Source organism: Pelmatolapia mariae, linkage group LG6 (assembly GCF_036321145.2).
Source record: "Pelmatolapia mariae isolate MD_Pm_ZW linkage group LG6, Pm_UMD_F_2, whole genome shotgun sequence".
NCBI classification, from domain to species: Eukaryota; Metazoa; Chordata; class Actinopteri; order Cichliformes; family Cichlidae; genus Pelmatolapia; species Pelmatolapia mariae.
Window position 1 is genome coordinate 17,318,649 of NC_086232.1, and position 141,873 is coordinate 17,460,521.

Below are 141,873 nucleotides of genomic sequence, written 5' to 3' on the forward strand. Positions count from 1 at the left end.
CCACACTCTCTCGTATCCAAACACACACATACACCCACACACAAATATCAAGAGGAACCCTCAAACAAAGCAGCAGCCCCTCGAGACTCCTCCAAGTGCTGTGGTCTGCAGGTATTGGAGCACTAATATTAGCTTTGTTTCCAATTCTAGATGCAGTAGAATTGAACTGCACCAGGTTTGCTGCACTTTACTCCGACTTCAAAGATATGCATTATCTGAATCAAGCATTTGAGTGATCCACTCTGGTTATAACAGACTGTTTAAGCTATCTTTGCCACTCAAAGCGTCCCCAGTTACCTTGAATTCATTCTGCTGTAATCCATAGAAACATATCAAATCTACAGCAACATTTCTTACACTGCCGTTCATCTATATGAGGACAACAGCCACGTTTTCATGATATTCATGTCAAAATACTACATTCAGCTTTGATGTGCAACATATTCATAAACTTGATGAAATACTGCTAAAAACAGAGATTTTGACCCAAAATGTGACTTGAATGAGATTTAAAGCATGACTTATCAAGGTGAAAGAAATTTGTAATGTAAAAAATGTATGCCATAATATGAGCATACAGCTGTTTTTACTTAAATAAATAAAAACAGCTGCATGCTCTGGAAGGCGGACACAGTGGTGGTGGTGGTGGAGCATTTAGCTGAAGAAGCAGATGTTTCCCTCAGGAACATGTTATGTATGTTATGTATATTTAGCAGGTTTCCAAGAACATAAATAATACATGTACACTACAAATGCCCCTAAATCAATGCATACAGCCCTAAATGAGATCTTAAATCTGAAGAAATTGATCATTGCATGAGAATCTTCTTTCTGACCTGGTGTATCTCTTTGTTTACTGCTACAGCAGTATAAGTAACACAGTGTGTAGTGGTACACTGTGACGCCATGTTACTGTAAGCATTGTTCAAGTAAATATCACGTGTATTTCATTTCATCATTTCATTCAAATTTCTGACTTTTCTTCATAATTTAGTTTCAGGCCCTTTTTGGTTAAAAGATTTTTAAAATGGCTCATTTGTGACGTAGCACAGTGCTTTGTAACGGAAACATGGCTAAACATCGGTCAGTCATTCATCCAAAATAAACTCCTTGACTGGACTTTAAGGCCAAAGACTTCAAGGGTCAAGTTTTAACCACAATAACAAACGTTTTTAACAAGCCTGGGTACTTGACTCCATAAAACGGTAGTATTTTTCAACACTGGTAACCTACGTGATTACAAAGACGTTTCCTGTATACATTTTGCTCATTTATTATATCTGTAACTTTGTTCATCCCCTGCTGTCCTCTAGTTGTTGTTTTTCGCTGTGTTTTTTTGTTGAAGGCCTCATAATTCAATATCCTATGTTCCTATTTTTTTAAAATGTATATAATAATTACATCTCTGTATTTATAAATAGGTATAATAATTTATTTACAGCACTTTGGTCAGTGAAATTTGAGTGTAAAAATTTGTTTATAATATGTGCCTTATAAATAAATTTTTACTAACTTACTTGCCTACTTACTTACTTACTTTTCTGTACGAGTTTATCCCTACAAATTGCATTGTGGGAGCAAGAACCCCCAAAGAGCAAGAAAAGTTATGCTGACCGCCTTCGATCGAGCCAGAGAAACTTCACCTTTCTCTATCTTTCTTTATCCTCAGGGCTTACAAAGCTATGACCGCTAGTTAGCTAATGAACTAAGGTCAACTATATAGAGTAAACTATGTAAATTATGGAGAAGTTTTGGAGAAAATGTGGGACTGTTGCTACTGCTGAACTTTGTCTGTGAACTGCTGCTAAAAAGTCATTTCCACCACCTGTGTCGGATAAGTAGCAGCTAAATCTATCACAGTAAGTTGATTTAAAAACTATGAGTGCTGCAAGAAGTTACTCTACAGATTTGTTGCATTATTCTTGTTCCTTGTGTTAAAAAATGTGGTTACAAGAGCAATATAAAAAGTTTTTTTTCTCCAGAATTCCTTGATAAAATGATTATAGGACTATAGAGCTGGTAGATGGCACTCCTCTATCATGTCTGTGAAGGTTCTCAGTCATCCAGGTCATCGCAGTCTAAGGAGCTTGGAAAGAAAACCGTCTGGACTTTAAGTTGTTTGAAGATGTTTCACCTCTGATCCAAGAAGCTTCTTCACTTCTAGGGTCAAATGGTGGAGAGTCCCAGATTTAAGCCATGTGGGAGTGCCCCCCGAGAGGGACAAAAGCACCCCCTAATGATCCTCTACCTAGTCACATGAGGCAAGGTGTGAAAACAGGTGTAGGTTTTAGTGGACTTTAGATAGAGTTATATTAGTCCCGGTGTTAGATTCAGACCTTCCTTAGAGTCTTTACCTGACAGTGTGCTTGCTTTCTTAGGCATATCAAAACTGTTATATAAAAATAATTACCTACTCTTTTACAAAATAAAAGATAAACAAGAGTCCTTGGTTTCTTAACAGACACCACTGAGACGATAACCTCTACTACAGCATGAACATCGTACTCTTGCCCGATCTTTGTAACTTTCACTGAAGTAAATTAGTGAAAGATAAGTCTTGGATAGCTGATAAAAGAGGGGGACAGGTTAGAGGGGAACAGGCAGAGGCGGAAAATGAAGACAAAGCTAAAACGATAAGAATACCTTAGGTAAGAAAAAAGAAAATATTATGTGTTCTCCTAGGTCTGCTGACTGTGGAAGTGTCCTAAAAGGTTTATGAAATTCCTCAAGAGGAAGCAATGAGGTGGCCAGAGACATCCATCACCTTTTGGCTAAAATGCCACAGGAAGACAGTCTGCTGACACCACAACAGAGCCCAGCAGAGGATGATGATAATGCCTGGATATTGCTCGGTAGCTTCAAAAACACGTCGAGGCAGTTTAATTTCCTCAAAACTTTTATTGCTGAAAAAGAAAAACAAAACAAACAAAAAAAAAAATCTCGAAACAATGTGAAACTTGAGGTTTTTATTTTTAAGTTCAGCAGCAAAGGGAATGAAGGCTCCCATGTATATTCTCTGTCCGTGTTACTGGAAAGTGCATATATATGCAGCGCTCACATACAAGACACACATGGCAGCTATGTGAAGTGGCTCCTTATGTAAACAGAGCGGAGCGGAGGGAAGAAGAGGTGTGGAGAGGAAATCCTCTGTATAAATGCCAAGCTGTGCGTGCCATTCGCTCTCCCTTGTTCTTATTTCCTCTTTTCTGCACCTCTCATGGCTCCGATTCTGATCCTTCATCTCTCCTCCGCTGCCTCTCGTGTGTCCGTGCACGACTGTGTGCGTGCCAGTTTGCAGCTCACGTTCACAATCCTGGAAAGATGACACAGACCGGCTTTTTGTCTTTGTGCCACCAGAATTTGCCAACACGGGAGAAGAAGAATGAAAGCAGGATGCACATTGGTGTCAAAAGATGGCCGCAGCTGCAAGGAGGTAGAGACGGAAAAACATATGCTGGATAAGGAGGAAGGGAAGATGTCCCAGTAAACGCCTTACTGTATAAGGGTCAAACGGGCTGTTGAACCTTTACGCTCTTATATACACTGTCTTAGATTCTTCCTTAGCTGTGTCCTGTAGAGTTCATGGATATGTTATTTTTTGATCTCAAATCATTTGCTGGTACTGAAATGTATTTAGAGCCCAGTGATGATGTATTTATCAATGAGAATAAAAAAGTGACATCTCCTATTGGTTTTGGACTTTGAACTGTTTTTTAGAACCAGAAGTTACCATATTTAGATTGAAGGGTGGAGCGCTAAGTTACTGTATCATCAGTAAATTGTGCAGGTACACAGACACACGTATCAGCTCATTTATATAGGCTGCAGACTAATAAAACACGGGAAATTCACCATAGCCCCATAACCGAAGCCCAACCTTCTCAGATGGTCTGTACTACACAGCAAGCCAAAATAGAAATCTGATAATCCATTAAAAATGCCCCAAAAGGCACCGATGACTGACCCACAGGTCCAGTTCAATGATTTAAAGTAGGAGGACAGGTGACTGGCTCCAGGACTATCAGTCATCCCTAACTCAGTTATCCAGATGCAAAAGTTATTAACAGGAAAAACCCTCCTGGAGCATAATGTGTCCTTGATCAGGACACATTATGCTCCACATTTTTACCGACTGGGTTAAGGTTTATTGTTTTGTTTTTTTGTTTGTTTTTTGTTTGTTTTTATCTACAATATGAAATTAAATGGAGAATGTCCAGACACAAGATTATTGTGTCTGAATTTTGTTCAGAGTGTCACTTTCTACCATCATCCTCACCTTATGACACTCACTTGGAGTTATTGAACTAATATCTAAGATGAATTTTTTTAAAAAACAACTTTTTGTTGATCCGGTAATTTTGTCATTACTGAGCAAGGAGGAAGAAAGTTGAGTTGAATGCCGAGTTAGAATTTGGGGAACAGTAACAGAAAGCGCCACGCACCGAGTGAGACCGCCTTAACAGACCAACCGCCTTGCTTCTCTGAAAGCTGAAGATGTTGAAAGTGTGTGTGTGTGTGTGTGTGTGTGTGTGTGTGTGTGTGTGTGTGTGTGTGTGTGTGTGTGTGTGTGTGTGTGTGTGTGTGTGTACACAGTAGCCATTTGCTGACATTGCACTTCTTCTGGAACTTGGTATTGGGTGTGCACTTGTATTACTCGTGTTATGGGGGACATAAATCTATTTACGCTGTCATAACGTGGAGGCTCAGCTTTGTTTTGTGGGGCAAAAAAGCAAGTTTTCATAACATGATTTACCAAATTTTAGAAGAATTGATTTAAGGTAATGTAAGACTACACTAGGGTAAAGCTCCAGGAACTTAATATAAGTCAGTGCAATGTCCTCAGAGATATGGTAACGCAGCTGTATGATCAACGTGTGTGTGCTCTGGCCTCTGCTTACTGCAGATATGCTTCTTTTCAGAAAGGCTATAGAAATATGCAGTGTGTGTGTGTGTGTGTGTGTGTGTGTGAGAGAGAGAGAGAGAGAGAGAGAGAGAGCGAGAGAAGAGAGTGAGTGAGTGAGGGTTGATTTGCTGTACAAAGACCTTTCAGCTGCAAAATCAGCTTTGGCACATTGTGAGAACCAATGTTTTCCTCAAAACTGAGAAAGAAATTGCACATCCTGTTAACTGAAGTCAACCGACAGGCCATAGACTGTGTAAAAAGTTAAACAAAGAACACATTTTAAAACATATCTTGAGACACTTTGTTGATAGCAGCCTGTTGAAAAAAACTCATCATTTATTCACATTTCTTTATTTGAATCTATTAATAATGCAAAAGATAACACAGTGTGAGAGGCAAATTTTACATTTTTATTCATATTGTCACCAGTAGGTCAGGAGAGGGGTACAGCAGTGCACCACCTGTAAAAAATGTTGGAGGCACTATTATGATTTGGGCCTTGATTTTGGCCAGTAGTGTTGGAGATCAAAATTGATGGAATTATAGACAGAAAAAGTGTAATTTGGAAGATTTTGATCCAACATTTGGAAAGCATCTAATTGGGTTCTTTTTTCAGCATGCCAATGATCCCAAACTGCTATTACAGTAAGATGGATAGAAAAACACACACTATAACACTATCGGTCATGGATTGGCCTCACCAGAGCACGCACCTCAACATTACTGAAGCAGTGTAGGATCATCCTGACAGAGAACAGAACAAAAGGGAGAAATCCTCATATCAAAGATCAAACCCAGTTTCAGCTCAGAGTTAATACCACCAGTTTGGGATATCAAAATGTGCCCACAGTTCTTGTTGAGTGGAGCTTTTAAAGTTCAGAAAATGTTGTTGCTGCGTCTCAAATAATTTTAACTGAGTCAGCATGAACTCAGCTGAAGACAAGTTTTGACAAAAAAATAAGTAACCAAATTAAAAAAATCTGGGCGTGTGAAAGAAATGTATGTACTGAACCTCTGAGCCCGCTCTCCTTCTCTCACAGCTTATTTACCATCTTATTCACCTATAGGCTGATATAAATCAACAAGTCGATATAGATCATTGCAACTCTAGTAATCAAGGAGTTTTAGCATTATTATAGATTACATATATATAGGTTCTGGGGCGATCGTGGCTCAAGAGTTGGGAGTTCGCCTTGTAATAGGAAGGTTCCCGGTTCGAGCCCTGGCTTGGACAGTCTCGGTTGTTGTGTCCTTGGGCAAGACATTTCACCTGTTGCCTACTGGTGGTAGTCAGAGGGCCCGGTGGCGCCAGAGTTTGGCAGCCTCGCCTCTGTCAGTGCACCCCAGGGTGGCTGTGGCTACAATGTAGCTTGCCATCACCAGTGTGTGAATGGGTGGATGACTGGATGTGTAAAGCGCTATACAAATACAGGCCATTTTACCATTTACCATTCTGAGGTGTGATTTATCGTTACCACTCCTTGCACATCTATCACAAAAGAAGGAGCAGAGACAGATCAATTACTCCTCCACCATTTGTATGAACACAAGGCTGCATTACATACTTTAAGTGAACCTGAGAATAAAACAGGTCTATATTTTTTAGTTTTTACTTACCAAATCATTCTTGGGTCATTTTTAAAACAAACAGTCTAACTTTGTTAAAATAAGCCAAACATTTTAACAACAAATGCAAGCAGGCTGCACCTGCAAAACATATTCTAGCTTTTATATTTGTGACTTAATGGTTTAATGACTGAGAGTTTGATGGTGAACCTTTACAGAGGGTGTAGAAACCTTTAGAAGATTGTAGTCTTCATGTGCAAACACTTCTTCTCTCTGTGATTTGTCAGGTCGTCAGCACACTACTGTCATCTGCAGGATTTAAGAAGTAATGACAAAGATGTGCTGTGGCAGCAGGAGTGTAAAATTACACATGCAACCAAACAAACTTACGCAATCTTAAAAGTCCTGGTTTTCTAAGTGTGTGTGTGTGTGTACAGAAAGAACATTTCATCCTGAAATGCAGTAAAACTGAATCTGTTTCCAAATAAATCAGTAAAAATCACGATAAACACCTCCATGCTGTTTTCTCTAGTCAAACATCAACATTGGAACCTCATAAATGATAAACAAGAAGCCGACCCCCTATTTTTGCTATAAATCGCTCCAACACTTGTCAAAATATTTGCTGATTACTTCAGTCCAATAATTAACTAATTACCAGCACAGTGTCATCACATTTTTACTGGCCCCAGTGCCAAAACAAATAGGTCTTCCTGCATTATTGATGAGGGAGGAGTTGTCTAATATCGCGTTTGACTGATCAGATTAATGTCCTCTTCCCTCTCTCTCTCTCTCTCTCTCTCTCAGCAGGTCCCGTCTGTGTCCCGCTCTGCCCTGAAGTCAGAGCAGCTTGATCAATGGTATTGATGACAAGATGCTAATAGCAGATGCTAATAGGGTCGGTATGAGTAATAGACCGAGGTTGCCATTGATCTGCAGAGTTAGCATCTAATGCTAAAACAGCTGATTCAACCGCATAGTTGGACTAAAAGTGCCACCCTTGCTCGGTGTGTGTGTGTGTGTGTGTGTGTGTGTGTGTGTGTGTGTGTGTGTGTGTGTGTGTGTGTGTGTGTGTGTGTGACTGCAGGGAGTGAAAGTTAGATAACAATGCTTTAGGCCATTTTTTTCTACCAATATGAAGGCACAATATGTACAAGCATGCAGTAAGATTTACATCTAAACTCAAAGCTGAAGTCAAACACTGGCACTGGTTTGTCTGTGTATCTCACATAAATTATGTCCTTCCTTATTCAAGATTCATAACTTATTAGACTAGGCAAGCAATTTCAATCCAAGAACTTGGAAGTGAAGGGGTCTTTTGACAGCAGGTTTTAGTCATAATATGAAGCACAGATGCTTTTAATGACATTATTGATGGCTCTGATCTTTTCAGAAATCCTTGTAAGTTAGGAAAGAAGGAAAGCGAGCCAGCAGAAACCAGAACCGTGAAACTTGGTGGAATTCATCCATCTGTAATTTTAGCACTGGACAGCGTTTTTCCTGCTGTGAGATATCAGATGTCCTTCTGTGAAAACAGACTTCTAACTGCAGTAACTGAGTCAGTGAGCACAGGCTGCTTTAAATCAAATCAGATCTGCCCTTTTTGGAGGTAAATATATGGTATAGAATAAATAAGCTGTAATATCAAAGCAAAGTTACACTGAGCTAAGTATCTCCAGACAGGTGTTCAGGTAAGTTTCAAAAAGGCTTCTACCACAGGGCTAACATGCCAACCTCCTTTAGCCACAGAACAGGTACGTTTCTGGGAGTGTTGGTGTGAGAGTGGTTCAGTCAGATTTACAGGTAAGTACAAGGCTGGCACACGAGCTGGATTTGTTACAGGAAGGAATCTCATATGTTCAAGAAGCACTGTGAGCTGACAAAGGGGTCAGGAAAGCAGTTCAAAGATGACTGAGCTATATAGCCTGAATGTGAGTAGAGCAACAATCTAAAAGTGAGTGCAGACGAGAGTCAGATTTAAGTACTGTCACTGAAAGACGAAAAGCTGCCATGCCAACAACAGGTGTGTCCTCTCTGGACCACACCCACTTCCGTACATGCATACAGAGGAGAGGGAGAGACAAACAGATGTTTCAATCTGAGCATCAGGATGGGGAATAAAGATGAATGTGACATAGTCATTTGTGCCGGTTTCAGTTAATGAGTATTTTAGAAATTACTGAACTGCCAGGCATTATTTGGGCACACTGAGCATTATTTAAACGCCACTCCTCACCAGATGCGCAGTCAAAGTGAAGTGGTTAAGTGAACAAATCCATGAAAACACCAGCTCACTGCTTCTTACTTGTGAGTTCTCATTGCTGTTTGTTAAAGGTCAGTCACACCCACACATCTGTTTTCACTTATTCTGCCTGATTAGACCTCAGTTTGGAGCTGCGAAAATTGCATGAATCCACTGCACTATGTGTTAATGTGCAAGGGGGGAAAAAAACGCCATGTGTAAAACGCCATTGACATCAGAAACTGAGTCCATGCCAACACAATTTAGAAATGATGTCCACTGTAACCAATCTTAATATTAATAAAATATTTACAAAAAACAAAATAATTACATTCAGTGTTTAACGGAAATTCTGAATGTAACAAAATCATTTTCTGTTGAATTAAACATTGATTTGTTGAAGATCCACTTTTTTATTATCCTGATTTATAAAACTTCTTTTTTCTTTTTTTTTCTTTTTTCTTTTTTTCCCGCCTGTCCCGTTTGGTTCTTTTGCCATCAGAATTATTGTCTAAAGGCAAAGAAAGATGCCCAATGGATGCTGCCTTGCTGTATGGGTCTATTTGATTCACCTTTGCTTTTATTGTTAATTTTATTTTATTTTCACTTGCTACACACAGGACAGACATGACTGGGGGAAAGAAAAGGGAGAAAGAAAGACGGAAAGAAAAACAGCGGGGAAGAGGAACGGTGATAAAGGACAAAAAACAAAAACAAACAGACAAAAAATACATATATCAATCACCTGGATCACCTGTTGAGAAAGAAAGAGAGAAGAGAAAACAAGCAAAAAAGAGAGCAATATACTGTAATAAACAACATCATCATTATTGTGCAGCATGTAAGATTGACAGCGTGCAGTGTGCTTTGAGGTAGGAGCCAAAAAGGGTGCAGTTTGTGTGTGTAAGCACCCGTGTGTACACCTGTGAGCATGAGCGCGCTTGTATTTAACAGGTTCCTTCATGTAATGATCTGCTAGAGGGTGTGGGGAACCATAGCCAAGTCCTCCAGGGCATGGAGCAGGTATGGAGGAGATCCAGGCTCCAGACATCCAGAGACCCTCAGAGCACAAGAGACCAAGGAAGACCAACGGAGGGGCAGCCGCGCCACTCTCCCGGAAAGAGCTGAGGAGAGCCCCAGATGAGGGGTCACTCAGCAGCCGCGGAGCAGAAGTCAGGGGGGGTTGCAGTGACGTGCCCGTGAGCTCCGCCGGCAGCCAGCTGTGCCAGAGTGACCGAGCCCCAGGCCAAGAGGCCGAGGGCACCCCACCCCCGAAGGGGCCCGAGCGAGGCCCAGGTTCCAGGCCCCGACAAGCAGTCACCAGGAGTGAGCCAGTGTGTACCTGGACGCCCATCTCCGGACACAAAGAACCACCAATGCACCGATGTCTGAGGGCGTATGCCACTGGCAGGGGGAGTGGTGGGGGGAGATAGGCCTCCATACCATGGAGGGCCTGAGATGTCCCCAGAGAGGTGGCGTCTGGTACCCGACCTGACATATAGACACAAACAAACAGGCGCACACAGATACAAACATCCATTCCCACCCTCATGCTCTCATATGCAATTACTCAGCACTCACCCAACGTGGAGACAGACATAAATAGACACTGTACACACAATCACACTCCCCAAGCGTACTCTATACCCCAGGTCTAGGTACCCTTGCCCCTGGAGGGGGAAACTGCACCCAGACCCAGGTAGTGTTACCCTCTTCCCTGGGGTGGAGAGAAGCACACCGCCCTGACTCCGCAGCAGCAGGGAGGCCCCACATTCCAGACCCCAATCGGACGGCCAACTCCTCCTCCCAGCCCCCCCGCCTCAACAGGCAACAGAGAACGGGGGTGTGTGAAGACTCCAAACCTCCCTCCGCCCGCTCATATGTAGTGTTGATGCATGTGTGTTCTAAGGTGCATTTAAAACCCAGGATGGCATGGAGCTATCTGCCAGAGAGCAGCAGGTAAGCGCATAGCCCCTCCTGCTAGCCCTCAATGTCTACGTGTATTTAAAATTGAGAGGTGGGCAAAGGCGCCAGGGGTGAGGTTGTATACCCTGATGGTCTTCTGGATGCCGTGTAGCATGCCCAACCCCAAGGTCCTATATGTATGTGTTATGAGAGTGTGAGTAATGTGAATGTCTAAGTTGTGGGATAAAATTGAGGCACAGGCAGCCAGAAGGGGACAGAGGGGGAGATGCTTTCCCTGCACCCTGGTGACACACCTTTACCCCAAGGCCCTGCATGTGTGGGTGATTGTGGTGGAGCGGGAAGAGGGAGGCAGCTGGTGATGGGGAGGGAAGGAAGGGAGGGGCAAGTGGCCCCTCCCTGGGGTCAGCGGGGGAGCTGACCCCAGGGAGGGGCCAGCGGGGGAGGCACCCCCATACTTTGCAACCCACCAGGGCAAGGGGGCCCAGGCCCATCCGGACAGGGCCCAGTTCAGCAGCGCTGAGCGCACAGAGCCCAGGACAGCCCACCCGACCCCACCACAGAGAAAACTGCACCCACCCCATCATCCACTCATCTTCCAGACTACACAAGACAATAGACACCCAGGCTGAGTTCTTCCTCCACCTCTCCTATATTTCCCCCACCTGCAGAGTGAGTTCCTGGAGAGAGGACACCTCCTGCAAGATGTAACAGCCTCCCCGACCAGTTAAAGAGCCCCTCAGGGCTGAGCCCCCATACACCCACCCGCCCACAACCCTGGCAACACACCAACCAGGACCCAAGCCCCCAAGGCCCAGCCAGGGCCCCAGCCCAGAGACGGAGCACCCCCAGAACCCCACGCCCGCCCCGGACCCACCCACGTCCGTCAGCACAGACCCTCCCCTAGCCCTGCTGCACGCAGCCACGAGGAAACCATCACCTAAGAGCCAACAGAGCCCTTAACAGGCCATGACCGCAACCCCGGTTTGAGCCCTCCAAGGAAGACGCTCCTGGGGAACTTCTTTTTTCTTACTCGTTTGAAGTTTGCTATACTGCTGGTATACAGGATTGAGAAGCTCCCGCTGTGATCTTACTTCCCATTTTTTTAATTGTTTTTGCTTTTTACCAATAAATTCATAAACTATAACATAAGTTTAAGTTTTATGCAGAAATGAGCTGTTTCTATAAAAAAGAGAAGGCTAAAATGTTACCAAGCCAGAGAGATGCACAGCGTTGCTGTACTCAAACAGAATAGAAATCTATATCAGACTTTTATATTCTCATCTAATTTGAGTTGTAAAATGTTTAAAATGCACACGTCATCTTCTTATACAATAATCAAACAGGCACGTGCTTGTACCAGAACATCAAACTTGGTTTGGTAAGTCAGAATTTGCAGTAGTGATTGTTATATGACCATTTCACGGATGGGTGTTTGCTATAATTATAGGCGGTAACTTCTCTAACCATCCGTAAGCAACACCTTATGGCAATGGCTGTGAGCACTGAAAACCCGAAACTACATGCTGTTAGATGAGCTGACATCATAAAGCGAAATTCTTTTGCTCATGAGGAAATAAAGAAACCATAAATAAAATGACTTTGTTAACAGATTTGAGGCATTAATGCAAAACTTCTGCTGAATGTTTCCCCTCTAATCCACTGTGGCATCTCGCCATCGGGCCTATTTTTAGGGACTGTTTCTCCATTTCCTTGCAAACAGCAAATGTTTTCCAAATTATCCCTGGAAAAATGTAAAAAGCTCAAAATAGAGGGGCTATTTTGAGCTTTTAATGAAAACCTAATAAAGGCTTTAGCCTTACCCATTTGCTCCCATCCATCAGCCTCATTAAGAAGTGAACAACTGCAGTTGCTGTCACCCAAAAAGAGCTGAAACAAAAGAGACCAGACGGCAGTTCGACAACATAAAGAGGGGAGATTTATTGATTTGTTTATTCTTTACATTGTTTAAACCATTTCCATAGCCATACATTCAATAAATCCTTTCTGGGCTCTAAAATGAAGTGAACTGCATCCATGTAAGTCAGCCAACTGTCCACTCAAAAGATTCATGTTGCAGTAAACAAACTCCTCCCAGAGTTCCTTATGTTTTACAGTATTTCCTGTGTAGTGCACATACAAAGGAATGGCTTTGGGTTGACTGATTTATTAGCGTCGTGATCGTGGTTCTTCATATTTTTTTAGTTACAAAAAAAACTTTTCTTGCTATACCTAGTTCATAAATACAGTATATATTATAATATTATAACCATTCATCTTGTGCTGGAATCAAAGCTGTGCTGCAGTTTAAAAAATCGTAACATCAATAACATATATGGAAACTGGCTTGCCTGTATAGATTGTTTACAATATGATGTTTACAGTGATTTTACAGTGTTTTCAATGTCCCTGATTATCTCAGTACCGTAGTGCGATATCGGCTTTATTTTACAGGGAAAAAAACAGCACGAGTATCAGAGTGTGTGTTTACAGCTACTCAGACTTGGAAGGTTTCATGTGTAGTAGCGTTGTGTATGTACTGGTACTAAAGCCTGGAGAAACAGAGACATTTAAAACAGGGGGGAAAAATGAATACTTATAGACAGAGCCATGTGGCAATCATGTAAACAGCTCTTTTACATACATTATTACTCAGTCAGTCATTCATTGGATATATAGGTGAGTGCCATGGTTACCAATCACGTGTACGATAGAGAACACAATACCACGGAAGTCAAGACCAATCTCACTGCCAGCAAGCTGCCTGCAAATTCCTCCTTTTGTCTTTCACTGCACGCGCAGGATATTCAAACAATCTACAGGAGTGTGAGGCAAACTCTTACATTAATAAACAACAAAATTAATTAAAGTAAGAATGGAGAGAACACAATCAAAAGAAAGAAGTAGAAGAAGAGACAATATATTCTTTTTCAGAGTGGACGGGCACACAGAACGTTGACTATATTACATCGAATTGTGGACGCTCCGATCGTCAGCGAGACAAACACGTTAGAAGTTCAGTGTCTCTGACATCATCTTCCACCAATCCATCAGCTCCTCCCGCTCCTCCTCCTTCCTCTCCATCAGGGACTCCAGCTCAAAATCCACCTGAGACACACAAGATACAGCAGCTGAGAACCAAGGAGGATCCAGCGGACTTTGAAGATAATGTGTTGGTTTTGTAAGTTGTTCTTTAACTAGAAACTTTTCTATTCATTCATTCAAATGTTGCTTTTTTTCCTATTTTCTCTATCCAAATATTGATAGTATCGATAGGCAGGCATTGGGATGGAATCAATACTGGCTCAATAGGATGGATACTTTGTTTCTATTCTTTAATTCCAATATGTAAAATATGTATTACTTTTTTGGAAATGAAAAAAATATACCTCAAACCTGCTCTATAAAAAATAGCAGAACCTTTTTGTGTTTATTGTCACGTCTACAGACTGAACAGAAGATGACCCAAAGGGTTTTAGAAACAGGCACATTTACACTCCAGGTCTCCAAAAAAAAAACAATTTCAAAATACATGAAAAGCTGAAAGGTGTGTTTTATTGTGGAAACTTATTATTGTGGAAAGTAAAAATCACAGTGATTTATTGGTCACTAAAACGTTCAGAATTTGCTAAGTGATGATTCATCTCACAAGTCATGACACATTGCTCTCCTGCTCATACCTCTAAGTTAAAAGGAATACTGGAGCTGTATTTACTCGAATCACACCAAACGTTTCAGTATGGCACACGAGTAGTTCAATATTTGGTCTATATGATAGGTTTTCTGCACTTCTTGAGCTCAGTTGGTGTCATCGCACTTAATTCACAGTTACAGCTGGCCACATGTAGATGAATATCACTCTTTGATCTTTGATCTCTCTCCAGGCTTTTACTGACTCAGAACAGATCACAGCATCAAACAGCGATGTAGCAGCACCATTGACCAGGACAGGGCCGGTTGGAAGACAATTCTATTAAACTACAATTGACACCAGATCTTATCTTAAATCACTAACAGGGTTATCATGACACCCCATACGAGACCATATCAACATAATAATAATATCTTTACTGTCATTGCACATATGCAATAAAATTGGATGCAATCTATAAGCGCAGACATCTGAAAAAAGGATAAAAATGTCTTGTAAAATATATATGTATGTAAAATGTAGATATATGTCAAAAAGAAATCTATGAAGGTCTCTAAAAGTAGCCATTTTCCTGTGCCTTCAGCGCGCGATTCATTCTCTTTTAAAATTTGCACAGTTCCAGCAGTGTTTAGTGCAGTTATACTTCAGTTTTTTCATCAGTTTGTCCTTGTTTTTAACGTCCTGAAAAGTCTGGGCAGAAGTTCAAAAATATCAGAACTGGCTTCATCTGATAATAAAGACTCTGTGATGCAACTGGAAGCTTTGAAAAGATTTTTTTTCTTAAATGAGCTATTAGTTGATAAACTAAAGCATCCTCCATGACAGAAAAACAACTGGTTCTCTAGAAATTAATCTGGGCAATCTTAAGATTGTTAACAGGGCTCTTAAGAAGAAAAAAATAGAGACTCTGATATCTTTTATCAAGAATATGCAATCCAGACTGATTTTGAATAGAATTCAGTTTAAATACTCAAAATCATTTTTCTGCTGCAGGCTCACTTGGTAGCTTGCAGACTTTAAAAATTCTGCCCTACAAATTCCGTCCTATGCAGCTTGACATGAGGGATTCTGAGTGAGCAAACTCTCCTCCCTTTGTTACACATACTAAGCACTTAACAGCTGTTAAATGTTTAGTGGCTTATTGTGAACAGACACTTCAACTGAGACCTTACATTATTATGTAGGCGGTCCCAACATTAGTCAGACATACAGCATCTGATGTGTTTGTGGTGTCTGCTGGAGGGACCAAGGTTCAGCGAGTTATTCTAGATTGTATATTTTCATATAGGTGTAGGGCTTAGAGATCCAGAAAATATGGCTGGGAAACTTCCACTCAGGTTACCTTCTGGAAAGATAAAAGACCCGACAGGGAATGTGATGGGTCATTTATTTGTGTGTCTTACCCTGGTTGCAGGGCTGTAGGGTACAGCCACCTTCTTGATGACAGTCAGGTATCCAGGGGCAGAGGCTGCCACTTTGTAGTTTCCTGGAGCCAGTAGGCGCCAATAGTCGCCATCTTTGGCTATAAAATACAGATTGTCTTATTAAAATGTGTTTAACCAACACACTGATGCTCAGAGCAGCTCCAAGCAACAATTGCAGTACCCACACTATCCATGAGATGGAGGCATTGCACCATCTCTCCATTATATTTCTCACATGGAGCAAGCAAGTGCTGTGATAGCACTTGTGCTTTGTGAATTGTGTGAATTTACCTGTGGTGATGTCATGGTCAATACCCTCCACAGAGACAGTGGCATTGGAAACGGGGTTGCCCTGAAGGTCACGGACAAAGCCCTTAACGCCACGGTGAACCTGCACACAATGCGCACATTGTCACGTGAAGAAGAACATGTTCCCTCTGAAGACTGATGGCAGCATTTTTAGAGTCAGGTGTAAAAGATTTGTTAGTTTTTGGTGGAGAAGATGTACTGACACAGTCTCCTCAGCAGAGCATTGAGCATTCAATGAATATAGAGCTTTTTCTGGTTGAGCAACCTCTTGTGAGCAAACAAAGGCAGAAGTGGCATCACCACAAATTAGTGTCTGATGTCTGGATGGGCAGTTGCAACTCTGATGCCGTGAGGCTGCATTATGTGTCCGATCATGTGGTTCCTTTTTACCATCAAAGTTACGATTCTTTCACCTCCATTAGCAGAATTAGTCACGTAAATCCTGCCAGATCCAACCTAAGATCTGAAAATGTGTTGTGACTGCTGTGTTGTGAAGGTCAATTTTGCACTTATAGATGACACATTTTGCAGTTTATTTCAAGCATTAGCACTTATAGACTTGAGATTGCAAGCCTTGGTATTGTTTCTGGGTCAGGTGTGCAAATGGAAGAGACTGCAAATCGTGATTTATGGCATCTGTATTTATAGTGCTGCCTACCTGCTCGATGTAGTTGACGAGCGAGTTGCGGTTCTGTTCCCAGTAGCCCTTCAGCGTTTCCTCATTGGGGAACTTGTCGCAGCTGAGCTCCAGAGTGATCTCGAAACAGTTGCTGCTGAGATAGTTGAAATCCTGCATTCCTGTAAACCACAGAGAGAAAGAAAGCAAAACTGAAAAAGTCAACAGAATTCAGGATTATATATTTGAAAATGGGTTAACCATTTACCTGAAAACAATATACATAGTGACATACAGTGGCTTGAGAAAGTCTTCACACCCACTTCACCTTGTTCAATTTTGTTATGTTGCAGCATGATGCTATCAATTCTTTTTTTTTCTCATTAATCTACACAAACTATCCCATACGGACAAACTGAAAACAGAATTTCTGTAACATCCATCCATTCTCTTCGGCTTTTCCTTTTCAGGGTTGCGGGCACGCTGGAGCCTATCCCAGCAGTCTTAGGTTGAGAGCCAGGGTACACCCTGGGCAGGTCACCAGTCTGTTGCAGGGCTAACTCATACAGACAGACATTCAGACTCACATTCACACCTATGGGCAATTTAGAATAACCAGTTAACCCAACCCCAATAACTGCATGTCTTTGGACTGTGGGAGGAAGCCAGAGCACCTGGAGAGAACCCATGCAAGCACAGGGAGAACATGCAAACTGCACACAGAAAGAAAGAAAGACCTGATGGTGCAATTGAACTCAGGACCTTCTTGCTGTGAAGCAACAGTGCTAACCACTGTGCCACCATACTGCCCACTTTTTGTAACATCTACATAAGAATTCAAGCCTATTGCAAAAAAAACATATTAGCTCAATCCCTCCAGTTTCTCTTGATCATTGCTGAGACATTTCTACGCCTTGACTGAAGTCCACCTGTGGTAAATTAAATTGCCTCCCTATAGAAGGCCTCATGGCTGACAATGCATATCAGAGCAAAAACTGTGAGATCAAATTAACTGCCTACAGAGCTCAGAGACAGGGTTGTTGCAAAGCCCAGATCTGTGGAAGCCTACAAAAACTTTTCTGCTGCATCAGAGTTCTCATGAGCACAGACGCCTCAGATGGAAGAGGTTTGGCGCAACCACGACTCTTCTGAGAGCTGGTGGCTCGGCCATACTGAGCAATCAAGGGAGAAAGTCCTTATTGAGAGCGGTAAGAAAGGACCCGATGGACATCTTTTACAGGTTCAAATGCACCTGTAGCTGGAAATCCATTATTGTTCAACTACAGGTAAGCAACGTTTTAACCACTAATTCAGGTGTTTTTAGGGTTTTTTTTTTATCCAATCACCAGTTTAAAAATGCTTCAGTTGCCTCTTACCTCCAGGCACACTGTACCAGGCCCCGCCGTTAGTGATGCCGTCTTTGAAGCTGGAGTCGTCATCGTTCTTGCGACACGGGGCTCGGTGAGGATCGGACATGACCGGGTTATACATGGAGTAGGCTCTAGCCAGAGACTTGAACATCACATCATCCGGACTGGCGCTGTACTCATGGGTGGATCCTTAATGAGAGGAAAGAGAACAAACAAGCGCTCGCCATTTAGAGAGCGGCTATGATGAAGTGTTAGCAGAAAACGTGTGCCTGCTCAACACATTTTGTTTGCTTTGAGCGATGACGCAGAGGAACCGGCCGGTGGAAACATTTTCCATCTGATTTAAATCAAATTTACGACATTCTAAAGAAAAGGGAGTAAAATGTTTGCTGTTACATAAACGGTTCAAATATTTGTCTTGATAAACATCCTCACATGAAAGAAAGGAACAGTTTACATACAGTTTAACAACCCAAACAGGAAAAATAGATGTGGGAGTGATCTCTTCTACTAAAGGTGAAGCAAAAACTTCACTTGCTCTGTTTGGGAAGTTTTAAATGTGGATATTTGTGTCGCATCGTCAGGAATCATATCTGCGATGATGATGATGAAGAGCAGCGCCAGTGTTTTAGAATGTTTTTTTCTTTTCAGTGGAGGGAATAAGCTTCAATAAAATTCAAATGGACTCTAACATGTGATATAAATTTTCTTATACTGTGTGTTTATGTGTGTGTGTGTGTGTGTGTGTGTGTGTGTGTGTGTGTGTGTGTGTGTGTGTGTGTGTGTGTGTGTGTGTGTACCAGTGCGGGTTTCATCATATGGATAGTTGGCCACAACGTCTCCTCCATGCAGGTTTGCCGAGAGGACGAAGGGGATGTCCATGATCCAGTGGATCACAGCCTTGGTCTCTGGAGCCAGCTGCAAATGTGAAACATTAAAAATTACAATTACAATAATGTTTAGATCATAAATATCTAAAGCAATATCACCTTTGACCTACACAAACTCAAAAAAAGGATTCTTGACCCTCAATAAACATGGTACAATAATTGTGAATAAAATGCAGCTGAAATATATCAAATCAAAGTTGTATTTATTCAACTGATTAATCATTAAGGAAAATATGCTTGGTATAAACTGAAGGCATGCCAGTCAAGTCAATTTAATTTGATTAGATTCCATTAAATTTCATGTACGTATGTCACAAAAGTAGAAAATTACTTAATATTCAAAGGATTTCCCATTAAATTTGGTTACTTTTGATGAATGAACATGACAGGGCTAATAATAAATGAAAATGCCATTTTTGAATTGCTAGTTATCAATTCATCATTTCTGCGCATGCACACACAAAAAATGCCACCCACACACACACACACACACATACATGCTGGACACCCCACAATACCAAGGGTCAATTTTGGGGGGATTTTGATTCCCCACTGAGCTGGCTTTATCAAAAAGACCTGGCAACCCTTGGAAGCAGCCATTCATTTACTAGCTTTGTTATAATATACACTTTTGATTATAGCAGCTTTGGTTCAACCTCACATTTTCCATCCTTCTGCTGTAAATGTACCGTAGATACCCACAGATGTTCAGCAATCCACACATGAAAACAGACCAGAGCAAATGGACTATTTATTCCTTTCTGTGCAACATTTCTTAAAAATATTTAACATACAGTTCTCAATGTTAATATCATTTATTAATGAACTTATATAAGCATATTTAATACATAGTTTGAAATAGCTTGTTTCTGAGTGACACAGAAAGGGTGAATAAGACTCAAAGATTTAAGTCTTAGCTTTATTATTGCTACTTCAGTCTTTTCATGGTAAGTAAGAAATAACGGCCACCTTATCCTGTAATCAGTAAGTCAGTTCGTTTTACCTTGGTGTTTTCGTCCACAGCCTTCTTCATGTTCTGCAGCAGGTGGTTGTTGGCTCCGCCTTCCCGCTCGTTGATGTAGATGATGCGGTCCAGATCAGGGAAGTTACGATTTAGATCCACCCCCTGCGCATTACTGCGGCCCACAAACCAGTCCTTAATCTCTCCGGGCTGCACAGTAAACAGAAATGAGATGGGGACAGATTAAAAGACAGTGTCTGGAGCTTTAATAAATGCTGCTCTTGCTGTGTAGGTGTAATTTAAAGACTTGTGGTTCCTAAATAACTGTTTGCAGGGCTGCAAGCTTAAACTGTCCAGACATAAAGTTCAAAAAGTGATTTTTACGTGCTGTTTCTTCACCTGTGAGGCGGCCTTCTCAAAGCCGTCGGGGTTCATTGACGGCATGAGGTGGATGCGGGTGTTGTGGATGAGATCGATGATGGTCTCGTTGCCCTGCTGGTACTGGTTGCACAGGTACTGAGCCAGGTAGATGAGCAGCTCTCTGCCCACCGCCTCGTTGCCATGCATGTTGGCGATGTATTTAAACTCAGGCTCACCTGCAAGAAAACAGAAGGCTCCTGTTGAGTCACTGTCACACATACGTAACTGTGATTGGACATAATGTAACCATCCCTGTTGTGAAGAGCGGGTTTTTGGCTGAGAGGCAGAACTGAACACACATCTCACAAAGGAGGAGGATTTGACAAAGCTGACAATGAATCAGCATAAACCACTCTCACGTAATCTCACAAAAAGAAAGAAATACACACATACAGCTGGCCACATCGACACTATAGCGGGAAACCATCATGGAAACGATCCTTTATCTCCTCGGGACCAAACAGGTCACATTATGATTTGTTATGGAAGTTATCGTGGACACAGGGGACGTCCACGCTCGAGGAGTGACGAACACACTGACTCATCAACAGAAAGGTTACATCGTATCAAACGTCGAGCCCAGTGCTCCTCTGGACAATAATGAGAGAGACACAGTGGATTAAGCAGCGACTGTGTCACACACTGTTCTGTCAGACACGTGGCACCGAGGAGCCTGCTGATGACAGGTTTGAGAGAGAATTTAACTCAAAACGCCAAAATTAATTCCCCAAATCACTGATTAACAGTAACCAACTATGATTACTGATGATTGATTAAAACCTACTAATTAACAAAGTCAGTTAAAGTCATCCCAGTTCCCAAATTATCAGTGTATTTTACACTTGGGGATAGTATTTTATTATTACGTCTTTTACATCTATTAAACATCTTCGTTTTTTTTTCCATAATAAACAGTGTTTTTCTTTTGCAGTAAAAAAACGTCTTGTCACTGCAACCTTTTTATCTGTGTTAGATTATGGTGACATTCTGTATATGAACGCTTCTTCTTCATGTCTTCTAATGTTGGATACGATGTATCATGCTTCCTTGAGGTTTATCACCAATTGTAGATATCTGACCCATCATTGTGACTTGTACTTAAGAGTAAATTGGCCTTCTTTGGCCATTAGAAGACAGGGGCATTGGTACACTTTTATTTACAAAGCTATGCTTGGATTGTTGCCTCCTTATATTTGTACTTTGGTCACAAGGACAAATAGTGGTTCTTACTCCTTGCGTTCAAATGATCAGCTGCTGCTGTCTGTTCCCCTTGTCCGCACAGAGTTGGGTAAGAAAGCCACTCTGCGCCTTTTTCGTGGAACCTGTTACAGAAAGACTGGAAACTGACTGAATTGTTGTCTTTAAATGTTTTTAAAACTAAACTCAAAGGCCTACAGACTGCCTCAATAATGTGTAATTGTTTTGTGTAATTTTTAATCCTGTTTGTTTGTATGTATTTGTTTGGAAATGTGCTGCCTCTTGGCCAGGACTCCCTTGAAAAAGAGGTTTTTAATCTCAATGGGACATTCCTGGTTAAATAAAGGTTAAATTAAAAAAATAAATAAATATGAAGGTGTTTGTCTTAAATGAGGCAGGAGGCCGTACATGGCAGGTTCAAATGCCAATCTAATTTTGGATTTTTTCCAAAAGCTTTTAAAGGTTTACAAGCCAATCTTCACCACAGTGAGCTCTTCAGATCATCAGAAAAGTGGGTAAATGGCAAATGGACTGCTTCTTATTTCCACCTTTCCACTCAAAGCACTTTAAACAACAAGTCTCGTTCACACACACACAATCATACGAGCACTTTTTTCCTTCTTTGTAACATTCACACACGTTCACAATCTGATGAGCGCATCAGTAGGCATTTGGGGTTCAGTACCTTGCTCAAGGACACTTTGGCATGCAGACTGTAACAGCCAGGGATCAAACCACCAACCCTGGCGATTATTAGATGACCTGCTCTACCTCCAGAGCCGCAGCCACCCCATAGTTATCAGTTACATTTCAGATTTTTAAAACATTTATGTTTTACTGGATGACAATGGATTTGTCAACAGTAAAAACTGTGTACTGGTCACTTGTGGTTGTCATGGAAACTTGCCACCTTGTCTGCAAACACTCACCAACAACTCATTAAGCAGTATTTAAAAAAAAAAAAAAAAAGTAAAAGTTGTGCTTACCACTGAGACCAAAAAGATGCAACTTTAACTGTGAAGGTGGACGGTTTATGTTTCTGCTTTGTGTCAGTTTTTCAAATTTTCCCTACAGCTCGGAAAGTAAATGGCAAGTGTTTGCAGGCAACATTGCCTCAATGCCAATCTGCTAGTGACCAAAGCAATTGCAAGATGATTTTTGGGAGAGCAATTTCCCCACTTGCCAAATGATCAGGGGATGCACATTTGTCCTCAGTGAACGGATACCAGTCAGCATCTAGACCTGTGTGACTGGATGACGAGTCTTTAAGAAATGTACTTTTATCCTTACTCACTGCGTGTCTGTGTTTAATACGTATATTACTGTATTGCGCCAGGGTCGCATCCTGATAATGTTTTGCACATTTCAACATCCCGTCCTGTTTTTGAGAACCTTGGATCTGATTTGATTCTAAATTTGGTTCTTTTCTTTGTATTTATCTAAAAATACACACTGTACCATTTGGTGGATTTACTGTTATTGGCCACGTCAGTGCGTGGGTAGAAAAACAGCATCTGCTTTTCTTTATCAAAGGTGATCTTGCTTTCATATCTAAAAGCTATTTCTGTCTTGAGCCCAGTGAATTTGCCTTGTAATAAACCCCCATGAACCCACCATCTGTTTTAGATACTAATTAGGCTCTTCATCTATACAAATATATACAAAACACAGACAAGTTTGAAACTGAACCTATTTAAAGCCCTTTAACAAAATGACAAAGAAGAAGACGTATGAGCTGCAGCGAGCTGTAAACATTCTTTGATTGGCTATGAATCAAAGATTAATGCCTTTCTGTGGCTGTACGAGAACAAAGTCTTTTGTTCAGATCGGTTACAAGTTATAAAATGTAGTTCAAGAATGGCAGATGTTGGAAAGCAAGCGAGTGTCCAAGTGTGCTGAAGCCAAATCGCTGCAGGGGTGCTGGTTTTACCGAGAACTGTGTTTTTATTGTTCTTCCTTCTACCCTGATTGGGTCATTTCGTTTTCCTTATTTTTCCCCTAAAGAATAATGACTATTATTATTATGTGTATATTATATATATTCTTCTTTAACTAAATTATTGTATAAAATGCTTTTAAGACTTTTTAAATCCATTTTGGCTGGTCTCTTCATGTATTTGTAGAGTAACGCCAGCAGCTTCATGCGTGAGTAATACACACACACACCACCCAGCCACATCTGGTAGTCAGGTTATTTTTAAATGTTTGAATCTCCTCAGTTGCTACTAATGATTTCAAGCCTGCAATTAACTCTTTCTGTCCTGGCATTGCTGGATGTTTTTGTTTTTACAGCTTTCAGAAGCCCGACAGAGCTGCCATATGCATGCACACACACACTCAAACACACACACTTTGATGTTGCATTCAGCCAAAAAATGAGTTACTGTGTTTCAAGCTATTAAACAGATGCTCAGTATCTTGAGACACTTCACGTCTCCCTTACGAAACATGCTTTTATGCCGTTGAACTCCATGTTAGCATGCAGACTACAGAGCTGTGCATGTTTTATATATTTAGAACCCATATATGTGCAGACTCATGTAGCTAGTTATGAGGTAACATGAGGAGTACGCCTGTCATTTGTTTTCATATGTTTTTTTGCAGATTCACGCTCATTAACACTTCATAACAGCTCCATCTGTTCTGTTTTTACACATGCAAACCCTTCCCCCTTATTTCTCAATCTATTCCTCTTTTCTGTTAAGGTCAGAATGAGCTTTAACTCTGACACCCGCATAAAAAAACTGCTCACACATGAAACTGCAAATGTGGATTTTTCAACATATGAAAGTGATGTAGCTGAGACCCTTCACTTCTGAAATGTAAGATGTCACCTGTGATAGCATTAGTTCATAACAGGAAACATTCCTATGTGAATTCATCCGTTGTTTCTTTTTATTTTAAAGCTTGAAAGTGAATATGTGGTGTGACCACATTTGTTCCCCAACACAGCCTGAACTCTCGTTGGCAGTTTTCTTCTAACTTCTTTAAGTAGTCTTCAGGAACAGTTTCCAGGCTTCTTCAAGGACACTCAATGCTCTTCTTTGGATGTTTGGTGCCTTTTGTTCTGTTCTCTGTCAAGATGATCCCACACTGCGCCAGGCTCTGGGGAGGCCAATCCTTGACTGTGTTTTTTTCTATCCAGGTATGGTTTTTAATGTACTGGCAGAGTTTTTGGGATCATTGTCATGACGCTGTTAACCATCAGATGCCTTCCTGATGGTATTATATAGTGGATCAAAATCATAATTCCATCTGTTATCTTTGGTGTTTTTCATAGATTAGGCTAAAGAAATTAGAACAAATGATGAGGGTTTTTGATAGGCTGCTAGTAACAAAGTGCATTCGGATACAATTTTAAACTGGTTGTTTGCTAAGTCATCTGGTACATGTGAACACTGGTTCACCCCTTGACTAAGGTGCCTTTTTGTGCTTCAGTGATTCATAGATCAGTGTTAAGTTGCTTAGCAAACAAAAGATGTATCTGATTCTTCATCCATCTGAAAATAGCCAGGTACAAGGACTGGACTAAAAATGAGTGAAAAAGTAGCCAATGTCAAAAGAAGAACTTTAAAAGACTTTCAGAAAGTCTGGAGAACTATTACAAATTAAAAGAACTATTAAAAGAAAGTTGGACTCCTTACAAGCAAAATATCCTGTTGTTTTGAACTGGTGCTATATTAATGATATTCAGCTGAACTGAAAAGAAGAAAAAAGGGTTGGTGCAAGACTTTTACACATACATTTTTTAAGTAGTCCACATGTGATACTCACAAAAGCAGTTAATATTTATTTGTAAGACTGAACAGGTTTTACTAGTATGTAAAATATGACAAAGGTCCAGATCAGCCACATCCTTCATGTGGAAAACATCCCAAAGCCAAAACACATTCACTTTACAGTGATCCAAACAGAAATGAGGTGAGGATGAAACTATTAAATATTTAGTCTAACTAATTGATTAAGAAGGTTAGAAGCTTGCAACATCACATCATCTTTCTCTGTTTTCAAAGATTTTACATATCACAACTTAACTTCAGTAACAACCTGAGTTTCCAAATGCGCTTTAACTTTAAATCACTCCCTGCTGCTAAAGGTTAATATGACACATGTGACGCTGCCAAAAACCAATGCATCCTCCGACCTTTGTCACAAATGATCAGCAGCACTAAAGTTTCCTAGGTGACCGAGTAATTATGGCTGCAGCTACAAACGTCATTTGGGAATGACCACATTAAGCACGCTCTCAGTCGTCGTGGCAACCCTGCCAGGGGCAGGTTCTAAGGGAGATAAATGAACTGGGAGAGCGAGTAAACAGACTCTCAGTCCGCATCTGTCTGTCTGTCTTGTGCTTGGGTACACAAACACACTCATATACAAGCTCACATTACAGACACATGGACAAAGACAAGAGAAAGCTCACCAGTGCTTAGTTTATTTCTACCACATGAAGTCCTTTTATATTCTGTCACTTATCTTTAATCTATATGCTTTGCTTTAGATTCTTTTGGATAGGCATCGATAAAAAATGTCTTGGTATGCGGATGCTCATTCGCTGCTGTAGTCTGTAAATGCTCACGTCCAAGATTTGAAAGCCTCTACATTTGTAGTCACTAACATAGAACTTGTGCAATTTTTGCCTCTCATTTGCACATTAATGGCTGTGCGCTCCTGAAAGAGCACTCTCACAGCCTTGTGGGAGCTATAGTTGCTTATAACTGATGCCTGCCAAAAGGAAAAAAAGGATCTGCTGTTCTGTACATACCTCAGAAATTGACAAGTGTTAGAAGGAGTCAGGGTTTTTGTTTTTTTTGTTTTTTTAGGACATGGACCTCATCAAAATCTTTCTGGATTCCACGATTGAAGACATGGGAGAGAAGTGCCTACATGTCGGCTGTGAAGCTGCACAAAAATAAACTGCAAATGAAGAAACAAAAAATAAATAAAATATAAAGAGAGAAAAAAAAGGAACAAAGAACAAAAAAGTGTAGGAAAGGGTGAGAATAAAAGCAAAGCTGACAGTGGAAGAAGGAGGAAAAACATGTCAGAGCAGAGTGAAGGCGAAGAATGAGGGGGAGGTGGTAGATGGCTGTGGGTGTCTGATGTATAATGAATGACCTCTGGCTGATGCCTTAGCCTTTCTTTCATCCATTTTTTTCCATTTCTGCTGCTCCCTTATTCTCCCCGTGTTCTTCTTCACCCTCATCACACTTGTACTCCTGTGACGCTCCTGTTTTTTCAATCATCATTCCTGTCATTTTTAGCTCCTTTTCACATCAGCACCTCTTGTCTCTCGGCTGTTTTCACCATCTCTACACGAAGCAAAATGTCCTCATTTTACACCCCCTTCCCCTCCACCGTAATGTCTTCTAACAGGAACATGTAGCATTGAAAAGGACAGGTTATAGTCAACACACCCAGTGTCATCTGATATGTTATATTCAGCAGTGTGTCTGGCTGTTATATGCTTTAACTGGGCATCTGAGTGTGTGCTCACTGGAGATTTCACACTTTCTCTGTCGTATTATAAAACAGACGGCCGTGGAGTCATATGACATCTTCCACCTCGTGAGATGGTCTACAGCAGATTGGATCAAGCAGTACCTCATACTGACATATTTTTTTTCGCCTTCAGACAAAGCCAAGCATATTACAATATAGGGTTTCTCCTCCTGGTATTAGAAACATTGTAAATGGTTCCAGACATGAGAGTTAAAAGAGTTTAACCAGAGCCTCTTTTCCCCTGATGAAAAGAAGCTTTTAGCTTAAATACAAGCCAGCTGTGAGATCCAGTCTCCTTCAAATGATGGAAGCATTCAAATCCTTTACTTTAAATAACAATCATCAAATGGCTCCTTGAGTATCAAAAGTGCATAATGTGCACTTTGAGGGCCATTCACATGTTTCTTATGTACAATTTAAGCGGTGGTAGTAGCCTAACTATATTCAGACAGATTTAATGCATCAGTTTCTCTTAAAAAACAGAGGTTGGAGAAGTAGCATATGATGAATCTACCTGATTACATAAAAATGAAAAAGCTTGACTTAAAAAAACAAACAACATGTGATCACTTTCTGGCAGGCTGGTGTCATGAAACAGTAAATGAATAACACGCCATTTTCCTCAAATCATTTCACTCTTCCTGTTTCCTTTTCAAGTATCATATCATGCCAAGTAGTTTCAGCCATGAAAAGCCTAGACCTGAACTTTTCATGCCATCATACAATGTTAAAGGATAAATGCCAAGCTGAAAACGCATATATATGACACGCGAAACAGGTCTGAAGCGCTGCTCTGTGATGTCGTACCACCGTGGACAGCAGAAAGAATCAGGAAATGCAACATTTACCCCTTTTTAATGGTAAGCTTGTCAGATAACAAGTGTCTAGGCAGACCTACACATCCAGCGGAATCAGTGCAGTCTCGTTTGTTTGAATCATGTGTCTGTCCACCTGGCACACCCCAGTCCATTGCTTACTCTCCTATTTTTTTTTAATTTGTTGACAACAAACTGCTGCAGGAAAATATGTGGCCCTTAACTGCCTCGTGTTCTGCTGAGTTCATTAGTTTCCTGAGCAGGCATTGCTGTCAGCTACAGATTTTTTTTCACCAGCAACATAACCAAACATAAAGGCGAGAAACAAAATCAATGAGAGCAAACCAGACACTAATTTGGGTTCGGGGGGTCTGTTTTGGTGAGTGAGAATGTGACCCATTGAAAATATAGAAAGACCTGCTGATCCAGTCTCCATCCACACTATGGGCACTGAATGTATACTAATATGTTACAAGTATTTATGACTACAGGCAGGTCCAGTGCCGCACCGCATGACAGATGGCTGCTTACTGACAGATGCATCCGCTCAGGACCATCACTATGGTCTTCCCTGAGCCAGACAGTCAGCCAGCCAACCACGAGCCGCTAGTCGGCTCAGTGCACTAAGCCGATCTGTTGCCCCGGCAACAGCTATTTTGGCTCCACCTTAGCTCGAACACACTGCAGGCTCAGATAAAATATGAGCAGGACGCCTTAAAGGAAGCTTGAGTTTTATCCTTCTCGTCACACATCCGCAGTTCCCTCCTCTCACTCTGCTCTGCCCCATCTGGAGCTCCTCTCCCTCTGCGCTTCTCTGTTTCATCGTGCTCCTGCCCTCTGTGGATGCAGAGGGAGAGGAGGAAAGGGAGGAAAAGGCTGAAGGAGGAGGGGAGGCCCCAGCCCTGCTTAGCGAAGTAGCGGCTTGGAAACTCATCTGGTAGTAATAACGGCTTGCTACTGTGACTCATGCCTGCGTACGCCCACCGGACTATTACAGACTTATTTAGTATGTATGGTCATTAGACTCTGTGACCATGTGAGCGGAGTGGCACACCAAACCTGTGGTGCACCATTAACGACGCATAAATACACCCATAGAAAAAGATACACCTCTCCACACAAAAAAATCCCACAAAATATTAGCTTTGTGCTACAATATAAAGAGTTTCCTCTTTCCTTTGAAAACTCTAGCTCAGGATTACTGAGATGAAATAAATTATTTCCTGCAGTAGATCATGGTTAAAGCTCCCATTTGGAGAGAGCTGGCTAGGAATCACTAAACCATTCCCAAATGTTCATTAAAGGTTAAATAAACTACAAGCTAGGGTTGGACCTGCAGTGTTCCTCTCACTGTTTCCATACTTAAAGCACGCCAATGAGTCTGAGCGGGTCAGCAGTGAGGTTTGGATTAAGAGGTCAAAATGATAAAAGGACTTTATTACTAATGTATGTGAAAAACAAGCCAATGCTCAGTTAGGGATTGGACACTAAAATTGACATGAATTCCAATTCTGGAATTTTAGAAAGAGAGCTAAAAGATTAAAAATAAATAAAGAAACCATAGATTGTTTCAGTGACATCCTTCCAAGGAAGCATAAAGGCTCATATTCTGGGGAAATTTAACCACGGTCATTTTCCACAGAGCTTATGATCATTTGGGGCCCTGGAACAAACACCCTCTGTGTTTAAAACATTTTGGAAAGCCATCTGATGAGTCTGAAAATGCAGCTTTCCTCCCAAAATGGAAGTTTCCCATCTAGGAGAGGAAAATTTGGCAAAAGGAGAAGGTGGATTGCATCTAAAACGCGGTTAACCACATCTGTAGTTGTTTTGCCTAATGCACCGCATCAGTAAAACTCATCATCTGTTGTTTCATCCAGTAAATAGTACAGAGCACTGAAGCAGATAGGGCTGTAATAATAATGACTGTAGAGCCCTGCTAATGACTAATGGGTCCATTTAAGTCAAAGCCTCCTTCCTTTGAATTGAACTTCCTTTTTAAGCTGGAAAGGCTAATTCGAAACACCTCCAAATGGGTCACGGCACGATCCACCGCTTCTGTGGTGTTTTCTAAGAATCACGAATCGGGATAAGCGCAAAGAGATCATTATCAACCAGCAAAATGGCGGCTTTGCACGGCTGATCCCACTATCTACCATCTAGATTCATCAGAACTGATGCAGCGGGGCCCTCGCTCGCCCCTTTACGCACAGCACGACCCACCTGCGCTCCTCCTCTGCTGTTATCTCGGGGACACAAGTCATTTTTCTATAACCTTTACACACACACACACAAATGAGGGCACAGCCAAACTGCTGCTATGCGCAATAGTGTGTAATGTATTTGTGTTATCCCAGCGGGTGGTAATGGATTTCTATTAGTTCATACCGCGACAGAAAGCGGGGACAAAGGAAGTGGGGATGGTGATGGTCCCGCGCGTTCGGTGTGAAACAGACTTTGTGTGTGCGTAAAACTGACCAGGTTCGTGCGTCCCCGGATTGTCGGACATCTCTAGCACCAGCAGCTCGCGGCCTTCGAAGCTCTCCCCGATGGTATAGATGCGGGTGATGGTCGGACACTGCAGCCACACCGACACGAGCGCTTTCCGCAGCTCCTCATAGCGGTGGTACTCGAAGGAGATCGCCCCGTCGGTACCGGCCGCGCTGACCAGGGTGACTACCGCAGCCCCGAATACAACAGCCGTAAGGAAGTGTTTCATTTTGACGCGTCCTCGTTTTCCTAAGCCTGTCTCCCTGCCTGCCGGCGGCTTGGCTCCAAACCTTATCTCTGCGCTGCAGCCTCGCTTTAGGCTATAAATATCCTTCCCTCTGCCTCTCTCTCTCTTCCCTCTGAGTGTGATGCGCTGTACCTGAGCTCAGGCTCCCCGTCAACATACTGCGTAAAGTCAGCCACAACCAATCCCACATCCGGTCATAATTTTCAAAATAAACTGAAAAAGCCAAGATTTATTTGAATTGCTTATACACAAGGAAAACTCATTATTGATAATACAAGGAATAAAAAGGGGGGAGGATGGAATAAGAACGAAAAGTAAGCAAGACAACCCGCAGGTTGCAGCATGGACGTAATAAGTCAGTAGAAGAGTATGAATAAGCACAAATGACAAAATAATACAAAAAAGTTTGTATTATGGCCCTTACAGCAACTCTTTCAGAGCATTATTTATGTTAAAACATGCACATTCAGTTTAGAGAATGCATGCTGCTACAGCTTAAGATGCTTCTGTTGTCATTTTCTGCTCATTTTTGCTTTGTTTTTGTATCATTTTTTTTCTTTTGTAGAAGATATTTTACACAATAATATACAATATTGCAAATTTAAGGACTATAATCCTAAACCTCACCCCCAACCAGGCATGGCAGATTGCTGCCCCTGTCTGAGCCTGGTTCAGCCAGAGGTTTCTTCCTGTTAAAAGGGAGTTTTTCCTTCTCACTGTTGCCAAGTGCTTGCTCATACGGGGTTTTTACCTTACAATATAAAGCACCTTGAGGTGACTGTTGTTGTGATTTGGAGTTATATAAATAAAATTTAACTGAGCTTTCACCCATTTAAACTTTTTTTTTATACACTTAAGTAATCTATTAATTTTCAAAACAATTTTTCAAAACTTGCAGACATGGTCTTAGGCTATTGATCAACACAGTTCATCAAAGCTGTGGTATTAATGTAAAAAGAAAAGGTGTTTTTATTTATTTGTGTGCCATAAACAATTAGAATTTGCCAGTTTTATGTATTGAGTTTTTCCCGGGTCACATAAAATACCTCACTTCCTCTTTGGTCCTGGCTGCTGTTGGCTCACTTGATGCAGCTGTCTGTGTGTGCTGGACGGAGCTGCGGGGGTGTGTCCACAGTGCAGCAGTGAACCAACTCCATGTACACCGAAAGGCCACAACATTAAAACCACTGACAGATGAAATGAAAAACACTTATAATTTTTGAGAAGATGCCATCTTCACCCAGCAAGCCTCTGGAATGCTACTTTGACACACACAATGGGCCTAAACATGGCAGCACTTAGTCAATGTTTCCACTCACAATATTAAAAAATGTCAATTTAGCAGTAATGGATAAATTTATAGCTCGCTGGCACACATGTTCTTCTCTGACTAAATTCAGAAAAACAAAATTACTACAGCAACAACTCCTGTTTAAATTTGTTCACATATTTTATTCTGACAAAAACAGAAAAACAAAACACCAAAGATTGTTTATTTTATATAAAATTAGAGCAGTATGTAATTATTTTTACAGGCTTGAATGACCTAGAACACATCCCCTTTTCATCAATAATTTACAGTTTGCATCAAACACGCCTGACTGGTTTATTTTCAAAAGTCTGCATTGAGTTTATACAGTTTCCACCGAAGTGCAGATTCAACTACAGGAAGGAAAGACCGCATCAGATCAATTAGAGGAAGTGCTAAAGTGCTGAGACATTCAGAGAGTTAAAGAAGCATTTAAGTTTAAGCCTTTTGATAACAAAGCAATGACGACTTGATGGTTTTTATTCAGCCAGCTGTTGGAATAAAAAAAAAAAGACATTGCTTCTTTTCTAAGAAGGCACAGAAGGCAGACCGAATCAACACGCAATCTGATTCATAATCAAACCACAGATGTGCTGACTCGTTTTTTAAAAACACCTTTTGCATGTGTTTTATTAAGTGTACAGAGATGAAAATCAGCAGTAATCTCGTGTTTTTGTCTGTACGGCTCACTGCCTCTTCTCCACCTGACAGGACAGGCGTGTGTCCATGAAGGGAGGCTTGAGCAGTTTACCGCGTCTTCTTATCTGTCTGCTTCTCCATGTAGCTGTTGTACTGGCTGTCTGTCTTCAGCAGTTTGTCCCACCAAGTGAAGGTGGAGGCGTAGTTCCCAACAAAGTTCATGTGGTGGAAGTCGTGGAAACGAGCGCCAGCGTAGAACGGGATCAGGTGGAGCGGGTTCAAAGGAATGTCGTAACCGCTAATAGAAATAAGAGAGAAGAAGAAGAAGCAAGAAAGATTAAACCAATTGATGTCAATCCCAGATGTATGGGAACTTTGTATCTAAAGCATTTTCATTCACTAGCTGGGCCCACGTCCTCATTTTAGGTTTGACAGCGTTTTAGTAGGTAAAGGTGAATGCTTTGACATGAATTGAGCTGCGGTTTGGGGAAGGCCTCGAAGGGGACTGGCAATGGCTCCCGGGCCTGGCAGATCCCCATGTACTAAAATAGAAGCGAAGAAGTTCAAGAATAGAGAACAAGGAGGGAGGGAGGGCGGGGCACGTAAACGAGAATGATCAGCTTGCAGAACTGGGGGAACCTATATAGATGACAGCCGGAAGGAGCGTGTTTGGAGGCGTGGTCCTGCTCCTGAAATTCCGATACATAATCTCCAACACAAAACATTCATCACAATACTGAATAATGATGTTAGTTATGTTCCTTTTAAACGGTTTTAGTATGCTGTACATTTTACACATTTTAATTTTGTCAAACCTCAACACTTCACATTGGCCCTAACCTTAGGTCTTTGTAAAATTCATAACCTTTACATATTTCTAAATTTCTAATGTGTATTCTATATCTGCAGGTAGTCAAGTGTATATTCCCTTTGTGTGTGTGTGTGTGTGTGTGTGTGTGAGAGTGTGTGTATCTATCTATATGTATGTGTGTTGTACCGGCAGACTGTGAGCTTTGTGTCTTCCCAGAACTTTACGGTGTTCAGTAACTTTATGCAAATGTTTATGATCTGCTTTACCTTGACTGTTAATTTGCTTCATTATTTATAATGTTTAATGTTGATTGTTATCAAACTTATCAAACTGTTTTTCCTGAGTTTTCTGAATATCTTGACCTGAGCCTTTTCTTAAAAAGACGCTATACAAATAAATGTGTTATTTTGATTATTATTATTATTATTATTATTATACAGTAAACATTGTTTTCATAGAAAAAGTTAATTAAATAGTATTCCAAAGTACTATTTCTAAACTACAAATGTGTGATAATGTGTCCTGTATTAACACAAAGGTGTTCATGAAGACTGTTTAACAGAACATCTGATGAGCTCTGTGGCCCTCTAGTGGACGACCTCGACACACCACAAACTAAAGTTAAGATGTATGCTTAATCAGTTTGATTGGGCTCAGTGATTAAGCTGTGAAATAAAAATGAGTGAAAACAAACTACATTGTCCTATTTACAGCCACCATAATAAACCATCTGGCACAAGGCTGTTTCTGAACAAGAGGTTCAGGTTAAAGAGGAATTAAAACCTCCAACTTCTCTCCTCACTCCCCCCACCTGTATCTTTCCCACAAATCTCACTGGGTTGAAGGGAGAGAATGAGAGAAGGAGAGAGATGCAAGGAAAAATGCCCCTGTGCTTCCCTGAGCTGCATTTAAGAGACTGAAAGATCATCTCTGATTGTGGAATGATTTTCAGGAGAGCGAGGAGTTATTTAGTAAAAAGGAAAACGCCCACTGTGTCCTACCTGTGGACATCGATGGTCTCCATCAGACGGAAGGCGACCCAGGCCCAGAGCAAGAACACGTGGTTGCAGAAGATCATGATGCCAATGAAGAAGCCAGCCCCGAGGATGATCGTCTCAGCGGGGTGAGCGTATTCTGCCTGCATGCCAAACGGAGCCTGAGGCAAAGGAGAGACATGCTGAGTGTACGTTAGGGCTGGGTATCGTCACTGATTTCTAGAATCGATTCGTTTCCGATTCACAAGGTCCCGAATCGATTCGATCCACGATTCGATTCAATTCGATTTGATTTGATTCAATTTGATTCGATTCAATTCAATTCGATTTGAATCTGGGAAATTTTGACAGTCAGAAATATTATAATTCAGATCAGTACATTTACATATTTTTGTATCTATAAAAAGGAAGCTGACACATGCAAGACTTTATCAAAGGTGTGAGCGTCACAGCAGATGCCTTTGTGTCAAAGTAGCTGAAGATAAAACACAGAAAAACATGAAGGTGGTTTTCCTGGCCTGGGATTTTATAAAAATATTCTGCAGTACATCAAAAACGAAAGAAAACCATTAATCAACATATGAATGTTACCTCTGACGTTACAGCGGTTTTATTAGAGACACGGCTAAGCGTTTTGCATTTTGGCAGAAATTAGGTTTTCTTTTCGGAAGTATGTAAAACGAAAAAAAAAAAAAACAGCGGCCGACAGCGCTGTAAACAACAGTAGACTTGTGCGTAACAAGCAAGCGAATAATGCAGAAAACAGATTTTTAGACGGAAACTGTTCTTGAAGTACAGAGAGAGAGAGAGAGAGAGAGAGAGAGCTGTGCATGAAGTGTGATTTTATCGTGGTGGAAGCAAAACAGTAAAAGTCAGAGTGATTTCATGATGATGTTTATGTAAAGCGTAGTTTGGATCTTCTTTTGCTGCTGGTTCGGTCAATATTGTTTGGAGAGAGATAAAACTAACAGCTTTAGAATCAGCGCAAAAAGGGCGTGAACACAAAGCGCGGACCCGCCGAAACATCAGAATCAGCGAGCTGTCGGCTTTCAGCCCAGACCGTGTCGACAGGTGAGAAAGGCGACATCTCACTGATTCTGATCCGCGGGTCCGCGCTGTGTGTTTACGTCCTTGTGCAGAATCCATGCACCTGCTCTCATTTACTGTCTTAGCTGTTTGGTGGTTGTTGAAATTTTGTGAGGTTTCACCTGAGATTCTGGCGTTTCGGGCAAAATATATTTATATTAAAAAAATCGATTCAGGATTTTAATGAATTGATTTCACGTTATCCAAGCCAGAATTGATTTTAATCGATGAATCGATTATTAAAACCCACCCCTAGTGTACGTACACATAGTTTTGGTTTTTTTTTAATTTATTGTAAACAGCTGCTAAAACACGCTTAATAAGTAACTCTTCTGTAAAGAGACTCAGCAGAAAGCTGTGTTTATTCATCTTATCACTCATCTGTTTTACTCACAGTGAAGTCATGGTGGACTTTGTGGATGTACTTGTATATCCGGCGGTGATGCAGTATGCGATGAAGGAAATAGTGCCAGGCATCCTCAACAACAGCACAGCCGAAGCACTGAGCCAGGAGATATGGCCTAGAGGAGAAGGCCAAGAGAGGAGGTTTACAAAAGCACACTGAAATTATCCCAACAGACAGATCTGACAGACAATTATCAGCATGTGGAACAACTGTTTAAATGTGTAAAGGATATTCAAATGTTTCCTTTCTATTTAGGAGCAGTTCGACATATCAGGTCATGTATAATAAAATGTAAGTATATTTTTATATAAATTATTGCTGTGCAAGAGCAAAAAAAATCTTTCAGTCTTAAAGAGTCTCATTGTAACCATAACTATTGTATTCAGGGAGTCCACATTTGATTTCACAGTTACACTTTGCTAAATAAAGCTAGGTTAATACCAGTGTTAATATGATGTCAATACATTTTTTAAATCCTATAGTTGTGGTTAATAGCAATACATTACACGACCCATAATTCATATGACAGTTGTGTAACTGCTCTACTCTATGTCTAGGTCACTTTAATCCATTTAGGTGTGCATTATTGATCTGCACTGACCAGCGTGGCATGGAGTCCCAGTCATAAGGAATGTTGAAATACTCGGTGAAGTAGTAAGTGCCAAAGATCAAAGGCAGCTGGATGCAGAAATGGTTGAAAAGCAGCATCTTGAAACACCTCCACTGTTTCTCCCACGTCTCTGGCTTGTCCTGAAAAAAAAAATCCAAAGGGATTTGTGTCTCTTCCCCAGGATCAGGAGAATGCGTAAACCATCCATCTTCAAACAAACAAATAAAAAACAACATCCATATCCAACAATAAAAAAACAAACCTGCTGAATCTTGTATTTTTGCATGAAAGGCAGGAACTGGAAGAGAAAACCGGGCAGGCAGAACAGGAAATAGATTAACTCATGGACGATGAGCGAGCCCCAGGTGGCAATCTGGAATTTGGTGTAGTTGTCCAGCATGTAGCCCCAGGCATGTTTCAGGGAGGGCTGGAACGGGTTTTCTGGCAGAACAGCATCGACATACTCGACTGCAAGATAGGCAGAGCTTAAAATGTTTGCAGTGCCGTTCACCGCCATGCTGAAAGATGATGCAAGCCGGCTGCGGGTCAGGAGAGAGGCCTGAAAGACAGGAACACAGCTCTTAATTATATCTGTAGGAACAAAAATAAGTAGAATTGATGCATAATTACAGTTCCACTAGAGTCATGCTACTCCACTGTGTAAGTTTTAAATAAAAATATAACAGAAAAATCAGACATAATATTAAGGATAATTATTAACTGAAAAAGAAAATACAATAGTAGAAGGAAAGTATTCAAAGTAGGGACAACTATTAAAAAAACATAATTCTCATTGTTAAGTCATCTAATAATGCCACTTCACCATAAATTTTGTCATTTGACTGGGCTACATCTATTTGTTCGTCATTTTTTGACGAAGTTGTTGCCTACAGTAAGCAGACATTCAGCTTTAGGACGTTTTTTACAAGTTTTCTTTTAAGCTGCTAGAGTGTAATTGTTTTTATCAATACAAACACGCATAGCGACACTAATAATACAAGTATTGACACTTTCCCATCTAACAAACGCATTCAAGCTAACCAATCTCCAATTTTAAACCCTACTACCTCTTAACACATAACACCTCATAAAACCACCAGTGTGTCAATTGCAGGTGGCGTAAATAAAATGTTTATTAAATTAGTCTATGAATCATTAACTGCGTCTCAGTAAACAAGCTAGCAGAGGCCTAAATATCTTCTATAGGCTTTCCCCCGAACTTATGGCACTACATTCTGGCACTATTTGCTGTTTTTACGCCTAAATAACAAACAAACATTTTCTATAGAAGCTAAACATTTTGCTAAATGCCCTGTTTAGTGATAAACCCTCACCTTTCCGCTGTATGTCCCGTCTACCTGAGCGAGAGGTGGCGGAGCGGGTGAAGTACAGTAATATCGGATACTCCGATTGGCCGAGAGGAAAGGAGACTGACGTCGAGGGGCGGAACTTCTCCTTTGATTGGTCCGCGAAATGGAGCGACGATAGTGAGACTGGGGGTTTCTACAGCAACAGCCAATCAGAAGTGAGGTCTGCTTTCGTAACCGAAGCAGAAGTTAACCGGCCGTATGAGGGGAGAGATGGGGTGGTTGGTCCCGAGATACTTGAGCCATGCGTTATCTTCACTTTTAATTGTATTTTATAACAGATTCTGACTCCAGTGTTTACTGTGGAAATACTGTGGACACGTTAAGACGCACGTAGTATGAGTTGTGTTTGTTTTTCTGTATTAATAATAACTAATTCGACACAAATTAAACTTTTCTAACAGGCTTACCTATTTGTTACCATATTATCTAACATAAAATATACTCATTTCTGTTCCAAAACAAACTATGTGGATAGTTGCCAACTGTGCAACTCCCTTTACACTACTGTCAGAACCATCATTTGTTGGATAAAGACGCATTTATTTGATTTATTTTATTTCATTTTTTGTAATTTTGCCTCTGCAGACCACCACAGTGCATTTTAAACCAAAAAAGTGTAACATAAAAAATAAATTCTTTTAACTGTTTACAAGGAATTACAGACATTTTTAGAGGATCCAAATTAAAACAACAAACAACAAACAAACTAACACAATTTTACAGTGTGGATTGTTTTTAATACTTGGATGAAAATCCTTTACATTCAAAAACTGCCTGAAGTCTAGAAACCATGGATCTCACCAGTTTCTGCTTGTTTGTGGATTTGTCTCCATTTAATTTTTAAAAACTAAAAAGCATGTCTGTAGGGTTGAGATCAGGTGACTGACTTCCCCATTGAACAGAAACCATGCAGGCTCCGCCACCGTCTCAGCCAATAGGTCCAGGCTCCCCCAGGCCGAGCCACCAGGACCAGGCCCTACCAGGTCTAGGCTCTGCCAGTCTCAGGCTTCACCAGGCTCAGCCACCAGGCCGAGGCTCAGGCTTTAGGCTCAGCCACCAGGCCCAGGCTTCACTAGGCTTAGCCACCAGGACCATAATTTTAGTAATTACAGCCCAGTTTCCTTACTTAGACAGTTCTCCAATATAACTGGACATCTATTTTTATTTTATTTTTTATTTTTTTTGCAGGGCTTGACAACTTATTGAGAATAATACTATTTTAATGAAGAGTTATTATGGCTTTAGATCAACATTTATGGCAATAATGAAGTTAGTGTAAAATATAACTTAATACATAGATAATAAAAAAATATGAAGTGAGGATATTTATTGACCTGAAAAGGCTTTTGATACAATGACCACAAAATATTGTTACAAAAATGGAAAGATATAGTGTGAGAGGGGTAAAAAAAAACAAAAAAAAAAAAACAACTGGTTAAAAAATTATCTTGGCAATTCATACAAACTGCTCAGTCAAAATCTGTGTGCTTGAATATTACCTGTGGTGTCTCACAGGGTTCAGTTCTGGGTCCCAAATTGTTTACTATGTATACCAATGACATCTGTAGCGTTACAAACATACTGAGGTTTGTTGTTTTTGCAGATGACACAACCATTCTTTGTTCTGGGGAAGGCTTTAAAAACTTAAAATTATCTTTAAATTCATCCAAAACCAAATATATGTTGTTTGGAAATCAAGAAATGTTTACAACTGGAGACAGGAAATTGATAAAGTATCCATTGAAAGAGTATTTGAAAAGAGATTTCTTGGTGTAATTTTGGACCACAAGCTTTGTTGGAAACTATAAATCAAACCCTTGTGAAACAAGATCTCAAAAACCACAGGGATTTTGGGAAAAACAAGGTACATCCTGAACGATAGAAGGTTGCACACACTTTACTGCACATTGCTACTACCATATTTAATTACTGTGTTGAAATCTGGGCCAACACTTACGAGAGTCCTCTGCAAAACATATGCACAATGCAAAACAAAGCAATAAGGATAATACATAATATTTGGTATCGTGAACACACAAATACTTTTTTTTTTTTAATTACAAGGTTCTGCACCCTTTTGAACACCCTTTATTTTTGCTTTACAGATCTTTTTGTTGGAATTTTTTTTATTATGTTTTCTGTTTCCCCGTGTTTGTTTTGTTCAATCATTTGGAAAGAAAGAAAAGAAAGAAGAGTATGTCATTTCTTTTCCTTGAGAAACCCTTTTACAGTATGCTTGGGGTCAGTATTTACACTATAAAGCACTGTCTACTCAGTTTTGCAGTATTTGTCTCAATCTGAGCAGAGCCTGTAGTCCTGTGCACATCACAGTTCTTGTTCAGTGATACACTTACCTCCTGGAGAGTTCTTGACTTGGTTAGGTGTTGTGAAGTTGCTTTTAACTCTGTGATATACATTAATATTCCTTTGTTTTATTATAACAATGTACCGGATTAAGGATTTCACCACTAAAGATTATGCTCTCTGTGTGGTATATTTATTTAGTTTTTTAGCCTACCTTGCACCGACAGCTCTTTAGGCCTTATATTGATAATTACAGTGGAAATCTATAAAACAAAAATTCAACACTCTAAATTAACTTCAAACGTGTTTGCTGCGACATTAAAAAAAAAAACTGAGGGAAAGTGTTTTACCACACTACAAAACTGTTCATAAGCCAATAATTCAATTATTTTTGAGCCACTGAGAATAAAGGCAAAACTACTAAATTAGTTTGTTGTACAAACTATGGACATAACTGTAGTCCAACAGTCCTATAGTCCAAGAAACAGAAGTATTTTTGGCAAATTGAAATTACTAAAAGAAAATAAATTCCAGTTTTGCAGGGGAATGCATCAATGAAAAAAAAAAAAGATTTTGAAAAATGCTTTGTGTTACTCTCCATTTGCTTTATCAATACATTTAAGGGAGAAAGAAAATACAACAGTTGCCTTTAAAACAGAATAAAGCACCATGAAGTGTTTTTTGTACCAAATAGAGTAGAGAGAAATAGAGTATGAGAAATGACCAAAAGGGACACTGGACATTATTAAATATCAGTTTTTGTAACAGGAGTAAAGCATCACACACGGCAATTTCCATTTCAAGGTTTTACTGATTTGACAAAATATTAAAAACGGATTATATCATTTCACAGCTTTAAATACAAGAAGCATATTTATTAATGATAATATAAAACAAGTAGTGAAACATTGTCAAAGTCATTAGCCTACATGACATTCCTCAATACACTGACAAGAAACAGCGATACCAGTTACTATTTGTAGCAAGTTCTCAATATAGTAGGAGAGGCGAGAGACTGAAGAAACAAAAGAAACTCAACAGTAAGTTTGGTCACTTTCCAGAAAGAGAGAACAGATTAGTGAAGAAGAGTCATAAAAGAGAGACAGAAAAGAAGAGACATATTAAAATTGGCACATTCATAGTATGTCAGGGTGTGCAGTAGTTAATAGAGTTGCTACACCAAACGAGAAGAGGGTACGGTTTGGAGTGTAGCAGGTTAGAGACAGGAACCATGCAGTGAGTTCAGCCTGCTGTTGTCATGAGTGGTTACAACCACACTAAATATGGCTGCCAGGTGACACATCCAACTGGTTTTTGTATTTTTTTTTTCCCCTCTACCGATCACTGTTTTGTTTTGTTTTTTTGGCAAGGTGAACGAGGCTCCTGGCTCCAATCAAAGTCAGCTTCCTCCAGAATAATTGCACGCTGTCACCTGCTACAGCTGCTTCTCATGTTGCTGTTCTGGTTGAAAGCAAGCTAACACAGCCATCGCATCCTACCTGAAGTCAAAATGTGTGTTCTCTATCCCAGACCAGCAGCCACTCTCTGTCCTGTAACAGTACTGAAGGCATAATACAGGAGAAGGGGAGACAGAGCGTACTTTGACATTCAGGCACTCTTGAGCAGCCACCCTGCAACACTGTAAAAGATCGGAGGTCACATGGAGTGCGTTCATGCGGCATCGAACCAGGCGTCACCACACCAGATGCACACAAACACACATGCTCACATGTGCAAGCAACGGAGCACCTTTAAATGCTAGCGTACACACACACACACACGAGCCCTCACACAAACAGACGCACACACACACACACACACACAACTCACTTCTCAATAGGATTTTTAAAAAAATGAAAGAAACCTATTTCAGTCCCAAATGGTCCTTCTCTGCCTTCCTCTCCCATGGAGCAGGTCAGTGGTCTTTCTCTGAGCTAACATTACTAATGTTAAAATAACTCTGGAGTTAAAGTAGCTTCATATCAGTAGCGTTTCTGTGGCACTGCAGTGGTACACGGATGCTTCAAACTGCTTTGTCCAGTCGCTGCTGCAGTCCTGCCACGAGAGAGAGGAGGGGAAGGGGTTAAAACACAGGTTTGATCCCCTCGTTGGTTACAGCTCCCCCCATTCAGGTAAGTGCAAAAATCCTCGTCATCTTCAACAACAACAACATTCTTGTAATTTCCTTCATCTTCGTCAGTGCCTGTGCTAATGCTGCCCAACATTTGAAGCATTGGCATCGTAGACAGATCCAAGATCAGTATTCAGCAGGAGAATACATTCTGCTCCCAATCAGCGGCAGGTGTTCAGAGCAGTCATAAGGGCTTGTCAATCACAGTCACACCTGAAGTAACAGAAATAAAATAAGTTAAGTTCAAACAACTATATCCTCGTTTTCTTATACAACAGGCTTCCCTTTTTGGTAAAGCTTATAGTGATGGCCTGGATCAGGTGACTGAATCCTCCTTTAGTTACACTGCAATAGCTCTAAGCTGCTGGTGGTGGTGAGTGTTTCTTCTTCACTCTCTGTGCATTGAATCTTTAGTTATTATTAAGTGGTTCTCTTCCACAGTGTGTCTTTTGTCCCGTTTTCCTCTCCTCACCCCCCAACCAGTCACAGCAGATGGCTGCCCCTCTGTGAGCCTGGTTCTGCCAGAGGTTTCCTTCCTGTTAAAAGGGAGTTTTTTCTTCCCACTATTGCTAATTGCTTGTTCATAGAGGATTCATTTTATTGTTGCAATTTTCTCTATGTTATTGCAGGGCCTCTACCTTACAATATAAAGCGCCCCTTTGTAAATCATTCTGCACAGTATGGCTCAAGTAACCACAAGAAGTAACAAAAGCCAACTTCAAGCAAGCATTGAAAACTGTGTGGCTCCATATGTGGAGCGCTGACCTGCATAACTGCGACCTGTGCTCATGCAGGTCGGCAGTAGCGTCCACTTGTCAGTGATCGGATTGTAGAACTCCACCGAGGCCAAATTACAGCTTCCGTCATCTCCTCCCACCACGTAGAGTACATTATTTACAGCACACACGCCTGCACACACAAACGCACAACGATTAAAAGACATCTAAGACAAGAGCACCACACATCCGAGGCTGCTTGGTGAACACACGCCGTGTTGCTTACCTGCATTACGTCGACACATGTTCATGTCAGCTACTTGTCTCCAGCTGTTAGTGGCTGGATCATAAACTTCACAACTCTTCCTCACCAATGGACCATCGTGGCCCCCCACAGCATAAAGTAAGCCTTTTAATACACCCACACCTGAGGAAGGCATTGGACATGCACTTACTAGAGGTCGCGATCTACTCAGAGGAGCACACTGTGCAATGTTTTTCCATTTAGTTCTCTTTTATAAGTAAGCTTCAGTAAAGATTTGTACTGACAAACAGATCAGTTGTTTCATTTTGTATTTTAAACACAAATAACTTCAAAAGTTGACACACCTGCTCCACTGCGTCTTGTTCCCATCTCTGCTATATAGCTCCACGTGTTGCTTTTAGGGTTGTAAGCTTCTACCGTACTTAAACACTGCCTGGTGGCTCCATCATAACCTCCAACAGCATAAAGGATCCCTGAAAAACATGCAATCCATAATTTAGAACGAGGTGCAGGGGCGGATAAAAGACACAAGTGATGGAGGAACTATGATATTTTTAATCACACCGCTCTTGCCATAGTATATATCGTAGTACTGTAGTATTTTGTAATAGTGGTTTGTTTTTAAAAAGAAAAATATGAGCTCTACTGAAGCTGTTTTTCATGCAGGACTAGGTATTTGTGTTAGTTTGTTCACCTTCTATTTCTAAAAGCTGATTTTAGAGATAGTTTGGGAATCATATTCACCATTGACAACGCCGACTCCTACACTGCTGCGTCGGGTGCTCATGGGCGCCACATGGAACCACTCGTCTGTCTTAGCGTTATACGCCTCGACCGTAGACAGACCTGCAAACACGCAGAGCGTCAATCAAAAATACAGCAGTCAAACATTTTGAAAATTCTCTGCTGTCACATTTTTAAAGGACATTTGGCGTCACACGCTGAGGTCACGACCACACAAATTAAAAATCACAGCAGCAGACCTGTGCTGCCGTCAAAGCCTCCAACAGCATACAGGAGTCCGTTGAGCACAGAGGCCCCGAGCGTCGATCGACGGTCCTGCATGCTGCTCACGCTCGTCCAGCGGTCCATCATCGGGTCGTAACAGTCGACCGTCCGCACACGCAAAGAACCGTTGAAACCACCCACAGCATACACGCACCCAGCCACATACACCACACCTGACAGAGAACACAAAGTTTAAAACATCTTTCATTCTCCTGATCAGTGCTGACTGACATAAAACTTTATGTATTTTTTATTCTCACTTTTTCTTGGGAAAATCCTGGTAGGTGGATGAGAATCAAACTGCCTAATCCGAGGAGCCTTCAGGTGACATTCTTCAGCTCATTTATTATGATTACTGAGGGTTTCCTACCTGCTCGGCACCTCCTAGTTGGGAGTTCAGCCACTTGGTACCATCGCTGCTCCTCAAAGTCGTAACATTCAACACTTCGAATGGCCTTAGGAGCCTGACCGCCAACCACCACCATCACCTACGCACAACAGCGATGCCATTACAAGAAACACTGTGGATCACATGCTGTTTTGATGTGGATGTAAGTGTTCATGTGTTCATAGTGTGTTAATACCTTAGGACAGCAGGCTGGAGTCCTCATGCGTGTGCGGGCGGTCTTCATCAGAGCTCTCTGGTCGGCCGGCAGCAAGTGGTACTTCATGGCCTCAATCAGGTAGTCTTTACAGGCACTGCTGTTCTTAATCAGAGACTCCTCCTCCACCCGCTGACACAAGTGAACAGTGAGGGAGGAACCAATCAGCTTGCATGATTTACCGTTACAGTACATCGCAGTGAGTGTGATGTTTCTAAAGTCAGCATAAGAAAAACCCATAAAAAAAATGAATAAAAAAAAATCTTTGGCTTATAAAATATATAAGCCAAAGTGTGTTTATATCAAACTGAACACTGTCAGCAGACATTGTTAACTAAATTTTTTTTAATATTCAGGAAATGACTGGTATTTGTACAAAGGCATGATGTTTTTTCAGTAAAAAAAAATGCTAAAGGACTTCAGCCGCTGCCACTTTACTGTAAAAAAGATTCAGCCACAGCAAACACTGCACTCAGTTTTGCACCAAGAAATAATCAAATCCACTTCTTTAAAGCAACAGAAGTGACAAAGAAAAACAAACATTTATTTATATTTTTAATTTCATCACTTTCAATAAAAGTGCCCTTTTTGACAAGTGAAGCACACGTTCACTTTACATCAGATAGTTTTGTTTTTTTATAGATATCTTCAACACATCAGTGAAGTGTACACACAGAGACACACAGACACACAGCATCTTCCTGTCATAACCAACCTCATCAGCAAGATGACAGAATTAGAAAGCTTTCCTTTCTTGCGTGAGCTTGTTTGAACGTCCCAAAAATAATAAAACAGGGCATCGTTGAATGTTGAAGCACTGCTCTGCTGCACTGTTTGCACTCACAGGAGTCTAGTCTTTAAAAAGTATAAATTACATTATATTGTGTACATTGTCTACATTCAGAATTTACTGTGGCACCTTATTCCTGTCAGCCCCTCTTTCATCTTTTATTTCCCACATTTTTTACTCAATTCACTTTTAATCACCCTTTCCTGCCGTTTTTCTTTCTCTGACCTACATTTTCTCTTTAAGTGGTTCATGTTTTGTATATAGTGCTTTTCTACATCACTCAAAGTGATGGGGAAAAAAACATTAAGGAGGCTTTACACCAGCCCAGTTTCTTAAAAAAAATAAAATAAAAATAAAAGGACGACAAACAAAAGGTTACTGGCAGCTAATAGTGCATAAAACTTTAACTCTACTTCATTTAAGAACAGCATAAAAAATAGCAGCCAAACACACCTGCACCAGGTATTCTCTGGAGAGGAGTGGCAGGCGGACATGTTCCATCAGGTGAGCCAAATGCTCCTGGCGGACGTCTTTATCGTGGTTGACCCAAGATATGACGGCCTCAAAAACCTACACAACAGTGCACACAGGCACATGCACATCATTGTAAAGTTTTTACTTTACTTCTGCTATACGTGCAAAATGAGAACGACGAGAAAGCGTACCTTCTCCTCTGAGGGTATGGTGAGCTTGTCGCTGGCGATAAGGCTGGACACTTGCTCCATGCCCAAATTAAGAAACTCCTCACTCCCGACCACCTCTGTAAAATGTTGCTCTGCGGGCACAAACTGCAGATAAACACAGCTGCTTCTCTCCACAACTTCATTAATTACACCTGTTCTCATTCTGTCTCCCCAGATCCTCCCGGACACGTGGACTCGTTTAAATAAAGGAACAGGAAGTGCTGCCACACACATGCAGACTTTTGAACGCACAAACCTGCGAAGCTGTTAGCCTGCGTGAGAAGCTGGGAGCAGGCGTGTAGGTCAGCGAAGGCTCTTATTCCCAGGCAGTTGGACGGATGAAGCTGAGAGCTCAGGAACTCACAGCAAGCCTTTTTCACCTCGTTCAGCTGGAGCAGCCCCGCTGCAGGCAACAGCGCCTGAGAAACAAGAACACGAGGTTTGCACACAGGTTTCGGCTTTACTGCCACAGCGTACAGATCAGTACATTTAGAGCGGTGACAGGTTGGCCTGGTGTGCAGAAGAGCAATCTCTGACTCACTGACAGTTTACATTAACGAAACTGTTCCAGTCTTTTTCAACTTTTAGACCAAGAAAGAGGTGAAAACCTGAAAATAAACTCAGCTGAGCTTAGAGCACAGCTACCAATCAAAGTGATCACATGCTGTACGTGCATCTTTTATAGTGCCTTTATTTGCACTGTGGTGATCTGATCCTTCCCAAGTTTAAAAAAAATCTGTTCAAAGATGGAAACGGCTTTTCTGGTTTAATTTCGTGGGTTTTAAAGCAAGTAGAAATCTTCTAGAGAAAAAGCCTGATTAAATCACATTTCATCGTTTCATGAATTTCAGAAATATTTACGTCGGAAAAACTGTCTTAGTCATCCAAGTCAGTGTCATGGCAATCTTTTTTAAATGACACCAAATATTAAATACAGCCTTATTAAAATACAGATGCAAGTTTTAGATTTTTCCTGAAACCCAGGAGATTTTTCCAGTCACACTCACACCAATTTAGAATTACCAGTTAAGTTAGCCCCACTAACTGCATATCTTTGGACTGTGGGAGGAAGTTAAAGTATCAGGAGAGCACCCATGCAAACACTGAAGGCCCCAGACTGGATTAGAAGCCACGATCTTCTTGCTGTGAGGCAACAGTACTAACCGCTGCACTACCTTGTCTCTCTAGCTTCTGGCCCTGCGACAGGGCTCCAGACTCCAGACCTTAACCCGACCATAAGCCCTGATCATAATACACGACTTCCTACTGAGTTAAAAAATTTCAATCCACCAGCCCTTCGATTAGTAAAGACTGCTTGAGCCACAACACCAAAACACTGAGCCTACCAGTGTTAGCAATGTAAGATCAAACCACCAACCTTTCGATTAGTAGTCACCCTGCTTTACCTCCTGATCCACAGTCATCCCAAGATAAGAAAAGCTTAAGAAGCGTGAAGACATAATATGAAAAATATCATGTATATGACCTACTTAGAATCATCAGCTAACCTAACATATGAGTATTTGGACCATGGGAGGAAACCAGAGTTCCCACACAGAAAGCCCACAGCTGGCCAGCAGGTTAAAACCCAGAATAGTTTGTGGTACGCCCCCCTCCCCCCCCTTTCAAAAATGAAAAGATTTTATGTTTTTTTCTTACTTTTTCTTACTTTTACAAAAATCAAAAATTAGGCAGACCTGTTTGTTCAATTTGTTTATTTGAATGCCGGCAAGGGCAAAGATCTTACACCTTGTAGACAGACTGCTTCCTGAACTGCGTGGCATGATCAGGTATGAGGAAAAAAGCTGTTTATTTTTCAGACGGCGAGCAGTGGGGCTGGCCTGCTGAAAAGTTGGACGTTTTCACCGAGTTAATGTTTTCCAGCATGTTGAAGCACCCATAATATCCTGTTTCCTAATTTGCTCAGATCCTATACAGTTTTTCCTTACTAATAATATGTATATATTTAAGTTTTTCTTATATTCTTACATCTATATATGCTAGATTCTTTTTTTAAATATATTTTATACATTTAAATTTAGATTTGTCTCTTTACTAAATTATACAATCCGTTGGTGAGTAAAATGTACAGAAAATTCATTCTGATGTGCACTAGCTGGTGTATTTTCTGAATGACAATAAAGTGGCTATTCTAGTCTATTAAATCTTTAAAGACAATCCAATCAGGTCTAACTTACTGATCACCGACCAAAAGTTTGGATTTCAAAGTAACCATTTAACTCTTCACCTTAACCTGATAACCAAAGAGACCGTGTTTTTGTGTGAAGCTAGCAAAGCCTTTGATGTGAATGAGCTTTAATGCATCGAGAAAGCTTGAACTGAAATGTTATTTTTGCCTTACAGGTAAATCACATCCTGTGGAGTTTCCGAGGAGCAGTGTGACGCTGCAAATGCTGCAAACCTGCTCAGTGTGATTCCAGGCCGTAGTTATTGAGCTAATGCATGTGTGTGTTTACCTGCACATTATCCTCCGTGACCTGTATCTCCGCCGTGTAGATGTAGTCAATCAACAGGCCCAAAGTCCAGCCATCCATCTCCTTTATCCTCACTCGTTTTGCCCTACTTTCTGCCATCTCCCCTGTTAGTACATGTGCACACGTTAGCTTTTCAGCACCACAAAGGTAGCAACTGTGTCAGGCACTAAAAACAATGAAAGGAACCGAATAGATGAGAATGGAGGAGGGCCGTTACCTGTGAACATAGCGTGAAAGTAAGGGCTCCCAGCAGCCAGAACCACTCTGTGAGCAGCGATCTCGACATCCTCTGCCACAATGGTCACATCACACAACAGGCTCTGGCTACACACACAAGTAGGAAACAGAAACCGTTACAGTTTACAGAAAGGATTTGGTGAGGACGAGGCAACAAATAACTGAAGAGACAGTGTGGGACACCTGCGCAGCTCGTTCATGACTTTGAACGCCTTCCTCATGTGGCGAGGGTTCAGAGTGACGGGACCGTGCCTTTCCACTCCGTCCTCTTTGTCCAGAGAGTGTGGACAAAGTCTAGTGCACCTGAGAGGAACAGTACAGATACGTAAACAAGAAGCAAACACAACTTACAAAACGCGTAACTTGAGAGCTACTCGGGTCTCCTGGTGCACGGCAATCACAGTGAGGACATCTTTTTGTTTAGAATCACTTCTAAACACCATAGCTTTAACCAAAAGCACAATCAGACACTGCGTTTAACTTCTCATTAAGTTTTCCAAAGTGTCTTTGCAATCACTTTAAACCCCGACTCGGCTGGTTTATCTCCTAGAGAAGATAAATTACTGTTGATTTGGAAACTGACGGTGTAATATTTCCTGATTTCCTGACAAAAAACACACACACACTCAGAGGGCGCTGTATCAGGACAAGCTTGATTTTCACACGCGTAAAGAAGGCATCTTCCCAGGAGACCACAATTAAGATTAAACGCTCATTTGTAAACTGTTTAGCAGTCCAGTCAAAGCTGCAGTATCAGGTAGTGCTTTGTCTTGTTTAAAATCTTATCTAAAGACCTAAATTATTAGTTTATATCAACAAGGTGCAGACTCTCAGCTGTAGCATGTAAAAGCTGAACTGTTCTGCTATAAATTCTATTATCATTACTATTGTTGATATTATTAACTGTTGTTGTTGCACTAGCATTATTATTAGAATAGGGGATGCACTGCCTGAGACAATGCTGATACTTGTGTTTGAAAGAGCAGTTTAGCACATAGCCAATGTTGCCAAAGTTATACGTTTTACATGCAAATTCATATTGTTTTTGTTTATTGTTATAATTTGTAGTTACATAGAATGCAGTCAATCAGCATTTGTAGTGCAGCATTTGTATGATGCTGCACATCATTACTAAAACAATGCTATTACTGAGGATGCTAGGGATAAGGAGAGATGGAGGCGGGTGATCTGCTGAGGTGAGAAGAAGATGCTGCACATCTTAAAATACAAACACACCCTGCATAGGTTCTCCAGTCACTGACATAAGTAGTGAAACAATGTAACTAATAAAAGTGCTTTATTCAATATTAATAGCGAAAATGTTTGGAGAGAAATAAGAGTTACAATTTGGAAGAATAATGACTCCTGTGTGTAAGATGTTATTATACTGATGAATCAAGTAGCACTTTCAGGTGGCACCATAATCCAGCAGCTCTACTCAGGGGCCCTTCTCCTGAGGGTTTCATGATAAGTCTGAAGAGGTTGTGAGAGAGAACAGGAAAAGTCCTGCTACAGAGATTTCCATTCATGTTTGAGACTCTGGCGTATGTCGTAAAACATTGATTAGGCTTAACCTAAGATGGAACCTTCTGACTGCCCAAGGTGTTTGATAAGATCATGTGTGTACTTTAAACCTTCACTATTGACTATTCATTAAAAACAGATCGATCAAGTTGGCTGAACTGTGCTGGACTAGAAGTATATGATATATAATCCGTACAATTACTTTGTTATTCGCACCTCTGAGCGCGCACCTCTGCTCTCCCTCTCCTGAAATCAAACATTCAACATGTACATTTACATGCTGCTCCTCTGTTTTCTGTCACAAATACACCCACACACCCACACACGGCTGTGAAGCACACGTCCTCAGTGCCACGAACAGAAACAGAGGCGTTAGACCAACAAGCACAACGTTATGACACCACCACAGAGCCTGCAGCCTGCTCCTGCAGCCACAGTCCCCGGGTATCAGTCCTCCCCACCCGGTCAGTGAGCAGCCACACCGGCTGGCCGCTGTCTCTGTCAATGCGGCACCATCCGTCAAGCAGCCACTGGGAAACGTCAACACAGAGAGAGAGAGAGAGGGAGAGATTCAGCAGCTTTTTGCACTTACAGCGGATGACTGTCCATGATTCTGGTGTTTTTCAGAGGCTGAAAACTTGGCCCAGCGGCATGCACCATTCCATATCCACACAGTGTCGTCTTCGATGGGTCTAAATTCAGGCGTGAATCACGGCGATCATCTGTCCAGAGGCGGAGAGACGGGCTGACGACAGCCCCATTAAAGCTGCCTGTTCCATAGAAACACACAGCCCGACTGCTGCGGTGACACTCTCCACAGACACGTTGCGATTCAGTCCGGCTGTTGTACCCAGCGGACTGCTCCTTACGTGGGCCGAAAAACGCGCAGGAAAGGCGCACACCGCCGGGTCAGACGGGGGTTGTTTTTACTCAGCGTCCCCTCTCTTTTACTCCTGGGTGTTTATGGGTGCGAGAGGCGGACGGACAAGGATACCTGTTATTTTCCAATCGCTGATTAAAACGCACAAACAAGGACATGTCGGTAAAGACGGTCCTCTGAGCAGCCAAGGCGTCCGAGAAGAAAGCGCTGTCTCCCTCTAGCTGTGGGAGACTCACGAAACTGAACAAACACTCAGTTCAATTTGTTCATATAGAGACAGCTCATAACAAACACGATCAGACGACCTTACATTATAAAGTAAATCATTTACAGTATCACAAGGGGAAACTGTAAAGTGACACTGTAAAGACTTTAGACTTCATCATTTACTCCAGGTTTGGTCTTATTATGATGGACAATTTTGGCCCTATTTTTGTTGCATTACTTTTTATTTTTTATTCAATATAAAAATAAGAACACGAAACGTGTTTTTTGCTTCTCATCAAGCCCAAAGTTTTATATCTCTAAATCTGACTTTGTAAATCAGAAACTGCTTTATAATGTCACAGTTTTGACCTCGTACTCTAAATTTGATCCTGTTATAAATTTGACATGGATGACTGTTTATGATCTACGTTTGTATCATTTTCAGCTACAAACTCAAGGTGTTTGATTTACTTTCATAAACTATAACAAGTTATTTTGATATACTACCACGATTTTGATTAAAGGACTCAAACTTTTGATTTTTAAAGTCTAAGTTATACTTTATTAAATAAGGTCAATTTATAAACCAGTAAGTTGGAATTTTAAATTTTCGTGGCAGAATGTAGATACCATGAATTCAGATTTTAGATATCATATTACTGAGTGTTTGCCTCATGCTAAACCTGCCTTAGCATTTCTCTCTTTTGATTTTATTACTAAATTTGTAGTATTATATTAAGTAAGTCAGTTTTATTTATATGCACAGTTAAGACCACTGTGTTTTGTAGTGAAATAAATAAATAAACACATAAAATAATACTATACTATAATATCTAACAATAATTTTTCTTTGCACTACTTCAAAGCACTTTGCAATTTGTTCTCCAATGTATCTTTCTATTGCTTTTGTATATATTTCTCCTGTATGCTATTTATTCCTGCTGTCTACTATTTATATTTTATTCCAACACAGCTGATGTGGAGCACCCACGATTTCGTTGTACATGTACAATTACAATCAAGTTTTATTCTATTTTATTCTTTTCTATGTCTTTTAGCTTTATATCTTACACTACTGGCTTAAATTCTTGTTATTCTGTTCTTAGTAAGTCACAATTTTGACCCTATTTTTAATTTAACAAAATTTAAACATAGGATTACAAAACTTTTATTTATCATCAAGCACAAAGTTTTATTTTAGCATTTTACTTTGTATGTCAAAATTTGCTTCACTGGCATCATATTTCTCACTTATCGGTTTACTTTTATTTCATTATTTGGACACTTACTCAGAACCCGTATACAGCAGTACATGCCTGGGGCTATTGTCATGCTGCACAATGAGATCTGATTGAGACTGATTGCTTCATTATCTAATAATTCTTTGTGTATCTCGCAAACATGACCACAAATACTCATATATCTCATCCTTGTGACTAATATGTTCTGCTCTTCTCTCCCAAGTCATGTCTTTGGAAGTTGACATACATGAGCATTTATGTTTTTTTATTAGTCTTTCTGACAATTTAGATATCTGCCTGCATTAGATACACACTGTACAACATGTTAAATCTAGTCCATGTCAATCAGAAACTGTATTAAAAGAGTGGATAACTGCTAATTAAACACATTAGCATTACATTTAAAATCCAGGTTTCTTCATGTCAGGACCACAGACCCATTTGGAGAAATTTTTGTCCTTGGAGCACCATCTGTGAGGATATTTTGCCTGGCTGTACTGTTTGTGAACATGCAAGAGCTGTGAGAATGAGCAGAACAAATCTGCTGTGGTGTGAAGACACCAATTACATCACAGACAACATGCTTTCATAATGCTCTGTACTCACTACTGACTCAGTGTAGTGGTGACCTGGAATAAAAGCTGTTGGCAGGTAGATTTGTTTAAACCAAAATGCCAAGATAACAATGTTATTTTGTTTTTATGTAAACACAGAGGACATTCCAAATAATTTATTTGTAAATTATGTTTTTTGAGCTACAGTCTCATGTGGGGTCTATTGATGTAATACTTAATTTCCACAAAACTGAAGGATTTCTAAAGGAGTACCAATACTGAACCAAAATGCCACAGCCCAATGTTTTTATCCTTTCATGTCATTTAAACACTGACCCGATGGTTTGCACCAAAGGCTCGGTTCAGTGTTTTATCAAAAGATGACGCAAAGCTAGTTTTAGAGGTTGAGTACTACTCATTTGTGACCCACCAATAAACCAGAGGAGTGCACCTTGGAAATTTTACAGGGCGAGGTCAAACCTGTTTCAATCACTATATCACAAAATGCACTCTGCTAAAAAATAACTAAGACTTCAGTATAGTTTCAAAAATTCTCATATTTTATTTTTACAATTAAAAAAAAATCAACAATGAAAATATTTACATAAATGAAAACAGAGGAAAAAAACTGTAGAAATATTGTAATAACCTCCCCACATTTCTGCAGGAAAGTGCTCTTCGTTTTAGATACAGTCACATTACACTGCCATCCTTCAAATACAGACTTTATTTGCCCATTACTTCAAATGAAGCATGCACAACTGATGAATGCAAGCTCACATATCTTGTTTCTGTGTCATCTCCAGCCAGCCTTGGCAGACTCAGGTCAATCCCAACCTTGCAGAGCAAAAGTCTTTATTTTGGCAAGCGACTGTTTTGCTGTTTCCAGGCGGTTTATTACACACACTGGATGCACAACAGCACATTTTGAGAGCGGGGCAGTTTCAAATGATGTGACTGTTCATGTGGTGTGTTAGTTTGGCTTTAAAGGGGCAGGGGGCAGATTTGCAGAGGCCTGCTCCAGAAAGGCCAGCGGTCCAGGAGGGGGAAGGTCTGAGGGTTTACGATGCTGCCCGCTCACATCCTCAAGCACTTGTTGCCAGTGGTGTAGCTTCGTCAAGTGCTTCTGAACCAGCATTTCTTTTCTCTGTAGTTCATTACGCAACTCTGACACATCCTGAAGTGAGAGGACAAGTTGACGAATTGAGAAAAATGAATAATACATACATTCATGACTAGTTGTTTATTTTATTTTGCACAAATAACAAGGAAATTTATTGGAAACATAAGTGGACCCAATTCACCTCTTTCACCACTTGCTCTGGTTTCTGCACAGACAGCTGAAGCCTTTTCTGTAAGAAGAAGCACTCAGTCTGCCGAGCCACATCCAGAAACTTTTGTATGCACTGGTCCACGCCTACAATAAGCACAACACATGTCAGCATACAGACTAAAATGTGAAACGTGGAAAATAAAAGTGTTGTGCTTCACTGACCTGTTCGAATCTCCTCCTGGTCTGTTCCATTAACGTAATCTTGACTCACCAGGGATGCAAAGCATGCCTAAAGAATAAAAAGAGACAACATTCTTAAATCATAACAGACATTCTGCTCAACCATCTCAAATTTGCCTAAAACTTTTAAGGTCCAAAGTCTAGACATATATGATGATTTCTGTGAAATGTTACCTTTCTATATCAGATACTTTTTAGAAAAGTGATCCGTTGACCCACTTCCAGCATGTTTTTTCTCACCCTGAAATCTGCCTTGGGGAGTCAAACAAGTTCACAGTTCTTGCAGCAACTTACGTTGTCATGCTTTTATTTTTTTAAGTTTTTGAGATATTTGTGATCACACACTGCCTCAGACTGCCTAGATATCTAAAATAGTATTTAACAAATGAAGTTAAAATTTCACAGCAATCATTATAAATGTCTAAATTTCAAACCCTGAAACTTTCAAGCAAATCAAAGGTACTTAAGCAGAAAATGTTCTTTAAAAAAAAAAGTGATGATTTGATGTGGAATGATTGATGTTCCAGCTTTGAGTCCAGGCAGTTTTCTAGACTGCATGTCCCCAAATAGATTAATTAAACTTTAAAATATGTGAATAATACCTGCCTTCCAACCTACATAAAGAAATTAGCAATGCTGTTGATTTGCAACTGAGGATAAATATGTTAAAGACACCAATGCTAGTAAAAACTGTAACTAGAACTACTTCTATGTTTATGCCTTAGTGAAAATTAAATACAGTCTGCATTAAAAAGCTCCATTCTTGTGTTTGTCACTGGATGCAGAGATTTACTCTGACAGCAGCATTATTCACAGTGGTCTCTAATGTCAGGTGATAAACACCTGGCACATAAATGGCATTCATTTGGGCAGTGAGGTCTGATAGTAGCTCTTTATCTGTGGATATCCACTGGGACATCTGTGGCTGTACCCTTTTTCTTTGGAGATTACATTTGTGTGAAAGTGTTTGTACGGGTCTGTCTCCAAGCTTTGTCATCTAGTAAATTTTTCCAAAGGCATGCTGAAACTGGTTTCACAATATAAAACCACAGCTATTTTGAAGAACTAAGGTCCCCAACCAAAAACAGTTAGACGCATGTGAGAAGATCCTTCGTTTAATTTATATTGTGCAAAGAAAACTCAGCATGGCAGTGCAGCGTGTGATCTGGACACAAGCGATGGAGGCCCAACTTGTAGAACTTTGGCAAGCTCAGCCGAGACATTTCGACGTGGCGTCACGAAATTAAAACGACCGCAACAACCGTGAAAAGACTTGGATGGACATTGCTGCTCAATTGCAGCTGCCTGGTCAATGTTTTCCATTAGCAATTTAGCAAAGGTGAGGGTGTGTGTGTGTGTGTGTGTCTGTGGGAGTGAAAGACAGAGAGGGAGCGCGAGAGACACATTGTGAGCACTTAGGTCGCATCAGAGTATCGGGCTGTATAGTGTGAGACCCTGCATCGTGACCTACGAACTTCTAATACTTGCGATTCAATCGTACAGTTTGAGCAGGAGCTGAATAACGCGACTGAAGAAAAAAAAATCGCACAGTGTATGCCCAGCTTAATGCTAGAAGCATAGCGTATTAAACCAACAAAGGAGTCGGGTGTGCATGATGTGTGAAGTGTGTGTCTATTGTGTTTTTTTCTTTTTAAATTTAGTTAAGTGACAAAGAGGGAGGATTACGGTGCTTTAGGTATTGGAAAAAAGACAGCAGCCCGTGTGTTTGTTACCAAATGTCTGCTAATAAGCAGGGCACCGACAGGGGGCGAGGCTGGGACTTTGTTACACGCCACAATACTTGCTCATAATAATAATTATTATTATTTTTAATAATTTTAAGAACAGGACTTGAATGTAAAATGGGTACACCCTGCGGTACACCAGCACCAGCAAACAAACACTAACTCTAACCGGCTAAAGCTGCTAGCGACAGTTAGCATGCACAGCTAAAGGAAGCCAGCACTGAAGACTCCTACCTCAAAAGAAGCCTCCAGTTCATCCACCAGCGTGTTGCTTCCTTGGGTCCTGGGAGCGGCACTAGCAAAACTCGGCTGGCCCGGTCCGCCGGGACCCCCGACAGGATGTGCACTAGGAGGCTGCTGGCCGGTAAACATCCCACTCATGGACGAAGCCATCTTGATCCGATTGTTTTTTCCCCCTCTACAGTCCGCGCATGCGTATATAGTCTACAGCGCTTTCTAGCCAAACTTACGTGGACAACCTTACATCTTTTGGGACACAATGGCAATATCTTTCTGGTCTGTTGCTTTTTTGCGGGCGACATAATTTAGTCAAAGCGTTCTCCTGAGAGATGATAAGAATCTATATCTTTATATACATTCAAGCTTCTGAGTAATGTCTCATTATATTTTGTACAGTTATGTACCAGAAATTGGCAGCAGCTGCAGCACTGTAGTTTAAACACCCCTATGTACAAGTCATTGTCCTCAAAGGAACGGTTTTCCCGCTTTAGTGTGGGTGCACTCAAATGATGCACAGAGTCCTGACCTCCAACTCATCGAACACCTGTGGGACGAGTGAGTCAGGTATCATCCAGGAGGAGTGGCCAGCTCACTCATTGTGCCATCTCTGAGTGGAAGCAAATCTGCAGCCAGGTTTCCAGAATCCTTCAAATAAAAGAAAATAAATAATAATTAAATAAAAGACTGGGGGCAGTGCCTTGCCTCTAAACTAGCAAGGTACTGTCCGCATTTCTTTTCTTAAAAAAAATTAATTAATTAAATTATCACATGACTATAATGAGGTACACAGTGTACATCCATTCTCAATAGAGCATGTCTGAACAGTGACAGTCATACAAACACTTTTTATTTACCAGTAAGAATTTATTTATTCATACTACAAAAAATACTGTTGATGCTACACAGCTTCAGGATGACAACAGGACCAGGGACTGGTCTGAGACTGATGCATGTGGTTTATGGAAACAGTGAAGCTCAGATGTTTTACAAAAATATCTCCATTTCATATAATTATATCAGTTTATCCAGTGGCCTGTTTCACACTGTGTGGCATTTGACCATTGTGTTTGGCCCTCGGTCTGTTCCTACACTGTTGAGTCTTGCTAGAAGATTGGGAAAGAGTCTAATCAATTTTTGTTGTCCATCTCCTTTTAGCCATTGTGGGCTAGACCAGCAGCAAACTCCACCAGTGTACGTGTTGGTCTTCCAGACATGCCTTTCCTCAGGTAGGGGACTTCGTCTTTGTTACTCATCACACCGGCGATGTCCAGATGAGCCCAGTGAGGAGCTTTGACGAACTCCCTCAGGAATGCAGCTGCAGTGCACGCACCACCAGAACTAAAAAGAAATCACTCATGAGAAGAAAAAGAATTCCAATTCATTGAACACTGAAACATTGACTGGACGTCTCTCTGCTGCAGCGATGTGTCTAACAGGAGATGAGACACAGATACGTACCGGCTGTACTTGCCAATGTTGTTGAGGTCAGCCAGCTGGCTGTCAGTCACCTGTTTGGTGTAGTGCTGGAACAGAGGCATCCGCCACACCCTGTCACCTGTCACAACACTAGCCTACAAACACAGACACACACGTTAACAGAAGAGCTGATGAACTGAGGCACCGTGTTTTAATGTGTATCTGCAGTACCCTGTGCAGCTGCTCCCAGAGCCAGTCAGAATTTGTAAAGACTCCTGCTGCCGCTGAGCCGAGCGCTACATCCATCGCACCTTGAAGACAAAATACGCCACGATTTTGACATTTGTCTATGATTAATGTCTTGCAGCATAAAGAAAATTTGATGTCACTGTGTAAACAAACTGCTGGAGAAATCATACCTGTTAGCGTAGCAACATTGACAATGGCTCTGGGGTTGAAGACATGTCCATAACAGAGAGCATCAGCGAGGATCAGCCTGCCCTCTGCATCTGTATTATCAACCTGGAACACAGAAACAAAAACACTGTACACATACAGTAAATGGCCTGGTACTTACAGTGGTGTGAAAGAGAAAAAGTTATCCAAACCTACCCGATCCTGTGTGAAAAAGTAGTTGCGCTTCTTGTTAAATCATGAATTAACTGTGATTAACCACATTTTTTGGAAAGCTGAGTTCAGTTTCACTAAATACACTCAGGCCTGATTACTGGCAGACCTGTTGAATCAAGAGGTCACTTAAATAAAACCTGTCTGACAGGTTAAAAGATCTCAAAAAGCAACACATCATACCATGATCTAAAGAAACACCTTAGAAACAAAGTAATTGGGATCTGTCAGTCTGGAAAGGGTTACAAAACCATTTCTAAGCACCCCAATGAACCATGTTGAGAACCATTATACAGACATGGAGAAAACATGGAACAGTGGTGAACTTTCCCAGGAATGGCCGGCCTCAAAACATTACTCCAAGAGTACATCGACAAATCATCCAGGAGGTCACAGAAGATCCTGAACAACAACTAAAGAACTGCAAGCCTCACTTGCCTCAGTTAAGGTCAGAGTTCGGGATTCAACAATAAGAGAGAGAGAGTGGGTAAAAATGACATCCATGGCATATCCAAGAAAAAAACCCACTGCTGACCAAAAAGAACATAAAGGCTCATCTCACATTTACCAAAAAATCTTGACGATCCCCAAGACTTATGGGAAAACATTCTGTGGACTGATGAGACATAAGTTGAACTTTTTGGAAGGTATGTGTTCCATTACATCTGCATAAAGCCGACACAGGATTTCAGAAAGGGAACGTCATTCCATCAGTAAAATATGGTGGTGGTAATATTATGGTCTGGGGCTGTTGTGCTGCCTCAGGACCTAGAGGATTGCTGTGGTAAATAGAACCATGAATTCTGCCGTCTACCAAAACATCCTGAAGGAGGCTGTCCAGCCATCTGTTCGTGACCTCAAGCTGAAACGCACTTGGGTTCTGCAGTAGGACAAGGATCTAAAACACACCAGCAAGTCCACCTTAGAATGGCTTAAAAACAACAAAATGAAGACGCTGGAGTGGCCTAGTCAAAAGTCCTGACCTGAATCCAATTGAGATGCTGTGACATGACCTTAAAAAGGCAGTTCATGCTTGAAAACCCTCCAGTGGGTCTGAATTACAACAATTTTGCAAATAATTGGGCTTAATTGGTTGTTGATCAATGGTTATTCCAATTTGCATATTAATGATCAAGGAACTGACCTCACAGCCGATTGTTCATTCAGTGGGCTAGTTTCAGTCATTGTACAAATATACTGTTTATAAGGTTGGGGAAACCTGCAGTCAGCTGAGACTGAAGAAGTCATTTGGATGAGTGACGAAACGTTTCTCCCACTGAAAACGCTACGTCCAGATGAACAGAATCAACCCTTTGGGAAATGCAATGATGATTGGGCCAAAATTCCCCCACAGTGCTGGAAAAGACTCACTGCCAGTTATCGCAAACACTTGATTGCAGTTGTCGCTGCCAAGGGTCGTCAACCAGTTATTAGGTTTAGTTGGCAATCACTTTTTTCCCCACACAGGGCCATGTAGGTTTGGATTTTTTTCCCCCCTTAATAATAAACACCAGCCACAAGCACATTCATACAGCACTTTAATCCATGTCCAAACACCTTCTAACATTCAGAAGCAACTCCAAGTTCATTATCTTGCAAATTGATCCATCAGCTTTCTGACTGGTAGATGGCATGCTCCAACACTTGAGCCACAGCTGCCCACATATCGAAGCACAAGCACATTCAGGTAGCAGTTAAATGCCCATTTCAGGAGTCCACTAACCTGGATTGTTTTTCCATTCTTGGCTCTGACAACATCACCTGGTTTAGTAGCCTTCCCACTGGGCATGTTCTCACATAAGGGGGCCAGACCTGAATGAATCAGGGCAGTGAAGTGCTCAGACTTACACATATTATGTATGACCACAAAAAACAAAACAAAACAGGGTATTTAATATCAAGATGCTCACCGATAATGTTGACAGGGAGTTTTAGAGATGCTGCTGTGACGATGGAGGCGCACACCGTGGCAGCTCCGCCCATGTCGGCCCTCATCGCATCCATAGAGGCAGAGGGCTTCAGAGAAATGCCCCCACTACAGACAGAGAATCATAAAGACAGCACTGTATGGTGTAATGAAAAAGTTCAGTGAGACATTTACAGTATCTGATCCCAGCCCGTGTTGCTGTGTGTTACCTGTCAAATGTGATGCCTTTTCCCACTAGGAGCAGCGGAGGCTGCTTACTGTCAGGAGAACCGTTGTAATGTAGCTCCAGGAAGACAGGGGGCTCCTCTGAACCTTTAGACACACTAAGGAAGGCTCCCATCTGTTGTTCCTCTATCCAAGCCTGCGGTCTACAACGGCACAGTTTATTAGACAAAAACTCTTCTACTTCATCTACTCTTCAGAACAAAAACAGGATCGGTAAATATACAACAGTAATTCACTTTATTGAAGCTATTCAAGTACGGGACACCCTGCAACAGTCTGGCAGTCTGTGCAGGGTGTACCCTGCCTCTCGCCCTGTAGCAGCTGGGATAGGCAGCCCCCCTCCAATCCTAAATTAGTTAAGTGGAGAAGAATGGATGCATAAAAAAAATATTTTTATATGCATTCAGTCGGGGGAATGGGACACCATTTTGTACAGTATTTGATTAGAAACTGATGAGAGGAGGCAAAGTAATTTGAGAGATAAGAGATAAATCTTTATTGTCATTGCACAGTCATACCTAGTACAATAGTACAACGAAATTGGAAACTGAAATTGAAAGGGTCCTGAAACCTGGAGGGGAAATTCTTAGATGCCAAAGCGCAGTTATTTTGAAGATGCTCTGTTGTTTATCTGTTTATAAGAGTATGTGCCATGCCTAAAGGCCACACACAGCTTTTGCTTTATATCAATTAACCACTGTGTGTCTATTACACAATATAAACATGGTAACATTTTGTTCAACCAATTGAACAAGCCCAAAGAAAATCAGTTCCCCTATGACAGAAAACAGATCAGCCCATGACTTTACATTTTTTAATTTGTTTTTTTTAAATAAATACATTCATTCATTAAATAATAATAATAATGCTAATTCACCCAGTCAATTAATTATGAAAATAAACAAATAAAGTAACTGACTGCAACAACCAAAGCAGTGCTCAGAGCTAAATAAATAAATAAAAGAGCAGAAGTAGATTAAAAAAAATGTTTTATGATTATTTATGACAATATATGGAAAAGTTTCCCCTGAAACATGCAACAGTTTAAAGTCAATGTTTTTTTCTTCCTGATTTTGAAAGCGGTGCCGGGGATGATGATGATTAACGAAACACTGACCTCTTGTGTATGGTGACTCGATCAGCATGTGGAGCCAGTTTCTCTTCAATGGTTTTGGCAAAAGCAGTAGGCGTGATGTGATTGGCGGGCGCTTCCATGAGAAGCCGTGCCAGGTTTTGGCCCTCTGCATACATGATGCCTTTCTCCCAGCCGACCACGTCAGCGCTAGGAAGAGTCAGACACAGGAAGTAGCATGTCGCTGTATTTAAAGTGTTAAAAACCTCTGACAGTCAGCGAGCTTCAGTTTCTCGGATCTACCTGCCGTGAAGCTGCGTTGTTACTTTGGTCTTCTTCTTGGATTTGAGCTGGTCATAATGAAACAATCCCAGAACGGCGCCTTCTGCTGCTGACTGGGCATCACCACAGCTGTCCACCTCCACGTGGCTCACCTCCAGGTCCTGAAGCAACCGGCAGCCAGCTGAACGTGCATGAATGACAGAAACAAACCAGGTACGAATTCAGCATAAACCCGAATGAGTGCAGATGAAGATGTAACATGCAACAGAAGCAATGTTGTGCAATAGAACGTAATGTGACAATCTGCATTACCTCTGAGCTAAAAGTCAAATATGATGCATTTATTTTTACCTTTTAAACATCCCAGAGGCATTAAAGATAGGTAACATTTGTGTCCGAATCAGAGGATGCACTTTTTTTCTTTACTTTCACTTTGAGATCCAAAGCATTTCAGAGGTGCTGTCCTATGCTCCAGTACCCAGAGTACACGGATTACGCAAGCACCCATTCGCAAACACACCTTAGAGTTGTACATTTCTAAGGGTGTCAAAGCATAACAGCAGTTTCCACACTGACAGATTATTATAGCATGACTGTTTGATTAACAGACAGAAGGAATAAGAAAAGGCAGAGTTAACTTTGTGGCTGATACAATTAAAGGTCAATGACTTTGGGATAGGTCATAGATGAAAAAAGAAAAAAAAAAAAAAAAAAAAAAAGAGCCAGCTGAGGTGGTTCATGCATCTGGTTGGGATGCCTCCAAATGGAGCTTTTCTAGTCACACCCAACTGCAAGGAGATCCCGTGGTGGACACAGAACCCGCTGGAGAGATTACATATCTCACACCTTGAGATCCATCATAAGGAACTGGAAATATGTAGGAATGCCACCAGAACCATGTATTGGATAAGTGGAAGAGGATGGATGGATAGATGGGTGAGATAATCTACTAATCAGAAGATTGGTGGTTTGATCCCTGGCTGATGAAGTGTTCGCTGAAGTTTAAAAAAAAATGCTTGTATTAATGGGGAATGTTGTATAAAGCTTTGAGTGCTCAAATAGAGTAGAAAAGCGTTATATAAGAACCAGTCCATTACACATTTAAGCGATATTGCACAACACTTTACTCCTTCTGTTATACACACCAACGGCATACCTGACACAGCCTGCCTGACGTTCTCCTTGCTGGTGTCCCAGTTTTCTGTGCCACAAACACCTGCGTTGTTCTTACCCAAACCGACTACTGCTACACATGGGAAGTCCTGCAGGAGACACACAAACAACATTCATCAGGAGATCTTAGACTGAGGAGACGGGGGTTTATAAACATAAAGTCACACCTTATTACCTTGTGAAGTCCATAAAATACTCTGCTTTTGCCGTTCTTGATTGCAGGCCCAGAGCTGGGAAATACAAAAGTTTATGAGGCTAATCGCATACAAAGGATGCTGTTCACTCTCAGTCTGCAGGTCACAGAGACTCACAGTTTGAGCAGCTCAGAGAGCTTTCCGGAGAGAGACTTGTCAAACCCTGCAGCCGCCTCTGTCAGATGAAGAGTGCCCTCATCCTCCTCCTCCTTCTTCTCAAACACTCCCAGCACCAGACCCTACACACACACACAGTTTAATATGATAAAAGATGCAGACGGCCACATTCTCACGCATGAACCTGCAGAGCATCTGAACCAACACACGGAGCCGAACTGATCTGAAACTGAATGAGTCTCGTGTGATGATGATGATGATGTAACTGTCACCAGATGCTAAACTCACCTTTCTGTCGCTCAGGTGAGTGTGTGAGACACAAAACGACCTGCAGGAGTTTGTCCGCACCGCCGTCCGCGCAGCTGTCCTCACCAGAAACATTGTCATCTGCTGCACACACACCGAGAGCCCAAATAAATCACTTTTAAAGGTCGTACACTGAGCATGTGCGAGAGGAAGCCGAACGGTCGCGTTTATTTGTACGTCACAGTGAGACGACGGAGAGGGGCCTTTGTCGCCACCTAGCGGCAGATGGATAATTGATTAAGAGCCAGTATTACGGATACTGGTGATATTATTTGGCGATCAAAGCAGTTTAAGAAGACCTAAAGCTGAAAAAATATGTAGCAACTTCATACTTTTAATGAACACTTTATATTTTTTTTCACGGGTTCCTTATTTGTATGTTAAAATGGCTGTAAAATAAACTGATACAATCGCCTTTGTTTGACTTCACTAAGTAAAACAATCTTGACATAAACTGCAAAAAGATAAAATCACACACAGTATTTATCTTCAGTATTTTTATTTTTGACTATAACATGAATCTATTAATAAATATTCTTTCAAGTTTGACATTAAAAAGCATCATCAGTCTTCTTCTGATCAATATTAGTAGTAGGTACAGCAAGTCTCCATTATAAAAGTTAACTGTATACATGGAATGATTTTTAGGGGATTCTCTAACATCATTAAACCATGTGTATATGTGTGTGAATCAAGGGATATGGGACATTATATGTTGTGGACCAGGGGTGGGTAGTTAATCTTCCCAATGGGGTCACATTAGAAACTATTCTTGAGGGACAGTCCAATAAATTATAAAAAGTTCAAATTAATGTCAGGCCGCATAAGAAACAGTCTCAGTTTCTCATGTGGCCTTCTTTGGGAAGATTGTCCACCCCTGCTGTAGACAGTCTCTTAAGAAGAAAAACAAAGCTTTGGTGTCAAGGGAAGTCATAAACTAATCACACAAAAGTAAGCACTTGATGTTTAATGCTATCTTATATACAGACACTATCTTATATACTCAAACAAGTTTTGCTGAAAAACTGAATATGGAACAAGCAAAGCTTAATACTAAACAATATATATATTAGCTGTATAATACCAGTAGGCCAGCTCTAATAGTAATTTGGTATGGCTTCGCGGGCCAAATGTAATTAGGCTGCGGGCCAAATTTGGCCCGCGGGCCAGAGTTTGACACCTATGTTCTAGTGTGAATGATCGACATAACTAAAGTAACCCTCTATGTTCTTTTGCAGACATGTATTGCTGAGCTTTGAAGTGTCTGAATGAAATTCATGATGTACAGACATAGTATTACACATTAACACTTTATTTACACGACTATTTAAAAGAAAAAAAATCTATTTTCATACTGACTTTAGGATCTGTGCTGCACACTGCAGCACTCATTCAAAGTATGAGATTTGGCATGTTTACTTTTAAGCTTGACTTTTACTCAGAAAAATCAAACATAACAATGTACAAATCCATATGCATCAAAGCCAGATTTATACTAATACATTAGTCATTTCAAACAGCTGCATGATCATCAAGGTAAGGACGAATTTGCCTGGGCTTTGTATGTGAGTTAGGCGCCACTTTAGTCCCAACTTGTTAATTTATGTAGTTATGACTCCGTAATTTTGGCTGTGATTAACCTAAAACTCAGTTACAGCTTCAAAGGAACAGGGCCCTGGCACTGTTTTGTTTTCACGGTTGGCGCTTGTCCATCATTAGTGATGAAAATGCTAAAAAACAATATTCTTCAGTACAGCAGGTCCACAGCAGAGACAGTCGGTTCTTCAGGTTTTTTGATATCCGGTTTGGGCAGCTTGATCCGACTCATCGCGACCACTCCACAGACAGCAAAGTGAGTTGCAATGCTGCCTACGCCGAGCCAGAAAGACCAGTCCAGACTGTCATCCAAGACGACGAGGATGAAGAGGTTCTCCCGAAAGTTTGCCACTCGCTCAGTCAGACTGTGGTGTCTAACAGCTGCCAGGAAGCACAGAACACCCAGGGCACCAAATAGAGCTGCAGACAGAGGAGCAGGCAAGTCAGGGAAAGGACAAGAAACAAAATGATGCATCATCTGAGACATACCAGCAATGAAGTTCCACAGATAGAGTCCCTTGTGCCCTTTGATGCTCTGGTATGGAACCTTGCGTGCGTTGTAAATGCAGAAAGACAGACTGACCAGCGCAAAACCCACAGCCACCAGCAGGAACAGGATCACCATCATGTGGAGGCCCCCATTCAGTGTCCGCACAAGCTTTGGGAAAACTGGAGAAAGCAGAAAGAATCAAATACTGCATCTTGTCAGCTCTGTTGGACTGTATAAAAAGTAGAGCTGTAACCCTCTACATTATTATGTAAATTTGTGGATAGCAAACAAACTTAGATAATTTTAGTATTTTGTTTGCTACCCAAACCCTAAAATTTTGGTATATTCATTAAAATAAGGCCACACACTGATTTTTGTGAGTGTGAAAGTGGTTTGAGTTCACAGCATCAGCTTCTTTGTGCCTCTCTAAGGCCTATGATCATATCTTAGTAAATGTTTTATACTCATGTCACAACTAAAAGAACACAGTTTGAGTGCAGGGTGAACCCCCCTGTAAAAATAAACAAAAGTAATGCTCACGTGTTGTTCTACTCTAATAAGACAGGATCTGTGTAGTTTTAAAAGTCTGAAATCGTCTTACTGTATATTTTGGACCGCCTGTCCCCGAGCCCGCACCTCTTGGTCTTTCCTCCCTGGAACAATCCGTAATAAATGCTCCCGATGAACTGGTCCAGCTCGGGATTTGACGCATTCACTATCTCCACCCCGGTTTTACAGAGGATCCGCCCGGTAACCCACCGCTCCGTGGATAAAGCCACCACCAAGAGGACCACCGAGCCGATACAGAGCGCCGAGGCCACCGAGAATGTTATCCGCTTCCACAGAGAAGGCATCTTACGAGCCCATGGTGCCCCGAGGCAGGGACCGCAGTGCGCGCTCGGCGATCACCATAAGTTTATCCCACAATTTAAAAAGAAAGAAAGAAAAAGAAAAGAAAAAAAAAGCATCATAAGTTGCTCCCACCGTTGTGTAGCATCAACGTGTAGCGTGTAGCTTTGACGTTTGAGTCACAAGGAAGGGGAAACTGAATCCATGGAGGTCAAAGTGATCCCGCACCGGGAGAAACTCTATCCGTGCTGCGCGCTTGGTTTCTGCTCTCTCTCTGTCTCTCTCCCTCTTTTCACTCTCCTCTTTATTCATGGCATTAATTAACCTTTGTTGCTCGGCTTTTGCATGCAGAAATCTAACCGGTGACCTATAATTCTGGTTACAGCTTTAAAAATCTTGTAACCGTGCTTAATTATGACAGATGTGGTTCATCATGTCCCAGAGCCTGAAGGTCAGCGTGGACTATTAGCTACCACGAGGGTTTATTGGCCCCCATCTTTGTATTTCGACCTCCGCTTCTTACCTTCAAGGCATTGCTGAAATTAAGAAGACATAAAGTCTTGATGACTTTGACCTTTGACCTCCAAATATTAAATAGTTTGTGGTCCAAGTGAATGCTTTTGGCAAATTTGAAGAAATTTCTTCAAGATGAGATGTGTTCAAAACCGAAGATTGTAGATCTACTGTTGCTCTACTGGTTACATCCAAGGTATGCAGAAGAGCATCTCTGAACACAAACCAGATGGTCTAGAGCAGCAGAAGGCTGCACCAGGGGCTTTTCTGTCTGGAAAGTCACATGGCTCACCAAAAGTGCACAACAGGAGATTAGAAAAGGTTGCCTGGTTTCATGGGTTTTGATTTCTGCTGTGACATCAAGATGGCAGGGTCCGAAATGGGCATAAAAGACATGAAAGCATGAATTCATCCTGCCTTGTGTCACCTTCGTGTAATGGTCCGCCAGAGTCCGCCTTCAAAGTAAAAGTTGTGTCTCTTGAAATGAGTTGGCTGCAGCGATATATAAGAAGAGCAGAACCACGCAAATCAGCAAATTCCTTAAATACTGAACACATTTGTGTGTGTGTTTCTGTTACTTTCACACAGCTAATTGCCTATAGGTGCAATTGGAAAAGGGTTATGATGATAGTGAATCTATTGCATATACGGTAATAAAATCTCAATCAGCTTTGTATGTTTTATTTTGTTCATTCACAAGCTTTCTAAATTCAATAGGTTATAATGAAACGCAAGCTGATATTTGTCTCATTTTATACAGTCTTTTTAATGTCTTTAGCTTCGTGGGATTATAAACTGAGAAAAGGGGAAAATAAATAACGTGCGGCAAATAATTTTAGGGCTTTGGCGACATCTGCCGGTGAGTTGGATGACCTGCTGTGCGTGATGACGTCTGACCGTCAGTCTCCCAGGCAGCAGCGGCCTGAAACTTTCGTTTGGCGAAGATGGCGGAGGCGCTGTCGACAGGTCTGGGTGAAGAGAAGGAGAAGGAGGACAGGGAGAGGGAGAAGAAGGCTGCCACAGCGGGGAAGAACAAGGAGAAAGACGGAGTCACGGAGACGCTGGGGTTTAACGATAAAAATGGCGCTAGCAGGGGAAAGAAGAGCAACCTGTCAGGTGAGAGCTAGCTTCGTTTCCACAGGCGCTGACTCCCAGTTTGACAGCGCTAGCTAGCAGCTGAGATAATTATTGTTTACGGCGGCTGTAGGGTGTTTTTTGCAGTTTCTCGAGAAGGCATGTAAAATGTCAACTGAGCTTCTGCAGCTTCGGGGCTTGCTCCGAGTTTGCACATGTTGTGGGGATGTAGCTGCAGGCAGCCTCAGCAGCTGTTTGTGAGAAACTGAGCTGGAGTAAAGTAACGAGCAGGTGGCACAATTGTGTGATATGCATCCAAATGAAATCTAGCAGGAGGATTTCTGACTGTTAGTAAGACAGCAGTACTGCATGTGATCATGCAGAAAGTCCAGATCAGCCAGTTGGCTTCTCGTGCGGTTTCTTTGCACAGGCGCACTCAGATGAGTCGGTGGACACTGTGCGAGCCATAGGTGCATAGACACCCGTGTTGACTTGAAAGATTGCTCAACGTAATGCTTACGGCAATCATTTTTGACCCAGTTGCAAGAAGAAGGAAAAAAAAAGGGCATGTGTTTTCAGATGATTGGCATCATAAATTGTAATGGTTTATTCTAGTAAGATTTGTTTATTAGAAAGCGTGGACATCCCCACCATAAAGCTCAGCTGTTTCTAAATTTTATACACTTTTCTTTCTCTGTGAATTCAGCAGGTGCACTCGCGGTCTTCTTATGCATATACTCGATACTGCTATTTTTAATGCAACTGAATAAAGATTTTTTTTACCATGCTTGGTTGCTAAACGCCTACATATTTTGAACTCTGCTCCTCTTGTTCAGAAAATAAACCTTATCTATCAAGCTCCCCCAGAGCTGGAAAAAAAAATACAGTACTGTTTGAGCCCTTTTCATATTTCCTTCACATCAAACAAATTTTAATATTGGTCGAAGTTCACCAGAGTAAGTACAACATGCATTTTAAATTATGATTTCATTCAATAAGGGAAAAACACTATCCAAACCTCCGTGTCCCTGTGTGAAAAAATAATTCCCCTCTAAACCTGATGGCAGCGTCAGCCTTGATAACACTGCAAGAACTGCAGTCAGGCATTTGCGATAGCTGGCAATGAGTCTTTCTCATCAGGCGTGAATGGCCTGTTTATGGTCGTGCCGAAGCATCTCAATCACATGTAAGTCCAGACTTTGACCAGGGCACTCCCAAACCTTCATTTTATTTTGTTTTTTTAGCCATTCAGAGGTGAACTTGCTGGTGTGATTTATTTATCATTGTCCTGCTGCATAATCCAAGTGCTCTTGAGCTTCAGGGCACTGATGGCCAGACATTCTCCTCCAGGATGTTTTAGTAAAGAGCAGAATTCATGTTTCCTTTTACCCCAGCAAGTCTTCCAGATCCTAAAGGAGCAAAGTAACCCCAGACCATCACACTACCACCACCATGTTTGTGTATGATAATCTTTTTATGAAATGCTGTGTTAGTTCTATCCCAGACTTAAACCTTCCCAAACATTCAACTTTTGTGCCATCAGTCCACAGAATATTGTCCCAAAAGTCATGTAGATCATTAATGTTTTGTGGCAAATGTGGAACGAGCCTGTGTGCTCTTTTCCGTCAACAAAAAACCCATAAAGGTTGGATCTCTCCCATGGATGCCATTTTTATTTTATTTTTTATTGTTGAATCATGAACTCTGACTTTAATTGAGCCAAGTGAGGCTTGCAGTTCTTCAGATATTGTTCAGGTTCTTTTGTGACTTCATAGATGAGCCATCGATCAGCTCTCGGAGCAATATTGGTCGACCGGCCACTCCTGAGAAGGTTCACCACTGGTCCAAGTTTTCTCCATTTGTGGATAATGGCTCTCACCATGCCTCTGTGGAGTCTCAAAGCTTTAGAAATGGCTTTGTATCCCTTTCCAGACTGCTAGATGTCAAAGACTTTGTTCCTCAGCTCTTCTTGAGTTCATGCTTATAAAATATTGTTACCATGGGTTAAATTGCACTGATTTCCAGGTCAGATTAAATACCTAAATAAAAGCACTGGATGTTAATGAATCCTAATGACAGTCCATTTTAATACTAATGAAGAGAACTTTTTTATTATTGGATTTATCCAAATAAAGGGAACAAAATATGCTATGAGTACTTAAAAAACCAGCTGAGTCTGAACAGAACACTGAGTATGTATTGTCATTATATAATAAAATGTTAAAAAGGAGCCTAATATTAAAAAAAAAAAAAAACATAGTATAAGGCCTAAAGCTGCTTCAAACATGTAAATGAAATGAAAAAAGTAAATATAAAACCGAGTGACCAGAACAGCTTTAACTTTCCAAACCTTAACACCTTTGGGATGAACTGGAGCTCCTACTGTGAGCCAGGCCTGATCGAACCACATGAGTGGCCAACCTCACTAATACTCTTGTGGCTAAATGGGAACAAATCCCTTTGTTCATGTTTCCAAGCTTCAGCAGAGGAGTTTAGACGGTTCCAGGAGCAGATTAGCTTGAGTAGTTTTGGTTTTAGTGTAGCCGGTTCTTATCTGATTGAATTTACCATTAAGTAAGGACTCCTCTATGTGTGCTGTGTTGATAGTGTTGTTTGTGATAGATTCAAAACACAATAAAAAGAATAATTTATTCCTGTCTGTATCTGTAGACCTGTCTCTGGTCAGATTCATAACTACTGAGCTCACCAGAGGTTACTTCCTAGAACACAACGAGGCCAAATACACCGAGCGCAGAGAGAGGGTCTACACATGCCTCCGCATCCCCAAAGAACTGGAGAAGGTGAACACACTGTACACCCCCCCACTCAAAGAAAAAAAAATTTAATGAAATAAACACAGTTGCAATAAATGTATTTCTCCCCTCTCTTCCTGTTTTCAGCTGATGACATTCGGCTTCTTCCTCTGTCTGGACGCCTTCCTCTATGTGTTTACGCTGTTGCCCCTCAGGGTGATTCTGGCCCTGTTGCGACTCTTCACAGTGCCATGTTGTGGTCTCAGGTAACGTATAAGCATAAGTATTAGAGTTGTATATTAAAGTACATTTCCTTAACCCATCATTTGTTATTAATAGGGAATATTTTGATACATGTGCTTCTCATCAGTACAACTCCACCATCATTAAAAGTATATTTGCATAGATTGTTTTAGATGTCATTTATGTACGAGGTACAAATGTTGTGATTATCATGATTATCAGGTCCTATGAAGTATAATGTTGGAGTAGAGCCTCAGCTCTTCATCAGTGATTTTTCTGTCTTCAAAATTTGTTAGTAAAACATAAGAAATCAGAGAATAATAGAGCAAAACAAAGTCAAAATGTCAGGCTTGACCTAGTCATTGCTGTCATAATGTTGTGTAAAAAAAAAAAGAAGAAGCAAACTCTGGCTATTTACGTTTACTGATTTGCGGCAATTTGAGCAAGATGAATAAAATAAAGAAAAAGTTGTTTACTTTATTCACCTTGTTTATTTTCACCAATCTAATTTGATTTCAAAGGGAGACTCATTGGTTACTGCATGCTTTTATTTACAGTCTCACTAGTTTCTCATTTACCTGTTGTCACTGTGAGTGCACCTGCTCTCACAGATGTGGAGTAATAATAGACTCTGAATCCTGCTGTGCAATGAAAGCATCCCAACAAGCATTACATTGGTACACTGAACATAATGGCAGTGAGAGCAAATGGGAGGGAGACGCCGACATGGAAACCATCATGTTCATCGGGGATTTTCAGTCATGTCACCTAACTTGACCACAGTTTGCAGTTTAATAATAAACTTCTATCAACATAAAAATTAAAGCTGTTGATATTGTAAAGTTGACATACCTATAAAATGCAAAACCTTTGCCCCTATATTCCCTCGGTTATGATTGCTTTTGCATTAGGAGCTGGTTCACTGATGCTGATGTGTGACAAAGTAAACACAGAAGAATGCTGAACAGATTGGCCCCATTCGTCTGCTCATTGTCACCGATACCCAGTCTGGCTTTCTGAGTCAGGATTGGGCTGGTATACCCTCCATGTATTAGGCAGCTGCATCCCTTATTAGTCCTTTGTTGATCAGTACGAATATTACACTGTTAATCAGTTTGATTACAGTCACTTAATTTTTTGTGTTGCGTTGTGTGCATTTTTTCCAAAATCTGCATATCTTGTGATATGTACAGCGTAGGCAACATGACCCATATTTAGAGCTTCCCTGTTTTGCTCAAATCCAGAATTCTTTTTAGAAACTTTAAAGAATCAAATTGTGGTTCATTGAGAATATAAAAAAAAAACAGGAGCAAGGAATAAATATGTTCTGCAGTCCCACTTTAAAGGGGGCTCTATCACCCTGGACAGGGTCTTTGTCTGAAGCAGTGCAATGTTGTTATTGACCTCCTGGGGGCAGCAGAGCTCTGAGACAACAGCCGTCACTATGCTGTTCTGTTCTGGTGATTTTCTTGTGAACATTTTTTTTGTCTGTGACGTTTGTGTGTTGTTTAGCGGCTCCCGCTTGCTTCAGCCAGCCCAGGTGTGCGACGTACTCAAGGGCTTCATTATGGTGCTGTGTTACTCAATGATGAGCTACGTGGATTACGCCATGATGTACCATCTCATCAGAGGACAGTCTGTCATCAAACTATACATCATCTACAACATGTTAGAGGTACACTGTGTAATCTTCCTCATTGGCCAGTTCAGTATCTAATGACACTGCACCACTCATTGACTAGCTCTCCCCCGTCATCCTTCCCTTGTTGTGTTGTCAGGTGGCGGACCGCCTGTTCTCATCATTTGGCCAAGACATACTGGACGCTCTGTACTGGACCGCCACAGAACCCAAGGAGAAGAAGAGAGCGCATATAGGCGTGATTCCTCACTTCCTCATGGCTGTTCTCTACGTCTGTATCCTCAAAAACATCACTGATATTAAAATGGTTAAAAGTTAGTCAGTTTAAGGTTGATTTGCAACATCAATCAGTTTTATCGTTCATCAAAATGTTTTTCTGAAGTGTATTTAAAACAAATGAAATTAAAAGCTTAAATTCAGATTTTGAAACTGACAGAAAAAGGTCACATTAGAGGCAAAAGGAAAGACAATACTTGGAAGAATAAATGCCCCCAGTGGTCCCAAACAAGCGTTATTCATCACTCTGCTATTTAATCTTCCCAGTCTTCGACTCTCTCCATAAACCAAACAGACAATCAAAGTTGAAGTAATCATTAGCAGCAAATATAACAGCTGTACTTCAGACTAGTAGGGCACATAAAGTCATTGCATCAGTATTATTACAGTGCAGAAAATGTGTGTTTTTCCTCAACATGTATCCAGTTCTTCATGCCATCCTCATCATGGTTCAGGCCACAACTCTCAATGTAGCTTTCAACTCCCACAACAAGTCCCTGCTCACCATTATGATGTCAAACAATGTGAGTTTTATGCACAGACATATTACCCTGTTTAAAACACATGCGGCATCTCCAGTTCAGTCCTGATGTTTTTATGTTGGGTTTTTCTTTTTTCTGCAGTTTGTTGAGATCAAAGGGAGTGTATTTAAGAAGTTTGAAAAGAACAACCTTTTCCAGATGTCAAATAGTGGTAAGTGGTGGTAAAACAGCTGGCTACGTTCCACAAAAATCAAAATTTTTGAATACCTTGTGCCTCCTCCTCTCAGTATGATTATTTAATACAAGGTAAATATGTGGAATCGAGCTCAACTGCAGTGAGCACAAAGTAGGTTAATCCTGGATTGATTTGTTTGTTTCCCATAGACATAAAAGAGAGGTTCACCAACTACATCCTCCTGCTCATCGTCTGTCTGAGAAACATGGAGCAGTTTTCATGGAATGCCGGTAACCTAATACAAAGCTTTGCAAAGAGTACTGAAAGCTATACAGCTGCATACAGATGTGCATTATCATAGTACCCCGATTAGGTTCATAATCGGGTCTTTTCACTCTTGCTAAGTAGCTCACTGTTTTCTTTTACTACTAATACTGGATTAAATAATTATACTGATTAGATTTTAATGTGTTTGTTTTCAGACCACTTGTGGGTGCTGTTTCCTGATGTAGTCATGGTGATAGCCTCAGAGGTTGCCGTGGATGTTGTCAAGCACGCCTTTATCACCAAATTCAATGACATCAGTGCTGATGTAAGTCCTTTCTCTGTACGTTTGACGGTTTATTAACTTGGTTAAGGTGCAGTTGAGTGTTTGGCCACTAGAGGAGAAACACATTAGTTAAAGCTATTGAACTATTCTATCATGTTCACCCAACAGCAATTGAGTAAAATGAGAAACACAATTTAAATCAGATAAAATAAATCTGTTAATTAGAATGAACATCTGACAGTCTTAGCAAGCTCTGATGTGAAAAACCTGGAATAAATCACCATAAAATGGGAAATAAGCTTAAAGCTTATTAATACAGTTAAAATTGTTGACTGTTGTCTATCAGCTTCAACACAGTTCAAATATTTGTGTGGAAAAGATTAGTGAGGAGTGTCATTATTCTAGGTATAAAAAACATTTTAATGGGATATTTTCTCATTTATGTCTTAGATCTATTACTTTCTACATTTAGATGTGCTTTTGCGCATAAAAGCACATCTAAATGTAGTTATAGTGTCACCATGTATCAGCTGAACTTAGAAATAGGCTGCAGTTTTATTTATATATTCTTGGCATCATTAAACGTCTGCTGCAGTGTACAGAGAAAAATCAGTGGACTATGATAATTAAGTTTTAGAGCTTCTTTTTTCTCAGTTATTGTGTGGGCATTTCTCTTCAAAGGACGTCAGGGATCATTTGGAAAACGTGTCATACCTGTGAGGTTAGATTTAGTATATGGGAAGTACAGACACAGCCTGCAGATGGCCAGTTTAACCTGACACAAGGTTTAATTTTGGTCTGCCAGTAAGTTTCTCCAGACACTAACTGGGGATATGAAGGGGTTGGACCTGTGACACGATGGTCAGTGCAACCTGTATATTACTTAACATCAGAGAGAATCTGTGCTTTGACAATAGTTGCATCAGAAAAGAAAGTCAACTAAGCAGTCAACAAAACAAATTTGAGAGTAATGTGCAGAATTTCAGTTGTATATGCAGGAAAAATGCTTACAGTGAGTAATGTAATGATGCCACACTAACAGGCTAACACGCACAGCAGCAACTAAGTTTGATCTGCTCTATTTTAGCTAATTTTGGTCCTATGGCAAGAGCTTAACCGTTTAATGCACACTGATCCAAGTGAAAATGCTTCCACTGTTTTCAATTGAAGACACAAACTTCACCATTCAGACAGTGTAACCCATTTTACAATGTTGTGATCTCACAGCAAAACTAACAGCAGTGATAGAAATTACTTTAAGGAACTGAAATGATGGTGCATATTTTTCTGTCATGTTTAGGGTTATATACATGTTAAATCTATAGTCTTGTGTTTCAAAAAATAATAGGTAAAATACACAAGGTAAAATATCTAGTATTTACCATGATATGGACCTCAAATTAAGATGATCTAGAACAATAACAGGGTTAGAGTTCTGGTCACTTGACCCATATAAAATATGTTATATCGTAGTATTTCATGATTTACAAATCTGTGTATTTTCACTGTGGTGGTCTCTTTAGCACTATTGTTATACTGTTAGAGAATCATCCCCCTGCACGAGAAACTGTCAGCAGGCCCATTTTTTCCTTATCAATTTCTCGCTTCCTTCCCTCATGGGTCGCCTTTCTCTTTGATTTTCCTCCAAGGAGTTGTAACTATGCTTATGTAACAGAAAGCAGCCCCACAGGAAGGGATTAACCCCTTTATCCCCAAACTGTCAAACCTAATCACACAAACCTCACTCACATTGTAAGTGTTCAAGCACCTGTGAGTCCATACTAATCCACGTTTAATCCGCACACACATTTTTGCTTCTTTTCGGCTTCATGAATTTACCTTTACTGTGCTTTCACCTTGCATTCATGCGCCAGAGTAAAGAACAAGCAGGTAAACCAATTATGAGACTTGCAGTAAACAAGTTAACATTTGTCACGTCACCACAACAAGGCAGGCGCTCTACTCAGTAGCTTATTTGTTTTATATTTTGATGTTTCTCTTGTATTGGTTGACACGTTGCCTCTGTCTCAGGTATACGGGGAATACAGAGCCAGCCTCGCCTTTGACCTGGTCAGCAGTCGACAGAAAAATGTGAGTGAAGTGGCTCAAATCATAGTAATTTAGGAAAATACAAATAAAAGGGCAAGGTGCTGTTTGTGTTTTCTCTAATGAAAGACAACATTTTCTTCTGTATGACACTACATATCATCTTATTTCCTCTTTTTTTATTATATATACTAGTCCAAAAACAAAAGGCAGGTTAGTGTTTTGAATAGATTTCATAAACCCTCACTAATAATACAAGGTATGGCCTGGACTGCATATTCAGTGCCTGAGTAAGTTGAGGGATGTCTCTCCATTCCACAGTGCAGGCTGCAGCTGTGCACTGCTTACTTGTTGCGGCTGCCTCTCATGAATTTCAACACAGCATGTCCCCGGCATGCTCAGTAGGAGACCTTTTGCGGCTAAATCCTGACTGGCGTCAGGACATGCTCCTGATCTACTAGGCACTGTGCGGCCGTAACAGCCGTAGGGTGGGTTGCTGCCGCAAGAATGGCACAGGTGTAGGTTGGGGCGCCTCATCTTGGTACCTCTGTCCAGTCACATTTCCACCACACTCAGAAGAGCTCAGACACGCGTGCCAGCATCCAGCATTGCCAGTAGCCCTGCCTCATACACCTTGATTCAGTTGCAGCATGATACACTGATGACAGTGTTGTGCATATGTCCTTTTCTTTTCTGTTATTGCTATTCACCTCTAATCATAACATCTGATAATTATTGATTCTGATATATCAGTCGGTGAGTAACGTTTTAAAAGTGAATGAGGAACGTGTTGAAAGCACATCCAGTAGTTTTTCCTGATTTTTAGCTTATGATTTCATTAAAAGAATGGACTGAGTTATTCATGAGTAAAACTGTGCTGCTTATTGGTGTTTTACATAAAAATGTGTTAACTGTGTCTCCAGGCGTACACAGACTACAGTGACTCAGTATCCAGGCGAATGGGCTTCATCCCGCTTCCTTTAGCGCTGCTGGTCAGTCGTTCTTTCACAGGATGGCTTTTGATATTGAGATGTTTGCTCCCATGTTTGCTTTCTTATAAATGTGACGATGTTTTTTCAGCTGATCAGAGTGGTGACCAGCTCAGTGAAGATCCAGGGGTCGCTCTCGTTTATGTGTGTCCTGCTGTTTTACTTGGGGTAATTGGCCAACATGTCTTCATCATTTTTAATTATTTTCTTGACACTGTTTGTTTTCAGTTTCACGTGACTTTTGCCTGTCTCTGTGAGCAGGATGATCACTCTGAAGGTTCTCAACAGTATCGTTCTCCTGGGAACTTCCTGTGTGTTTGTCAAAGAGGCCAATATGGAGGAAAAGCTCTTTGACCCTCCGCCTTCTGTCGCCTCCAGCCGTGCAAACTCTAGAGCTCACCGGACAAAACATGTTCACGTTTCACCGCAGCAAGGTAGCTCAGTCACTCTGTCTCACTGTCTCTTTTCCTGATTTTAACTGCTGCTAAAAACTCTTAACTTGCTTTATAACAGAATCCACAGCTGACAAAGGAGAAACTTCTCTGCCGTCAGACATCTCTCAGCCCACCAACACAGCAGAAAACGCTGCCCCCTCCTTCCCGAAGAGTGACTCAGACACATTCCTGACGACTCCTGACGAGGAGGACGATGACAAAATCATCAACGCTGACACGGGACTGGAAGGAGGCGGACTTGCACACCGACCACCCAAGAAAGACCTGCTGGAGATAGATCGCTTCACCATCTGTGGCAACCGAATAGACTGAAGGACCAGTGTAGCAATCCTGGCAACACTACAGGGTTCAGGGATCAGACATGGGTCATGGAGCATGCTCAGACTGTACTTACTTTTGTGCACCTGACCCCTCAATTATTTATTTATTTATTGACTGACAAAACCAGCAAAGGCATAAAGCTGTTACTACAAGCATCCGAGGCGGCTTCAGACGTTTCCAGCTGGTCCTGCGTGTGTCTGATGAGCCAAGCGGGCTCTGGCACTGGGTCAGAGTCCTGGCGGTGACGCACTCGCTGATGAAGACAGCATGTAAAACACGGGAGGAGCAGACTACAGAGAGAAATCTGCGTATGTCAAATCACGTGTGTTCAGAAGCACAATCAGTGAGAAGCTGTTTTTAAGAAAGAACAAAAGTTTTTACTTCTTTTTTTTAAAATTATTCCTAAAAAAAAAGGCTGATGATATTTGAAATGAAGTTTTTATGACAGGTTTCAAATCTTTTTTCTAAATTGAATCACAATCACGTGGAAGGATTCAAATCATGAAGTTATTCTGCAGACAGAAGCTCTAACACACACACACACACACACACACAGAGGTTGATCTGAGGTGATGAGGTGAGCTGCAGTCCCATCAGGTTAAATATGGCAGCAGTGACACCAAGAATGGCTTTGCTTGGCTGCATCAGCTTCAGTTGTAATGTTTGGTTTGGTAACTTAAGAGACATAAAAAGTTGGAAGGCTTAATGTCATTTGTGTTGGTATTACCTTAAAGCACTGAGATGATGGTGCAGATTTGTATTTATTTTGAGATGGCCTTCCAGGCCTGACAGGTGTGACTTATTTATGTGCTTAATTTGTACCTTTTTCATTGAAGCATGTGGCCTACAGATAATCGTGGCGACACATCACAGGCATATAACATTTTCTTCTGTTTGCTTTTTGATGTTGGAAACTGATCTGACATGTTTTCTCATTCCTCGCTGAGTGAGAGTGGACTGAAAAATCACATGAAATGCTTCATTGTATGCTGATTTCTTCATAATCCAGGCCAAAACTAGCTTGTCAATGAACAAAGTGCAAGTTTTCTGTGTTGAAGCTAGTTTATATCTTTTTATGCAAAATGATGGATTAAGATTTTTCTGGGGAAGGAAGTAAAGAGTTATTGCAAGGATGGGTTCTGGCTGCGTGGAAAGAGAATTGCAACTTGGGCTTGCTACATCTTTGACTCCAAAAGGTCTGAGCAGGAGGAACCTAGGACTAAAAACTGATCAGGCACAGTTCGGTCCTTAATTTGCTGGACAGTGACACAGTTTTTGTAGTTTTAGAGTGGATTTAAATCAAACAGTGAAGATGTGACTGAAGTGCAGACTTCAAACCTCAGTTCAAGGGGATTTACAAAAATGATCCATTAACTGTTTGGGAATTAGAGACATTTTTATGCAATACTTATACAAATTATAGACCCAACTGTTAAACAAGATTTTTATCTTAACTGAGACCAGTGAGGGGGCACAGCCAGGGGCCAAGTCCAGTCTCACTACAGGGTCATGGTCCGTACAGTGAAAAAATAGCTGTATACTGCTGAAAGGAGGAGTGTGAATGCAGCATTAGTGTGTGTGTCATATGTGAGAGGTATTTTTCAGTGTGTGGATGGATCTCTACCTAAAAGCGGACAGTGTATGAGTTTGTTTTTTTCTCTTCCATGTACAGCTCATTCGTGTAATGTATCTCCTTACATGGTAGAAGGAGAATAAAACAAGACTTTGTTTTGTAACAGTTTCTGGTGTGATTTTGTGCGTGCGTGCGTGCGCGGGCATGCGTTTCAGTGAAAGGAGTCGATGCCCTCCCTGTTAACCAGGCAAACACTGCAGCCCACTGTTCCCCTTGAATGGACATTTAGAGGGGGTGTATGTCATCACACACAGGGGTAGGGTGGGGGCTTTTTGCCGAAGGTCCAGCTCACATAAATGGTCTGGCTACACGACATCCCTGATTGTGTCGACATATTTCAGGTTTTTCACATTTAACCCATCCAGTGCCACATAAAAGCTGCATGTGAGATGAGAGAGGATGAAAGAGAGCACTGACTCATGAAGCCATCAAAGCGGTTTTTAAAGGCTTAACCAGACTATACTGTTTCCGTTAAACTCAATGCTTTGTTTCCCCACTTTCTTGCCAAGTCAAACCTTGCATCTTTTGCCAGATGTTCCCTTCGCTGAACTATCTAACAGACAGCTGCTAAGTGTCCAGACTCACTTTTACTCACAGAGGCCCAAGGTGTAGCCAAGTCAAACAGTATTTAAAACAAGATTATTTTGAACTTCTGAATCATGCAAAGCTACTTTAGCAGGCTCAGACTAAATGTATCAAGCTTGAAACAATGTTCATAAACAAAAATATCTCCCCATGAACCAAACCTTTCAAAATGATGATTGCTGGATCAACTGCAGGGTCAAAAAGGGTTATGTAAAAACTCAGAAAATTTATACCAGTTGTGTTATTGGCTCAGACGTTTGAAGCAGAATTAATTTTAATTCCTGAAAGAAAAAGCACACAAACCAAAGTCAAATAGTAAGACATTATTAGTATGAATAGCAGAGGCAAGATTTATGATATTTTTTTAAAATCATTTTTGGTTTTAACATTTTGTTATTTTTAGTTAACAAAAATCTCCACACCTCGTTATATTTTACTGTATTGACTCTGGCCTGGACAAACAAACAGCCTGCTTAAATCCACCTTTTGGTTTCCTGTTGTGAAGTCAGCGGGCCTGCTCAGCTGACCCTCTGTGAACCTTGGCTTGAACAGTACACCTGGGGACGAGAGAGAGGGAGAGGGTGACAGGTGGCTGGTCAGAGCGGTGTCGCGCGCCACAGATGCTCCCGACCAGCTTTCAAACGCGCGCGAGCGTGCTCGAGCCTTTTACGTACACGCGAGATTAGTCTGCTCGCAGCCCGAAGCCGGTGAGAGTGTGTGAGCGCTCGTCTTCGGCCGCCGGTCCTCGCAATCGTCGAAGAGCCCCGGGAAGATGTCGGTGATGACTCCGTACCGGGAAACCCGTAGCTAACGGCTGCTACTCATGCGACCATTGGATGTTGTTTTTAAAACTTTTCCTTAGGACGGTTGTTTTTGCGGTGTGGGGATAAAAAACACCACCCGGAGGGACAGGTGTCACCCACCCTTCTCCCTCCAGTTTTGTGTTTCCTCTCCCTCTCACACTTTTTTTTTTTTTTTGGAAACCGAGTAGGACCTCGGGGAACCATGCTGTGGACACGCTGGCTCGTGCTGCTGCTCTGCTGGGGGGCCACAGGCAGCGAACAGCAGGCGGATGAGAGGGGCGCGGTACCGGCTGAGGTCCGGTCGGACTCCCGCAGAGAGCGCTCACCTCCGCCGGTGGAGCCGCTGGATTTTGGGTTTGTACCCGCGGCGGTTTACGACACCCACGCTTATTACGAGCCAGGGAGCATGGGGATCCTCTTCCACATGGTCCACGCGTTTCTCTACATCATTCAGCCGAACCCCTTTCCCAAAGGTGAGATTACTGACACCACCCCACCCTTAGCCCATGTCTCCTATTCCCAGGACGCTGTCTTTACGGTGTACCAGCGCTTTTAACGCGTGGCCTAGTTCAACTTCAACGTTAGTGCGGCTCGAACAGGTGCGACCAATCACATTTAATTAGGCTACCTGAGGAGAAAGTTCAGCAAGTATTTTTAGCACCCGGTTTATTCTCTGTTATTTACAGCAGCAGAACTCGTTATGCCCACAAACTTGACTCAACCTTACTTGTCATCCAGATGCAGCTGTACAGATGCTCAGTATACATATGTTTATGCATATCTGTCTATATATGAAATACAAGTGCATAGTCCATTTAAGTAAGAAGTGCATTACTTGTCAGTGTAATCATGGGATTTTTAAAAGCACGTCACAATCACTGGACATGAGACAGAGAGATATTTTATTGATCCCACAAGTGTGCAATTGTGGTGGAAAAGTGTACAATTGAGAATGTGTGTATGCAGGGTTTCTCTTGGCTTAAAGCAGGCTTTCAGGGATGAAACTCTATTAGTCTGCATATGATTAAGCTAATTAGTTTGCATAACCTTACTTAATAGATGTCTGTGGATTTTTCTCGTATTTTTATCCATTTGAAAATCAAAAAAAAAGTTTTCTGATTGGGTAAATTCAACCACATTAAAAAAAACTCATTATAAATAGATACAGCTATATTAAACATATATTTTTACATGAAAGAAAAATATTGATATGCATTTCAATATTAAAGCAAGTAAGTAAAAGCTGAAATTTAAAAAAAAAAAGAAGAAAAAAAGTGGATTGAAATAAATGTATGGTAGTCTATTCAGGACCAGGTCTGGGTCCACACAAGGTGTCCCAAGCTATTATTAATGTGAGAATCTAAAAATATATATCCTGATTAAACAAAGACATTTATTTTTAGACTTTGATTCTCCTCACTGCCCATGCTGATGCCATGATCTGTTTTAAGGCATCAAAAGTCAGGCAGCTCACACATCACTGACTTGGCTTAGAGGTCGGGGACCTGACTGGCCTGTTGTACGTCATAAACCAAATGGCAAAGTCCAAATAAACAGTAATAACCTCAACAAGGCTGCTGTGGCGCGAGTTATTTGTGCTGTGCTGCTGTGTCTGTAACCCTAAACCCAGAGGTAAACCTGTGCCATATCATCATTATCTAATTTTAACACTGACCTGCCCCCCCAATTAAAATCCCTCAAACTCAAAGAGCACAAAGGGGGTGGTATGCTGTGATGATATGCGATTGTTGAGCAGCTTAAAGGGATCCATAGCTGTCATAAGTCATGAATGATCTCCTGCAAGCCCATGCTCCAGGTGATTCATAGGTGATCACAGGATCAATAAAAACAATGTATGTTGCTCTGTTGTCCTTGTGATGAAGGCCACTAATCCAGTGATCACATCCCATTAAAAACAGTTTGTTTATGTGTTGTATGTGTAACTATGGGTGGTCACGTTGGTGGATGACACACAGCAATTGGATTGAAGGTTTTAAGTTGCTGCCATTTCGGTGTCCAGGGTTAGGGCCGCTGGCTGGCTAATCAATTAGCAGATCTGCGATTAAGGAAAGCTTTCCCAGTCACCTGCATCACAGCATAATACCTTAATCCGCTGCACCATATGCTGCTATTCCATTCTAGTATGACTCACTATCACCCACACACAGGTAGCCCACCTGGATGCCACATCATCTCTCTGTACGTATATGTATAAATGCTTTACACGACCTGAGCCTCGTAGACAGTGGCAGGTGCATGTGTTCATTTATGATGGATGCAATACTGTCAAGCAAAACTGTTATGAACATTTAAATCAGAAGAGGGTGCTATATATACATATATATATATATATATATATATATATATATATATATATATGTATATATATATATATATATATGTATATATATATGTATATATATATATATGGGTTTCTGACGACGCGTAAGTCAGGAGACACCCTCGGCAAGGCTCGGACGGCACTGGGACGGTGCGGGAGAGTGAGTGGCTGCCACAGCAGCCTCCTCTTCCAGCCTACCTGCCTGCCAGCCTTCCCTCCCACCCCGATCGACTGGCAAACGTGGCCTGCCATCGGAGGGCTGCCGCCGGGCCCGGCTCCTTCGCCGGCGCCTTCGGGCGGTCCGCTCCTCCGGCCCGCAGGCTCGCCTCTAGCGCTGGCCGGGGGCTACAGCGCGAAGGTCGGAGCGGGTGGTGGTTCCCGGACCCCGCCCCACCCTCCCCGCGCTTTCCCCCGCCAGGCGCGATCGCTCGGTAGCGAGACCGAGACGCCCGGTCCGTCCCGGTGGTCATACCACGGCGGGCCTCGTCACAGAGGTTTGGGCGAACCCAGAGTCTGCCCACCCCGCAAAGGCGACGGGGCCCTGTCCGGCAAACACGGTTTCTAGAACCCTCGCCCCGGTCCACATCTGCATCCGGAAAGCCTCGCCCTGGTCGACAGGGCTCAGTAGCCGGCTCGGACGTCGCCCGGATCAACAAGGTTGAGGAACCAGGGCACCCTGACGACAAGTGGGCTACTGGAACAAGAAGGCATCGGTGGGCAAGAGACGAAAACAGGGCGTTGTTGGAATGCTACTATGCAAGTAACCCTGGCGGAAGGGGTTACATGAATAGGATGAGGGATACCCAACATCCACAATGACGGCGAAACAACTAGTAGCTCAGTGTTCCAACATTCGAAAGAAGGGACTGCTCTCACAGCTAGAGATTGACGAGGTACAACATAAATGCTACGGCAATGCTACGAGGAGTCAGGACGCCAGGTCAGGGGGGAGATATCATCACCCCCACCCGAGATTGGGTACATAGCCCCAAGTGCGATAGGAGAAGGATCGTTGAGTGCGAGAGGAACTGACCTGAAAGATAGGATCATGGCCAAGCTTGAAACCTGGATCCCCCGTAGCCGGTTACCAAGATTACGTGAAGTACCCTCAGAAGGTCTGCTAGATGATGTTAATGCAGCACTACGGATGATACCTACAACCACGATTACCGACACTAACAAGCTAATCTACAATACGGCAGCAGTGATCAGTGAGATGCTTGGCTACAAGTTGAACAGCCACAAGGGGCAGTACCCTCCATGGAGAAGGAGGCTAGAGGGCAAGAAGGGAGTAGCACGAAGGGAGGTTAGCCAACTAACGGAGTTGCAGAAAGGCGCGACAAAGAAGGTGCATAAGAAATACAGCAAGCTGTCCATACCTGAGGCCTTGGAAACTGCCAAGCAAAGACTCACAGCCTTGGCCAGCCGCTTGAGGAGGTACACCAGAGAGATAGAAGGCAGGAGAATAAACCAGCTGTTCTCCACAGAACCAGCAAAGGTGTACTCTCAGTGGCAAGGGAACAATAAGAGAACAGCACCACCAAGGCTGGAGACGGAGCAATACTGGAAGAGCATATGGGAGAAGGATGCAACCCATAACGGCAATGCTCAGTGGCTAGTGGATCTGAGGGCAGACCATAGCGACCTCCCTGAACAGGGTCCAGTAACCATCACAGTGGCAGACATCCAAGAAAGGGTCTCCAGTATGAAGAGTTGGACAGCACCAGGGCCCGACATAGTTCACGCCTACTGGCTGAAGAAGCTGACTGCACTCCACGAGCGTCTGGCAGCACAAATGAACCAGCTGCTAGTTAACGAGAGACACCCGGAATGGCTAACCGAAGGTCGGACCGTCCTGATCCCCAAGGACCCCAAGAAGGGACCGGTCCCATCCAACTACCGACCAATAACCTGCCTCAGTACTACATGGAAGCTCCTGTCAGGCATCATATCGGCTAAGATGAACAGGCACATGGGTCAATACATGAGCGGGGCACAGAAAGGGATTGGCAAGAATACCAGAGGCGCAAAACACCAGCTACTGGTAGACAGAACAGTCAGCCGAGACTGCAAGACCAGACTGACCAACCTGTGCACTGCCTGGATTGATTACAAGAAGGCCTATGACTCAATGCCCCACAGCTGGATACTGGAATGCCTAGAATTGTACAAGATCAACAGGACCCTAAGAGCCTTCATCAGGAACTCAATGGGGATGTGGCGTACAACACTAGAGGCCAACTCCAAGCCCATAGCACAAGTCACCATCAAGTGCGGGATCTACCAAGGAGATGCTCTGTTCCCACTGCTGTTCTGCATAGGCCTGAACCCCCTCAGTGAGATCATTAACAAGACTGGCTACGGATACCGACTACGAAACGGAGCGGTTGTCAGCCACCTCCTGTACATGGATGACATCAAGCTGTATGCCAAGAGTGAACGAGACATCGATTCACTGATCCACACTACCAGGCTATACAGCAATGACATTGGAATGTCGTTCGGACTGGAGAAGTGTAGTCGGATGGTAACAAAGAGAGGGAAGGTAGTCAGAACTGAGGGGATTGAACTACCAGAAGGCAACATTGCAGACATAGAGGACAGTTACAAGTACCTGGGGATCCCGCAGGCAAATGGGAACCATGAAGAGGCCGCTCGGAAAGCTGCAACCACCAAGTACCTGCAGAGGGTCAGGCAAGTCCTGAGGAGTCAGCTGAACGGTAAGAACAAGATCCGGGCCATCAACACCTACGCCCTGCCCGTGATCAGGTACCCTGCTGGGGTAATAGGCTGGCCAAAGGAGGAGATAGAAGCCACTGACATAAAGACAAGAAAGCTCTTGACCATGCATGGAGGGTTTCACCCCAAGTCCAGCACCCTGAGGCTGTACGCTAAGCGGAAGGAAGGAGGCCGGGGACTGGTGAGTGTCAGCACCACAGTCCAGGATGAGACAAGAAACATCCATGAATACATCACGAAGATGGCCCCAACTGACAGCGTGCTCAGTGAATACCTCAGGCAGCAGAAACCCAGGAAAGAGGAGGAAGGCGAGGAACCATCATGGAAGGACAGGCCCCTGCACGGTATGTACCACCGGCAGATAGAGGAGGTGGCTGATATCCAGAAATCCTACCAGTGGCTGGACAAAGCTGGACTGAAAGACAGCACAGAGGCACTAATCATAGCAGCACAAGAACAAGCTCTGAGTACAAGATCCATAGAGGCTATGGATCAGGCAAGACCCCAGGTGCAGGCTGTGTAAAGATGCCCCAGAGACAATCCAGCACATAACAGCAGGGTGCAAGATGCTAGCAGGCAAGGCATACATGGAACGCCATAACCAAGTGGCCGGCATAGTGTACAAGAACATCTGTGCCGAGTATAACCTGGAAGTCCCGAGGTCAAAATGGGAGATGCCACCAAGGGTGATGGAGAATGACCGAGCTAAGATCCTGTGGGACTTCCAGATACAGACGGACAAAATGGTGGTGGCTAACCAACCGGACATAGTGGTGGTAGACAAACAGAAGAAGACGGCTGTAGTGATCAATGTAGCGGTTCCGAATGACAGCAATATCAGGAAGAAGGAACACGAGAAGCTGGAGAAATACCAAGGGCTCAGAGAAGAGCTCGAGAGAATGTGGAGGGTGAAGGTAACGGTGGTCCCCGTGGTAATCGGAGCACTAGGTGCGGTGACTCCCAAGCTAGGCGAGTGGCTCCAGCAGATCCCGGGAACAACATCGGAGATCTCTGTCCAGAAGAGCGCAGTCCTGGGAACAGCTAAGATACTGCGCAGGACCCTCAAGCTCCCAGGCCTCTGGTAGAGGACCCGAGCTTGAAGGATAAAACCGCCCGCAGGGGCAGAATGGGTGTTTTATATATATATATATGTATGTGTGTGTGTGTTTTGTTTATCTGCTTCTAAAGCTTCCACTTTCAAGCTTACAGTAGGGGAAAAATTATTGAACACGTAAATATATTTCTAAAGGAAATTCTGACAAGATGTCTGTAACAACCCATCCAGCCCACACATGCAATGAAATCAAAACATAGATGTCCATAAATTATGTGTAATAATGAAAAATGACAGAGAACAAGACATGGAAAGTCATGACACCAGCTGAAATTTGTCAGTACTTACATAAATGATATTGATTGGCCACTTAATATCACCTGGTTCAATCCTATCTGAAGACCCATAAAAAGCTGTCTCATTACTAAGGTATCATACAAGAAATGTGTCATTATGGGTAAAACTAATGAGGTCTCCCAGTGAGCACTGTTGGGGCCGTAATCAGGAAGTGAAAAGAACATAATTTCACTATAAAATTGCCATGACCAGCTACTCCCTGCAAGATTTGGGACAGAAGAGTGAAAACAAATATCAGAAGAGTTGTCTATGAGCCAAGGACCACTTGTGGAAAAAAGACCTGGAATCAGCAGGTACAATTGTTTCAAGGAAAGCAATAAGTAATGCACTTAACTGCCATGGCCTGTATGCACACTCACCACGCAATACTCCATTGGCAAAGAAAAGGCATGCTGAAGCATGTATGCAGAACAACATTTAGACAAGCCTGTAAAATACTGGGAGAGTATAGTCTGGTCAGATTAGGCTACGATTAATATCACTGGAGGCCATAATACACAATGTTTAGAGGTCAAAAGGCAGTGCATATCACCCCAGAAACAACAACCAACAGTGAAGTTTGGAGGTGGGAGTATCACAGTGTATGGCCGTTTTCCAGCCTATGGCACTAGCACACTTCATCTAATTGAAAGAAGGATGAATGGAAAAATGTGATGAGACATTCTTGATAAAAATCTGCTTCCTTCTACCAGGATGATGAAGATGAAATGACATTTCAGGACATTTGAAAGGACATTTCAGGAAGCAATGATCACAAACACAGCCATGAAACTCACAGCTGGTTTCAGAGGAAGAAAACAAAGCTACTAGAATGACCCAGCCAATCTATAGAAACAAGTAAAACTCAGAGTTCATAGAAAGGGTCCACGAAATCCTTCAGGATTTGAGGACTGGTTGTAGGGAAGAACTGGCTAGAATCACAACCCAGCAATGCATGCGGCTAGTTTCTCCATACAGGGAGCATTGTGAAGCTGTGATCACCAACAGAGGGTTTAGTACGAAGTATTAAATACATTTCAGTAAACACTTTTTCTGTGTCGTTTCTCATTATTACATGTAACTCAATTTATAGACATCTATAGCTTGATTTCCTTGCATGTGTGGATTGGATGGGTTGTTACTGACATTAGGTGATCATTTCATGTCAATATCACCTTTAGAAATATATTTACTTAGAAATTTACTGATGTGTTCAATAATTTTACCCACTGTAAATGCTTTACACATCCTGATCCTCTGAGGTAGTGACCAGTGCATGTGTTTGTTTCTGGTGGTTGCAAAACAGTCAAGCAAAGCTGCTATAATCCCTAAATCAAGAGAAGGTTCAATAAAATACATATTTTTAAGCCTCCACAAAATATTTTCTCATAAGAAACGATAATTGAATAATTGCATCTTCCTTTATCCTTAAAAAAACATATTAACTGATGTCATGATATGCAGCTAACCTTGATATTTATACCTAAAAATGTGAAAAATTATAATATGGTTATATTAATTGTAATATAATATGTAATATAATATGTAATATGTAATAAATAATCCAGTAGTGTTGTTTGAATTCCAGAATCCCTTCCATCTTCCTTCACTGAAATTTTGAATGATATTAGTTTTTACAAATCAAAATAGAGACAAAATATAAAAGAACTTTAAAATACATTTTCATTGAAACATTGATTTTTTTTTTTTTTTTACATTTCCAAGGACTTGAGAGATACTGATAGCTTTACTCCCATGTGGGTTAGTTGAGAGTAGTCTCATTTTTGGTATTATCGATCCTTACATTCAGATAAATTGCTTTTAACATAAGTTATGAACCAGGCTAATTTCATTAGCCTTTTGTATAATTTTTTTCATGTACTAATAGAAGGAAGTAATAAAAATAATGTGCTGAGAGGCTGAAAAAGTTTGTCCTAGACAAAATAAAGTCCTAATAAACATAAAAATTTATGTTCATCTGAGAAACGTGTTTTTCACATACTTGGATGTGTCATGACGTTAAAGTTGAAGTAATACATGTACGGTGTGTAGTGTTTTGTGGTCTTTCCACATGCAAACACCTTTTATGTTTGCAAAGCTACATTTAAAGACTGTAGCACATCTGCTGTGTGGTCAAAAGAAACACCACATGTGATCTGAGTTTAAAGTTATTTGAAAAAATGAATTATTAGTAGTAGTATCTGTAAAGCTTATACGTTTAATTTTTTAAAATAAAAATACTGGCAAGTATTTCCCTATATTTTTCCAAAGTGAGAATTGCCAGGAAAGCAAGGGGTGGGAATCAGTCTGGATGCATCGTGATACAACAGCAATGGGACTGAAAAAACTGAATTCAAAGAGTAAGAGGTGTGGTAAACATTGTATAACTAACTGTATAACAACTGAAAAGAAAAGAAATCTCTTAAAATGCCAAAAGTATTTTTCAACTGTGTGGGGTAATCAGTCTGTTCACTGAGTGAGACAGCTGAATTAATTTGATTTATTGGCAATCTGATTCACTGATTCACTTCCCCCTGCTGTCTGCTTGTTCTTCGCCACCGTTCAGAGCAGTTGACAACTTTTTGAGTAAGTTTGCATTGTTCCATGGAGTCCTGCACTAAACTCTATGTGACAGTGTTTTCTGTTGTGCTGCAGTGCATGCTTATGTGCTCAGCTTAGATGCGGTCATCGTTAGTTGTTGCAGAGGTGGCAGGTTTGTGTTCGGCTGCAGTGTTAAAGATGAGATTTGTCAGGTCTGTCAGAACATTGAAAATTAATCAGTAAAGAGTTAATCAGTGTAATGTGGCACAGTTATCAGACTGTGTCCAAATCCCCATAAATCCCCTCACTTTGTAAATTTCATTTATTTTTGGCGATTCCAGCAGAACTGTTTGCATATGAGTGTTAGCAGAGAATAAAACATGTGTGCTTAGGTTCAGCGGGGTATCAGCATTTCCTGACACTGGGTTTCCTCTGGGACTCACTCATCCCTTTTTCCACTAACAGTGAAGAAGCATTTTGGGCTCTTTCACTGAGTGTGGAGGCAGCGTCTTATCCCTCTGATACACACAGGCTGGATTAGAGGATTAGCATCCACAGGCTAATGCTAACACTGTCCTGCTACCACTGCTGCAGATGGCATTGTCACACACACACACACTCGCAACTTTGGGTAAATACATGCACAGGCGTGTGCACACACAAATACCGAAAGTGGGTCATAGTCCTGGTGTTTGTCTGCTTGCCTTAATTACTGTGATTGGTTGTGGGAATGTTTACCAAGCGTCTTAAATTAGATCACTCTGAAGAGGAACTCGCACATTTTGGAGAATGAAATGATTTAAAATCCTGCATTTTAGCATCTGAGACTGTAGACACATTTTCTGCAGTTTTTGTTCGCCTCTTTATGTATATTAACAAAAATAATTATTTCCAAGCACCGTGTTTGTGAATATTAGCTGATGTTCTTATCTTTGAATGTTTGGGCAGCTGGATATCGACAGCTATTTAAATAGATTAGCTTTGTTTTTAACTTTCTTTTAAGGCCATCCATTTTCTTGACTTCTCATCTAATTCTGTAACACAAGAAGCAACCTTTAGAACAAGCCTTTTGCAGGGCTAGCATACACACAGAGACTGACAACCATTAATGTGATGATTCACACCTATGGCCAGTTTATAATCACCAATGCAAGTCTTTGATCTGTGGGAGGAAACCAGCTTTTATTCATAATTTCACTTGATAATTGAATTCATTAAGGAAATGTTGAGTAATACATTTGAAATTCAAATTCTTTGTCTTCATTTCTCATCTCTTCAAATGTGAATCTGAAACAGGTCTGAGTGTGTTGTACAAAAGCATAAAAAGACATGGCACATAATCCTCTTAGTAGTTTTGCTGTAGCAAACAGTTGGCTCTGACTTCCTTTAGTGTCTCATGCTGACATGAAGTACAGCGCTTAATGGATTGTGTAACACTCATTAAAACCCATCATTTATTGCAAGTAGCAAAAGTTCTCTGTTTTTGGAAGATCTTATATCACGATAGCGACACCTTTTCCATTGCAACCCAGGCACCGATGCACTTATATGCAGTAAATGAGCGCTTTTGAATTTCAAGGACTCAAAAGGAAAAGAAGTTGAATCAAGTAAGCGTCTGTCTATATGTTAGCTCTTGGTAGCTGCTAATATTGGAAGCAGCTGTTCCTAAAGTGGGGGTTGGTCAGGATGAAGGAGTCGGATGATAAATCTTGGAGGAAAAGACAAGAAAACATGGTTGGGACTGATTACATTTCTTATTGCAGATTTCCACTGTAGTCGTCTTATTCACCAAAGCAAAAGTATATAATACTAACAAGCGCTTGACGAGCTTGGATTGCTTTAGATGGCTAAATTTAAAAACCCTCTGATCAAAAATAAAAAACTTTCATACATAATGGTGAACGTGAGTCTATTATTTTGTTAACTGCAACACAAAGGCAAACACTTATGAATAGAAACTGACTAATATAGTCATTAAGTGTATGATTCATGCATGCAAATGTCTCCTAAAAGCATCAGAGGTGGTGTTTGCGTTGCATAAGGTTTTGCCCACACCTTCCAGTAATCTCTCAGAGCAGGTCAGTGTAGACGATTGTGTTTACCTACATTTACAGATTACAGTAAGATGGTTGTAAATTCTGATTTGTAGATCAGATTAGCTAACTAGACGGTTTATTTTTAGATTTTTATTTTTATTATAATTTATTTTTGATCTTACCTGTGTCTTTCTTGCAGTTCTCATGCACAACTGCCTTTAGTGTAAGAAAAACACTCAGGCCAGGCTGGGATTTATTGAAATGTCTTTAATTAAAAACAAAATATTCACTAACTACACTAAAACCAATCAAAAGCTTCTCACACCAGACACTAAAAGCAAGAAAATGGTAATTTTTCTATTTATATTTGGTCATTTTAAAAAAAAAAGAAAAAAAGAGTTGTTTTCCTCTGGGACTACTGAGGTTGTATGAGATCATGTTGGGCAGTGGTCTGTTCATCCTTTTAGGTATAAGTCTGATGCTTGTTTATCCCTTCTCTTCCTTTCATTTCCCGTAGGTAGCTCCTATACTGGGTCACTGAACTAAGCTGTGTAAGCTTAACTGCCCTCAGTGGCTAATGCTAACTAAGTAGCTGAGCAACAGCAGGTGGCACTGACCCTACTGTGAGGTGCTCATATGCTGCATCTGCAGAGTTAACCAGTAAAGATGTCTTCACACTATGTGACAGGCCGGTCAGTGTTAGCAGCATTTTCACAGAGATTAGAGAAACAGAAATGCGAGTCCCCTCCCACCACGAGCAGAAACACAGTATTGGGTACTGAGAGGATTATCTGTGTGGTTACAAAAGAAAAGCACACATCACTGTTACTTTTGTTTGACTGAGCAGAAATGTTCAGGAAGTCTGAAAATGCAAGAAGAAAAAGACAGTTTGTTGCCAGTCAACAAAAATAAATGCATAAAAAAAAATTAATTTAAACACAAAAAACAAAGTGTTCTGTTCAGTAATCTGGAAGATCTGTTCCTTTGTTTTGATAGTACTCAATACAAGATCTAGGATAAGGTAGCTAATTGATTTGTTGATTCATAATTAACTCTGTCAAAAATTTCCAGCACGAAATGTTAAACATTCTCTGATTTGGATGGATTTGCTGCTTTTTTGTGTGTGTGTAATTCTCCATGTAATTTAAAGAAACCGCCTCAGACTCACAAAAGTAATTTTCTGACATGTGATCAATTAAATCTGCTATGAAAACAGACATTACTGCACACTTTCCACGGGAAAGAAAGAGAAATTAAATGTTTGGTAAGCTTGGTACAAACAGAAGGTTAAAAACCATGTAGACACTGTGAAGTGCACTTTATCACCTCACCTGATGATCAGCAGGTGTGCAAGCAGAAGCTGGAACCAGAATCTGTGTGTGTGCGTGTGTGAGAGAGAGACATCTATTTGCTAAACTGGTCTCCATCTGCTTGTTGTGTGCAGTGGCACATGACACGGTACTAATCTGCCAACATTATGTTGACCTTATTATAGTTTTCTTTAAAAAAAATGCTTTTTGTTAACTAAAATAAAAACTAGATTTTTCTGGTAAAAATGGCAAACAGTGTTGTGCACTAACAACAAAGTAAAAAGAATGTAGTGGAAATGCTCTCGCTTTTAGTTTCAGCCCACCCGGCACAAGGACTGATTTTTAGTCCGATTTTTTTAATCACTTAATGAGTCTTCACCCAAATTATGCTCAAGATCGTATTTTTGTTGTTTCCTAGGAGCTTTTCACCATTTTCACAAGAACCACTCCTCCTCCTAGAGTACTGGTCAGATTTTAGTGAAACAAGATATGACTGTTTACAGGACTCCTTCACTTCTCAGTAGATTTTAATTCTCATTAGTTTGTGCAATACTAGAAAAACATAACTTTCCTTCTGTACTTCACATGCCTGGGAGTTGTACTGGATCATGAGCTACTATGTGATTGAAATGTATCAGCACAGCATGCCGAACAAGACCCGGATGCAAATGTCTACCGAGATTTGAGATCTCTAGACGACTGAGAGTCAGCTGCTTTAATAAAGTGTTGTTTTGTATTGTACTCTGTATGTCTTATAGGTTGCCCATGACAATCACCTGTCATATTAGAATAATTAAAGACTAAACCCTACACTGAAAAGAATACAAACTAAACCCACTCTGGAGACTGTCTGGAAACAAAAACTTTAAATAGAAATAAAAACTAATAAGAAAATGCAAAACTATAATAATGCTGTTTGAGTGTTTGAGTTAAATAATGTGTGTAAATGACATCTGTATCTTTTTGAAGTGAGACCAGAAAAAAGAAATTATGAACTACTTATTTAATGTGAGAAATCTGACAAACAAACGCTGTAAAGTCATTTAATTGTACAACTTCAAATAACCTCTGCTGAGTTTTCAAATACAGTATTTTGATGTGAGTGTGTTGGAACGCTTGGATGTGATTGTATCTATAAGTGGCACAGATATCCTGCTTTTAATGCTGTCAAATAGGCATACATGTAATATGTATGTGTGAGCTTGTGTCCATAGAAGCGTATCGTAATCATCTTTTACATGCTGAGTAACACTGCTGTGAGTCACAGTGCAGGTAGGCTTAGCGCTGGCTGACCTATATACAGTAAACACACAGACAGCTGGACTGAACTGAAGTCACTGGTGACAAACTACACAATTCAAACAGCTCTCGTTAAAAACACTGAAACACGGTCTCAGTGCCGTCCTCTCCTCGGAAATTAAAAAACGATCCCACGTAATCCGCGTTGTCTGCTTGTGAGCACATAAATGGATTTTTTTTACCCTCTCCAACTTTGCTTGTCATTACGTACCTGCCTGTAAATCACTGCCACACAGCATCTACACTGTGCGGCAGTTTTTCTGTATGTAAGCACTCGTCTGTATGTGTGTGCTATTTTTTTTTTTTTTTGCAGATCTCATTGTCAAAGTCATTCAGCAAAACATGGGTGGAATCAAAATAGAGGAATGGAGAAAGGTATGTTAAGTGTTAAAATTACTGGCAAATGGCAATGGACTGGTTCTTATATAGTGCTTTTCTATTCTACTTGAATACTGAGAGCACTTTATAAAACGTGCCTCATTCATACAAGCACCTGTTTTTTACACTGAAGTGCTTTATAACTTTCCCATGATGAATGCATCAGGGTTCAGTATCTTGCCCAAGGATGCTGAGGTATGCAGACAAGAGCAGCCTGGGATCCAACCACCAACCTTCCAATTAATAGATGACCTTCTCTACCTCCCGAGCTGCAGCCACCCCAATTACCCTCCACAGAACCCCCACATGCTCCTCTGATACAGTAACATATTTTGAATGGATGTTAGACCATTGAGTTTCAAAATTGTGTACTTGCAGGTGTTTTGCAATTGTATTGGGGGCACACTGCTCACAAATAAGCTGAACATATTACTAGTAGATGACACGTCACTGTGAAGTATGTTTTTAAATTTAAATCTTTATACTTAGACTAAACAATTGACCAGTGTATGACAAAAACATGTTTTGTGTCTCACTTTAAAGTTTATAAGTTTTATATGTTTGGATAATTTTAATGAAATTTAAATATCACTTCACAGCAAGAACCACAAAGTGACTGTCACATCATGCAAGACTTTATTCATTTAGAAATGAAGATTCTCCTTTTTTAATCCCTCTGTTGTCACATTGACCTGGTTTGCATGTCTTCTTTTTGTTCATGCTTGTGTGATTTCTGCACACCTCCACATCTGGTTTGGTGCTCCAGCCAGAAAACGTCGTCTTGTTGCTGCAGGTAAACTCCTCTCAACACAGCTTTCACTGCGTATCTCTGTAAAAAGTAAAGGGCAGAGAGCAGATTGATAACTGGGTGAATGCTCTCCTCCCGCAGTGGATCCAGTACGAGTCCGGATTTCTCATATGTGCAACCTTCGGCATCGTGTTTGTGGTCCTTATCCCCGTCATAGCTATGTGCTTCTGCATGTGTCGATGCTGTGATAACTGTGGAGGGGAGATGCATCAGAGACAGAGGAAAAACGCAGACTGTCACAGAGGTTTCTATACCGCCTCGCTGATTGCTACAACCATCTTCATCATGTGAGTCGTCATTCCTCTTCTTCACAGTTTTTATCATTATCAGTCTGCTATACTCCAAAATGAGGATGATTTTAATGACACTGGTTCTCCTCTACTCTGATTTCTGTATCGTGAAGTACCTGTATGGTTTCACCTTCTGCGGTGATTTGTTATTTATGCATATTTTTCTCACATCAAGACATTTTGATGATTAAAAATTATCACAGTAACCAGAATAAACACAAAATGCAGATTTTAAATGATTCTTTCACTTTTTAAGGGAAAAAGCTATCCAAATCTACCTGGCTCTATGCGAAAAAATCATTGCCCCCTTTGCTAAATCATGAATTAACTCTAATTAATCACATTGGAGTATAATTTCATTAGTCATGTCCAGCTATGATTATTGCCAGACCTGCTGAATCATGAAATCATTTAAACACTTGTTTAAAGCACCTGTTTTTGATACGACTGTGTAAACATTAGACAATTTTAATTTTATTGTTGTAATTTTAATATGTTTGTCAGAAACAGGTCTCTTTTGTAAATGAGACCTTGAGTCTCAATGGGACTACCTGCATAAATAGAGGTTAAATAAAAATAAACAGAATCTGTCTGACAAAGTGAAGTAGACTAAAAAATCTGAAAAAGCAACACATCATACCATGATCTAAAGAAACTCAAAAACAGCTGAAAAACAAAGTCATTGACATATGCCAGTCAATGAACAGATGGAAACTGCATCTACAAGCCTGATTGCTCATTACTGCTTTTGTTATTTGTTGAAGTTCAGGGTCTGGTTGCTGGGCTGAGGTCAGCATTCAGTCAGCTTTATAGCGTCACTCTGGGTTCTTGGCTAGCTTAGCATTAGCATGCTGTCTGTGCAGATGCTTGCAAGGAACCGAAGTTGTGTTGGCAGCATAATGCGGTTTTTTTCTGACCTGAATGCAGTTTTCACTTTACCATCGTGCTCTTGTCCTTTTGTGTAGTAAAACTAAATGTAATGCCCATATCCAGGCTGTAGACCGTACCACTGTCTTCCATCTCCGGCACACAAACTGAAATTAGCTGATTGAACTGCAGCTGAAACCGATAAACGGTATTGATAGGCAAACAGACTAACAATTCCAAAGAATTTGACTACTGAGAACCGGTTCTTGTACAGAACTGGTTCTCGATTCCCATCCCTACCAGCAAGCTCACCTCTGAATGGCTCAAAAATCATATAAGAGGCCATTCATGCTTGAAAACCCTCAGATGTGACCAAATCAAAACAATTAAATAAAGGAGGGTGGGCCAAATTCCTCCACAGTGATGTGAAAGACCCATTACCATTTATCACAAACACTTGATTGCAGCTCTTGCTGCCAAAGGTGCCACAACTCAGTTATTAGGCTTAGGGGTCAAATTACATGGTGCCAGGTAGGTTTGGACAAGTTATCTATGTTTTCTCAAATAGATTACAACCTACAAGCTAAAAGACTATCAGGTGTCATGCCAGACTATTAGCTAAAATTAGTTACGAGTTAAAATCGTGAACAAAAATGCTCCTGAAAGCAGTCTGACCAAAAAGTTAACAATCCTTGTAATAATGAAGAGATCTCAGCAGGTCAATGTTGGAGCCACAGATTTACATGTATAATTTTTCACATATGTAAAAGTGCTTGCCTTTATGTGGGTAAAAAAAACCTCCAATAACTTTATTTGCTCATATGCAGAGAGCATGCGGAGTACCTGCTATGTGGAAGAGGCAAGCCCACTGAAATTTGATTTAAATGTGGAGGACAGTTATGTGTTACCGATATTACTTGGCTGACCATAAGAGGCCTTGCCATCTGAATGAGTCCTTTCACAGGACAAATGTGCATGCTCACATCCAAAGCACAATATAACCAGTTGGTTGCTTTTGTTGATTTGTTTTTTTTACTGTTTCTACATTGTTTTTGTTTGTTACAGAAAGTGTGAAAAATCACTACTGTAAAACTAATAAGGTGTTTTTGCAGTGAATCAAAGTGAATTCTAACCACATAATCCTAATGCTTAGCTTCACTTTGCATGTTTAGCTTGTACACTCAGCAGTACACTCATCTGATATGATCAGTTTTTCTTACATCACTTACTGTGGAGGGCAGAGTTGAATCTTCAGTGAGCAAGAATTAAAACTCATAATGCAGGAGTCCCCATTATGTAGCTGTGCTGCTCTCTGCTGTTAAAGTGTGGTCACTGCACTGCTCTTCACCTAATCGATCCTGCGTGTGTTTTTCAGTGTGGGAGTTCTCATTGCTCTCGCCGCAAACCACAACATCAGCTCACAGGTCAAAAGCACTCGGCGGCTCATTAACACCAACATGAGAGACCTGAAGACGTTCGCTAACAACACGCCTGCAGTATGTCCTCACAATAACCCTGTTTATTTTTGAAAAAACAAAAGCCAATAATATAATATAACCAATATCTATTAATACTGTGTTTCCTGCTGCAGCAAGTCGATTACCTGACAGCCCAGTACACCACAGCCAAGAACAAAGTCCTGTCAGACCTCGACAGTAAGCTTGACCCTGCATGTTTGCACACGGTGTTTGTCTGATATCTCTCACTTTACATAACTGTGCTGAACTTTCTGACCTTTCTGTGCTTCCTCACAGACATCGGCCCTTTGCTGGGGGGTAGGATCCACATTCAGCTGGAGAAATCAGTGATTCCTTCGCTGGACACCGCCCTGCGTATGGCAGGAGGTAACGTCTCTGTATAAACCTCCCGTTGAGATTACACAACTCGGATGGAGACTCACACACCAGTGTGCAAGTTCTTAAACAAAACTCAGTTGTTCTTTTTAAAAGATGTACTGTAATACACGTGTAATTTTAAATTTTATAGCAAATTTAAGTTTCTAATAAAATCAGGAGTTTTTTAAGTGGTTGTTACAGTTACAGCTAATGACTGCCATTTAAATGCCACAACTTCTCTTGTGGGTTTAATACTAAAGACAGTCTTTAAGGAAAAGTCCTCACCATTTTATTTTCATTTCTTTTTCTTTCTTTTTTCCCCTCTATGATTCTCTCACATTTTCTTTTGTCTAAAGCAAAAGTTGAGAGTGCCATCAAAGGTAAAGTGAGCTGAGTGGGACTCAGTGGTGCAGTGTTCGTGACTGTGTCTGCAAAAGTGTTAGAAGCAGATGGTGATTCTGAACCTTTGTGTTAAGTTGGAAACAGTTTTTTGTTATAGTTTTCCTCTGTGGGTTGTGCCTCTGTGGTCAGTGTAAAAAAAACCCAGCATGCTGTTGTCTCAAGAAAAAATAGTTTCACTGTGTGTCATATTTCTTGTTGTTTGTAGCCATGCGGGAAACCAAAGAGGCCCTGGAGAACGTCAGCTCGTCCTTGGAGGTGCTGCAGGACGGGGTGGGGAAGCTTCAGGCCAGCCTGTCAGGGGAGCGCGCCTCTCTGTCCAACACCCTGTCCGACCCCGCCTGCACGAACGGAGCTGTGTCGCATACCTGTAACACCATCCGCTCCACACTGTCCCAGCTGGGAATCAATGCTGACTTCTCCAAAGTGATAAGAAGCAATATGCCATCTAATACTGGAACATTTTAACCGTGAGAAATATCTCCAGGTTTACTCTGCTTCTTTTTCCTGTCTGTCAGATCCCAGATGTTAATCATGCCTTGGCCAATGTCAATACTGTCCTGAAAACAGATCTCAGCAACATTGTACAAAAGGTTAGTGGCCATCTCCCACTCGTCATCCATGTCCATGCTAAAACTTTTTGTCTCACCTGCCATCTTTCTTTTCTCCTATTCTGTTCATCTACAGGGTTACGCATCCTTTAACGACACACCAAGACTGGTTAAAGAGCAAACAAAAAACATTGTTGCAGGTACGTGTGTGTGTGTGTGTGTGTGTGTGTGTGTGTGTGTGTGTGTGTGTGTGTGTGTGTGTGTGTGTGTGTGTGTGAGAGTGAGAGAGAGAGAGCAAGCTAGAGCTCTGTTTTGTAAATGAGATAAGAGTGAGTATAAAGTGTTTCATGTTCTTCTTTCACCTTTGTCTGCATACTTGTGAATGATGAAACTGCAGCTCTGCCTCGTAAGTTTTTCCCTTCTGTGTCAGACACATTATCTCTTTTTCACTTCACCTTAAAACCCCCAGCCTTCCAGTTTATTTCTGTCTGACTTATTTATTGTTGCAATTGTGTTTGTAGGAGTAAAGGGGATGCTGGATAAGATCGGTGCAGAGATCACTGGCTTCTCCAAGATGTTCCCCGTGGAAGCTTCTCTGGCAAATTTCACCATTTTCCTAAATGAAAGACACAAAGCTATTGAGTCCTATTACCCCCAAATCGATCAGATGGATTTTTACAGGTTTGTGTGTTTCTCTTTAAAAATCTATTAAGAAAATGTGAGGATGTTAAAACGTCATAGATAGAAACAAGACTGTTAAGGTTCAGCTCTAATTATAACACATGGTCCCTCTCACTGCTTTTAAAAAATAAATAAATAAAAAGAACCAAACTAGTTGAACAGCTTGTGAGAAATAATCTCACTCTAGGTTACAATGAATTAGGTTAAAGTGGGTAAACCTCTCTGTCTAACCTTCAGGTGGATCGCCTGTGTGGCGGTGCTCTGCATGGTCGTCTTGGTGCTGGCCTTTAACATCCTCGGCCTGCTGTGTGGTAACTGTGGCTATGACAAGCAAGCTAGCCCGACCACCCGCGGCTGCCTGTCGAACACTGGAGGAAACCTGCTGATGGCGTAGGTTTCCATCACAACGCTCGCTCACCTGAAGGCTCGGGGATCTTTTTTTCAGGGTGGAGTTCAAACTGTAAAAGTGGCTGTGATTCATTTAGCTTACAGTCATATAACAAAGGAAGCATTATAAGCACTGAGTAAAGGCTTACTTTACAAAAAATGAAGACTCACAATAGTGTTCTTCAAATAAGATTAAATTTAACAGTAAATACATGAAATAATTATAGAAAGGTCTCAAGTTCAGAGAGTTTCCTCACATTAATACTGGTTTTGTCAAAAGTGGACCCTTACGGGACTATCTCTTGTGATATATGGTGGGAAATAACAGCTAAAATATTATTTTTGTCTCTCAGAGTCTGTCTTTTACTCTTGCAGTGGTGTTGGCTTCTCGTTTATCTTTGCCTGGGTGCTGATGGCCATCGTTACCACCCTTTTTGTTGTTGGTGGCAACGTGGAAAAGCTGATATGTGAACCTCTGGCTAACAGACAGCTGTTTAAGGTGTTAACTCTCTTTTGTCTTTTATTTTCATTCTACTGGAGATTTTATTATTTTCACCTTTTATCTGAGCCATAAAATGGACAACACTGCTTCCTTAAACTGTGTGTCTGTAGATCATTGATACGCCGTTCCTGGTCCATCCTGAAAAGAGGAACTTCCTTCCTGGGATGCTTTTCCAGAATCCAAATATTGATTTAACTCTAGGCGGCATGTACAGGTAACATTTAAGTTATCACAAAAAAGTACTAAATCCATTTTTCTAGTTGTTTTTGTAAGAAACTCATTACCTGTAGTTAAGCAGAAAACATCACAGCTCTGTGTCTGTGTTTGTGATTATCATGGTTTTGTCTCACAGGGAGTGCTATGACAACAACGGTCTGTATCACGCTCTGCAGTTGGAGACCATGTTCAACATTAACTCCTTCCTCAACAGAACAGTGGTAAGAGCTATGTTACTGTATGTCACCATTACAGGTGCATTGATGGCAGAAGGTGAATGGTAGTTTGACTCTACACGTGTGTTTCACAACAGTACAACAGGGACCTGGCCAAAGTGTTTGATAGTGTGCAGGTGGACCTGCAGGGCATCATGCTGCTGGAGCAGGCTGGCAGAGACAACCTCATCAACTTTGCCAACTCTGGAATTGGACAGATTGACTATCAGGCTTATCTCACTGAGGTGAGCTGTGTGCATGTGTGGTTGTGTTTATGTTGAATGGCACTGATGCACACTGTTTACTTCCTTTATATCTGTGCACAAAAAGCCCTTCACTCCGCTTACATGCGCATACACTCAGTAAAAAGTAATTCCATTATTCTGCTAATTTTATTTTTCTTGTTTAATGTAAAATATTTTAAATACAATCATAACATCTCCCAGTTTTGTTAATATGCATAAATAAAATGCAGTTAATTTTAAACAGTGATTATGCAACTTTAAAAGCTATCCCTAATAAAAATACCCCCACCGACAAACAAACCTTAACTAAAACTATTTATACTAACCATCTTTCATGTGTGAATTCCTGGTTTTTAGGTAAATAAAGGAGTCACTCTAATAGATCTGCTGTCCTTCTGTAGCGACCTGGAGGGTCAAGCTGACCAGCTGGTGAGTCTCTTCATTAATGTCTGCACATGTGTTGTAGACCAGCATCAACGTATTGTATGCATGCACGGTTACAGCCTTTTGTAGAGCAGTGGCAGTCAGAGGTCCCACTATTGCTCTCTTATGGATGCAAAACAGGCCTACATGGTGAAAAACTATTAGCCACACTGTCACAGTTGGTTAAAATTATGAACACTTGAACTGCTGAATTAGTCAGGTTCTCACCACAGACCTAAAGTGAATCTTCACATCTGTCTAAATGATCTGATTAAAAGTGGATTTTTTAATTTCATCTTCATGAAGGATGGCACATCTCTGGCAGTACTTGACTTAATACTTGACAGCAGGAATCTCATATATACTTGTTAGACCAGCAATTCTAAACATATATTCAGACACCCATGTTGAAGGAACTTAGGGTTCATGTTCACGTTGCACACATTTATGCCACGTGTTCGGGTTCTGGAGCTTGTTACACAGGGGGATATTTGCATATGCCCTTGTAGTGAAACTTATAATAAAACAATGACAAAAAATTTGTTCTCAGTTACGTTAAAGACTCAAAATCTATTCTACATTTTCATGGGAACCTAAACAATATACATCTGTAATAACATATTGTATCCTTAAAACTGTGTTTGTTTACAGCCACGTGGTGCTCTGGAGAACGCACTTAGAGGCCATGCCAGCAGCATTAGATCCATTCACAGAGAACAGGTGGTGCCACTGGAGCAAGCAATGGTAATCAACAAACCACAGCACAAATACGAACAACACTATTAACAGTTCAACACTTATTTCTCATAGCTTGGATAAGCAGATAGCTAGAGGTCTTATTTTATATGTTCAGCTACCAAGACGATGAAGATCACCTGTTTATTTTTCTTTAGCAGTGTCCTAGGTGAACAAAGGATTTTGAATTGAGATTTTTTTGTTTCAGGCATCACAACAAAAAATCAAAAAAACTTTTTTTACCCATTTTGGGGTAAAATGAAAATCATATTTTGACCCCATTAATGAAACAAATAGTCAGTTGTTGAGCCAAATGCTGTTTCTGTTACTAAAACATACCCACAGGGTTGAGGAGGTGAAGATAATAGTATTTGAGTTAGTATGAAGCTGTGACTCTCATGTAAAAAACAACAGCACGTATTTCAGCAGCGTCTCACCCCACATAGAAGGAGAACCTGTGAGTTGGCCTAGCACAGGTAAGCTGGTGGCAAGTGGCCTAGGGAGGATTTGCACACCTGCACATACTGAATGAGGCAAACATGTAGCATTACACCTAAGCTTTTTTTTTTTTTACCATTATTTAATGGGGAAATAGTAGTAATTATGCAATCTTAATGAACCGAGGATGTGTTCAGGGACAAAACACATCTACACGGTCTGTTTTTCGCTCTGTTCCTCAGTGCTCCTTCTTTTTGTTCTTTTCTTTCATAATGTGGTGACAGAAATATGTCAGAGCACGGGTAAGCTGCTGTCGATGTGCAGCACTGTGACAGTGATTTCTTTTCTTTTTTTGTGTGTGTTGTCTTAGCAACGTCCTTCATGTTGTGACAGCGGTGGCGTGATGTGATGAATGTGTATCTGTAAATAAGGAGGGAGTTGTACGTGTGTCTGTTTCACCGTGTGACTGCTTGTGCTTTAATCTTCTCACACAGAGTACGCTGCACCAGAGTATCAAACAGCTGCAGAAGACATCCAACGACCTGCCAGTATGCACTAAAACTATTGTTGTAGACCACAGATAGTGTAAACAGTTATTTCCTTAACCGCCTATCCACATTTAGTGAACAAATCTCTTTTTTTTCTCTCTGAGGTCAAAGTCACAAATGTCCTGAGTGCCATTGATGCAGCAGAGTACCTCATCACTCATAATGCCTCCCACGTGGTGAAGCAGGTACATCAATCAGGGCTTCATCATAACATGGTGACATGGAGCGTCAAAAGATAAATGTTGAACACACAGCAAAAAGCTCTTTAATCATGCCACAACAGGCTCAGACTGCAAACTTCCCATGATGCACTGGGCATTTGTGCTCCACTCCTGTCTTCTCTCAGGGGTTTTTACACCAACACTCACGTCATTAAATTGTCCCAGAGTGTGCGTTTTGTCTTTGTGTCCTTATGGTCTCCTTTTTCTCTCTTTTCTTTCCCCTCATCCCCCTCTGATTCTGCTGGAGGTTTCTTCCTGTTAAAAGGGAGCTTTTACTTCCCATTGTTGCCAAGTGCTTGCTCATAGAGAGGTTGTATGATTGTTGCGATATTCCTTCTATTATTGTAGGGTCTTTGCTTTATAATCTTAAGGGCTCTGAGGCGACTGGTGTTGTGATTTTATTCTCTGGTAGCAAATGTGTTGCCTCAGAATAAAGACGACTTGTTTTTCTGTAGCCTATTAGAGTCCCATTGTAAGCAGACTGATTACATTATTATAAATATTTTTTGTGTTTGCAATCCAAGCTTAATTCACTGGCCAAGAACGTCATTATCGTAGTGCTCAAAACAGGTTACATTTTAAAGAAAATTTTATAAAGAGCTAATCTTGATCCAACAGGGAAATGAACTCCAGAGCTTGAAATCTCAATCGTGATCATAGTGAGTACTCCTAAGTGTTTTTAATTTTTTTGGTTGTAGGAAACAAAGGCGTATGTGCAGGGCTTGGTGGGATACTTCAAACAGTACACAGAATGGGTTAAAAGCTCTGTGAGTACTCTGCCATTTTTCTCTGTTGTTTTCTTCAGTGTCTTTGTACAAAATTTGCAGCATAGTAAATCCTTCATCTGCCTCTTCTGATTATCTCAGTCAGTGTTTAATTTAGTTTTAGTGTTTAAGTTTTAGTATGGTTTAAGAACTTCTGATTTAACTTGAAGTTAACGAATAAATGTGGATTCTGAAGAGAGATCAGCCAGCATGTGTGTTTTTATCTTACAGCTAACTGCAGAGGTGGCCCAGTGTAAACCCATCAGCAACATTGTGGACAGTATGGAAATAGTAGGATGCAGCTTCATAATCGACTCAGTGGTAAGATGTGATTATGGTTACCTGTATGTGTGGATGTGTGCTGAGTATTTTCCCAGCTGTTTGCACAGTGCATGTACCTTCATGTACCTGGATGTAAACTAAAAATATATCTGTGGTTTTATGTGAACTGTTTGGGGAGCTCCGAGTTTTAGGAGGAGAACGGTGTGTTCTTAAGTTGTTCACAAACACTGAGATTAAATAAAGCCTGTTTTGTGTCTGGGCCGGGGATTTACACACACACACATGGATTCTTCAGTGTTTTCACTCCTGGCCCTGAGGAGTTATAAAGGTTTATGTTTTTATGCTTGCTGTATATCAAGCATGCGACTTCCTGAGAGTTTAATGAGCCCAAACAGGCCAAAGACTGTGAGCAATATAAACAGGATTTTAATTAATGCACTGCCTGCAGCTACTGTACATTTAGATGTGCTTTGTGTGTGCATGTGTGTGCAGGGTGCACACATTTTTTAGGCTTCTGTTCATGAAATTCAGCTGCAAAAATGTGTGACACTAGCAGTACTACAACAAGTATATTTATTATTAATTCATTGTTCCATGATGTTATTATGTCTTTAAAAGTCACAGTCCTGACATTTCATTCAGTGATGATTACAAATAAAAAGTCCCCTGATTTAAGAGTTGTTGAATATTAACAAGTACCTTAGCTCAAGCATTTACAATTACTCTTTTAGTCTACTTTAAACTTGTACATCAGTACATTTCTGAGGTAAACAAGTTTTTATGGGACTCTCTACAGCCCTAAAAAAATTAAATACACCCTTACTTCTTCAATCTTCTCTTTATATCTGCTTCCTCTTGGTTCTGTACTGAGAAAGCACGGCATTGCTTTCCACTTTTATGCTGATGACTGTCAGATCTATGTCCCTCTAAAGAAAAAAGGCAGATACCTCACACAGCCATTACTCCAGTGTCTCGATGACATTAAGGCTTGGATGTCTGTCAACTTTTTAAAATTCAATGATAAAAAGACAGAGGTGATGGTTTTTGGTAGCCCCACTGAGACCCCCAATGTGTATTTAGATTCCCTGGCCCAGTACGTTAAGCCAACTGTCACAAACCTGGGGGTCAAAGTGGACTGTGATCTGAAGTTTGAAAATCAGATTAAGGCAGTGGTAAAATCTAGCTTCTTTCACCTCAGGCAGCTGGCAAAAATAAAGCCAATTCTTTCACGGCAGCACTTTGAGACAGTGATCCACGCCTTTGTTAGCACTCGGCTGGATTACTGTAATGTACTTTATATTGGGGTCAGCGCATCATATATTACCCAACTACAGAGGGTGCAAAATGCCGCAGCTCGTCTTTTAACTGGCACTCGAAAGTTTGAGCACATTTCCCCTGTTTTAGCTTCACTTCACTGGCTGCCCATTTCTTTTAGGATTCATTTTAAAATTCTTTTATTTGCTTTTAAAGCTCTCCATGGCCTCGCCCCATCTTATCTCTCTGAGCTGCTACAGCCTTATACACCCATCCGCTCTCTCAGGTCAGCTGATCAGTTGCTCCTGAATGTACCCAGGACTGGGCGTAAACTTAGAGGAGATCTTGCTTTTGCTGTAGCAGCTCCAAAACTGTGGAACGAGCTTCCTTTAGAGATTAGACAGGCCACTTCTTTACCTGTTTTTAAATCACTCTTGAAAACCCACCTCTTTACCCTGGCCTTTGACACCACGTGAGATGTTGGTTTTTATTTTAATTTTATTTTAGTTGTTTTTAGGTGATTCGATGCTGTTTTATCTTGTTTTTGTTTTAATATAGGGCTGTTTTAATTTTATGTATTATGTGTTTTATTTATTTATTTTTTCTGTTTTCTGTTATTCTATTGTTTTAACTTATGTTCTGTACAGCACTTTGTTCCTGTGCTGGGTATTTTTAAAGTGCTTTATAAATAAAATTGGATTGGATTGGAATAGGAATTAAGGCCAGATGCTGCTACTCACTGTTAATCACTTGATTCACTGATCATCAGCAAGTCTGAAGATCATTACAAAGGCAGACATTTTGGTAGTTTGTTGGTCTGGATGTTACAGGTGTTGTGTTAACACACATCTGGATATTCACATGTGTGTTAACACAATGCCGCAATCTCTCAGGAATGGATGTCCCAGCAAACTCACACTCAAGTCAAGCTCAGAAGGACTGAAAGTAATCCAAGAGCTACATCTCAGACTCTACAGGCCTCAGTTCATGACATTCCAATTAGAAAAAGGCTGATCATGGAAGCACGATGAGGTTTGCAAAGTAACATCTGAACAAACCACAAGACTTCTGGAACAATGTCCTCTGGACACCCGAGACCAAAGTGAAGTATTAAATGCACAGCACCACATTTGATGAAAACCAAACTCAGCAGCACAAACACCTCATAACTGTGAAGCACGGCGGAGGATGGATGATGAATTGGGTTTGTTTTGGAGCCACGGGAACTGGGCATCTTCCACTTCCACTCCATCTGTCTGACAGATAAAGCTGGACTCAAACTCTGTCTTCTCACACAGAGTCCTGTGTTATTGGGCCAAAGTTCCCAATAAATTCATACAGGAAAAGTATCAAGTTATTGATGCTAAAGATGGTTCTACAACTTAGTTTTTCACAGGATTGTATTGTGTTACAATAATGTTAGAATAATATGAAGCAGGTGGACCATAAATATTCCAGTCATTTATTTATTTTAATTATGCAAAACAAATTTCACCTTCGCCAGCTACAAAATAAAATAGTGGTTTCGTTGTGTTGTTATGTAGAAAAATATTCTAATCTCCACACAATGTCCCACTTAACCTTATTTTTATTCAATTACAATGTTTCAGTCTCTGCAACCTTCGTCAGGTAACGAGAAACAGGTACAGCCATTGTACCAAATATGAGTTCTTATTATACCCACATTAATATCAAGATTTGAAATCTTTTTGACAGTGTTTTAGCACTAAAAGTCTAATCCGGAGAGCTCAGTGTTTAGTCAAAAGCAACAGCAATGAATGAAATCTAATAAGATGTGATTACTGGTACTTTTATTTTCCAGAACACATTCTGGTTTGGTCTCGGTGGCTGCTGCATCCTGCTCATCCCCAGCATCATCTTCTCTGTCAAACTGGCCAAGTATTACAGAAGGATGGACACAGAGGACGTCTTTGAAGAGTGAGTCCAAACCTTCTTCGTTATCCTCCTGGGTTTTTTTTCTGATGTAAATCAAAGCGAAATTCATTAATAATTTTCTTTCCTTTTCTCTGTCCATTATTCCTTTTCATGGATACGGATTCTCCTTGTATTTTCTCCTTGTGTTGTATCCGCTCACTCCAGCTCCTCTTACCCATGGCTTGTTGCACTTTAACATCGATAATTCACGCACTTTCTCATCTTCTCCCACACACTTACTTGCTTTTTGGAACGGGACTGTTCAGCTTCGAATCTCTTGAGTTTTTTCACTCTTTCTTCTGAAATCACAAGCTCGGCATTTTAGCTCTTAACATGGACTTTCCCATCACTGCTCGCGTTTTCTTTCTTTCCGATGCGAGCGCCGCTCTCTGTGGATCACTCCATCCCTGTCACTTTCACAGGAGTCTTCCCCTTTCTCATCTGCCCCTCCCCTCGTTCTTCTCTTGCAGTATGGCTAATACAGGTAATCACGGTGAACAGGTGTGTGATATCCATGGAAACCTTGCCATCAGGTACGAGCCGCGTGGAGCTAAATCTGACTTGCATGCTGGAGTGTTAATTGGTGGAGGGATATTTGGAGTCCTGTCAGCATAAATTTTTATTTACCACATATAAAGATATAAAGAATTCCCTGTGTGTGTGTGTGTGTGCATTCAGCTCTCCCTATTGTGACACTCTGACTCGGTTCCCTCGGGCCTCTGCCCCCCCGAGCTACTCAGTCTGGTGACCCACTGGAACTCTCTCCCTGCTGATGAGGTATTGATGATCATTGATGACTCCACTAACCCTCACAGCTACGCTAACAACCAGCCATCTAAGACCATCCAGCATCCCACCATCACCCCGCTGATTTCACTCTGGCAAAAACATCCTTCTTTTTCCTGTCTTCCCTCTTATCTTCTTCATCCTTCATCCATCACTGCATTCAAACATCAGAGCCCACTGAAATGAAGTTTTCTGTGATGGAGGTAACTGCTTATATCCACATGATGCCACGTGTCAGGCATCCAGATTGTGCCTCAATTAGATAAGTTTTCATCCTTGGATATATGCAGTGTTCAGTCAAAGCTGCACAGGAAGAGAGAAAAATATTTGCTTTTGTGTTTGAAGCGCTGTTGTGTTCTCCAGTTAAAGGAAAATGAGCCTCAACAGGACAAAACAGAAGAAACCTAATGCTACGCTATTTTTCTGAAACATGTTTCTTGTGTTAAGACCAAAAATGAATCAATCTATTATTTGGAAAAAAAAACAAGAAAATAATTTTTTAGATTCCTAAAAGGTCCCTGGTTTAATCCTGGAAGGAGTCACAAATCAAACATGCAGAGCTACGTGCGTTTGTGACTCCTTCTGAATAACAGAGCACCCAAAACTATTTTCAAATACTAAAAAAATGTTGGAAAACTCATGTTTTCCCCACAAGTTGTGAAATAACAGTAAAGGCCCCAAAACACAAGTCCTGGCTTTGAATGTGTGCAGGTGAAAACCACACAGGAAAATAAATTAATAAATATTATTCTGTGTGTAACTCTTACATATTTCAGCTATAGAAATATGAGTATAATTCCTGTATACCTGTGTACATGTTTACCCTCCAATCTTCAAAGATTTGTGGAAGTGATTCCCATTGTGTGGACCACAGGAAATCATTTGCTTTTTATAATCATCTACTATATGGTTTTAAAAAAACCATCATCCTCACCCTGCAACTTATAATAATAGCAATGACAGTAACAGTCACAAGGTGTCGCAACAGCTCCAGATGCTCTTCCTGATGATTTGACTGATGTTCCAGTCATTAACATAAAAACATTACCTTTTCTTTTCCCTCCACAGTGGACAGGAGAACTGGAACTGATCTTCCCTTTGTGGTAAGCGCTCACCTGTATCTCTTCACATATTTCATACCTGACTCTTTGTGCACTTTATTTTTCTAAAAGCTTTCTTCTTTTCCAGGATCACCGGGCTGTTTAGGCTTCCGATTAAGATCTTTTAACACTTCCAAGGACAAAAGGGAAGAACAATCATGAACTCTGGGATGAAGGCGTCTTTCAGTAGTCCTTCAGGCCATTTGACAAAACCACTAATGCCAGCAAAATCCTATGAAGTGTTTTCTCGACCCCTTTACCATTTTATTATGTACACCAACAGCTGCATATTTAGCTGCATAGAGAATCAATTTGTACTTACATGATCAGTTTTAAAGAAGGCAACACAAGTGTACAGTTTTTACACTTTCAAGTCTTTTGAAAGTTTTATATATTTTTTGTTAAACTTTGTTTTATAACATGTAAGTAGGTTTTGTAGTAATAGCTTTCTTTTTCTCTGTGAATATTTGTAATATAGCTTACATAATTTGCATCAAACAGGTTGCACTTAGCAGGTGTTTATTTAAGGAATGGTTTGACAATTTGAAAAAAAAAGTAGCTACTCGCTTTCTTTCAGAGGGTTAGATGAGAAGTTTATGTGAAATTCAAGCAGCTGGAAAGCAAAAAGACGAAGAGAAAAACAAGCTAACACTTGTGTTACATGCACTTCCAAATTGGCAAAAGTAAAAAAGGGAGGAACCACCGACACAGTTCAGCCAATAGGGGAAAAATGCCATTGCTAGGTAACAGAGTTATCATCAGAGTATGGTCACTGATGGCCATGATGTTACTCACACAGTGTAAAACATGGATGTAGCTTCCAGGTATGAAAAGTGAAGTCAACAAAGAAGCTGCATTGTTATTATGAACCACCAGGGGGCAACATCTGTGGCTAAAAACACTGTCTCTGCTGAGTTCATGGGCTCTGTCACTTATTTTGGGTTAATACTGACTAACAAGTTAAGTCCATTTTGTAAATCTTGGTCATGTTATGTTTCAGAAAGAAGGATTATCCAGGATCTGCTCACTGGCTTGCGATTGGTAAGTTGGTAGCCAGTGAGCGTGCAGTTTCAGTCAGACCCGCCCATGTGTCATTTTAAAATACGAATATGGCGACAGAGGCTTCAGGAAGGGAATTCAGAAAGCAGCAGGTGACATCACAGTAGTATGTCCATCTGTGACCCCCCCCCCCCCACACAAAAAAAAAAATGGCAAAACATCGTATAGAGTATAAACGAATTTGTCAATACACTTCGTGCGGTCAGAGGATCCACAGTTTTTAAATATTTGTAAAACTCGGCAGCTAGAAAGACGATGGTGGTCAAATGGTGGATCTTCTTTTCCAGTAAGTGCAAAACTTGCTTTGCTCAGTCTAAATACATCACATTGTGAAAGTTCAGGAACTCTGCAGCCAAGCATGTAGTGTACATGTCATCCTTCATAGAAGTGGATTAGCTGAAATAATACACAAACCGAACAGCTGAACAGATCAGATTTATGAATAAATGTTGAAACAAGGACAAGTAATCCAGCTTTGATTTAGGCTGCAGAAAACTTCATCAAGTAGCTACTCATATATATCACCAGGAAACAAAAGCACACACCTCCTGGTGCTTCAGGTGAAACTGACACAGATCACATCTCTCATGGGAATCTACCAAACAGCTGTGCAGCTGTGTTTTTGACCAAAGAGTTGAATCAGCTAACATTCGGTGAGAGTTTGTGTCTTTTCTAAGCATTTACGTGTCACAGCAGACTTTAGACATGTTTTGAGCTGTTTCCACACTTTATGTCCAAATCTCAGTTAACCTTACAGAGCAGAAGTGCTAATATTCTCAGCTAACTCAAAACAAAAGCAAAAAAGGTATTGAATTATTCATTTAAGCAGCAAAGCGGCAGCTCTGCTCGGCTCAGTACATCCTTGAAACATGAAGACTGCACAGTTTATTACAGTGTTACAAGCTATTAAATACACACGTTTGCTTATTCTATTGAATCAGCCTTTATTTGACTAAATTTAATTAAGTCCCTGTTTATGTTGTTGTTTGTTCATAAAAATTGTATGTAGGCTGTCAACTTGTTTGATCAGCTTCAAAAGTTTGGTAAGCGCTGTTTTAACAGGATTTAAGGAGAGATGACACACAAAATATCATGTTTCACCAGACTGTTAATGAGGGCCTATTGCTTGTGTTGTCAAATAAAATTCCCAGAAGCCTCTGCAATATTAAAGGTCTGAAAAACACAACTGGGCTTGTGGTGAGGATGCAAATCTGTAAATAAAAACTCAAATCCAGTGTCGTCTGTTTTTTATTGCATAAACATGGTTCATAAATCGCACGTTCTAAATATAAAGGAAATGTTTTATTGTGTGCAAAACCTTTAAAAAATGACTTAAAAGGAGTTTGATGCGTGCTCAGGAACACGTGATGCACATGTGGCACACGCAGAGATGAATTATAGTTAACTGAGACTAGATGAGAAAAATATTTTAGCTAAAATAAAAAAAATAAACTGAACTGAAATGGTTCTATGAACTTTTTTAAAAGTGTTTTTTCTTATTACATCTGTCCTGATTTTCTGAAAATTGGCCTCTGACTCGCGCTCAGTAATAATTAAAAAGACGGAAACTAAACTGAAAATTAGAAAATCCATCCTGGAAACTAAACTGCATTACAACAAGTAAAAAAATTAAATAATAAAAGCTAATTAGAAAATACAAAAATATAACTGCAATGTGCACACAGCAGCTGGAGGTAGACAGGTTTGTAGGAAGTGATGATGGTGATGGTGCTGGTGGTGTTTGAGGTGGTGTGATGCTGTTGCACCCTATGAGAAGAGAACTAAACTTAATATAGGAAAACATGGTGCAGACACACACATCCTCAGCGTTTCTTCCAGCTGAGCTTTTTCTCCGCTTCACCAGGCTAACCGCCATAAAAATAAAAACTCCCAGAATGCACTGAGGCTGTGTGTGCACTTACACACTCTTTCACTCAGCAAACAAACCCGCTAGGTAATGCGGAAATTTTCAGTCTGGTCTGACTTTGAACTCAGGCTCTCCAGACTGGTGGTGCCCAAGGAGTGGGAGTGTTTATGCAGTAGGGGGGAAGGGGGATATTTAAATTTAAACTACCAGGCAGTAGACCTACGCCATGCCCGCTCAATCCAAACAGCTCACAACATTAACAGCTCATGTATGCAAGAGCTGCCAACAGAGTCGCTGTGTGCATGTGGTAAATGATAAATGGACTGCTGTTTCTTTACGGAGTCTGGAGTTCACTATCTTTAGATAGATCCCCGGCTCTAACTGGAAGAGCCACAGGGATCAAACCGCTGACCCTCCACTTAGCAGATGATCTGCTCTACCTGCGCCCGCAGACTCTAGAGGTCCCCCCGGATGTGAGGTTTGCAGTCAGACCCTCTCAAACTATCAGGATAAAACATTTTCTCCAGGTGCAACCAAAAACACTGCTGTAGTGTAAGATATGTACTGCAAGTAAAACATAATTTACCATCTTTGGAAACTTTGAGAGACGTCCTAGAAGTCCATTTCAATTAATTCTGCAACAAAAGTCATCAAACATCTAAGATTTGTTGTTTTACTGAGTCACATATCAACTCTTAAATCTCCACCAAGTAACCTGAGCCTGCAGTGTGGCTCTGGAGCCTCACTGCTCTCCCCTCCTGATCAATGGTCAATGAACCTCTTATGTGACACTGCATAATGACTTGCAGCTATTTGGCCTCATGCGTGTCCTTCAGACCTCTTAATTCTCCCTCGGCTCCCACAAGCCAACCCCCCTCCTTTTCCTGTCTTCATCCCTAAGTTTATGTTCACCCTTTCCTTCCATACATTACTCCTTGGTGTTTTTTTAGCATACCACACGTACCTTGTGGTTGCTCTGTGGGAGGGAGGGAGGGGTTCAAACTTTTCAGCTTACCTGAATAATGCCTTCTTTGTGAGCTTCAGCTTTATAAATTCACACTCGCACGCTTTCCGTCCTTTCACACCTTAACTTTCGTTGCGGACACATCACCCCTGAGCCCTTGCCCGTCCATCAGTCAACGCTGAACATCATGAAAGCTGGGTTGAGACTGTTGCTGCTGGTTTCAGCAGCAGCTGTTTGTGTTTCAAATGCTCAAACCGACAACAGCAGCGACAATGACAAGCAGCAGCAGCGCAGCATCTGGGATGAACCCATCAGATTCAGTACCAAGACCAAAGACTCCTGCAGCATGGTGGTGTCTGCACCAGGGAACTACACCCGCCTTCGTGTCTCCTGCAAGGGCCAAACCCCAGGACGCTCTTACTACTGCGACTTCCAGGGCAAACCCACCCTGTGCCGGGCCTACAACCAGAACCCTCGCCACTACTTCACGCAGATGATGTGGGAGTTGAGGAAACTGAGCCACGCCTGCCAGGGAACTAAAATCTACCGCCCGCACATGTGCAAGAAATACCCAGATGAGACTCAGATGACCTTGCTGGCCTCCTGGCCCAAAACAGCCAACTTGAAGCCATCCAAGCCCGCTCAGGAACCACGTAAACCAGCACTGCCAGCTCAGACCAAGCCTGTTACTTCTCCTAAACCTGTGAAGCCCAATAAGCAGCCAGGCAAGGGACGTCAGAGCAGGAAGACTACTCCTAAGCCCGAGAAAACCAGTGATCACCCGACGGAGCTGCCTGAGTCCACAGCTTCCCGTCTCGCGTCCGATTACTGCTGGAAGAGCTTCCAAGGCATCTGCACCTACGTCATCAACTGGTTCCAAAACTGAGATGATACCGCAGCCACAGGTGAGTGACGAATGAAGGAAAAGAAAGGGCGGAGAGGGAGAGATCTTAGCAAGGAACATGCTTATAAACTTACATTTTTAATGTGAAAATTTGACTTTTTCTTGTCATTTAAGTTTGAAAATGCCAGTACAATATGTTCCTGAGTGCATTTTTGTTTTTATTTCAGTTGGAGCGCCCCATCCACACTTCCATCTTTGACCTCTGTGTGGAAGCTCCTGGAGTCATTTGATCGAACTCCTTGCATTACAGCACCCTACAGACTGAGACCAAAACCCTTGACCTACACCTGTGTGCAATTAGCAGACGATTTCTTTCCTGTAGTGTCTTTTTTTTTTAATGTGTCAAAATGACAGCAAGACAAAGGAGAAAATATATCAGGCATGTGTTTCTGTTTGTATATGATGGAAAATTCCCTCCAGCTTTAATTGCAGAAGAGAATAAAATCTGAGTGGTGGCCCTCCTCTTTTCTGTGTCCCTCTGTTTCTTCTTCTGCTGAGCTGAAACAAAGCAGAGAGCTTTCACGCTCATTTATTTAAAGGAGATCTTGTTTCTTTCCACCCTTTGGCTGGAGTACCGCGACTGCTGTCCAGCTGGGGAAGCTGTTACCGTGCGAGACGAAGTCTAAAAGAACCCATGTGGTGCAGGAGGTGTCTGAGCAGAGCTAAAAACTTCTTTGTATGAGCTGATGAATTGAGTCCTGAGAGCTGCTGTGTGCAGGAACAGAGGGGGTCTGTGCGCATGCCGAAGACGAGTGGAAATGGATGTGGTGGCCGTGAAACACACACACACACACTCTGATAAAGACGGAAGAATTACGTCACTTTTATCACTTTGATTTTTTTTTTCAGTCCCGAAGGCGGAATAAGCAAAAAATATTTATTTATTCAGCATTTTTCTTTTAAACTTTTCTTTTTCTTTTCTTTTTTTACAGACAAGAGCCATAGAGTGCTTTAAAGATAAAGATTTGATACAGGGCTGAAAGAGGAAGTAGAAGTCCTGTGTGATATTGCAAATTTCTATCATTTACTATAAGTTCTATAAGTATAGGAAAATGTCTTTGAAATTTAAATCTGTTGTTGTAAAAATAAATGGCAGAAAAAAATGTTTGGGAAAAGAGTAAGCTAAGCAAAATAAAGTGAGAATGACAACGAGCCAAATCAAAGTGAGAGCTGTGTTCTCCGTGTTGTGCTCACTGACCATAAGAAAACTATAGAATTTTTGGGGGGTATTAATATAAAACAAACTCTATAGCTTATTATAGGCCTGATTTAATATAATTACAACACCGAAATGTGTGCAGATTTAAGGAGGAAATTGAAAGCACAAATATAAATACAAAAACCTGCAACCATTATTGCTGGAGTCAATTGTTCATCATTTTACTTTGTGTATAATCTTTGCCTTTAACTGCCGTGGAATAGAAAGTACTGTACTTGTGATCTGTTTTTAGGCTGTTTAACCTGTGGTGAACACAAGATGATGCTGCTGAGCTGGGAGCTCAAAAACGGATTGAGGCCCTGTTCTAGCAGTGCCATGAAGGTGTGAAGAGGAGCAACCAAAAAGTTGTAGAGCTGCAGAAGTGTCCTCGCTGTGAGATTTTTCCCGAAATGTGTCCAAAACAAACATGGAGACAAACAAGCACAAAGTCATAGTTTGCATCACTTTAAAGGACTTGCAATCATTTCCTGAAAGCATACGATAACTCTCTAAACCAAGTCCTCACCAATCTAATCCAATTTTATTTATAAAGCACTTTAAAATACCCAGCACAGGAACAAAGTGCTGTACAGAAAATAAGTTAAAAACAATAGAATAACAGAAAACAGTAAAAATAAATAAAACACATAATGCATAAAATTAAAACAGCCCTATATTTAAAGTAAAACAAAAACAAGATAAAACAGCATTGAATCAACTAAAAACAACTAAAATAAAAAATAAAAATAAAAACCAACATCTCACGTGGTGTCAAAGGCCAGGGTAAAGAGGTGGGTTTTCAAGAGTGACTTAAAAACAGGTAAAGAAGTGGCCTGTCTAATCTCTAAAGGGAGCTCGTTCCACAGTTTTGGAGCTGCTACAGCAAAAGCACGATCTCCTCTAAGTTTACGCCCAGGCCTGGGTACATTCAGGAGCAGCTAATCAGCTGACCTGAGAGAATGGGTGGGTGTATAAGGCTGTAGCAGCTCAGAGAGATAAGATGGGGCGAGGCCATGGAGGGCTTTAAAAGCAAATAAAAGAATTTTAAAATGAATCCTAAAAGAAATGGGCAGCCAGTGAAGTGAAGCTAAAATAGGGGAAATGTGCTCAAACTTTTGAGTGCCAGTTAAAAGATGAGCTGCGGCATTTTGCACCCTCTGTAGATGAGTAATATATGATGCGCTGACCCCAATATAAAGTACATTACAGTAATCCAGCCGAGTGCTAACAAAGGCGTGGATCACTGTCTCAAAGTGCTACCATGAAAGAATTGGCTTTATTTTTGCCAGCTGCCTGAGCTGAAAGAAGCTAGATTTTACCACTGCCTTAATTTGATTATTAAACTTCAGATCTCAGTCCACTCACCTTAAAATGTAATGATTTACAATTTACAGTATTGTGCAAAACTCTTGAGTCCCCCTTTACTTCTCTATATTATAAAAAGGGAAAAAGGTACAACCTCTTGGAGGACACTGCACAACATTTCTTAAGGATGTGACTTTCAGATACTGTTCATCTGCAGTGGACAGTTGCTTTTGAGCCTGTTGTTTCTTCTTTTTTCCTCCTCTTGTCCAGTTTCCCCATATTTTTAAGGACTCACTGCACACCTTGTGCCACATTTTCAGCTAATAGGGAATCACCTCGTTGGTGCAAAAACACTATTTTTTCCCTGTCAAACTGTTACCTGGTATTTTTTACAGATTCGACTAAAGAAATGGGAATAATTCACGTGTGAGCTATGAGGAGTGGTCAGTTACTAGATACAAGTAACATGGAGTTATGTAATTTTACACTTGTGTAGGTAAAACAATCTTTTCCTATGATGGGAAATCAGAATATATGCAGTAAAATAAAAAAAAATAAAAAAAAAAGAAGACCATAAAACATTAGTCTGGATTAGACACATATGTGTGCATCACAAGAGAACTCATACCAGACTGTTGCTTATTTAAAATCCAGAACAGCAACTTTGTGCCTCTGGTCTCTTTGTAAGACTCCGTTAGTTCTGTGTTTGATCTCCACCAACTCCAGGGAAGATGGATATTTGGTTCTTTATAGGGAACTATGATCAGCAGCTTTATAATCCCTAATGGTATTTTGAGTTTAACATGGAAAATTGAAGTTATGATCCAAAGAATACTTTCTTTTTTCATAAGAATGGATTTTCCTCATGTTTAATTGTTATTGTCCTCTTTTTAATCTTGGTTATTATTAGATGATCAAGAATCTTTTTACAAAAACAGGGGAAAAAGAAGAAAAAAGAAGAAGAAACACAAAACCTGTGAACATAATCTGTGGACGTATCTCCTGAAGACAGCAGAGGGTTGGAATTGGAAGACCATCAGGATGTGCTGTGGAAGTTGTAATGGTAATCAGGCTTTAGGATCAACCAAGAACGTGTACTGGCATGCTGACACATCACCCCCTGATCATCTTCACTTCTACTCACTGTAAGAGGTGGAAAATCAGTTTGGGGCATGTCATAACAAAACATAATCTGATAAGGAACTGCTGCCACATTTTCTCATTTAGATTTCTATAGTGCTCTCTCTCTCTCTCTCTCTCTCTCTCTCTGTGTGTGTGGGCGTGCGCGCGCTGGACGGAAGCAGTGGGCGTGATAGTACCTATGTATGAAAGCCATGTGGCAGGCCAGTAGCAGCACAAGAAGAAGTTTTACGCACAGCAACACTAGCCATTGTCGGTAAGTTAGGAACAGCACCTCGGTGTTGAGACATTTCAGCTGCACTTTTTTTTTGAGTGTCACCATTTATAGACATATATTTGCTTTCAGGTGGAAAGTTACTCTGCTGAAACACATCATGCTGCTACTAAAGGCTTCAGCTCCCTGGCTGCTGCTGGCTTTCCTCGGACAGCTGGTCTCTCTGTCCTGCGGTGCGCGGAAATCGGACAGAGCCGTGTCCAAGGTGGGTGTAGCGGGTGGCCGGGGAAAGTTCTCCACAAAGGAAAGGATGCAGTGCACGTGGGTCGCCAGCGAAGTCAGGGACGCGGTGCAGCTACTGGTCAAATGCGAGAACCCGGAGGCGCGCGTCACAGGCGGGATCGCCGACCTGCGCTGTGAATACAACGCCAAACCCCGGGGTTGCCCGGGTTACCTGTCCGAGCCCCAAAACTTCTGGAAGCAGGTGGCACGCGCGCTAAAACGGCTCCAAGGTAAAGTGTGCAAGGACGAGCGCGCGCTGGTGAGGGCCGGGATGTGTAAGCGCGCGCCACGAAGTGCGCACTTCAAGCTGGACATCTCGAGCTCCCGTGTCTCCGCTCAGTCCGGAGACCCGGGGACTCAGCCTCCCCCACCGCCCCCATCATCTCACTCCACCTCCACTGCAACGACGGCGTGCACGAGGCGGCGCGCGGACCACGGCAAAACGGCTGAAGAGTACTGCAGCAGCTCTTGGGCCAGCGTGTGCTCTTTCTTCCTGTCCATGATGCAAAGCGAGGAGGACTGCTAGCTCCAGGACGCATGAGCGGCTTTTTTGTGTGTCTTTTATTTCTAATCAGCAATAATCAGATTATTCTCTGTGCGCATGCGCACCAGCTTTAGTCTACAGATTTTACTCAGGCGATCTTATTTATGAGTTGAGTTTGACTCAACAGATCAGAGCTGAAGATTTTAGTTTCTTGGAAATGCCATAATTTATGGGCAATTGTGAAAAGTAAGGATTTTCTGTGTTACTCTGGCATTATTTTTTTTTTTTATCCTTGTGTTTTATCCCATAAAGTAGACATGCTCTAATTAGCTTCACTGTTAAACGCTGCTCAGACATTCATCATCCACGGACTTTTATTTTGAATAATTTCTTTCATCTTAATACAGTACATTAAAATATAACATTGTGATAATTTGTATATGTATAATCGAAAAAGACACGTTTATTGCATGATCAGACATAATCAGAGCGATAGATTGTGTATAAAGTGTCAGTTTCTCTGTGTGTTTATGTATAATCACCTCATGTTGTGTCATTGAAGCACTGTTCTGATCCTAGGATCTAAAACCTAGTCCCCGACCTGCAGACAGGAAACATTTTAATGCTTTTCCAAGTCTGATTAACCGCACTGCTGTTGTTACTTTAGCGTAACTGACCCGAATGCTTCTTCCACTGCTGTTTGTCTCGCAGAAGTGCTCATTATGATGAGTTGTCTGTTTTCTTCTACCTCTGGTCATCATTCAACCACTAATGGAAGAATCTGTGTGTTTATCCTCCACAAAAATCTTTTTTTCCTATTTATGTTTTTTAGTCCTTGAACAATTTGATAAAAAATATAAACAGCAAACGTGTCAGATTTTGTCTTTTCTTGTCCTCACTAAGTCTTATTTCATTAAAACTGTTTCCAACAGTTCAAACTTTTTACTCAAAGACTTTTTGTGCATATTATTGTTGGCTGGAGTGACTGTGTCTGCTGATTGGATGATTGGTGGTTATTTCTCCGGTTCACCAGTGTACATTCTGAGATGTCCTTACACATTGAATAACAAGCACTGGGTGACTGTGGCTCGTAGTCTAAATGAGCTCTGAGTGCTCAGCAAGAGCAGTAAAACCATGTGTTTTATATATTCAAGTCCATTTACTAGTCTCATTAATCACAGTCAAGGTTTCAAATAAGGAACTCATCATCAGTGGCGGTTTTTGATATGGGCAACATGGGCCATGCTGCATCATGGCATCGGCAATTTGTGAGGAGTAAGGGCGCCCTCCATTTACCAGGTGCCCCTGCTGCTTGCTGCACAGGGAGGAGAGGGGCGGGACAGCGGGGGATTCTCTAAAACTAATAAAAACAAACAAAACCAGGGCTTCCAACGTTAACACCGTCATCACAATTAACGCAATTAATCCATCTGGAGAATGACTCAAAATCCCTGAAATGTCTCTGTCAACGCATTTCGGGCAGTTTGTCCAAAGTTTGTCCATTCTGCTCACCAGATAGATTGATTGTGTTAAAAAAATGTTTTATTGCATTAATTGTAATGACAGCGTTAACGCGTTGACAGACCTACAACAAACACAAAAACACAAGACATTATGATATAGACTTGCACTCGAAAATTAATAATTTAATTTGCACCGATGTGTTTTCTAAATTCTATCACTCACATATAAGTGAGCGTGAGGGCCCTCGGTGCACCTGCTTGCTGCTGCTGCTCACACACAACCTGTCGAAAGGGGAGGGGACGTGCTGCTACCAAATAGTGCACATTTCATTCATAATGTTATCAATCCAAGCCCATTATGTATTAATTATTTTTCCTGGGTTGTGTGAAATCCCAGAAAAAAAACAAACCTATACAAATCGAATCTGTGCACTAAGGTATAGGTCTGTTATGTATTGTTGTGGGGTTGGGTGCTGATAGTGAAGTGCAAAATTACTGATGGAAGATGGACAAGAAAAGGTCAAAGCTATCAGGTCCTCAGTTTAGAAAAGAAGAGGAGAAAAGAGCAAAAGATACAGGTAAGCAGATGTGTCTTTGGATAATGGCATGTATTATGTATCCTGAAACAAGATAACATTCATCAGTAGGGATTGGGAAAACGTTTACTTTTGTCAGCCACTTGGCTATGATGGTAAACAGTAGGTAGACAGTAGACACAGATGTGGCTTAGTTAATCTTTTGGACTGTGTTCAGCATAGTGTTAATTAGCCATTAACTGGAAGAGGTGTATTGTTGATTTGTCTGCTATTCTCAATGTAAGACGAATTATAATGACTGTTTGTTAGCCATTTGCATACTCTCTCTCTCTCTCACACACTATATAAAATATTTATCAGGTCAAATTTAGTATGGTTCCGACAACAGTTGTCACAGTAAAATATGTTCATTTGCAATCCTATGATGTCAGTGAGCGTGGATATTTCTAATATGATCATAGGGCACACAGCCATACATCTGCTGTTTAAACCTTCTGTTTTTGAGGGGCACCCAATCAGAAGAAAGTTGGGATAGAGGAAAAAATATAAATAAACTGAGGGACTGGTCTAAGCCCCGTATGAGATAAATAAAGACTAGTATGATCTGTGAAATTATGCATAGCTGCTCTACAAGTCTAAGAATAACAATATGGATTTGATAATGTACACAAACAGTCTTTGTGCAGCGCACATATCCATCCATTGTATCCATCCATCCTCTTCTGCTTATCCAATCCAAGGTTGGGGTGTGGGCCTTAACCTAGCAGGGCAAGAGGTAGGGAACACCCCAGAAAATCACTAGTCTCTCACAGGGCTAACAACAGGGCTAACACAGAAGACAGATAACCATTCACACTCACATTCACACCTACAGCCAACTTAGACTAGACTTAGGGACGGGGGAACATGGAAACTCCTTACATGTGTTTTAACCTTGTGTTTTAAAGCCCTCCAACAATTTTAAACTTTGTATCTGACATTTGTGCTGAACAAAACATCTTCCACCTCACAATCAGAGCACACTTCTGTATGGCCGATGAAATGATTTGTGAACTACACCACACACAGAGTTGAGACCCAGATGACTTGCCCTGAGGTTAACACTCCACAAAATCATGAAAGACTCAAATGCATAACCAGTCCAGTTGTGCATGGCATCCAAACAGGAGGCTTGTTCCTGAAGTTTCCTGCAGAAGCCTCTAATTATCTTCTCAGTGACAGCAACTGGTGTCACGAACGCTTGTTCTCACAGAAATATAAGTAGTAAGACTCGAATGTTACAGATGTGTGCACTCATGTGCGTATATGTGTGGTCCCTGGACAAGGGAGTGTTGCCTCTGACCTCTTTGCTCCCTCAGACAGACACATAGAAGTTGCCTGGAGTGTGACTTCCAACTTTTCCACATCAGTCCTCTCTCTCAGACGGCATAAAAGGGATGCTCAAAGACAAACTGTTCGAACAACTCCTTCATCACAGCTCAAGGGTGCAATCAAGTGTCACCACACAGTCAGAGGTTAAGGGTGAAGTAGGAAATAGTACCACCAAAATGTCTCCCCACCTCTATTTTTAGTCGTCTTGTGGGTTAATTTGTTTTACCCAGGGGTGAGTGCAGATAAGAAGGAAAATCCACAAGCAGGATACAGGGATCAGATCCTTAAATGTTTGCTTAAGGTGATCCAGTATCCAGAGCCGATTCACTTTATAAGCCATTTGTAAGTGGATTCTTGCACTCAAATTCAACGACTGACTTCTTTGCCGTGTTTGTAAAATTACTGCAAATTACAAAAATATCACACATAGAAATATTAATGGACGCCTAATAGATTGTTATACTTTAACCTTTCTTACACATAGAATTTTCTTTTAAATCCATGATTTTGACTTGATATTTAATACGTCATTTTTTAATCTTCCGCTTGTGCTTTTATATATGTGATCATGCCGGGGCCTTTGTGTATGGAGTTTCCATGTTTTCCCTGTGCCTGCATGGACTCTCCCAGTACTCCAGCTTCCTCCCAGTCCAAAGACATGCTTGTTAGGTTAATGAGTCATTCTAAACTTGGCGTAGGCATGAACGGCTGTCTTTCTCTCTGCGTTAGCGCTGTGAGAGTCTGGTGACCTTTCCACGGTGTACCCCAACTCTCACCCTTTGACAGCTGGGATAAGGCCCACCCCAGCTTTGGATTGGATAAGCAGAAGAGGACAGATGGATGGATGGTGGGAGGGATGGATGGATGGAAAGCCTCATAAAGACTGCTTCTGTGTTTTCAAGAGTGTTGGTGTGTTAAAATGAAAAGCAAATGAGAGCAAATACCAGAGGAAATTCAATCCCAGGCACTTTGGTGGAGTTGTCGGATGACTTGAAGTTACTCTCGATGGTCGACAAACTGATGAAGTATATCAAACACACATATGAATTTATATGTGATTGTAAGATTTTTAAGGTATTGGCTTGTAGTAATGCTGTAGGTGTGATTAGGTGGGTGTATTCAGAGGAATTTGCTTGTAGTCCCACCTCACAGGTGTTTGAGCACACAGGCACACACACAAAGTTTTTCCTTTAGTCAGTTAATATTACGTAAAAAAAAAAAAGCATTCAAATATTATAATATGTCCTTCTCTTGTGAATCCAGTGTCACTTTGTGAGCCCTCTCCACCTTAAACAGAAATCTATTTTTAAAAAAAGAAATGTGTTAAACAAACTGTACCTAAAGTTTGGGCTTCTGCCAAAGAGACTTGCAGACACTGTTAAAGAAAGGAAATCAAACAAAAATTAATGGTAGTCTCTTTGTTTCTTTAAAATTCATGAAATACTAATGTAAATACATGTTGTACAGTATTTGTGTAAAGCCTCTTCACAGCATGAGGAGCCCTGTTAAGACGGATTATCTGAAACTGTTACTCTAAGCCCTGATGAGGTGAGGAAGCCCCTGGGGGGAGACTCATTATTATCAATAATCATCAGCTCATCTGAGTCATATTCAGGTATGTGCATCTCCTTATCCTTCCTATATAGGTTACACTGGGCACGTCTCGTCTTGTTTATTCCTCTTATAGAGGAAGCTATAGCTGTGAAAGCAGCAGCCTTTGGTTCAAAGTATTACATCACCTTCTTTAGAAAGCCCCTTTGATGTGTTCCCATCTCCTCTTCAGTCAGATCTGAGTCTAAAGACACAAAACCCTTTTGTACAAGTGTTTTCCTGATGAATAATAATAAAAAAAACATGTGAAAACACATTTCTAAGTCTTCAGTTCAGCACTTTAGCCCTGCCCAGAAACATTTAGACTTTAAGACTTTAATACCAAAACAGCTGGTTTTTCATAGACTTATAAAACTGTTAAAAAAAAAAAACACGCATGATTTATTGGAGTCAGGTGAGAAAAAGATAAATAAATAACATAATGTAATTTTTGGACATTATTACCATGCTTCTGCATAAAGATGCAGACGCATATCCTCAGCATGACTTGATGAAAGCGAATAGCAGCCACGTCACCTTTTATCAGACTTATTAAATCCAAGTAAAAGTTAAAAAAAAGATTTTATTCTATTTTGTTTTGTGTCTTATCAAATTGCAAGAAGAACATACTAACACTTTTTACCATATATATTAGTGCTGTCAGTGTAGATAGATAGATAGATAGATAGATAGATAGATAGATAGATAGATAGATAGATAGATAGATAGATAGATAGATAGATAGATAGATAGATAGATAGATAGATAGATAGATAGATGCAACTACTTGTCCCTCACAGCTGTAATGTAACTGTAAAGGATTTATAAAATGGCGCAAACCACTGGTTAGACTAAAAAACAGGAAGGACATTAGAGGTATTGGGATGATTCGTGAAATGTACAGGTCCATACCTTCTGCTCAGTTCAAGAATTTCTTGAGGCAAAGAAAGGAGATATTCTTCAGTGCTTTTCAATTATTAAATACAACACTGAATACCAATGAACAAATAAACAGCAACTGAGGGAGGTTTCAGTAAAGCCCTGGCAGAGCATTTTAAGGGAGGAAACCAAGTGCACATGCGCCATTAGCGTGCTGCCTGCTGTAACCCTAATTTCCTTCGGGATTAATAAAGTATTCTGATTCTGATTTAATGTATTTCTTATATTTCTCCAATTACCTTTGCTGCCTATTCCAGCTTTATCCCAGTTGATGAGCTTTTCATTAGTGTAACTACACCAGACAGTACCGTATGACATTGTTAGCATTTTACAGTTATAAATGACCCATCTTTTACCTCTTAAAGCGTAGACAGTCACAGGCACAATTAGGCTGCACAACGTTTGTCACAAAGCCATTTATCTTTCATTGATTTGGTTCTTTCTCTGGACACATTAACCAGTGTCTAATCCTCTTTCTTAAACAAACTTCCCATCAGATTCTTTTGTAGTTCACAGAGCCTTGGTCAGTGTGTGGAGGGGCTGCATGTCAGATGGGAAAAATATCAAAGCACAGCTCAACGCTCAACCAAATACCCATGACAAAATCTGAAAAGCTGACTGTTCACATGCCCGCTCATAGTCTCCCACACCCAAAGACACACAAGGCAGCCAGGTAGGAGGAGTCAAAGGTATTGTTCTTCCAGTGACTCGAGGTGGTCTGACCCCACACCCAGCTGTTTGGACCTCATTATTGGCTGCTGGTTTCTGTGGCAACAATAAATACCAACCTCTTCCATGAAAACAATGATAGAGTATCATAACAAGACCTGAGATAATCCCTCCTTTATCACACACATACACTGAGGCGTGAAAAGCACATTCCTCTCACTTTTATCATTAGTATGCAGGTATTGACTTAGCTGAAGTCAATACCTGCATAGTGAAGTTTACAGTGAAGTTTACAGTGAACATCCATCCTGATCGTTTGGTACACACTAGCTTTTCATTACGCCTCATCACCAGTAGATGATATATATGATATACATGCAGTAGTGGTTTAATCTGACCTTTTTCTTTAGTAATGATGCAATAACATAAAACGCTCCATTGCAGGTAAAAGTGTTTTTTATATGTAAAATCTGAATCTGTAAGTAATTTCAATTTTAAGATAAATTGAGTAGATAAAGAACATATTTTTTATTTGCCTTGTATGTAATAGTCTTTTTTGTAAATGAGAGAGGATGAACCAAAGGGCTGCACCAAGGCCCAATTTAAATAAATAAGTATTTTTAATTACTTAGAATTCTAAATCATGCAAAGCTGTTTCAGTACAGCCCGGGAATAAAAACATGCAGCTTCTGTGACGTTGAAGATGAACACTGAGTAATGAGTGACTTCCCCATCTATCAGCTGAAGAAGACGCCTACAGAGGGACAGAGCTCAGCAGCTTACCTCATCTCTAACAAAACTCCTCTGACTCCCTCTTGTGATCATGAGAGGTCAATACATTTGTAAAAAAAAAACCCCAAAAAACAGCATACTGGCTGCAATATTATTAATGAGACACCACTGAACTTCATCAAATTAACCATTTATTATTGGATATATATGTTATACAATATACAAAGTGCGAACTAGACAATTGAAGTCTGATACTTCAGCATAATAAGCGACAAAAGAATAACTTCAGGGAGTCATCTAGAGCACATACCAACAGCAAGGAGGAGGTCCTTCAGGTTTCCAGATGTTTCTCTCTTGATACTCTCCTCAATCTCATATCCAGACAGCTTCATGTAAGCGTCTAATACTGGAATGCAAATAAAGTTTGGAGTGAGTCTGACATTAGTGCAGCTATATGGCTTATCTCCCGTTACAGTAAAGCTCAACCCACAGTGTGTAGGGAAAGCGTGTAGGACCAAATAAGAACCTGTGGCAGTAAGTGGAGGTGAGTAAACTTCAAATCAATATATATTCATATAGCCAACACACAACTGACATCACTGGCTGCAGATGTAATTAGTTTCAGAGTGCAAACACTGTCTACACCCTGGACCACTCTGTCTTCACCCACTCATACAAACTCTTGTGTTTTTACCCCACACTCACAAACCTTTCTTGAGGTGTTCTGCACTCCGGTTACCCAGGATGGTAACAAAAGATTGTTCATCAGTGCCAAACTTCTGCTCTCCTGCCTTGAAGAGGGCCTAAAACCAGAAAATGATGCATTATGCATGTTATCATTTAAAGCATGTTTTGTTGATCACAGGGAGAAACAGCTGAATTTAATGTCTATGGCAGAGTACAGGGGAAAACCTGAAAAAGCTACACATTTTTACTGTAAACACTACAGGAGATTTTCCTGCTTTCATATCATATGAACTCTGTTGTAGAGATGAGAAACATTTCCACCAAGTCAAGGATTTAGTGGTGATTTCAATAGATAATAGTACATGAAGCCATCGAGGGAATGTGATGAGCTACAACAATGATTATGATTATGTAAGTCTTAGAGGTCCAGAATGTACATTTTTGTGGACTACCGAGCCTGAATACCTCAGATCCGGAGGTCCAGAGTCTTTGTACTAGACCCACCATGTTGTTGTCAGATCCAAATCTCTCTGAGCTTCACGATGAAGTAATTTCGACGTGATAAAATAGATTTGCAACAGAAATCACATCTAGATACATTTCACTAAGCTATCTATGATCAGATTTGGCAGTAAAAACACCAGAAGACACCACAGGACCTTTCTCTAAGCAAAAACATGACAACATGACGCCCTGTTCTGAACATTTTAAGGGAAGTTTTGCTCATGTTGTCCAGAAGAGGCGTCAACCCAGCTTTACAGACTAACTGAACACCTGACCAAAGGCATGTGATGGTCATGCCCTGAGACTAAAAACAAAGAAGCCACTGATGATGAGGAATCAAATATTTTAAAAAGGCTACCTGAGCGTCACTCTCTTTGCTTTCCGCCTGGATCCCCGTCTGCCTGTTTGCCTGAGAAGGGACAGAACATTTTAATTAAAGAGAGGAGAGGATTATATTTACCTGAAGAAGAATAACCAGAAGTCTCTTGAAGTGACCTGAAGTGTCACCAGCTATATCTTCCTCCAGGTCGTGATCATATGAAGAAAACAAATTATAACACTCAATGCCCTCACATGGCCCCAAAGGGATTTGTGTCTCCTCCCAGAATCAAAAAAGGTGTCTTTTACTTCTTAGCACTTTGAATGTGCTTCATTATAAGTAGAGATGGGCAGTAGCGGTTTTAGATACGGGCGACACGGGCGGTAGCCCGGGGCGGCATCGTGGTGGGGGGCGGCATGACGGGCATCGGCAAAAAAAAAAAAATTGCTCGTACTCATGCTGCCCCGACATCATGCCAGCGCATATTAGGGATGGCATAGGCACCGATCGGTTTTCTATCGCCCATTTGCTGGGAGTAAGGGCGCCCTCCGTTTGCGAGGTGCGCCTGCTGCTTGCGGCACAGGGAGGAGAGGGCGGGGCGGCGGGGAAGTCTCTGGCTGGCTGGAGCAGCGTCTAATAACCAAGTCGCAAAATAAAACAAAATAAAAACAAACCAACAAACACGAAAACACCAGACATCATGATACAGACTTATAATTTGCACCGATGATTTTTTGAAATTCTATACGCGAAAAGTGAGCGCGAGAGCCCTCGGTGCGCCTGCTTGCTGCTGAAGTCAAAGTAAACTTTATTGTCATCTCCGCTACATACAGTCCAGTATAGAGAGAGACGAGACGACGAGGCTCCAGTTACAGCAGTGCAAGTAAACAAACAATAAATATAAGAAGAGTAAGAAAATAAATACCCACTTTGGGACCAGGAGTAAAGGGATCAATAACAATTTAAAATTTATAATTTACAGTTTGATGATTTAAAGTCTCACACACAACCCGTCGAAAGGGGAGGGGGGCCGGCTGCTTCCAAATAGAGCACATTTCATTCATAATGTTGTAAATCCAAGCCCATTATGTGTCCATGATTTGAATCCTGGGTTGTGCGAAATCCCAGAAATAAACCCTTGACAAACTGAATCTGTGAACTAAGGTGTAGGTCTATTAGGTTATGTTGTGGTGATCCTCGGGTTGGGGGATGTGTGTTCATACTGGAGTGCAAAATTAAAACCAATGGAAGATGGACAAGAAAAGTTCAAAGCCATCAGGTGCTCAGTTTAGAAAAAATAGAAAAGAAGATGAGGAGAAAGCAGATGTGTCATTGGATAATGGCAGGTCATCCTGAAACAATCAGAATCAGAATACTTTATTAATCCCTAAGGAAATAATGTGGATTAGAGTTGCTCCAAGAAGAAATGGTAAAAATAGTAACAGTAACAGACTAAACTCCAAACAATACATTATGTTACAGATTTTAATATTAATTAGTCAATGTCAATTGTTGATTTGTCCTGTTCTCATTGTATGACGAATTATGATGGCTGTTTGGTAGTCGTTTGCATACGATGCATACTCTCTCTCTTCATGTGTGTGTGTCTGTGTGTTTCTCTAGCGAAATTCAGTATGGTTCCTACAACAGTTTTTTGTTAATGTACAATCCTTAATATGTTTTTTTTTGTGTGTGTGTGTGTGGGGGGGGGGGGGGGGGGGGGGGGGGGGGGGGGCGCCAGAGGGAGTGTTCGCCCAGGGCGCCAAACAGGCTAGGACCGCCACTGCCTGTAGGCATCAATTACTACATCGTGATGCGTGTAGTCATTCGTGACTGAGCTACACACTGAAAGCAAACTTCTGACATGCGTCATAATTCGGTTACAGGAAACGTTAAAGTTCCATAAATGCAAACCTTTTCCTAACAACAAAGGTATAAATGTGTTTTGTTTTTGTTTTTCCACGTTATATCAGTTGCACAGAAGTAGCTGTCAACGCAAGTAATCCGGGCGCTGCAGCTTTAAGCAGCTACGCGCGCTCCCGCGGACGGCAATCAGTTTCTGGCAGACAATCACTTTTTGCCACAACACCTGCTTGATACCAGATCCGGGCCAGACCTCCTTGCTATTGTGGGTATAGACTCCACCCCTTACACACACAGACAGTTTGAGTGAAACTTTGCATGAGCATTGTCACACATATGGCAGTTACATCTATACGTGTTTTTTTTTTTTTTTAAGAGATTCATAGTACATCCCAGTTCTTTTACTTTTTGTATCTATCATCCTCCTGTGAGTGCAATGTTAAATTCTTTGCACTTGTTTCACATGTCATGTTTAACATACATCATCCATATGTCTCATATGTGTCTAACAGTCACATTTTTTTCAGTCATAAAATCTGTAGACTTGCTGATGCAGATTAAACATGATTCAGAAAGTTCTTGAATATTTATTCCAGTGTCAACAAACATATGTTGAAACATCCATGATTCCCTGGAAAATATATGGCCATTTTGATTGTTGTTTATTCAAAGTACTTTCTCTTTCACTTACATACCTAATGGTTTATTATTTTCCAGAAGGAAGTCTCATTTTACTGCTGAAGTTTGTCTCATAAGTGTTTGTTGTAATCACTCATACTCATCAACTAATTGTACTTTGAGTAACTGCCCCCACCATTTTAGTCAGTGTTAAGTGAATATTTTTCTTTGTTCCTGTTCTTTAAGGTAATGATTAATCAGAGATCTGGAAGTGAAGTTATGACTGAAGTGTAGATTTCAGCTCTAATTCAAATGATTTAATTCTTTATCCATCCATCCATTAATTCTCTTCTGCTTTTCCAGTTCAGGGTTGCAGGGGTCACCAGCATGTTGCAGGGCTAACACATACAGACAGACAACCATTCACCATTTAGAATCACCAATTAACTTAATTCGTCCATATCTTTGGACTGTGGGAGGAAGCATGAGTATATGGAGAGAACCCATGTAGCCACCAGCCAGATCATGGATCCAGGGCTTTCTTGCTGTAGGGTAACAGTGATAACTACCTTGCCACCATGCCGTCCTTAATTTAACTAAATATAATAAATAATAAAATAATTGTTTTGATGTCTGTATGGGCTCATTGTCATATTGGAACACCCACTTGTGTCCAAATTTTAACCATCTAGTTGTTGATTAGAGATAGTTTTGAAGAATTTGGAGGTAGTCCTCCTTCTTCCTTGTTCCATCCACTTTGTGCAGTGTACCAGTACCACTGGCAGCAAAACAGCCTCAGAGCATGATGCTACCTGTTTGCTGCCACCACCGTGCTTGACAGCTGTTACAGTGTTCTTAAGTTTGAAAGTCCCACATTTACAGAGCACAGGCGGTGGCACAGAGGGAACAGCTGGAGAGGCTTTCAGGTCCAGGACCCGAAGATCATCACTGGCGGTTCTGGAGCAGTTTAAATGGACAGAGACTAAATTGTAAAATTTGTTTTTTTTTTCTCTCCAAACATTTATTGCCTTTGCTATGCATTAATTTTCCTACACACCCATAATGATTCCAGAAAATCACTTCCTTATTTCAGTCTAAGCAGTAGGATACAAGGAAACTGGCCATCTACAAGACTCATTAAAGGTTTGCTGGGAAATTCCACTACCTTGGGAAAACACTTCCTGCAATTAGGTGCTGACACACAAGGTGAAGTGTGTCCATATATAAAGAGCACTGAACACCACTGCTTCAGGCATCTCTCAACTCAAAGAAGGCTTAACACTTACCTTGCTGCTGCTGCTGGATCTCTCAGTAAGTCCTTCTTGAGCACGGTCTATCTCTTTCTTCTGCATTTTATCAGTCTAGTCTGCTTAACGGTTTGAGCCTGTTTGCCTGGGTTCTATGTAAAAGCAAATTCTTGCACAATCCTCCAGTAAGCACAGAAAGCAGATATGTATTTGCTAAAAAAGCATGCAGTCATGTGTGAGCATTGACATGGAAAATCTACTTGTTTTTCCAGTTGTTAGCTGAAGACTCTGAAGACACCATGAAGACTCTACTTATCATCTCTGGCATTCTCTGTGCTCTTCTGTCCATCAGGGCTGCAACAAGTGAGACAATACCGAATTCAAATACATATATATATTCAAGTAGGTAAAATGGTTTAAAAACACATTAAAAAATTAATGTTTGGAAGGAAGTGGCCAACAGTTTATTTTAAAATTGATACTTTTTTCCAGCTGAATTCCTAAAAGTTAGCTGAATTATTTATCAGGAAAATGATCCTTGTTCTTTCATTAATAAAAACAGATATGGAAGTAGGTAGAGCTGTGATTTCTGATCTGTAGTTACTGTCTGATACTGGTTCTTTTGTACTTGAAAACTGCAGAACTAAAGAATGACATGGTGTTTTCATTTTTCACAATCTCCAGCTAAGGCTGCTGCAGGACACCAAGACAGACATTCACCAAAATCAGGTAAGTGGCATTTTTTTAACCAAATATTTATAACTCCCACAAGCTGTTGTGTTGAAGCATGGCATAGTCACTGTTCTCATTTTACAAGACAAATATTTCTCAAATTTCCTTTGCACAGAGAATAATATTGAATTCAATTCATTTTTATTTATATAGTGTCAAATCACAACAACAGTCGCCTCAAGGTGCTTTATTATAAGGTAGACCCTACAGTAATGGTAAATATTATCGTTATGGAGCTGATGTAAAACCTATATACATATAGAAAGTTTCCAGATTATATTAACATAAATCAGTAATAATGTCGGACAGAAGTGAAACTAGTGTTATACTCACCTGACACATATAGTGAAAAGAGTTTGTGTTATTTCCAGTTGTGTAACAAGAAAAAACAGAAGTGTATATGTCATGCGCAGAGTAAATAAGCTTGATTTTGGCCCTGACATTGTATATTTACAGAGGTGAATAGTGACACTGCTGTTCCTCCTGGCAGTGCAGCTCTTCAACCTCAAGGTAAGACAAAGAAACATTTCTCAATTAAATCTCTAAAAATAACCTTTCTGTTGTTTTACCTAGTGTAATATCATTATATTGTTTTTTCCCATTGTATTTCAGCTCGTTTTGGTTTCTGCCCTAATGGCTGGCTTAGTTATGGTGCTAGCTGCTACTACTTATCCAATACTCCTGAGAGCTGGGGAAATGCTGAGGTAATTGCATGAAGATAGAAAGTTTATTTTCAGACATAATTAGATATGATATATCATATTCTCTCTCCCCCACTCCCACAGAGGTTCTGTGCTGATTTTCAGAGCAGTCTGGCCTCTGTCCACAGTATCTGGGAGTATAATTTCCTCCAACGTATGGTCCAGACTGGTGGTCACTCCTTTGCCTGGCTTGGAGGTTACTACTTTGAGGTTTGTTCGAACATTCGACCACTAAGTAGAATATGTCACTGTTATTATAACTTACAAACTGGATATGGTTTTGTTGTTTTATTTACTAAAGTAAAAATCCAGATTGCCCTGAGATTGTAATGCAGTTACTGATTAAAAGCGTCTTAGCAAAGTTAGTCAGTCCAGCTACTACTTTTTGTAACTGAAAAGTGAAACAAAGCTGTTGTTTTAATTTTGTTTTTAATTCATGACTAAATGTTTTTTTTTGGTTTGTGTTTTCTAGCACGACTGGCGATGGGAAGACGGCTCGTTGTTTGACTTCCACAATGGCGAACTCATAAGCAATACTTACAGATACCAGTGCCTGCAGCTTAACACTCAAGGTGCAAATTTAAACACACACACACATATATATATATATATATATATATATATATATATATATGTAATTCATTCGCTGATTCCACCCCCCCCCCCCCCCCCCCCTTTTTTTTTTCTCTTCTAGCATCTACAGGCTGGTCCAATCATGGCTGCAACATGCTCTTCCCATTTGTATGTCAGCGGAAGTTAAGCTGTTAGTTGCTACAGTGTAAGCAAAGTCATTAAATCTGCTTGTTGTAAGTCATAGGAAATGTCACTGTCATGAGAAAATATGCTGAAGCCAAATCATGCAGATGCAATGCAGATGTAAAACAAATTATAACAGTGTACTCAGTTCTTTATATTTTTTTCACTTTAAAAATCTGGAATGTCACTTGTTCATGTGATCGTGCTTGATGTATCTGAGTGTGAGGAATGGTGTCTACTGTATATAAGTGGTAAGATATCAAAAGTTGTGAAGCTTATAATAAAGCTAAAGGCAGTTTTGTACACTGTCCTAGACAGTATCAGACACCTCGGACACGTACATACAAGTTTTTATAGTCAGGATTATGGTTTTTAATGTACTCAACATCACTGTCAAAGAACTTATTATAAATTTAGTTCAGCTAGACATACAATACAATACAATACAATACAGTTTTATTTGTATAGCACATTTAAAAGTGTTTCACAATAATACAGAAGATCAAAATAAATCAATTAACAAAATACAGATCAGGTACTAGCACTAGCACAGACAGAAGCGAGGCACTAATAGACCAGAAGAGTGAGGTAATAAAATTTTAAACTCAATACGATATTTGATAGGTAATCAATGTAAATCAACAAGAGCTGGAGTGATAGAATCTAATTTTCCAGCTCCAGTAAGACGGCGAGCCGCAGCATTCTGAATGAGCTGTAGCCTATGAAGAGGAATGGATTGGAGACCAAAGTAAAGAGAATTACAATAGTCTAATCTGGAGGTCACAAAAGCATGGATAAGTTTTTCAAGGTCCCTGCGTGGTATATAATGCTTAGCTTTAGAAATCTGGCGCAATTGAAAGAAGCCAGATTTAACTACAGAAGACGCTTGCTTATCGAGTTTAAAGGAACTGTCCAAATAGACACCTAAGTCAGAGAGAGAATTAGCAAGGGGCCCCAGTAGGATAACTAGCTGGTCTCGAGGAATATGGCTATCGAACAGCATAATTTCAGTTTTCTTCTCATTTAAAATGAGGGAATTATCCGACAGCCAATCTTTGACCTCTCTCAGGCAGTCCAACAGGAAGTGCAGTGATGCTGACAGATCATCAGTCAGTTGACAACAAATCTGAATGTCGTCAGCGTAACAATGATAAGAAATATTGTATTTTTCAAATATTCAATTCAATTCAATTTTATTTATATAGCACCAAATCACAACAATAGTCCCCTCAAGGCGCTTTATATTGTAGAGCAGATCATACAATAATAGATACAGACATATGACCCCCTATGAGCAAGCACTTTGGCGACAGTGGGAAGGAAAAACAGGAAGAAACCTCCGGGAGAACCAGGCTCAGGGAGGGGCGGGGCCATCCGCTGCGACCGGTTGGGGTGAGAGAAGGAAAACAGGATAAAGACATGCTGTGGAAGAGAGACAGAGATTAATAACAGATATGATTCAATGCAGAGAGGTCTATTAACACATAGTGAGTGAGAAAGGTGACTGGAAAGGAAAAACTCAATGCATCATGGGGATCCCCAGCAGCCTACGTCTATTGCAGCATAACTAAGGGGGGATTCAGGGTCACCTGGTCCAGCCCTAACTATATGCTTTAGCAAAAAAGTTTTAAGCCTAATCTTAAAAGTAGAGATAGTGTCTGTCTCCCGAATCCAAACTGGAAGCTGGTTCCACAGAAGAGGGGCCTGAAAACTGAAGGCTTCTCCTCCCATTCTACTTTTAAATACTCTAGGAACAACAAGTAAGCCTGCAGTGTGAGAGCGAAGTGCTCTAATAGGGTGATATGGTACTATAAGGTCATTAAGATAAGATGGGGCCTGATTATTTATGACCTTGTATGTGAGGAGCAGGATTTTGAATTCAATTCTGGATTTAACAGGAAGCCAATGAAGGGAAGCCAATACAGGAGAAATATGCTCTCTCTTTCTAGTCCCTGTCACTACTCTTGCTGCAGCGTTTTAGATTAACTGAAGGCTTTTCAGGGAGTTTTTAGGACATCCTGATAATAATGAATTATAGTAGTCCAGCCTGGAAGTAATAAATGCATGAACTAGTTTTTCAGCATCACTCTGAGACAGGATATTTCTAACTTTAGAGATGTTGCACAAATGGAAGAAAGCAGTCTTACATATTTGTTTAATATGTGCATTGAATGACATATCCTGTTCAAAAATGACTCCAAGGTTCCTCACAGTGTTACTGGAGGCCAAGGTAATGCCATCCAGAGAAAGAATCTGGTTAGATACTAACGGTGCAACGGATCAAAAATCTCACGGTTCGGATCGGATCACGGTTTTAAGTCACAGATTGGATCAATTTTCGGATCAGCAAAAAAAGGAAAAAAGACAAAATTTTAACATTTACTTATTAATTTATTTAAGTATTTTTTGCCTATTAAAACATTCAACTCATACTCATTCCACGCAATTATATAAAAACAAATTAAGGTGCAATATAGGGCAGTACAGGGCTTTGTATATACCACTCCGCTGTGATATAATGAGTGGTCATGGTCACCTAGCTTTTCGTTGACCTGGAGGTCCACCTATTTATAGTTGGGCAACACAAGATGCCTGGGACAGTTCAGCCATAACTTTAAACTTTTCCTGCTCATACATGCCTGGGTACAATCTTGTCACTGAAGTGGACGCGCAACGGGATATCATAGCATGGCTCAAGCACGTACATCATAGTTTAAACCCCTTGTTTTGCACAAGGGAATATGGCCTCCCTTCTGCAGCTAAACACCCCAGTAGCTTTTGTAATAGCTTTAGCCCAGTCGGATTGGCCGCAAACTCCTCGGCTCCTCCACTTGGACCGCTAGCACTGGCCATAATTATCGCTTGACAGACTGACCACGCGCACCATACACATACTTTTTTTCCTTCTTTTTCAAATCTTCAAGTCACGTGCGTGCCGAACCATGGAGTGTGATCGGTTCGGATTACGGATCAACCGTGATCCGTTGCACCACTATTAGATACCATATTGCTAAGACTTTCAGGGCCGAGTACAATAACCTCAGTTTGATCTGAATTAAGAAGCAGAAAGTTAGCGGCCATCCAGGTCTTTATGTCTTTAAGACATTCTTGCAGTTTAACTAATTGGTGTGTGTTATCTGGCTTCATGGACAGATAGAGTTGGGTGTCATCTGCATAGCAGTGAAAATGTATGCTATGCCTTCTAATGATACTGCCTAAGGGAAGCATGTATAATGTAAACAGAATTGGTCCTAGCATTGAACCCTGTGGAACACCATAATTGACCTTAGTGTGTGAAGAGGACTCTCCATTTACATGAACAAACTGAAGTCTATTAGATATGATACAAACTACTGCAGCACAGTGCTTGTAATATCTACAGTGTGCTCTAATCGCTCTAATAGGATATTATGGTCAACAGTATCGAATGCTGCACTGAGGTCTAGCAGGACAAGCACAGAGATGAGTCGACTGTCAGAGGCCATAAGAAGATCATTTGTAACCTTCACTAAAGCTGTTTCTGTGCTGTGATGAGCTCTGAAACCTGTCTGAAACTCTTCAAATAAGCAATTCCTCTGCAGATGATCTGTTAGCTGTTTGACAACTACTCTTTCAAGGATGTTTGATATGAAAGGAAGGTTGGAGATTGGCCTATAATTAGCTAAGACAGCTGGGTCTAGAGATGGCTTTTTAAGTAAAGGTTTAACTAAAGCCAGCTTGAAGGCCTGTGGTACATAGCCGATTATTAGAGATAGGTTGATCATATTTAAGATTGAAGCATTAATTAATGGCAGGACTTCTTTGAGCAGTTTTGTAGGAATGGGGTCTAAAAGACACGTTGATGGTTTGGAGGAAGTAATTATTGAAGTTAACTCAGAAAGATCAATTGGAGAAAAAGAGTCTAAATGAATATCAATGGTACTGAAAGTAGCTGTAGGTAATATTACATCTGTGGGATGATTATTGGTAATTCTTTCTCTAATGATTAAAATTTTACTTGTGAAGAAGTTCATGAAGTCATTACTAGTTAATGTTAAAGGGATTGTTGGCTCAACAGTGCTCTGACTTTTTGTCAGCCTGGCTACAGTGCTGAAGAGAAACCTAGGGTTGTTCTTATTTTCTTCAATCAGCGATGAATAGTAAGATGTTCTGGCTTTGCGGAGGGCTTTCTTATAAAGCAACAAACTATTTCTCCAGGCTAAATGATGATCTTCTAAATTTGTGAAACGCCATTTCCTCTCCAGCTTACGAGTTATCTGCTTTAGGCTACGTGTTTGAGAATTATACCACGGAGTCAGGTACTTCTGATTTGAGGCCTTAGTTTTCACAGGAGCTACAGTATCCAGAGTCGTACGTAGTGAGGAGGTAAAATTATTAACAAGATGATCGACCTCTGTTGGAGTAACGTATTGTTCTTTCTTTATTTATTGCTGGTTTTTAGTTTGTTTTTTGTCTGTTTGGGAGCTGACACAGTCTCTATGGAGATGGGGGGGGGGGGGGGGGGGGGGGTTGGGGGGGGGTAGCAGGAGGAGAGAAGCTACAGGAAGAGAGGAAGAACATTATATATATAGTATATACATTAGGTGAATGTGCAGTAGTAGCAGCAAACAGGTGAATTCTGTACATTAAGTGAATTAAATAAGAATAGACAATCTTACTATTTTACAGAATAGACAATATAAATGTACATTGTGCCGGTGGGTTTAGAGTGTCTGGAAGAGAGCCCTGTCTCAGTCAATTATAGATGATGTAAGAGGGCGGGTGTGTGTGTGTGTGTGTGTGTGTGTGTGTGGGGGGGGGGGGGGGGGGGGGGGGGGTTGGTTCAGGGCCCGGATGGCTTGAGGATAGAAGCTCCTCTTGAGTCTCTCTGTCCTTGCCCGGATGATGCGGAACCTTCTACCGGATTGTAGAAGTTGGAACAGTTTGTTGCCAGGATGGGACGGGTCCTTCAGTATCTGAGCTGCTCTAGTCTGGCATCTCCTGGTGTAGGTGTCCTGAAGCGGGGGGAGAGCAATCCTGCAGCAGTGTTCTGCTGTACGGATCACTCTCTGGAGAGCTTTTTGGTCCTTAACACAGCTGTTCCCAAACCACGATGTGATGTTCTGTGTGAGGATGCTCTCCACAGCGCCTGTATAGAAAATCCTGAGGATCTTTGGAGAGACCCTGAACTTCCTCAGTTGTCTTAGGTAGTACAGGTTCTGCCTAGCCTTTTTGGTCTGGACCTGAATGTGGGCAGACCATGTCAGGTCTGAGGAGATGTGGACACCAAGATACTTGAAGGACTGCACCCTCTCCACTGGAGCTCCATTGATGATAATGGGCTTGTAGTCTCTGTGCTGACTCCTTCTGAAGTCCACTACCAGCTCCTTGGTCTTGCCGACGTTCAGCTGGAGGTGGTTGTCCTGGCACCATGATGCCAGATTCTTCACTTCATCCATGTAGGCCGCCTCATCGTTGTTGGAGATGGCACCCAACACCACTGTGTCATCAGCAAACTTCACAATGGTGTTGGAGCCGTGGGTGGCCACACAGTCTGAAGTGTAGAGGGAGTAGAGCAGTGGCGAGAGGACACATCCCTGTGGTGCTCCTGTGTTGATGGTGATGCTGTTAGAGACGCATCTACCCACCCTCACCACCTGAGTTCTGCCAGTGAGGAAGTCCAACACCCATGCACACAGACGGCTGTTGAGTCCCAGATCCCTCAGCTTTGTGAACAGTTTGCTGGGCACTATTGTGTTAAACGCTGAACTGTAATCAACAAACAGCAATCTCACATAGTTACCCTGTTTCTTGTCCACGTGGCTGAGGGTGGTGTGCAGGACGTGGGCGATGGCGTCCTCAGTGGATCTGTTGGGTCGGTAGGCGAACTGGAGCGGATCTGTGGTGTCTGGGATAGAGGAGGAGATGATGTTCTTCAGCAGCCTCTCAAACACCTTCATTACTACCGAGGTCAGTGCAACTGGCCGGTAATCGTTCAGGGATGAGGGTTTGCTGTTCTTGGGCACAGGGATGATGGTGGATCTTTTGAAGCATGCGGGGACCACAGACTTCGCCAGGGACTCGTTGAAGATGGAAGTGAACACACCTGCTAGCTGGTCAGCACAGCAGCGCAGCAGACGGCCGGTGATGCCGTCTGGCCCCGCCGCTTTCCTTGTGTTCACTCTCCTCAATGCCGCTCGGACGTACCGGCGTTTGGCATCTCTCACCGCGCGCCGCACGCTGTATGAGGCCGCTTTGTAGGCGCTCATATCGCCAGTGGCGAGACCCGCGTTGTAGGTGGCGGTCCTGGCATTCACTGCAGCGTGGATCGATCTGTCCACCCACGGTTTCTGGTTTGGGAATGTGGTGACTCTCGCAGTGGGGACAATCTCCTCCGCTAGCATATTGACGAAGCATACTGCTACTTCCGTAAACTCGTTGATGTCGGCTGCGCATGCTCTGAACATGTCCCAGTCTACGTCGTTGAGTGAGTCCTGTAGCGTAGCTTCTGATTGGGCAGACCACCGTTTCACCT

At 41.1% G+C, this 141,873-nt stretch overlaps 11 protein-coding genes and 1 pseudogene across 16 annotated transcripts; 5 read left to right on the plus strand and 7 right to left on the minus strand.

The window, feature by feature from the left end:
* Positions 1-12,550: 12,550 nt before the first annotated feature.
* Positions 12,551-30,662, minus strand: cpe (carboxypeptidase E). Its single transcript, XM_063476040.1, has 9 exons — positions 30,269-30,662; positions 20,256-20,452; positions 19,899-20,066; positions 18,806-18,923; positions 18,012-18,194; positions 16,678-16,817; positions 16,002-16,101; positions 15,690-15,808; positions 12,551-13,742 (listed from the first exon to the last, which is right to left on the minus strand). Exons 1-9 carry the CDS (start codon positions 30,507-30,509, stop codon positions 13,644-13,646), a joined length of 1,365 nt encoding a protein of 454 aa, XP_063332110.1. The 5' UTR covers positions 30,510-30,662; the 3' UTR covers positions 12,551-13,643.
* A 1,296-nt stretch (positions 30,663-31,958) lies between these two features.
* Positions 31,959-37,820, minus strand: msmo1 (methylsterol monooxygenase 1). The gene is made up of 6 exons (XM_063475199.1): positions 37,718-37,820; positions 36,646-36,942; positions 36,375-36,523; positions 35,762-35,888; positions 34,288-34,442; positions 31,959-32,773 (listed from the first exon to the last, which is right to left on the minus strand). The coding sequence occupies exons 2-6, from the start codon at positions 36,898-36,900 to the stop codon at positions 32,584-32,586; spliced, it is 876 nt and encodes a 291-aa protein (XP_063331269.1). The 5' UTR covers positions 36,901-36,942; positions 37,718-37,820; the 3' UTR covers positions 31,959-32,583.
* Positions 37,821-40,893: 3,073 nt separating this feature from the next.
* klhl2 (kelch-like family member 2) lies at positions 40,894-51,550 on the minus strand. The gene is made up of 15 exons (XM_063476042.1): positions 51,101-51,550; positions 49,168-49,287; positions 48,965-49,071; positions 48,730-48,851; positions 46,509-46,671; positions 46,235-46,344; positions 46,023-46,139; positions 44,762-44,911; positions 44,548-44,665; positions 44,153-44,350; positions 43,914-44,015; positions 43,514-43,642; positions 43,191-43,331; positions 42,954-43,097; positions 40,894-42,401 (listed from the first exon to the last, which is right to left on the minus strand). The coding sequence occupies exons 1-15, from the start codon at positions 51,166-51,168 to the stop codon at positions 42,373-42,375; spliced, it is 1,818 nt and encodes a 605-aa protein (XP_063332112.1). The 5' UTR covers positions 51,169-51,550; the 3' UTR covers positions 40,894-42,372.
* Positions 51,551-53,945: 2,395 nt separating this feature from the next.
* On the minus strand, positions 53,946-57,078 carry med28 (mediator complex subunit 28). Its single transcript, XM_063475200.1, has 4 exons — positions 56,883-57,078; positions 54,886-54,952; positions 54,695-54,807; positions 53,946-54,567 (listed from the first exon to the last, which is right to left on the minus strand). The coding sequence occupies exons 1-4, from the start codon at positions 57,039-57,041 to the stop codon at positions 54,364-54,366; spliced, it is 543 nt and encodes a 180-aa protein (XP_063331270.1). The 5' UTR covers positions 57,042-57,078; the 3' UTR covers positions 53,946-54,363.
* Positions 57,079-57,718: 640 nt separating this feature from the next.
* lap3 (leucine aminopeptidase 3) lies at positions 57,719-64,383 on the minus strand. The gene is made up of 13 exons (XM_063475202.1): positions 64,210-64,383; positions 63,922-64,043; positions 63,786-63,840; positions 63,594-63,699; positions 62,459-62,618; positions 62,201-62,365; positions 61,068-61,226; positions 60,842-60,966; positions 60,655-60,743; positions 58,724-58,826; positions 58,536-58,615; positions 58,347-58,459; positions 57,719-58,226 (listed from the first exon to the last, which is right to left on the minus strand). Exons 1-13 carry the CDS (start codon positions 64,306-64,308, stop codon positions 58,040-58,042), a joined length of 1,563 nt encoding a protein of 520 aa, XP_063331272.1. The 5' UTR covers positions 64,309-64,383; the 3' UTR covers positions 57,719-58,039.
* A 1,398-nt stretch (positions 64,384-65,781) lies between these two features.
* clrn2 (clarin 2) lies at positions 65,782-67,167 on the minus strand. Its single transcript, XM_063475203.1, has 3 exons — positions 66,915-67,167; positions 66,313-66,492; positions 65,782-66,243 (listed from the first exon to the last, which is right to left on the minus strand). The coding sequence occupies exons 1-3, from the start codon at positions 67,165-67,167 to the stop codon at positions 65,975-65,977; spliced, it is 702 nt and encodes a 233-aa protein (XP_063331273.1). The 3' UTR covers positions 65,782-65,974.
* A 1,432-nt stretch (positions 67,168-68,599) lies between these two features.
* tapt1b (transmembrane anterior posterior transformation 1b) lies at positions 68,600-80,391 on the plus strand. The gene is made up of 14 exons (XM_063476043.1): positions 68,600-68,791; positions 71,420-71,550; positions 71,650-71,768; positions 73,258-73,420; positions 73,524-73,659; positions 74,087-74,184; positions 74,284-74,353; positions 74,527-74,607; positions 74,800-74,909; positions 76,899-76,958; positions 77,837-77,905; positions 77,994-78,070; positions 78,164-78,336; positions 78,416-80,391. Exons 1-14 carry the CDS (start codon positions 68,620-68,622, stop codon positions 78,667-78,669), a joined length of 1,713 nt encoding a protein of 570 aa, XP_063332113.1. The 5' UTR covers positions 68,600-68,619; the 3' UTR covers positions 78,670-80,391.
* Positions 80,392-81,550: 1,159 nt separating this feature from the next.
* On the plus strand, positions 81,551-113,508 carry prom1b (prominin 1 b). Of its 6 annotated transcripts, XR_010094052.1 has the most exons (30): positions 81,551-82,172; positions 95,669-95,730; positions 96,500-96,526; positions 96,623-96,828; positions 99,074-99,194; positions 99,290-99,353; positions 99,453-99,542; positions 99,890-99,913; positions 100,141-100,358; positions 100,451-100,525; positions 100,620-100,683; positions 100,881-100,889; positions 101,005-101,164; positions 101,402-101,554; positions 101,927-102,050; positions 102,164-102,267; positions 102,406-102,490; positions 102,583-102,729; positions 103,087-103,158; positions 103,804-103,896; positions 104,610-104,627; positions 104,820-104,873; positions 104,978-105,058; positions 105,793-105,861; positions 106,090-106,179; positions 109,217-109,332; positions 109,495-109,862; positions 110,008-110,106; positions 111,184-111,218; positions 111,304-113,508. XR_010094052.1 is itself a non-coding variant. In XM_063476044.1 (28 exons), exons 1-27 carry the CDS (start codon positions 81,902-81,904, stop codon positions 111,203-111,205), a joined length of 2,619 nt encoding a protein of 872 aa, XP_063332114.1. In that variant the 5' UTR covers positions 81,555-81,901; the 3' UTR covers positions 111,206-111,218; positions 111,304-113,508. The 6 variants fall into 6 exon arrangements, 1 of the variants encoding a protein (XP_063332114.1); XR_010094051.1 differs by having other exon boundaries at positions 109,495-110,106; XR_010094054.1 differs by lacking the exon at positions 99,890-99,913 and having other exon boundaries at positions 81,552-82,172; positions 109,495-110,106.
* Positions 113,509-115,292: 1,784 nt separating this feature from the next.
* On the plus strand, positions 115,293-115,991 carry fgfbp2b (fibroblast growth factor binding protein 2b). Its single transcript, XM_063475204.1, has one exon. It carries the CDS (start codon positions 115,293-115,295, stop codon positions 115,989-115,991), a length of 699 nt encoding a protein of 232 aa, XP_063331274.1.
* A 4,030-nt stretch (positions 115,992-120,021) lies between these two features.
* On the plus strand, positions 120,022-120,676 carry LOC134628516 (fibroblast growth factor-binding protein 1-like). The gene has a single exon (XM_063475205.1). The coding sequence runs from the start codon at positions 120,027-120,029 to the stop codon at positions 120,672-120,674; it is 648 nt and encodes a 215-aa protein (XP_063331275.1). The 5' UTR covers positions 120,022-120,026; the 3' UTR covers positions 120,675-120,676.
* Positions 120,677-128,165: 7,489 nt separating this feature from the next.
* LOC134629703 (annexin A5-like) lies at positions 128,166-133,275 on the minus strand (annotated as a pseudogene).
* Positions 133,276-133,469: 194 nt separating this feature from the next.
* On the plus strand, positions 133,470-135,371 carry LOC134629704 (ladderlectin-like). The gene is made up of 6 exons (XM_063477225.1): positions 133,470-133,533; positions 134,359-134,412; positions 134,515-134,606; positions 134,688-134,813; positions 135,076-135,175; positions 135,298-135,371. The coding sequence occupies exons 1-6, from the start codon at positions 133,470-133,472 to the stop codon at positions 135,369-135,371; spliced, it is 510 nt and encodes a 169-aa protein (XP_063333295.1).
* The last annotated feature ends 6,502 nt before the right edge of the window (positions 135,372-141,873 follow it).

Coding starts and splice junctions, on each gene's coding strand:
- prom1b (XM_063476044.1), top strand. CDS start 81,902: ATGCTGTGGACACGCTGGCTCGTGCTGCTGCTCTGCTGGGGGGCCACA. Junction 100,359..100,450: donor TCAATGCTGACTTCTCCAAA/GTGATAAGAAGC, acceptor CCTGTCTGTCAG/ATCCCAGATGTTAATCATGC. Junction 105,059..105,792: donor CCTCCCACGTGGTGAAGCAG/GTACATCAATCA, acceptor TTTTGGTTGTAG/GAAACAAAGGCGTATGTGCA.
- fgfbp2b (XM_063475204.1), top strand. CDS start 115,293: ATGAAAGCTGGGTTGAGACTGTTGCTGCTGGTTTCAGCAGCAGCTGTT.
- med28 (XM_063475200.1), bottom strand. CDS start 57,041: ATGGCTTCGTCCATGAGTGGGATGTTTACCGGCCAGCAGCCTCCTAGT. Junction 54,953..56,882: donor AACTGGAGGCTTCTTTTGAG/GTAGGAGTCTTC, acceptor TTTATTCTTTAG/GCATGCTTTGCATCCCTGGT. Junction 54,808..54,885: donor CCAGGAGGAGATTCGAACAG/GTCAGTGAAGCA, acceptor TGCTTATTGTAG/GCGTGGACCAGTGCATACAA.
- msmo1 (XM_063475199.1), bottom strand. CDS start 36,900: ATGGCGGTGAACGGCACTGCAAACATTTTAAGCTCTGCCTATCTTGCA. Junction 35,889..36,374: donor TGGGACTCCATGCCACGCTG/GTCAGTGCAGAT, acceptor CTTCTCCTCTAG/GCCATATCTCCTGGCTCAGT. Junction 34,443..35,761: donor AAGTCCACCATGACTTCACT/GTGAGTAAAACA, acceptor CCTTTGCCTCAG/GCTCCGTTTGGCATGCAGGC.
- tapt1b (XM_063476043.1), top strand. CDS start 68,620: ATGGCGGAGGCGCTGTCGACAGGTCTGGGTGAAGAGAAGGAGAAGGAG. Junction 68,792..71,419: donor AAAGAAGAGCAACCTGTCAG/GTGAGAGCTAGC, acceptor CTGTATCTGTAG/ACCTGTCTCTGGTCAGATTC. Junction 73,421..73,523: donor TCATCTACAACATGTTAGAG/GTACACTGTGTA, acceptor TTGTGTTGTCAG/GTGGCGGACCGCCTGTTCTC.
- lap3 (XM_063475202.1), bottom strand. CDS start 64,308: ATGACAATGTTTCTGGTGAGGACAGCTGCGCGGACGGCGGTGCGGACA. Junction 62,619..63,593: donor CGTCAGGCAGGCTGTGTCAG/GTATGCCGTTGG, acceptor ATGCACGTTCAG/CTGGCTGCCGGTTGCTTCAG. Junction 58,460..58,535: donor TCTGGGAGCAGCTGCACAGG/GTACTGCAGATA, acceptor CTGTGTTTGTAG/GCTAGTGTTGTGACAGGTGA.
- LOC134628516 (XM_063475205.1), top strand. CDS start 120,027: ATGCTGCTACTAAAGGCTTCAGCTCCCTGGCTGCTGCTGGCTTTCCTC.
- clrn2 (XM_063475203.1), bottom strand. CDS start 67,167: ATGCCTTCTCTGTGGAAGCGGATAACATTCTCGGTGGCCTCGGCGCTC. Junction 66,493..66,914: donor CAGGCGGTCCAAAATATACA/GTAAGACGATTT, acceptor TGCTTTCTCCAG/TTTTCCCAAAGCTTGTGCGG. Junction 66,244..66,312: donor TCTGTGGAACTTCATTGCTG/GTATGTCTCAGA, acceptor CTCTGTCTGCAG/CTCTATTTGGTGCCCTGGGT.
- klhl2 (XM_063476042.1), bottom strand. CDS start 51,168: ATGGTGCATGCCGCTGGGCCAAGTTTTCAGCCTCTGAAAAACACCAGA. Junction 49,072..49,167: donor GTCATGAACGAGCTGCGCAG/GTGTCCCACACT, acceptor TTGTGTGTGTAG/CCAGAGCCTGTTGTGTGATG. Junction 43,098..43,190: donor CATGTGTCGACGTAATGCAG/GTAAGCAACACG, acceptor TTGTGTGTGCAG/GCGTGTGTGCTGTAAATAAT.
- cpe (XM_063476040.1), bottom strand. CDS start 30,509: ATGAAACACTTCCTTACGGCTGTTGTATTCGGGGCTGCGGTAGTCACC. Junction 16,102..16,677: donor TCGTCAACTACATCGAGCAG/GTAGGCAGCACT, acceptor CATTGTGTGCAG/GTTCACCGTGGCGTTAAGGG. Junction 13,743..15,689: donor CCTACAGCCCTGCAACCAGG/GTAAGACACACA, acceptor TGTGTGTCTCAG/GTGGATTTTGAGCTGGAGTC.
- LOC134629704 (XM_063477225.1), top strand. CDS start 133,470: ATGAAGACTCTACTTATCATCTCTGGCATTCTCTGTGCTCTTCTGTCC. Junction 134,607..134,687: donor AGAGCTGGGGAAATGCTGAG/GTAATTGCATGA, acceptor CCACTCCCACAG/AGGTTCTGTGCTGATTTTCA. Junction 135,176..135,297: donor CCTGCAGCTTAACACTCAAG/GTGCAAATTTAA, acceptor TTTCTCTTCTAG/CATCTACAGGCTGGTCCAAT.